This window comes from Plectropomus leopardus, chromosome 15, assembly GCF_008729295.1.
Source record: "Plectropomus leopardus isolate mb chromosome 15, YSFRI_Pleo_2.0, whole genome shotgun sequence".
NCBI classification, from domain to species: Eukaryota; Metazoa; Chordata; class Actinopteri; order Perciformes; family Serranidae; genus Plectropomus; species Plectropomus leopardus.
In genome coordinates, this window is record NC_056477.1 from 25,686,083 (window position 1) to 25,806,676 (window position 120,594).

Genomic DNA, 120,594 nt, shown 5'->3' on the forward strand with positions numbered 1-120,594 from the left:
GACAATTCACTGAAAAAACATCAATATTTGGTTGCAGAAAGGCAGCTGGATAACCTTGATGTGTTGCTAATGAACAAGAGTTGTTACTTTTTTGGTCTTGGACAGTTGTAGGTAGTGGTCTACAGCTTGGCAGCCATCACACCTCGATGTCATGCCTTTACTCATGCCCTCCACTGACACAAAATATTTCCAATCCGACTCTGCAGAAGTAGCCCAATCTCACACTCAATCTTACTAAATTGCCTTTTAATTTCACTTATTCAATCTGACACAAGGTTTGCCCTTTTCTTGAAAGGAGTGGTTGTTAATTTGTCCTAAACAATCAACAACAACTGATGTACCGGAGACCTAATATGACCTCCCTGAATCACTGAAAAAAAAAAAAAAATCACCGCATTTGTTGCATGTTAAGTCTCCAAGTCTGTTAGCATGGGGGAATTTGAACATTCAGCAAACTTCAGAGAGAGCTTACCTTTGCTCTGCATTCACAGAATTGGCTAAACCTTCATTAAAGTAAGCTTAACAATGATCTAAGGATCAACTGCTGAATGTTATGTTTACCATGTTACCATGCTTGAGCTAACCCTTTCTAGGTAAAACTGGACAAGTGAAAAACAAGGTGATAAAGTCAGGATTATTCTTCTAAACATGATAAAATTCCTTCTTTGGGGATCAAGAATAGAACAAATTTAATTGAAGTGCATCCAATAACGATCTTATATAGACATAAAACTGTGGCCCAATGTAATGGGCCAACAGATTGACTGTCAGACCAAACAAAATTGCAGTCCTGAGAGTCAAGCCTCTACTGTGGCTGAAAAAAATCATTTATCTTTCATGCACTTCACTGTACAACTGATTAATCATTTCTGAATGGATCATCAACATCCATCAGATCACATTAGGGTGTTTTAATCAGTGTGTTGAGCAACTGCAATAAAGTTAAACACTAAAACTGTCAAGTGCTGATTTAAGTGTTTTAGGAGAGACCTTGCCAGAGGAGACATTTTTTGTTTTTGCATGGGTGCAAGATAACCACGCCATAAAAAATGAGATAAGCAACCAAGCAAGCACGGTACAACACTTTGTATTCTCGTGCAGAGTTATGAAATGCGAAGTACTGCAGACATCAGTAAGACTGCATGTACCTTGTGTATTATTTTACCCTTTTTTAAGAGTACTAACAGAGCATGAACACGGTGTATGCATTTAGCTTACATATATCAAATCTACTTTAAAATCCGATTTGCATCATACATGTATACTATATGCAGCAATAAACCTTGAGTGTAATGCTTTGCTTGCTTTCAACTTGATATTAGCAACTAATCTCTATGGAGTGAAACCAAATCAGCAGATACACGCTGTGAAGGATTGGGCACCGTGTCAGTTATTGCTAAGTATGCATCCAGGGCGCCATCAAATCCAATCCCCACGCTGATGATGTTAAAACAAATCAGTGACATCCGTCATCTCCAATGAGAGCGCAGAGCAATGAGTCAATACCCTCATTAGCCGTTTGAACACATGCTTGCGTAGATAAGAAACTGTGTCTGTGACGGTCCAGCTCTGACAGGCCAGATTATTTTCAAATGTCGCATTGTTTAAGGGAGCAGATTGGGAGACCACGTCATCCTAAAAGTGTGTTTTCCTATTGTGCACAAAGTAGGACACTCGAGTGCAGGACACGTAAACTGCTGGGTGCAAATTAAGGGGAAATGCAAACATCAAACCACTCAGTGTTGGAAAAATCGGATTACAAAAATCTTGAGGGAATCAAAATCAAAGAACCCCTAAATGATTTATTGCTCATGATGACTCAGCATCACTCGGGGAGGGTGGTAGTCGGTTCTGCGCCAAAACTGCTCTGCATGAAAATGCTCCAAAGCTGGATTCACAACACTAATAGAAAAACCTCATTCTCAAGAGGAACTGAACATTACATTACTGATGTATGAATAAAAAGAGACGGCATGAGGACATTATAGTTTGACACATTTTTGTTTGGCCAGTCTATTGATGTCTCCTTAATAACTTGTTGATTGATTGCCTGACAGGATTTGAAATGGACACTTGGGACGGGCTTAGAATTTAGCCTGAGGCTCATTATCCAATCAATGGCTGTTTCTACCATATGTCTATTTATTTATTTATTTTAGAGAGGGCTTCTGTTCATGAAAAACTAATTACACCCAGCTCAACGTGGGCTTTCTCTGCAAATGCACAGTGAATCTTGGATGCATTCATTTACATGACTAACACCTACGTCTGTTTAAAATTCAGTGCTGATTGAGTTATATCTTATAGTTACATGTGGGTGGTCTCACTGATTAGTTGCCAAAACTCGCTGTTGCAAAGAACACTGCAGTTATCACTTTGTACTTTGTGTTAAGTGCTCATTAGGAAATGCTTACACTTAAACCAAGATGAACATGATATACATCATACCCGCTGAGATTCACTATGTTAGCTTTGTTATTTCACCTCACAGTGGACTTTTTGTCCTCTTTATATTTCTAAGGCATTTCTATACAGTTTCTAGTGTGGTAGCGAAATGATGCTGTAGAGAATGAATGGAGCAAAAATTTGGATGTGTACACTTTTGCAATAGTATCAGACAGTGGTGCCCCCAAGTTGTGGCCATGCGCACATACCACCCCCCCCCCCCCCCCCCGTCTCAGTGAGCTCATGAAAAGAAATGTTTTATGATGGTTTGATTTATTGATCACTGGCGGATGGTAAATATGCTTTGTTCTTTAAATATTGGACAGTGATGTGCTAACTGGCTAACTGGCGTCAAGACGGTCTTCTGGTGATTATAGACTACTGCCATCTGTTGGTATGGAGAGTTTTGTCGTCTCTCACGGGCGCAGAACGTGTTGGTTGGCTGTTGACTGTAGTCTTTCTTCCTGTGTTTAAAACAAAATGCGCACATGTGCTACTACTGTTGTATGTGCTTCCTTAACTTGATATGTGAACATAGTTTTCAACTAGCCTTTTTAGACTACTAAAAACATAATGATCTTATTTCTGAAATTCAGTTATGAATTTTGGTCAAAATTTTCAGTGGCCCCATCTGGCCACCCCTATGAAAAATATATGGAGGCACCACTGGTTGAACATCATTTTAATGAGCCTATCAAAGACACACCACATCGTGCTAATACAATATTGATAACATTTCGCAAATTTTACAAATTACAAATTTCACAAACTTGTTTTCATGGCTATGTGTGATGTCTGAATGAATGGCTATTCCTAAGTATTGCTCTCTATTGCAGTACACTCTGCTCTCATAGCCTGAAGTGTTTTGTAAACATACAGATAAAGAAATCTCTCTTTTCAATCATAGATGAAAATAAAAGTTGTTTTGCTTTGGATCCATAAGCAAGAAATTTGGTATTTCTTCATAAATTAACATAGTTTGGACTTGTGTGTGAGGAGATAAACAACCAATCCTTGATTTTTAGGCTGATGTAATCACAGTTTGGCTGCTGCCACTCTTGTGTGTGAGGGCCTCTTGTGTGAAAAATGCTCAATTATTGATAACAATTGAGAGCTGATCAATAATGTATTTGATCCTGCTGATTTAACATCTTAAGGATATGCTGTCCTGGGGATTTTTTTTTTAGAGTTGTTGAAAGTTATCTCATCAGGGGGGCAGATAATGCAAAAGAGTTTATTCCACACAATGCCTTTGATTCATTATGAATGTGAGGTGAAGTGTGCATGTGCGCAGCTTGACGCAAATACTTTTATACAAAGATTTGATACGTAAGTGCTTGTTATCAAACAGTAAACAGTTTGATTAGAACTCCTAAGTAGTGGAATTAATTTAATGGAATAAATTAAAAAGAGTTATGTGACAAACCGGCTCTGACTCCTTTTATTTATCTGAATGCATGTTCACAATGAGCTTCCTGGTGTGAAACACAGGAGCGACAGCCTTTTGGGTTTTCGCTTCTATTCATCTCTGGCAAATGTTGGGGGTGATTAATGTAATTTCGCTGCTGGTGGTGCATTGTTTATCTTTGTTCTCCACCTTGGTGTGCATCAGTGGCTCTGACAAGATTGTGACATGCGGTTATATCCTCATTAAATGTGGCTAGTGTCTGTGCGCTGGTCCAAAGATAACTCACAGACACGGCTAATGGATTATCACTTAATGGCATTTCAATTTCCTTTCTCATTTTACAAGAGAACGCGACCCAAACATGCCGCCTTTTCAGCAAAATAGTATTTATGATGGTGTGACCTGCCAAGGGACTGCAGATGAAGATAAGGATGTTAACATAAATCTGCGACAATACATCAAATGGCAACATTTAAGTTTAATATTTTGCATGGTCCCTTTACAAATCAAATGAAAAAAATAATACATTAAATGGAATCTAAAGGGAACTAAAATCTGCCATTGAGCCCTAACTGGAGCTTAGCCTTTATTTATTGGATTGAACTTCAACTCACTCTTCAGTCCCTCAAATTAAATTCTGAGAAGAGTCCAGACTTGTTATTTATGTAATCCGAGACAGTTAAGTCTTTCTTTGTGAATATGAGCCCTTCCTGGGGCAGCTCCAGCAACAGTGAATAAAAGTCAGATATTGTGGACACAGTCAACATGCCCTGCTGTTTTCCTTGGAAATACTCTGTTTTATACGTTATGTTAATACTTAAAACAGCTACAGTAAACATTTACTCTGTCTTGCCTTGACATTACATGCTGAAGCCATAGATTGTATAAAAATAATGGACATAGCCACTGAAACGTCACCCATTGGTTTGTGGACTGCCATTTTCAAGCTTCAAGTTCAGACTTTCAGCTGTTGCCATCTTGTTTTTTTTGAAGCCACAAGTGACCATATTTGGACAAGAGGGTGGAGCTGAGTCATAGACTGTGGCAACAACCCACAGGCAGCCTGTCTACTCAAAGCCACCCTGCCCTTATGCATAACATCAAACCTTAATAAAAATGTGACTCCCTTCTGGATGATGAAGTGCAGTTTTTGGCACTTCAGCATTGGCTTATTTTTTCTTCCCCAGGGGTTGCTACTTAGAGTCTTGGCTCTGGTATCTATATTCTTCACCTTTATCAATATTGACAGAATTTTATGGGATTATAGCGATTTAATCCAGCAACAACTTCCAAAATTGAAAAATGAAGCTAATGCAGAAGTGCCTGAAACTGTAGTTCCTCAGACAGCCAATTGAGGCTGGATGAAGAGGTGAGTCAGTCCCAACAGACACCTATGTTGAAATGCCCAACTTAACAGCAGAAATAAACACGTTTACAGCTGGTAGGCTATGCTAGGCTACGCTACAGTCCATGAGTCAGATTAACCCCTTGCTCATCCACAGCTCCAACCTCTCCTCCAAATATGGCCACTTTTGTCTTCAAAAACGATGGCGACAGCCAAAATGCCAAACTGTGGGCATCAAAATGACAGTTCACGAACCCAGGGGTGACATCATGGTAGCTATGGTAGATACTTATTTTTTACAGTCCATGAATTTATTACATTGTATAAATTCTATTTCACAAAATTATACAACAATAACAATTCTTGTAAGCTACACAGCAGCACAGGTGTGTTGTAATATACTCGATGACAGCCTGAACAAACACATTAAGAGCCTATTAATCATCATATAGTACCATCTGCAATGGCCAGATTGCCTGGATGCTGACTTTGTGAAGCCAGACACACCCTGAATTGATTACATCACCAACATAAAAACAAAACTATTCGCTCCGTAGCTTAATTTTAAGAAGTTCATTTGGTCTTAATCAGTTGTAATGAGCATTTGCAGTATAGGTGATCTTCCTTATCACTGATAAGATTGCTGGTATTATGATACAAAGGCTTTAATTCATATTTATGAGACATCTTTTGAATATGAGTACGAGCACATCCCACCAAAGCATTCTTAAAGGCCCATTCACTGTAATTTGTTCATCACTTCTCTGAAATGTCCAATAATTCAGCACTCCGGTTCTTCTCTTTGCAGCTCAACAGTGAGCATACAGTAAAACTCACATTCATGAGCAAAGCGCTGTTGTTGCTCTGACAGCTGTGAATTTTTAAACAACAAATAAAAGCACCAACTCAAACCATTAAGTAGGTCAAGTGACAGAGGAAAAATCTCTTCCAGTAAATAATTATATATTTCACAGTTAAAGCAATCCCAAAGGGTGAATATTCTCTTTGCGTGTATATTTAGACAGATCCCACGATGAACTGCTTAACAGATTTGCTTGAGGGCCACTGAGGAGCTATGCTGCTTTGAAATTGTGGCAGGTAATACACGATTCTGTCAATTAAACCTCAAACTAGGAACTCCAGGTCCATGATAGAGAGAGGCACTGTAGTTTGCCTTGCCTCACTACTTTGTCTCCTCCCTGTCACATCAGTGGCAGTATTTGGTTTGACCAAGAAAATTATATTTGCACACTGAGTGGCCTGATTTCTAATGATGCACTTTGAAGTTGAGAAGCACTGGGACTGCAAGCATGAAGAGGTGCTTTTTGTACCCGTATGTGTGCATGTGTATGAGAGAGAGGGAGAGGGGTTGTAAAAATGTAGTCTCTTTATATTTCTGTCTCTTTTTAAATAAAATATTATTTTTGAAATGTTGCTGTAACATTTATATTTATGTCAAAAAAGTCTACTTGATGTGATTTAGAAATGACAGTGAGTAGTTTCAACGCCAGCTAGGAGTCAGTGTAGAGAAGTGTTGGGGAGCCCTGGATACGGACTTATTTTGTGTAAATTTGAAGTCATCTTGAAACTGTACACTTCCACTGGTGGGTTTGAAAGGCATATTTCCTATGAAAAATTGCCAAAATCACATCACTTATCCAAACCATAATCTGTAAAAAGTCTTTTGCATTTTCCAGGGCAAACAGACTAATCTTTCATCACCACTGTGTCTTCATTAAAAAAACAGGTGAATTGATAACACCACAGTGGTGCTGAAACGTTGGTTTGTTTGCTCTATTAGGCTGTTAAAGATAAGATGATAATGATGATACGTGTGCTCTGGTCCCTTCCTCATTGTGTGTATGTCGTGCCAACCCTTTTTGTCCCAGTCAGTTACCGTATTTCTACCCGCCCTCCGGTTGCCTAGTAACGTAACTACATACATCCCATCCATGCTACAAACACGGATGATGGGATAGCACAGGTCTGGCATTTCCGTCGCGTTATTCGTTCACCGAAGAAAAGTGTCATATTAACATAAACACCACATATAATGGAAGGACTTTTCTAACGGTTTAACTATTACATTCTTGCTGACAAGATAGTTCCACACACCTGTACCGTTTTAATGCGTCATTGTGGTAGCGTTAACATTAGCGTTACAATTAGCGCCCGTAATTAGTTTCGCGCTAACTAACTAGCTAGTAAGCTAGCTAACGTTAGCAAACAGTCACAACTCGCTATTAGCTCGAACTTACTAGCTTACGCCGGTTAACTTTCCACTGACATGGACCTGGATATTCGTCAGTATCTTTCTAAGGCCAAGGAACAACAAGGTTTGTGATGTGTTAACGTAAATTTGAGCTGCTGCTGTTTGACAAGTTGTGAAAGTGCACATTCACCGTGTTTAATGTCGTGTAACGTTAATGTATGTAGACTGTGGAGCTCTGCAGTCAGCCTACCGTTTAATGAAGGACGTGTCAGCAGCTGGAACCGGTGAACGAGCTCCTCGCATTGACCCGGAGTTGTACGTCGTGTGTGCGGAAGCAGCTCTACAGGTGAGGCTGAGGCAGGAGTGATTCACCGCCTCTTTATGTAGACTTTTGTCAGCACGCAGTCAGCAGGGTCGAAGCAAGAGTTTTAAACAGTAGGTCACGAGTCGCAGCCTCTGGATAAAAGACTCCAAATGAGTGTGTGACTAAGGACATAGGTGCTAGAGGACATGCTGTATTGTCAGACACTGTGTGTTATTTCTAGTGAGAGGAAATCATGTCATCCAGGAAATATGTCTGTCTCAAACAGTGGTGGAATGTATATAAGTATATTTACTGTAGCACTGTTTTCAAGTGTGTTTTTGAGGTATCTGTACTTTAGTATATTCTTTTCATGCCACTCTACAACATTTCAGAGGGAAATGTTGCAGATTTTACTACATTAATCTGAAAGCTTAAGTTAGTAGTTACTTTAAAATGTAAGATTTTTGCATTGAAACATAATAAGAGTTCATAAAACATGATTTGTTTTGTCTTAAATTAAACTACCCAAGAGTTTGTAAAAGTGCAGCCACAACTATCAGTCAAACAATCAATTAGCTGATAATGAATTGGCAATTTTTAAAAATTTATTTTATTTTTTATAAATATTTAAGTCGTTATAATTTGAGTTTGGAGTCCCTTTTTAAAAATATTCTAAATTTTCCTGATAATACTTTAAACATCATTACAGGTCTTTTACTTGTATCGGTCTTTTTAAAGTGTGGCAGTACTATTTTTACTTTAGAAAAGGATCTGAATAGTGCTTTGAATATTGGTCTTTTATTATCACTGGGTTAGGATAATATAATCACAGTAGTGCTTTAGCAGCAGCACAGAATGTATACCACGTAACTTTGACGGATAGGGGCTGTTTGTGTTTGATCTTTAAAAAAAACCCAAACAAATACGCTCACTAGATTGGAATTATTGATATAAATCATGCACGTTTAAGATCTAACTCTTAATACCAAAAGTGCCGATGGCAGTGCTGATTAAATCTAAACTGCAGCTGAAGTTGTGTTTGCTGTACTGAATAGTCCAATAGAGATGAGTGAAACTTTGACATTTTCGAAAAATACAACAGATAGTTATGAATTCTCTCACTGGCTTCATATAGCACACATTGGTCTAATGATGTCATCGGAGTCAGCCTGATGCCAAAATCCTCTGTTTGAAAGATTGATATGAGACAACGCAATGCTCTGAATGTGCCTGCAACCTCGCCTCCCTAGCGCTGTGAGGAGTGTTTTCATGTTGTGAGGAGTTCATGACTGCTGAGATGTCGCATAAGACATGACGCTTCAAGCGTTCTCCAAAAATGAAAGATTCACATCTGTCTGTGAAAAATGTGGAGCTCATTTATATCAGTAAACGCCTGCTACTGGGATGATATGTATGACTCTTCTTCTGTGGAAGTTCTGGAATTATCACTGACGTTATTGGCATAAAAAGAGGATTTATTTGGTTTGACATAAAGTAGGAATTAGATCCTTTTGGGATTGTTCATTGATCAACTGCACTGGAAATAAAAACCTCTGCAGGACCCCCTCTACCAGAGAAGCCAAATCACACATTTCATGATGTCACTGTTTTCGTACAGTACCTTCAGTTAGCTAAATTTGGCTATTCTCCCAATCGGGGATGATAATGAATATTCACTAATGTAGACAGAACTTTCCCGGGGCAAGGGAAACATATTTGAATAATGAAACACAGTGATATTCCATAATGTGATTTGTTCTTTATATCATACAACAAGTTTTTCTCAGTGCAAATGCAGCATGGCTTGAAGTCTGGGGCTTATTTGAATACTGAATCAGTCCCCATCCTCAGCAGAACCGCACCACAAAATTCTTCAGTTTTCTCAAGAAGCCTGAATATTTCTGTTGCACAAAGACATGTTCTAACACACTGATATACATTTGTGTTAAATTAACTTTTTCTAAGATCTTCCAGCTTGAGAAAGAATTTAGTACTTAATGATGACACAAATACACTCTACTTGGAGTACATTGCTAATGTGGACAGATTGTGAAGTAAATTGCAAACCATGAGACTCATTTACACACTTTATGGGTGCCTGAGAGCTCACCGGCTGCATGTAGATAAGTGTAGATTGTGGTGCATATCCATGTAGGAATATGGATTTGTTTTGTATGCTTTCTTATTTTTATTTATTTGTTCTTTTCTTTTGTTTTGTTCAACTTGTACTTTTTTCCCCCTTAGAATAACTTTTGCAATTTTATTTATGTAATTTGTAATTATTATTATTATTTAGTGATTTTTTTGTTATATATACACATGTGTAAGAGACTATAGGTAACATTTTAGGTGGAAAAAAGTTCAATGAAATATTATTTAAAAAAAAAGATAACACAAATAAAAGCTGACACTATACGAAATATCTATCACAGGATTATCTCCCCCCCAACAGTTCCTTGAATAAGATGTGTGAATTTATTTAACAAGTAGCAAGGGACAGTAAATACCACTATTCTAGTGACATACTCAATGGCAGCAGCCTGCAATTAGGATACGTTTTTGTCATCCGTGAAATAAATGTGCATCCCACATACATTAAGCCATTTCTGAATTGTATTAATAATGCATCAAGCCTAGACAAATGCTGTTGACACAACTGCAGATTATGTTAAAATATTCATTTAGTTTGGCCTTTGTGCGTCTTCTTTTTCTGTGTTTTTCAGCTGGGTTGTTTGGAGATAAGCACAGCGTGTCTAAAGATGTACTTTGAAGGGAATCCGCCGGCTAATCAATTTTTGTGTCGAGCCTACCTCTGCCAGGGCCAGCTGAAGTCTCCGCCGGCCACTGGGACTGTGGTGAGGACAGTAAATTGGACACATCTCCTCAGGGGGGCGTTGTGTGTACTTGTGTGTCTTTGCCAGTGAGACACACAGTTACTGTAGAGATATACTATACTTATTTGCACTAAAAGCGGGTGTACTTGCTTTGTAAACCACTTTCACAAGTGATTCTTTAATTGCTCTGTCTTTTCTCAGTCGAGTGCAAGTTTTTCTTGGTATTTTATCAAACTGCGGCCTTTATTGAAGAGTTGGTTTGTCTCCTTTTTGTATATTTGAATGATGTGACAAGGTCTCGCTTCCCCTTTTCCATTATTTACTATTTTAGGAAGACTTTGAAGAGGCGGTGCTGTATTTTCTTAAAGCAATTGAAATTTCAAAGCAAGACCCAAGGTATGTAACCCCTCAGAAGTGCCATTAGCTTTGTTCTAACAGTGTCAAGAAAGTTGACCAATTTATTCCATGTACACTTAATCATCTCTGATAGGTTACACCTGTAAAAACACGTAATTAAAATGAAATATTCACAACGGGGGAATGTTTTTTAGATATGATAGGTCATCAAGGTTCAGTCTGCTGCATAAAATATATGCTGCAACATGAAGGTTTGATTTGCAAAAAACATTGTTGAAACATAACATGATTCTTCATGCTTCACCCTGACCCAGTATTCACAAGCAGATGATATTCGGCATGCTTTCTTTTAACTTTCAGCAGCCGAGTGGAGGTATCTGTGAGCGGAGAGAAAAGGATGATAAATATAGATGTAATAATAGAAATTGAGAAAGTTCACTTGTTCTTTGCTCTGAGAGATGTGTTGGGAGATAGTGGCTTAGCATTTGCAAGCAATCAGTACTGAATTCCTCTTCTAATGAACTCATAACCTGTCAATAAAAAGGGCTGAATGAGCAATCTCAATTAACACCAAAGGGAATACATATCTAATACATCCAGCCCAGACTAATGCACAACATACTCTCTGGTGAATAAATTAGCTGCACTCAAACAGTCTGTTCACACAATTTGCTCTAAAACAGCGCCTCAGATTCATAAATTTCCCTCATTTTTACATAGAAAGGCTTATATGGTATGCTCTCCGGAGGCTCATTGGACAATAGTTAATCCACACACATTTGCAATTCACAGAGACCCTCCATACAGAGTTGACACTGAATTGAGTTGTGCTAAGGGATGAAATGGTTTGCATGTGCATCATATAAATAATTCAGCGCTCTCCGCCAACCGATTTTGCATTTGTTTCTTACAGATGCTTCTTCATGGTGTTCAATGCGTCAGTGCTGTACTTCCAGACAGTGCGTCCTCTGCTGCAGCCGGGGCGGTGCCTCCACCTCGTCCCCTCCCTCAGGCAGGTGGTCCAGAGTCTGGAGGAGGTGGTGGACCAAGACCACAGCTGGAGGGCTGAACTCATGATGCAAGTGACCCCGCAAATGCTCTCTTAGTTCTCTTTCATGAATAAGCAGTCCTGATTCTGTCCACTCTCATGCTGGAGTCATGGGGATGACACACAGAGATAATTACCAGCAGTTCATTTGTGACCACAGCTCTCTGGTCCCCGAGTTAATTTCTTGCCTTATTTTCCTCAGTGGAGTAAAGAATTGTTTTAAAATTTGACCTAAAGTAAGCTGTTGTATCATATTCTCCCATGACACCTTAAGCTCAAATGTTCATTATCTTTGTCGCAGGGGACAAAATGTCCCATTTATTTATGGTGTGATGCCAGTGATACAGCCAGCCAAGTTATCAAAGGGAACATCACCACCATTTATATGGATTTCCAAAAAGCTCTGATGTTAAATATGGTTGATTGAAGAAATACATTTCTCAGTGTATGCTGTATTGAGAGAAAGCTCAGTTCACAGCCGCAAAATCTGTTCTTCCAAGCTATCATTCAGTGTGACTGTAGGTGGGTTTCCATAACCCTCAAATTGCGCAAATTGAAATGGTGAGTTTGAGATGCGCCCAATGGAAACACCTCAAATTAATTAAAAAAAACCCAAACTCCCATTTGTTACTTTTTTTTTTTTTGGCTTGCATGAGGTGGTATTTCAGGCGATTCGAAAAAGCCATATTTCCCAAAAATGCAATGACAACACCTTCTTTGCTCATATAGGTCACATGATGCTATGGCTATGTACTTGTCGGTAGGAACTGGCTCCCTCATGATGCAGCCGGCGCTACAAGAGGTGTTATTGCATTGCATAACTCTTCAAAAGTTGAGCGGACCGTTCGAAAGTTTTGAATTCCTCTGTGAAATCGTGGATCATCACCTGGGCTGTCCCCACGTAAAAGGGGCTCGCCTTTCCATTATCGCTCGAAATCACGCCTTCTTGTCCTTGGAATGTAAATAATGATAGCTAGTGCAGTGGCTGCAATAGAAATAAACCTCCAGCGCCATGCTTTTTGGAATGTTATCGCCAGAGGAGAAGTCGCATAACGTCACATAGTGGAAACGCATTTGTTTTGCAATTGTGTTTTATCGACTTTTTGAAAATATTGCTTGATTTTTGCGCAAATCTGTAATGGAAACCTGCCTGTTGATGTATTTGGAGGCAAGGAAGAAGCACATGCTTAGAAAGTGCGCTTAGCTTTGAAGCCAATTTTCATAGGGACTAATCTATGGAAACACAAACAAATTTGAAACGTTATAAGACTCATAAAGAGAGCTATTATATTAGATTGCATTGGATGTACAGTATCTACGATTATAAACAGTACTAAACATGGAACAGCATTGTGCTGTGGAGACTGCTGTAGAAAAACTCACATAACCAGTGTCCATATGCTGTGGAAATATCCCAATAACCGTTTCAAAACACTCTTCCTCCCCAGTCTCATTTGCCTTCTGTTTCTATTTAGGCACCTTATCAAATGTCTTGTGGACTCGGAGAAAACAGAAGACGCTGCAAGTTTCGCCAAAGTTACAGAAGAATTCATTAAGTCATACAGCCCACACCTTTATCCAAGACTCTTTACATTACTGGTAAACGGCATTTCTTTTTGACTTACTAAAATCTTTTTTGGATGTATGTTTTAAGACTTTTATAGTAGCATTTATTGGGGGAGTTTACATATCCAATGACATGCATGTCTCTCCATTTTTTAAAAATTAAATAGGAAAATCAGCTTTGTTCTAACTTTTGTGGCACACATTTTAAGTCTTTTTTATCCAAAAACTCACTAAAGAACATTTCCATTTTTGATCTGTCTGAATACCTAAAAATCACCAAATCTATAAATACGTACCCCATAACCCTGACTAAATCTTTACATTAACTCTGACTCTAGATTTAACCTCTTCCTAACCTGAGTTTATGTATAAAATCCATAACTAGCCTTGACACTGGCTATGTGTGGACCACTTTTCGTGCAGTTGATTAAGCTTAATATAAAGTAGAGACATTTAAAAGAAAACATTTTGGAACCATAAACAAAGAAATCTCTACCTTTACTCTTCTCTTCCAAGGTACAACACAAGCTGATGGAGAGTGATGTCCTCACTGAAATGAGCAGGCAGTGTACCACCCTGGAAGTCATTTACAAAATGCAGCAATTTAAACAGTAAGGAAACCCTCTGTGTGACATTAAAGTAAAGGTTGATATCCTTCTGCTGTGAAGTTACTGCAGGATTTGTTTTGCAGAAAGTATTTTTGTTCTGTCATGATGAAAGCAAACCCCATCCATCTGCACTTAAGATTAAAACATTGTAGCTGTAATTAAAGAAACAGCCTTTGATCTGCTTTAATTATGAAGGCAAGAATATGCATCGATTGATTTTTTTTGTTGTTGTTTGTTTTTAAAATTCTCCCTTCTTGCACTAGAAGCAAGTTTAGTCGTAACCTTTACATCATAACCTTATTAATGGTCAGTGATGATTTGTTAAATTGCCATTCTTTATTTGTAACCTGCAGAGTGTATGTTTTTTTTTTTTTTATATGCGGCATGTTTGCTTAAGCCGTAGGATTTACAGAGGGATATTGATGCATTTTTGATCCTGAAGGTTGAATGCTTTCAGCTAACTTCGAAGCTCTTCAAACTTGATCCACTGGCTCTTAGCTTAGCCTGTGGCACCCTACAGTGTGCAAGCTTATGTAGCTGCCTGGTACATTAATGGTATAGTGCCATGGCTTCTGGTGTGGCGCACTACAAACCCAGTCCCAGCCCCCACCCTCTCTCTGCAGACAACATGTCAGAGCGCCTTATGGCTCTTCATCTCAGCTTTAAACACTGGAGGCATGATTCGGTGTGACCTCGCCATCGTCTGCATCGTATAGGTTATTTTGCCACAGGTTAAGGCACTGTTTGGTGTGAGTATCTTAAGGGGCAAACTAAATTACGGTTGCATGCGTTCTCTTAGAAGCATTGATGTATGTATATTAACCCTTTAAACCTGAGCAAATTGGTTTGATTTCTGAGTAAGGCAATGAGCAACTTAAGAAGAAATGACCCAAAAATTAGCAAAAAGAAAGAAAGAAAATTACCTGAAAATCAGACGAAAAAAAAAAGTTAAAAACATGCAAACAAACCAGAAAATGACTATATATATATTCTGTAACATATTTTGAATATAATAAATACATTTAGGGCATATTAGGGCAGTCAAATGATGCATTAATTACAGACCTTAATCACATTGTGATTAACACGTTTACACTAACAGCCCTACTTTTTTGGATCATTTTTTAAATATTCTCTCTCTGTCTCTGTCCTTGCAGGTATTTTCTTGTTACCTTTTACCAATTTCTTGCATTTTGCTCATTGCCTTTTTCTGATGTTTTTGAAGAGAATTATCCAGGTTTCAAGGGGTTGATGTACATAGACAGTTTTTTAAAATTTGTATTCGTGTTTGCAGCAGGCTGGAAGACATAAATGAGGATGAGCCAACCAAAGAGGAGCTTGTGCAGATATTTCACCTCCTGTTAGAATGTACCAAAGCATCTGCCTCCTCCAGTCCTCTTCAGAGCCCAATGCCCATCCAACCAGCCGACAGGTCTGTGACCCAAAGTGTCCTAAACAAATATCCCACCCATCAAGCTTACCTTTGTTGCTCCCTTTCCTCCTACTAAAACTCTCCGCTACCAGTAAACCACATATGGATATCCCAAGGGCAGTACATGGCTCAGATTACTGTACTGACGTGTTGTGGACTGTATAAATTATGTTTTATCTGGGATTTGCAGAGTTGCCTTCCTCCTGGAGTTGGCTCTGCTGGCCTTGCAAGTGAAGCATCAGGAAGTAGCAGTCGAATGTCTGAAAGAGCTAAAGTCGGCGCGAGGGGCTGTGAGTGTCCGATATTCTCTTAAAACCTCAGGCAGCAGCGTGGCTCCATGCTGTAACTGTACATAAACATGCAAATTTATGCATGGAATTTGACATCCCCTCTTAAGTAGCCACTTGACAATAGATGAGATTAATTAGCTGAGCTCATGCCCTAGAGCTAAGGAGACTGCTGTACGTTTGATTCCTTTCAGCAATGTAGATTTTTTTTTTTTATGTCGTTTTTATTCATGAATGTGCCATTTTGCTCTTATACACTTTGTGAATTAAGTGAAAGGATAACGGAATTTTAAACACTGCTTGTGTAAGAACTTTTGGCATAATATATGAGTGCTTATTTGTTGATGCGTCATCCTGTCCTCCATGCACTGCCTTAAGATGACTCTTAAAATCACGTGTCTTTTCAGAGTATTGGCCAGCACATAATAATGGAATGCGTCAACTGTGAAATCAGCCTCCTGAAGAGAGACGTGAAGATGAATGACTATTCCAAAGCCGGTGTTGAGGTGCTCGATCATATGTCTGAATTATCAGCCACGTGTTTCTTCCCCGTGTTATGCAGGCAGTGGATCCATTGTCAGGGTCTTGATTAAATCATATTTTCTGTAATCTCATTCTTTGTTTAAGGGTAGTGAATCCAGAAATCCCCCTTATTTGAATAGGTGTCCCTGCCTATGAAGTGCTTTATCAGTTCGAGTTTCAGTAAAGAAGTTTAATTATCAGAAACCTGCAATCGCCCCAATATATTTCAAGTTTTACCTCTCTGACAAGAAAAACAATTCTTGAGGGAGGTAGGATCATGTAATCTCATTTTGTACCATTTAATATTTTGCTGTGAAACCTGTCAGGTTAAAAAAAATTGGCACCAAATATTCAATCCGAGTATACTTGCCAAATGATAGAAGTGTTATGCTGTCACTGCTACAGGAGAGACTTTCAATCTGTAGTTGTTATCCCACAGGCCCGGCTGAGGGAGATAGGCAAGCTGGATCAGTGGCTGCAGACTGCGGTGAGGGAGGGGGACCCTCAGGCCATGCAGGCAGTGTGTGCTACCCAGTGGAGCTTCTGTCTGCCCCTTTTGCAGCATAACCTCAGTAAACTCATCAAGACACCTCTGCTCAGGATGGCCCAAGTGCTGGAAGACATGCAAAGGTTTCCCAGTTTCTTGAAATTACATGGTGTATGTGTGAATATCTCTGGGCTTTCTGATTTGTTTTTATTGCTATGTTTGCACTTCACAGAACATATGTTTGGCTGGGCATGTTTTTGTTTTTCTTTTTTTGAGGTCAGGCGGATTGTATGATTTTTAGATTTGATGAGAAACATTATCAGAAGTGCAGTATATCTATACATTTTAGATTTGGATCAAGAAAAATTCTATGACTATATGCTGATTTATGATAAGAAATAGAGTGGCAGTGGCTCAGGAGCTAGAGCCAGTAGCTCAGGAGGTAGAGCAGCTCATCCACTAATCTTAAGGTCAATGATTTCATCCCCGGTTCCTTTCTTCCGCATGTGAAGTGTCCTTAGGCAAGATGCTGAACCCCAAAATGCCCCCGATGACTGTGCTAACGCAGTGTGGGTGCGTGTGAATGATTGAATCATGAACAGGTGGCACCTTGTATGATAGCGTTGGCCAACAGTGTATGTATGTGTGTGTGAATGGGTGCATGCAGTATTTAGTATATACTGTTAGTAAATAGTATTTTTTAATTTTATATGTATATATATATTTTTATATGTGTGTGTGTTTGTGTGTGTGAGTGATGATGTGGCTGTATTTTTAGCGTGCAGTGATTCGGTCATATGATGGTTAACACCTCAGTACCACACATTACCTATCACACAGAGAGGTCAATACACACTAGTTTCAGCGCATCAAGAACATTTACAGAGCAAACAATACACCATTCTGTCACCATTCAATAAAAAAATTCTGAATATGTATATAAAATAAATATAAATGAATAACTTTGACCAGCTTCTTAAATGCTAAGAGTTTTTACTGGTATGTCCATTTCACATGGAAAAAAAATTTAAAAAATTCTCGTTGACAATTTTTCTACGTCCAAACTTTTCACATCAGTGTGCATCTGATCGGAAAATTTTAATTATGGCAGCATCACACAATCATAAAATTAGTGAGCGCATATGCTACTGTGTGTGGGTGGGTTGGGGTGGGGTATTTTGTTATCAGGCCTGCAGATTTTTTTATTCATGTTAAAGATTTTTTATTCATGTATAATACATTATTTCATGCTGGAAGTGTCTGTATGTTGTTTTCACAGTATGTTACTGGAGATGCGCTGTCAAGTCCACTCAGAGATGGCAGCAATTGAAGAAGAGGACGGGTGCCTTGAGGCCTCTTTGACTCACCTTCAGAAAGCCACGCTGCTGGATAACGGGACACAACAAGAACGCCTGTCATCAGCTCTCCGCCTCCTGCAGCTCAGAGGGACCCTTTACCAAATGCCCACCCGGATCGAGGATAAAGCCGCTATGCTTATGCAGCAGGTTTGTAGCCCATCTGTGTCAGACAGTCTAACATAACAAAATTAAATAGTTCTTCCATACTTAATAAGGCAAGACCTTGATGCAAAATGCACTCAGCTTACTGACAGCAGTCATCAGTAGGCACAGTGAAGGAGAGGAACATCCCATCCCCCCAGAACATAGCTGTTGTTTGATTTTGGGGTGTTTAAGTCAAATCACTGTAAAGGTTAACTTATTTTGTATGCCATAAGATAAAAATTCAGATTGTTTTTGTGTATGATGGTGAACTTAAATGCACACAGGAGTGTGCCTGCTTAGAGGATTGGAAGTCATGGCTACAAATTAATTCTGACATCCGACCCTTCCCTCTCTGCCTCAGGTCAGGGACATGCAGCCCCAAGACAGGACAGACTGTCGTCCCATCTTGGTTGCTGTGGGTCTCCTTTTGGCCCCTGATGATTTTCAGATGGTGCTGGATGCTGACAACACCTCCAAAAGTAAAGATGTCTCTTCCTCACTTTCAGTTTTTGCTAAAACACAATTACAATTGCTTTAAGGGAAACGCTGCTGATTTCAAACACCTTTGTATCATAACAATGTGGTTAGTATTTATAAATGAACTATGGTAAACTTTCCTCCATCTTACCAGCCCCTAGATCTCAAAGCTCATCTCTCAGATCTGCTGGATGAAGCATTTTACACCACATAAAAGTGGATGAAGAGAGAGACCCACCCCCTCTCTCAGCTAAAGGCCAAACTGATATAATGGTGAAACTAGGCAGTGCTGATTAAATATAAACCAAGATTCTGTTACTGTATTTCCTATTTCTCACCTACAATGTCTGTCAAAACATATTTTAAGTACACCATTTGGCAGGAAAACTAGAATTTGTTAACACGAATTGGTTGCCACTCTGTTTTCTGTATTGTAAAAACAGACGCTTAAAAAACCAAGATCAAACACTAAAACTGTTGCCTAAAATATCTTTAAAAATATATTTTGGTGTACTGTTTGGGTGCCATACGAGACTTTGCTAACAGGAAGTGGGGGCCACACTGTTTCCTGTTTTGTAGACACAAAGGGTGAAAGAAATGAGATTAAATGGTAAAACTAAGAAGTACAGATCAAATATAAACCAAGATTCTCTTACTATATTGACTTATTCTCACCAAAAATGTCTCCAGAAACACAATTTAAGTGCACCATTTGCCTGTTACTCCAGAATTTGTGAACAGAAAGCGGTCATCATGCTGTTTCCTGTGTCTCAAAGGGTAAAAAAATTGAGGTCAAACGGAAAAACCAAGCAGCGCAGATCAAACATTAACCAAGATTTCCTCGCTGTTTTACCTCTTTCCCATCTTAAATGTCTTCAATAACCTAATTTGGTGCACCATTTGGCTTTAACGTGAGAATTTGTGAACAGGAAGTGGGTGTCAGACTGTTTTCTGTATTTTAAAAACAGAGGTTAAAAAAACTTTTTAAAACCAAGCACTGCTGATTAAATATGAACCAAGATTGTGTTACTGCGTTGCCTATTTTTCACCTACAATAACTTTAGAAAAGAGCAATGTTTAAATTACTCAAGATTGTTTGTATTTGCATCTTTCTACTGTATAGACAGCTCAGTTTAATGAAAACATCATCTTTCAGGCAGTGAGATACATCTTTAACACATCTCCCACTGCAAGAAGATATTCACTTGTAGATAAAGCTTAACACACACTTGATATTTACCGAGCCTTTTGCCCCTTCTATGTGCACCTAGAATCACACATTTCATATAATTTTCATAAACTGACAGTTTATTGGCCTCAAAGAATATACCCAAGATACTCCTTAACTGGTAAAATGCACTTTTCTCCTGAAAGGGAGGAATGAGAAAACATGAGTATCTGACTGTTTTATGGCATCAAACGATGTTGGGGCAAGGACTGGTGGTTTTGTGCTCATTATACTTGAATTTAACATTCGGTCAACCGTAAAATGACCTTAGGCTTGTAATTTTATTCTTTTGATATAAGACCTGCTCTGCTCTGAGCCTCTGCTGAACCAGCTGCTCGCTCCCACCTAGCTCTCTCTCTCTCTCTCTCTGTCTTTTTTTTAGCGATCTCAGCACTCACCGTGGTGGCTTTAGTACACAGCACACACAGGGTTTTTGTCATCTTCTTTGAGGTGTAATTCAGTGAGTCTTGTTGCATTAATGATAATAGGCATACAGATCAGGATATATTATAAATTACTAAGTTCATTCAGGAGTATTTCAGGGTAATTTCTTTTCTGTACTCAGTGATCTGAGACAAATCACCAGTTGCAGAATCCACATGAAAGGCAGTCTTCTGTGCTGATTGTGTAATGGGCTGCTCTGTCAGTAAAGCAGGCACTGATTACGAGCAGATTGCGAATGCAAACTGGATGAATGTCACCGTCTTATATGTAAATTTGCTTCTTGGTCATCAAGTCTGGACAGAAGGTCTTTGAGTGGCCGTGTAAAACTTTGTTGCCAAGTTTTGTAAAACTTCTCAGAGAATCTAGTATGTGTTCCAGTGTACTGTAGCTCACCGCAAAGCCCCATCGACTGTGTGTGCAGTGGATCATGCAGCAGAGGGGCCTGAAGTCAGGGAGTGCCTTTGATCTCAGACTTATTCCAGGCTCCTTGGTCCACAGCATCAAATGAACATTCAGTAGTCCTAATGACCCAGGAAAGTACTTGCCTCAGCCCTTTGACAGCTCCTCTTCCACTGCAGGCATGGGTTAAAAGCTTTGGTCTGTAGAGACACCTCTTGTTTTTGTCTATAAACCTCAAGCATTCCCTAGTTGACAACACTTAACCATTGTGTTCAGAGCTTCAAAGCCCGCACACCAAGAATCCCTCGAGACCAGGAGGTTTAATTAATTGTAGCATGTATTTTGCCACAATTTTGTATCATCCCACAGATGCTCATCATCGAGAGATGTGTGCATGAGAGTGCGTGCATTTGATTCCTCAGGGTGAGCACACAGGAACTGGAGCATTTTGCTTCTTTAAAACACTCCAGTCAAAGTCACAGACCTCTATTTATAATTCAGTCCATAAAGCAGATGCTTGAATACCCCTGCTGCTTCAGAGAGATCTGAAAAAAAATCTGCAAGATGCTTCTTTGTTGTGTTTTTGGTCTTACCTGTCTAATCTGATTACGCTGTTGTCAGTGACATTCCTGTTTGACAGAGTTGGCAGTTTTGGAAATGGGCCGTTTACTGTTGAAGTCTTTTCCTTTTATGTACATGGAAGTGGCATAATAAGGCTATTTTTGTAACTCCCTCGAAAGGATTCTCACTATGTATATTTGTGCACATTTAGTCCATATTCTGTGAATAACAGACAATCATTTAGGCCCAAGGGATTGTGTAACAGAATGAGTTTTTGTTATACTTGCTGGAAAATTGTACTGATTCATTATTCAGAAAAAATGCAAAAGCTTCTCCAATAGCATTAATAAAGATCGACTTATGTATTCAGTCCTCCAACAATTGTCTAGTTCCCGTAGGCAGTCTTGGATCTGGACCAGTGGCTCAGCTCGCTGCAAAGGCTCAGCACCACTCTGCATCTGTAAAGAAGGTGGAGGGACATCTGGCCAGACAAGGAGATGACACAGACAACACAGAAAGGTGTGTGTTTGTACATTTACATGCATTAATTGTGGTTATATGTGCATGTGTATGAATACGGGCGAAAGTCTGTCTTCTTGCCTGTGTAAAGTTTTAGTAATGACTTTTAGCTGTCTGCCCTCCCAGATACCCAGTTGGAAAATTACCTCTATAATCAGCCTTGTTGGATTTATTACTGTTTACTGTTACTGACTATTATATACTAATGAAAGTTTGATCTATATGTCCTCTCTGCAGTTAAAGATTTTGTTTGACTAAAGGAGTCTGCAACCTTCTATTACATCTCCTTATTCATAGCGCATAGTTGAGTTCCTGTCTGCCAGTTTCATTACAATAAAAAAGTATGCACATCAGAAATTGCCTGTTTAATGGTCAGGAGAGAGCATTCCCCAAAGGAGAAGTTTATTATTCACAACCCTGCTAACAAACAACCGTAGATCATATACAGTGTGTTTTTGTGCCGTTGCCCTGACCTCCACCTTTTAAAAACAAATCATCTTCAAGTGTTCTTTATTTCTTGGCTGCTCCAGGTTGAAGTTGTGGGCAACACTGGTGAAGACAGCCAGGAAACAGGAAGTTTGGGACGTGTGCCGAGCTGCTTGTCGATTCTGTTTGCTTTACGATGATGGGAGATGGAAGAGTTCCAAGACTGACGGTAAGATGATAAATGATCCTCAGACTGATGGTAAAAGAACAGAAGTATTCCTCTAATACTAGAATGCTGGGCATGAAGTTGTCGTAGTATAAACTCAAGGAGGGGAAGACTGGTTTAATTAATAGAAATCACATCACATGTTTTGTCAATTTGATCCAGACTGTAGAAATTCGGAAGAAGAAAACTCTGCAGAATGTCTTCACGGTTCCAATGAAAGCCAAGCCTGTGTGAGGGACCTGCTGCGCCTTTTAGCTGAAATCTGCTTCATCAGTGCTGAGGTGTGTGTTTAAGAACTCCTAATACACACACACACACGCACGCACTTTGCATATGTTCTCACATTATTAATCCATGGTTTGACATTACTCCTACTATATGAATGCACTTGGTCTACTCAGTAGACTTTGGTCTGTAACATCATCCAACTGTATTTTTTTGTTGTTGTTTCATCATTTGATAATGTTGTAATCCTTAAGATTTTAGTCCTGGTTGTTGTGGCGACACCTATGCCTACCATGCAAACAGCAGTTTTACACTCTAGCAAACATTCCTTGAGCTTCTATTAGAATCTTTTTCAGAAAACCAACTGGTGCATCTATTTATAATGCAACCACACAAACTCACAATGTTTAAATAAAGAAGTCAGCCAATAAAAAATGCAACTGCGATCTCTTTTCACACAACAGCAGGACACAGTAAAAGGCGTTGGTTGTCTTGCTAAAGAGTTGTTTGTGTGCAGCCTGTCGCCTGCAGTTATTGATCAAACAGCTCACTGTGGGTGCTTCTTCTAGTTCCATTAGTGCAGTGTTGTTCGTTTTATAGACTATTTTTTGATGAATGATCACGGTCATCGCTAAGAATGGTGATGAATGAAAGTGGGGGAAAATAGGATTAAATCAGCAATTTTTATTTTTACAATTTTTTATTGATTTTTTTATCCCTGAATTGATATAATTCAGATACAGAAGGGGTAAGAAGTTGGCAATTTTTGTTGCAATCGACAAGTGGCGTGACATCTTACCTGTCTCAATAAAAAACAAAGCCAAAGCAGAAAACAGAAGAAAGGAGAGGAGAGGCGAGAAAGTAACTGAAGGTTCAAGGACACAAACTTTCACCTGCTCAAATAGCAACTCAAACTCAGCCGGCGTAGCACAAACTCCCTGCCAGATCAGCAAAATTTCTGTTGCTGCGGTTACACAGGTTAGACCCAGGCTGCTTCGAATCTGGGCACTGGGGTTAGCACTGGCTGAATTCAAGCTGCTACAGCTGTTACTAAGTCCATCCCCCGAGCTTCTGCTCACCCAGCGAATAGTCCTCTAATAGTGTGAAGAGGTAGAGGGACTACGGGGTTGGTTGTGATTACATTTTACCCATTTTTAAATACTGGCAACAAAAAAAGAGAATAATTGGGGGTCAATGTTGATATTGTAGCAGCCAATATAAATAAATCAGTGGACTTGCATAGCCCCTTCATTTTCTTCCAACCACTAAAAGTGCTTTGACAATTCATTTCACATTCACCACTTCACACAAACATTCATACACCGATAGTAAAGCCTTTGGGATCAATTTAGAGTACAGTATCTTGTCCAAGGGTAATTCTAAATATGGACTGAAGGTGCCTGGGATTAAACCAGTGATCTTCCAATTGGTGGGTTACTCTCTCCATCTCCTGAGTTCCAGCTGCCCTCTTTTCTCTGCAGTATATAATGCCACTAAAATATGTCAGAAAGACTGACGTGCAGTCTTTTTGGAATATGCCTCAGTCTGTAGATGTGGATGGTGCAACTTTTTCCCATGGTCTAGCATTGAAAAGGTAAACAAAAAATCACAATAAAAAGTAATATTGCATGGGAATGGATGCAGAATCACTATACAAAAAAAAATCACAATATGTATCAAGTTGGCAGCCAAGTATTGTGACAATATCAAACCGGAAGATAAGCACATATTCCCAGCTCTAGTGATGCATTCGCTGTTTTCTTGTGGTTTCTGTACAATAAAAAATCACCAGAAAAGGATAGTAAGTAAGTAAGTAACAGTAACTTAACACAGCTCTGGTACTTTGTACAGAGTGTTGGTGAACAAGAGGCTGAAAAATGAAGCCAATACGAAAGTGCCAAAAACTGCATTTCATCTAGTGGCCACTTCAGGCTGACTCCAAAAAAAAAGAGTAAATCCCCATAGACACCCATGTTAAAATGTCCAACTTTACGGCAGAAATAAACATGATTGCAGACTGGTACAAACAACAGTTTCGGTCTCTATAGCTAATTTAACATTCACGACATCTTTACATGGGGTATATGTTTTTCTAACTCACTCCTTTACATTTCACTAAGGCCAAAAATTACACATATTTATGCCACTTGAATGACAGTGTGTCTGCCATGCGTCACCACCATAGACTGTATATAAAGATGGATGACATGCCCCCACTTAACCCTGCTATGCTTAAGTGAAGCTAAAATATCCTGTATACGACCTTTGCCGTCTTGCACTGGTAACATCATTCAGAGCTGGAGTCTGGAGTAGCGATATCTGCAATGGAGAAGTTCCTGCCAAAACACCTGTCTGACCAATTGCGAGCAGCACCATTGAATGCTAGCAGATGGACTGGCTGTCACAGCTGTCATTCATGATGGAAAATCCCCTTTTTGTATAATTTAATAACTCATTAAAACCAAACTTATCGTAAACACAAACCCTTGAACAAACATCAAGGTGATAAGAACTACCTTCAGTGTCAGAAACCACCTTTGGGAAAAATGTAATTGGTGTGTACTTTGATTTTTAAGTTTAGCCTATGTCCATTTACTGGAGGGGCCGGGCATTATGCCCTATACTACAGCCAGACACCAGGGGGCAATCCAGATGGAAAAGTTTGGGGCAGTTGTCATGTTGTCCATCTTTATATACAGTCTATGGTTACCACAGTCTATGAGTTAATTCCACCCCTAGCTCCTACACAGCTCCAGCCTCTCTTTCAAATATGGTCACTTCTGACTCCAAAAATCCAAGATAGCATTGGGAAAAATGACAAATTTGAGGCTTTAAAACAGGAGTCCATAATCAATTGGTGCATGCATGAATTGTTTCCTTTTCAGCGTTTGAATGGAAGACTGTAATGGTTAAATCTGAATACAATGGATGGCATTTGCTGAAGAAAATGACAACCATAGATAAAAAAAAAACAAGGTTTGGTAGAATGAAAATCTTAAAAAATTATAACCAAGGGGGCATTACGACACATACAATGACTGGTGGATCTTCAAGGACCACAAACACATTTACTGGTTATTATCACAGCAGCCAGTTACACTCAATTTATCTTTCTCTTATTCGGCAGATCAGACACAAAACTCCCAGCTGTTTTGACTTTTCTTGTGTCCCTTTTCAGTTGATGCTAATGTGCATAATTTACCAAAAGCAGTCGAAAGACTACAGTCACATTTTCTGGTCTACCAGCATTTTATTTCAAACTTTTTGGGTTCAGATGCAGATGTGTTGTACTGAGGTGTTCATATTCACAAAAACTACTCTATCTTAGATCATAGGAATATTCTATTTGATTTCTTCATCTTGAACTCTACTTTTGAAATATGAGATGAGGAACAAAGAGCAGCTCGCAGTCGTAAACATGCATTATGGGATTTATAACAAGCCTGTGAGGTAGGTGCTGATTGGTTGGAGTCAGAGATTGTTGTGCTGGTTTTATGAGCTTGTCTTATTGTGTAATCCCACTTCCCATCAAGCCTGCAGCACCAAGTCTTTATTAAGTCCATAGAGATGTTAACTTGACAGCACTTTGAAGAAAATGGAGACAACTATCCATAGCAACTGCATGACCTTGTCAAAACCAACTCACACTGTAGCCTCTATGCTTGCTCCTCTCATGTTCTCTCTCTTTGTTCCATGACGCGTGGGTATTCTTTTTTTTCTGAACTGGGTCATAATTCATTAATTTAAAAGCTACCTACCTCTCAGTCTGATGATGAAGACAGGTTCCTCTTGTCTTACCTGAATTGTCCGCCACTGGAGTAAAATGCTCACCAGTCACTTCTTTTTCTTTGATCTACCGTGGCTAAGCTTTAACGGCTGTAGAGAAACTGTCATTCGTATAGCGTGAGGTCTTCTCTTCTCCTTCTATTATGAAGTTATCAGAACAGGAAGTCAACGTTAATATTCTCTTTTGAAGTTGAGAAATGAATGTATTCTGTTTTGCTCAGGCCACCGTCCAAAAGCTGCTAACAGAGGGAGTGCAGCTTAACAGCCCTGCAGTCCCCACAATGGAAAGTAAGCTGTGTGTGTCTGAAGAGGATCCACAATGGGTTGTTTACAGGTAGAAACATAACATCCATGCACACATGCATCATAAAACTAGATTCTTTCATCTGTATCATATGTCTTTTGTCTTTCGTTATGTGTCTGCTTTATTATTTGCATATCACAGATTTAATTTATTCTCCATTCATTTTAAGTCCAAATCTGTAACATTATAAACGTTTACACTGTGCCACATCATGGTCATAACATGACCATTCCAATAAATTTATGTTGTATTTGTAATTATTAATAGCCATAGCAGCAGTATAAGCAATGAACAAGACCTCAGGAAACATTCTTCTAGAACATACTTTAAGTAGCTTTCAGTGACCACATTTCCTCCAAGTTTTATTTACATTTATTTTATTTTGTTATTCCATATTAGTGTTCAATAACAAGTAGTTTTGACAAAGTCACAACTTAAAGATCCAGTCTGTACGACTAAGCAGATTTTCCCACACATTTATTTATTTGTGGCAGCCCGCCACAATTAAAACATCTGCCACCACGTGTTGATTTTCTCATTTTGGAGGACTTTTGGTTTGTGGTGCTGTTGGAAATTGTACACTGTTTGGTCATTTATTGTACCAGTGAAGAGCGTAATTTGGGCACAGATGGAGCAGCAGAATGCCAGAGATGGGGAAAGTGAAACATAACGGTTTATTGTGCTGGATCTAAAAGTTGGCATTTGCTCATCTCTGCAGCAGCTCCCCCTCTCGTTCATCAATCTGATCAGATCAGATTTGATCGCATTGATTGGGCAATTTTACACCCCGTGACTCAAAGTCAACAAACTGCTGCTGAGGAAAAAGAACTCATTAAGAGTTCTGCCTGTGCTGCGTTCATGGACCTGTAAAAACATCCAAATCTGGAGAGGCGACACAGAATGACACACAAAGGAAACACACAACAAAAAACAAAATGAAAAGTGTTCATAAAGTAGATCGATTAATAATCATCCACTAATGCCTCTGTGTACATTTTCATCTTTAGCTGTTCATAGTCTCTGTCGGTGTGGTTGTGAAATGTACGTGTATAAAGGGACAATTTTTTTGTACTTCAAGCTATAGTTGCTCCTTTTACACAGTTCAGGGTGGAAATATTGTGTTTGCCAAATTGGGGAACTGAGTTGTCTCGCATTACCCTACTGAAGGTTGTAACAATGCAGAAATGGTGTCTGTATAAACAGGACAGCCAGCAAGATGGGATTAGGGGTGTAACAGGTGTAATGTTTTGACGATGTGTTATGCCTGCGACCCATAGTGGAGTTTTTAAAAGTAGCTGTTCTAGCTAACTCATAGAAGAAGAACAGCAACTGTAAATGTCAGTTAATTGGGAAACAATGAGATTCAGGAGATCCTAACCCTCATAGCAGAAGACGAGATAAGTCACCATATAATAGCGATGGTAAATGATTATTATTGCCATGTTATGCCATTTATATTTTTCACAAGCGCTGCTGAATGTTGAAGTTGTTGTGTTAGGGGTCACACCTCTTTTGATTTCGGGATGTTGGCGTGCTGTCCAAAATGACACACTGGAGCGGAATGATGCCTCTGTCGTTTGGTTCTGTGCAAAAATTCAGAGGAGCTTCATAGCAGCTCTAAAGTGCTATCTCTGTGTTAAAAGGGCTAATGACTCATTTAATGGGGCGGTGAGAGGTCTTTTAAGGTAAATGCATTTGCATAAGTCATTAGTGATGAAGAAAGGCAGTGGTAGGAGTGACACAGTCTCTTTAAACTATACAAAACCATTCATTAAAAAAGGTTTTGTTTCCTTATCTCTTAAACCAAAATTGTACACCAGATCTGAAACCATCCCCGCACCAATTACACAGCTTAAACAAGGCTTTAAACATCATCAGTGATGTGATTATCTGTTTCAAAGACCAAGATGTTGTAGATATACACACCAAAGCTCCAGGATCACACATAGTCTTAACAGCCTATAATCTTTATTGAATTGACAAGACCTGACTTATCACATTAAGCAGTGCACCTCTACGCTTTGCCTGAAATTTGCCTGAAGTTTACCTCCAGCACAATGTAACATAATCCGAGCTGAGAGCTATCACTGTGCATCCAGGTGCTCTAACAAATTGGTGTTGAACGCCTCATTAGACATAACTTGTTTGACATTGCTAAGGTGGGGTTCCACTCTCCCTTGTGCATGACGCAGAAAAAAACGTCAGCAAATGGAATTATTCATGTAAAAATCCTATGCATAAGTTGAAACAAGCAACTTTTTCATAATTCATGAACTTTTTCACCCTTGATTAATTGCTCACTTGAGACAACAGAAATCTCTCTGTCTCCCTGACACATAACCACAACTTTCTGTCTCCCTTTCCAACTCTCCACTGTAACTCTCCACACTCACCCAGAAACTGGATCCAGGCTCTTTCTGCCTACGCCACCTCCAACTTCTTGCAGGCAGCGGAGCTTGGAGCAGAGATCAGAGAGCCGTGGGTGATAACAAATGCAGCCATTTACTTGTGGAACTACAGTAGCCACTTGTTGGAAGCTGGAGAGTACCAACGCCTGCTTCCTACCTTCCAAAGTCTGATGGCGATTATCCAAAAGACAGAGTTCACTGGGTAGGCCAGGTCCTAAAATAAGCATTGGTTTTTCTTACAGGGTATTTAGACAGAATAGTTCGGGTGTTTAGCCTGGAGTTCTTGCAAAGTTTAATCCAGTCCAAACTGCTCCACCGACAATAAATAAAAGACCAATTTTTTGCAGTTGCTGTTTTGAATTTTATCATACATCAGTGTGTATTTGTAAACATATCTGAACCACAGTAAAATACAATAATATGTTTGATATAAACTAATTTGCAAAATGTCATTTCAAGAAACATGGCTGTTTTTAGACTGATGACTGTACGTTTTTTTTAAATTACTCACAGAGTTTTGAAAGCATTTCATCAGCCCAGTCATGTACTCAACCCTCAGTGGACGTCTGTGCAAACATAGTCTCTCAGTTCAGGTGAAACTTGAAAATGATTGCATTTTCACCTGATAACAGCAATATGTACACTTGTCCTTAGAAAATCATTTTAGGCATGGTCAAAGTTGACTTCTGAAAAATGTTTGTTAATTTATTCTCTGTGGCGCTGTAGCTCACTCACAGAAAAAAACGAGCGGTTTATGCTCTGCTCTTATTTTTGGCTATGGAAAGAAGCAGTGAGTGTTCATAAAAACAGACCAAACTGTCCTTGGGCATAGAAATAATTATGTGAATGTTGGGATTCAGTGATATCCTCATGTAATGATGTAGCTAAGGAAACATACATTTTGCCGTCCAAATTTGCGGTAAGGGTTTTTACTTTCAGGAAGAACTAAACTATAAAAACAAAAATGTTTGGCCTCCAAGCCCAACTTTCAGTTGTTGTTTTTCCAGATAATGTCAGTCTGGAGCATTCTTTGTATTGCATTTCTTAGGAATCGTGCTCTATTTGTGCTGCTGTGTGATGCCGTGGCCCGGGGGATGATCCAGCCTCTGTGTGGACCAGACAGCGTCAAGCCAGCCACGTCAGGAGACAAGGGCAAAAACAGACCTGAGAAGGGGATGGAGAAGGCTGCCAGTGCGCATGGGGTTTTCTTAGACCCTGCTGCCCTTCAGGATGTCCGCAAGGCATCAGAGGTACATCAGTGTGTGTGTAATGTTTGGGTTAACAACCACTTATACCAACTCGCGTGTCTCCGTCACTAACACAGTGTTTCTCCCACATTCATTTATTTGTGGCAGCCAGCCACAATTATTCTATTTTTGGAGCTGAATCGTTCATTAGGAGCACTATTGGAACACTCTGTTTTTCCATATGCACCACACTCTTGGAAGGCAGTGCGTACTCTGGGCTCAGATGGAGCAGCAGAACATCAGTTCCAGTGAAAGTGAAACAATTGTTCATTGTGATGAGTCTACTTCAGCAGTTACTGTGATCAGCAACTGATCTAATCGACAGATCAATTATCCACACCGTGATTCAAACTCCCCAAAGTGCCACTTATGAAAAAAGACCTTATGATGAGCTTTCCCTGCACTGTATTCACAGACCTGCAAAAACATCCAAATTTAGAGAGGGGACACAGAATGACAAAAATAAAAAGACACACGCAAGACTAAAAATGAAATACACAACACGGGCTCTGAAACCTGCCTTTGTTTTTTTTTGTGCATAAAATTCCCTCTGACACCACATATTTTTTTTACAAAATTATAACCAAAGTTTGATACAAACTTCCTATGTCACAATGCATTTGCATAAAAGCTGCACACATCACTATACATTTGCATCAAAATGCCCTCTCTTAGCATACATTTAAATTAAAACTCCCTACATCACCATTCATTTGCAAAGCAATTAATTATGTCACCATATTTGCATAAAGATTAAAAAAAAGAAAAAGACAGAAAACTACTTACAGGGCAACTATCTGGTAAGACTCCAGTGGTAATTGCAGTCACTAATTCTGTCCAAAACTTCTGTAAAAGATAAGAAATAATCAGCCCTAAAGGACTGATAAGGTACACAGGGTTTTGAAACCTCTAAGTGTTATGTAACATGAAATCATGACATCTCAGAAACTTGCCTTTCTGGGATGTCACAAGGTAAAATAAAACATGTAGTTTGAAATTTGTTGACTGGTTGTGTTTTGTTGAAGCAAACATGATTGACCCTTTGTCAAATCTCTCCCAGACTGATTGGGGTGTTTTGAGCCGGCCGGGCATTTCTTTCAGTTTCTGATCTTCCCACTGTGAAAACAATGTCTGAAAATCCAGCATTCAAAGCTTTAGACTCTGAAAAGAACTGAAAGGAGTGTGTTGAGACTGTGAAAGGAGTGTGTGTATAATCTCTGAATGGAGTTTGCTGAATCTTTGCAAGACGTGTTCAGAAACTCAAAATTTAATCTTTTGTAGAGATACATATGAAACAGTTTACACACTGTCAATTGTTTGACACTTTAAAATTCCATATTTACTTTTTCAAACAACAGTTTAAACCGGGGGGTCAAACTCATTTAGTCCATGGGTCCAATACAGCCGATTTTGTCTTTATTGAGCCAGACCTGTAAAGCTCCTGCATAACCTAGAATAACAACACCCCCAAATTTATATTTTTCCTTCTCTTCTAGTGTGAGAAAATTCATTTTGAGAATGTTAATCCATTTACAAAAGATAATGAAAAGCTTGAGATTTCTTAAGAAAAATAAGCACAATTTCAACAGTACGTGTTGTTTTTTTAACATTCAGTCAGTCAACAACTCACCGTCACCACATGTGCATTTTTCCAGACATGTCCACTCCTGTGTAGTAATGCTGGTATCACCACTCCAAACTAAACTGGAAGCTATGACAAAGACTGCTTATAAATGCGTGTCCCCTCTAAATTCGGAGGTCCATTAAGACAGTGCAGGTGGAGCAGCAGTTTGTGACTTGTGGGGGGGATAATCCGTCTGTTGATCTGTTTAAAGCTAATCTGATTGATAAATTTAAGGAGTAGCTGCTGTGATTTAATGCAAAGTTTTAGACCTAGCAGAATGAATAGTTAAGTTTCACTTTGAATGTGTCAGTTGTTCTGCTGCTCCATCTGTGCCCAGAGTACACTTTGTGCTCTGAGACGTGCAATGCATTACTGAATGGTCTCTCAACAGCCATCCTGATGAACGGTCCAGCTACAAAAAGAGAAAATCAGTATGTGGTGGCAGATGTTTTAATCATGGCAGGACGCCACAGATAAATGTGTGGGAACCTTGCTTACAAACATTCAAATCAAACATTATGGCAGTTCTTCAGCAACGAGATTCCACCAATATTTTAGTTATTTCATTTTCATTTTAAGGTAGAAATCTGATACAGATTCTTTTGTACTTAAGTTGCTGATAGGTAATATGTTGCACAATTTTCAATATCTTTAAAAATGACAAAAACAATTATTCCTTGTATTTTCAGAGAACTGTATTCTTTTCATGGTGGAAAGCCTCTGAAGCAGCATTTTACATGAAGTAGACTCACTGTTAAACTTGCTCCTAAAACCTGACACCTCCTTGCTTTTACAAGTGCTTCAGTGTGAGGGTTTGACACCCCTACTTTAAACCATCACAGCTTGGATTCAACCTCCCAAATGTTCTGTCTTAAATTTATGATTTATGCAAACGATCATACGGATACTGACCCATTTTATAGGAAAAATGGGATGCCTTTTTTCATGATATTTCAGAGCTATCAAACGTTATGTCCTTCCATCACTATTCATTTGCAATGCAATTAATCAAGTCACCAAATAAAAAAAAAGCTTATAAAGACAGAGACACTGGAGTCTATCTTTTAAGACTCCAGTGGTAATTGTCCGGCCACTAATTATGTCCAAAACTTCTGCAGATTTTTTGGACAGAAGTTTCATGTTATTTTGGAGCTATCAAACTTTATGTCATCCTTTATGAAATGTGGCTGGAAGTAAGTTTCTTGTAAAATGATCCTCTGGATTGTGCTGCATGTGAGCCTTCAAGTAGACTATTTTTATACCAAAAAGCTAATGTGGTTCAACAACAGACAATGCAGTGAAAAAAAGCTATTTTGCATGTGTTGAGGCTTAACACTCAGGGCGACAAAGTATCATGAACAGACATCCTTTTTATACAATGATACGTTGTGTTTGTATCTGTATTTAATCTGTATCTATGAGGCCTCTCAGGAAACACTGGTTTCTCCTGGATAAGATGTCACAACAGATGTATCATGACAGATGTAAGAGCAGCACAGGTGAAAAGTTGAAGCACTCTCAGGGCACATTTTGTTATCTAGTTCATCCTTTGACACACAGGACTCATCCAACCCTGCAAACACGCACATACATTCACACTTACATGTAGCTTCCATGACAGTGAAGTCTGATGTCTGTGTTCTCTGACTGTGCTGCAGTTGCCAATTAAACCCAGTATCCTTTCTCCTTTTCTATTCAAAGGATCCACCATGAATATCAGCTCTAACTCCAGATGAAAGGCATTTTATCAGTGAATTATTAATTAAATTTCATCGTGACTGTTTCCTTTTTGAAGGAAAGATAAAAAATGATCCGTTGCAATGCATTTTTTATAAATAGTCGACAGTACAGCAGGGTCAGATACAGTGTCTGACTTGAACAAAGTCTTACTGATATCACAGTCTTTAGTATACGTCTGTAGTGTCTGCAGCTGACAGGCTGGCACAGGGCCTTGGGCGAGAGAAAGTCCAGGGTCTGCAGAATCTTAGATACGTATCGTGGTATTTGATAGACACTTTGATACACATTAACGTATTTTTAATAGATTTTAAGATTATGCAAAATCCTGACTATGCTGATGTCATGTACCACTTATTGAACTTCTCAGACCTCCAGTACTGTGCTATGCATAGAAATAGATTTCTGTTATTTCTGTCGTACCAGGTACTTCTAGCTGAGAGAATGCAAACTCATTGTTTTTTTCTACCCTTCCTCCTAGCTGTGCGACTATGCCCTCAGCATTTCCACCTGCAGCATCCCAGGGGAGACCGTCCCCATTGCTGCGAGGAAACAGGTGGTGGCCACATGGGTGCAGGTCAAGAGGCTCCTGCAACAGCAGATTGGGTCAAAGATGGACATCAGAGATGAGGTAATGTTCTCTGTGTCAGCCCAAACATGTATGTGGTATTTCATTTTTTGCTGCTAATCCATATTCAGGGTCTCATCCACATTCAAAGCACTGTTCATTACACTGTACTCCAGGTTTGGGTTGAAACAGCTTTTCACAAATCATTAATTAGTTTGAACTTTAAGTCCTTCCCATGTTCTCAGTAACTATAGTTTTACTTACTCAGGTTGAACCATTAACATGTAAGAAATGTCGTAGCTAGTAAATACTAAAGTCCCAGTGAAACAGACATTAAAGTAATTTTTGCTTCTGTGATGCATTTCCCAGCAAAATGGAATTTTGGGGGGGGGGGGGTGTACAAGAGGGATTTAAATCAAATCCCTCACATTTGATTGGCCAGCTAAAAAGTGGGCAGGCTTAGAGTTAAGTGTGATAAGGTGGCACAGCAAAGTGTGATGCTGAGCAGACTGTTGGCTCCACACACACACAAACATACACACACACACACACACACACACACACACACACACACACACCTCCCTTGCTGTTAGATCGAAAGGAGGACACGGGAGACATGAATGACTTACCTCAGCCACACTAGCTGTGTTTACATGCACACTTTTTCTCAATCTGATTGAAGATTTTGGGCAAACTGTTGAGATGGGATGTCCTCTAATGATGTGGTGTTGGATGCACTGACGCATGTAAATGGAGCAGCTGTGTGACGTGCAAAAAATATGAATATAGTAACATGACAGGGCTGCCAACTGTCACACTGAACATGAGGCACACGCAATTGACACTTTTCACGCACTTTAACGCCACAATTGCATATTTTTGCAGTGAAAATAAATATTGGTTAACTTCTGACAGCAGCACAGCGCTCCCTTCCTCTCCTGTAACTCACACACTCCACCTGGGCAGGAGCAAGTGAGTTACTATGGTTACGTGGCTGCTCAAGCCCCTCGAGCGTCCTGTCTGGATGGATATTTATCGTCTGTTCAGTGCAGTTTTTGCTGTTGTTTTGATGCTCTTAATCAGCATGATACAAACTCTCGCTGTGGTCCGCTTCTGCTTAGAGGACGATCGTTTGGAGAAACCTCTGTCGTAACGTCCCCTTACGTTAGGATAGAGCATGCGCAGAATGAATGCAGCCAGAGATGAATCAGCTTCATTGTTTACATGATACCAATTGTAACTTGAATTGGTTTGGGCCTGTTTAAGCTGATTGAGGATCATGTTAAATCTGTTTAGAGTTTTCAACCCATTCTTATTAGATGTCTAGGCTCCATGTAAATGTACTTACTGTTTTGGAAATAGAAACAAAGTTTTTTTTGCCCACTCATATCCAAACACACATCTTTTTCTGTCTTTCATATTGCTCTGTTAGCTACCTACTACAATGCAAGCGGTGAAGTGCACTCTTATATGACCAGTGTGGCTAGCTCGTTGTCCAAGGTTTTATTTGAGTGGATGAACCTTTGTAAACACCCCTGAGTGCAGATTGAGTCATCAGACAATTGAAACCATACACTTTGTTTTCCATAAAGAGAAAAGACAAGGATATTAATGATATAACGATAATGATTTTATTTTTGGCATATTTTAGGCACATAAACAAGTGGTAAATGACCAACAGCATCACAAGCTTGGATAACCTCAGAAATTATTTACATCACTAATAAACAGCTTTTCTGAAGTTTCAGGTCAGATATGTTGACTGTACTCTATAACCTCTTTTATTCTTCACTCTAAAAGGGTAATACTGTGTAGCTGCAAGCTTAGTTTTTGTCGATTCAGTTAGCTACAGAACAGTTACATCAGGCAGTTAAGAGTTACAACTTTCTTTACATAAGAAGTAATTTCTGTGATGCAACATGTTTTAATTCAGTGAAACTTCACTGAGTAAACACTGCAGTTAGACTAAGTTAGAACTCACAAACAGCTGGTGCAACCGGCTTTAGGGGTCAGCAACCTTTATTCAACAGATGACTCAATTTACAAAGATGAAGACATGTGGTGTGCCTGTGGCATTTGTTTAAGCACATATAATTCATTTTCAGTTTATACACTAATAGTTATTAACACTGTTATGAGGAGTTTGAGTGATTGTAATAATGACAGAGACTTAGGCCTGTCTTTGCACAGAATCCCCTCTTTCAGTTATACATGCACACATAGAAAGTCATGTTGTGATGAATTCTCCTAGAAGTAAAATGCAAGCTGGGCTTACCAATTAATGCGATCCCTGTCCCAGCCTTTCACTTCTCAGTCGTGCTATGTCGGGTCTGCACTTTCAGCTTCACATATGCCTCTTAATGGCCTGCTGTCAACCAACTGCGAGATGGATTCAGTACAGTCTTGAAGTGTAAAAAGGTCTGACACATGTAGGTGGATCTGAATACAGAGATTAATGCAAACGCCTCCTCCTTCAAAGAAGCCTTGAAGTCCGTGTCCTACGTGCAAAATGCCGCTTTACACTTGACGTTCCATACATCACATGATTTTAGAAGTTTGATGTAGTACAAACCTGGAGTTTTTGTGCAAGAGTTGTGTGAAAAGTAAAGAAGCAGAAATAGTTAAAAGTTTTAGTGCATTGCATCGCTGCATGTGCAGTTTTAGAACAGTCTGCAGAAGTGCATCAAAACAGTGGAAGAAAACCATAGACTGTAAAAACAATGGACTTCAGTCACTGGTTTGTGGACTTTCATTTTCAAGCCTTGAGTCCAGCATTTAAGTGGTCGCCATTTTGGAATTTTGAGTCAGTGGTTACCCACTGAGTCCACTGTTTTGGCTCTGACTGACAAGTCAAGGACACTATTGGCAGACACCCTGTTGCTCAAAGCTGCGCACCCTTGATTATGCGTAATGTAAATAGGCAACTAAAAATGTACCCCCATTATCTATCATGAAGGGGAGAGTTAGCCATATGGACCAACACTTTTTTTTGTACCAGGCTGTAAACATGGTAATTTCTGTTGTAAAGTTTGCCAGCTTCAAGTTGCCATTTGAGGAACTGCAGTTTCTGGCACTTCTGCGTCGACTTCATTTTTCAGCCCCAGAAGTTGCTATTTGAGAAAATCTACCAGAATTCATTTTAAAAAACAGCAACATATTGAACGGCATATTTTAAGGATATTTCGCATTATATATAATACATAGCAATAAGAGTACAGAATAATTAATCAACTGAAATGACTAATGAATGCACTAACTGCAGAAAGTTTGTGTAAAACAAGTGATTTGATTAGGATGAATTTTGAATATTTCTTGTGAATACTGCATCAGAGTTGAACATTCCTGATGGCAACATTTTATTGATTAGCTCTCTGTTTTTATGTATGTTTTCTTTTTTTGATAATCAAAGATCATATGTACTTAATTGACTTGTTTTTTGAAAAAAACCAAAACAAAACAAAACAATGATGTCCTCTTCTCAGTGCTTGGCTATTCCTAGTCCTGTTAGCCCTTTGATTTTTTCAACTGAGTACTTTTCTAAAGCTGGATGAGAACATTTTGCAGTGTGAAGGCTCTGTGAATAACCTTATGCCTTTACTTTGAGATATTTTTATGTCTTGGATAATATTCTAAACTTAAATAAGACAGTTTCATTTAGTTTTCTCTGTAAAATGAAGGAAAGGCTGAGCCTATTGTATTTTTTTTTTAAATTTCTTACACCCTTTAATATCAAAAAGTCCTTGCGACCCTCTCATGAAAAAAAAGGCTGCTTTGAAACCTTTTTATTGCACAATATGTAAAATGTAAAGGAGGTTGAGACAATTGCATAGCTCAATGTCATAACATAATCATGTCACATTCATAATGTATTCTGTATTATGGGCTTATCACAGTTCCTCTATAATGTTCTCATAGTATCGTAGGCTGATGATGCTTGACATTTTTATTAGTCTTTTTGATGTGGTAGGCGTTACCTCCGCCATATCCTTTTTACAGCATTGTATCTGCAGGTCTCTGATCATCTGTGGATGTCATATTCGCTGATTGTATGGCTTTACTGTGGGACGGAAATGTGGGCAAAGTGCTCATAACAATTTGCCAGTTAAACAGACTGTTTGATTAGTCACCATAATCCTACGACCATTTGTCAGCCAAGAATTTTCCTGCCCTAGATTAGTCCCCTCAGCCTGGTGTGTTTTGAGTCACGGCTAAATGAGGTTTGTTTCTTGCAGTGCAAATTAAGAAATGCAGTGTTAACATAAATGAGGTTTTATCTCTTATCTCAATAAATCATTCATCAAGTCATTTCCCGCACAAAAGCAAGTCATACATTATCGACGAGGTTATCTCTGTGCTATTTGGGACACATACGTTATGACAATACTGCAGGTCCATGTATTATTTATAAACAAATAGTAATACATGTATGTGTCTTTTCTATAATTGGACTTAGGGAAGTGGTGTGTATTCAGCAAAGGACTGCGTTGCTCAGTATGCATTGTTTTCCTTCCTACAGAGTGAGAATGAGGAAGTGTCGGCAATGACGCGCGTGCTGGTCGGAGTGGAGATGCTCCGGTGCAATAGGAGCCCAGGGCATATGGAGTTCTCTGTTCCCAGTCTCTCCACAGTATGTACTTCTCTGTTCATGTTTTCCTACAGTAACTGTTGCCCAGATGGTAACAACAGATGCTTAGATGGCCCATGAGCCCTCAGACCCAGTCTGCATCTCATCATGAGTCAATATCTTCAAAATAGTGTAGCTGCCTTGATCATCACGCTTTGGTCAGATCTGAAAATTTCCTTGACACGAGATGTGTTGTGACAATCTGTGGAGAATCCCTCTCCATGACACTTTGGCCCTCTGGCCTTTTTTCACACTGATATCATCTCTCACTCTGTCTCTCGTCTGTCCATCTCTCCTCAGCTCTCATTCTCTGTTCAATCGTTCCTCTTCTACATACTGCTCATCCCCTCCTTCTATCCGCTCTTCCCATTTTACCATCACTTTCTACTAGGGGTGGGACAAAATATAGATATTGCGATATATTTCAAGACTTCCTCTTGCAATATGCTGGCGCTAAATATCGATATTTTCTTTAAGGCACACAAGCATTCTTAAGATCCATAACATTAAGCCTGTTACTACTTTGACCTACCAGTCTTACTACTTTATGGTTCCACTTGGTAGCGCTTCAAATCAAATCAAATTAATTTTGGTAAAAGTGAACGTAAGAGGAAGATGAGGAAAAAGAAGAAGGAAAACCAAAAACTCACAGAGCAGAAAATAGCAAAGAGCATCAGAAAACAAGACTGTGGCTGCATCCCAAGTCTCCTCCCGAGCCACACTGCCTGAGTGAACGGTGCATGTCAGCTATGTCAGCTATTTCACATTTGAATGGTACCACAAGTCCTGGAAAAGTTGCAGTCAGTTTGTGTAAGAGACACTATGCTAAGACTATGCACTTTGTTGCGTGCTGTTTCATCTCAGTTGTCAAATTCTGTGAAACTGACACCTCAGTGCAGTGAATAAGTGCATAATTACAGCTTTTTGCCCTTTGAAAGCTTAGTCACAGATATTGTGATGTATCATAGATGAGTTGTCTTGCAACATATCAATTATCTCAGAATCGCGGTATTGGGATAGTATAGTTATTATGGGCTTAGTACTGTGATAGTATCGTATTGTTGGTTAGGGTGGGGTTAGAGGTTAGTTACCCTGTGATTCCCATCCCTAGTCCCTACCCCATTTTCTTATTTTTTTCCCTCATTTTCCTTTTTCATTTCCACTTCCCCTTAATCATTGTCCTTCCAATCTTTCATTTTCTGTCTACCTCCTCGTTGCACTCCATATGCTACCGCCCTCTTCATCACTCATTACCTCCTACTTTTGCCTTACACCTTCACTCCTTGCTATTCCATTTTCCCATGCTTTACATTTTTTACTCTACCACTCTGCTTACTGCCTGTCTTTTCTCACGCCAATCCTTATCTAATTTCTGTCCCTTTCTTTTTTGCCTATCCCCCTTTTCACTTGTGTTACTTAATCCCCCTCACACGTTGTTTTCATTCCCTCCCTGCTTATCCTCTCTCCTCTCATTTTTGTCTCTCACTCATCCCCTCCCTCCTCCTTTCTACCTCACCACCTCCATTTTCCTCCCCTCCCCTCCCCTCCTCTCTTCCCTCACCTAAAGCTGGTAAGCAAGGCGTCTGAATGCAGCTGGACGGACACCGTGGTGGAGTTGCAGGTGTGGTGCCAGCTGGCTGCCTTCTGCCACGATGCCAACGACCACAGCTTGGTGTTGTGCTGCACCAAGAGCGCTCTGCAGCTGGAGGAGGCAGCAGCGAAGAGCCTCAACACCATGCCCTTTGTTTTGTGAGTTCAGTTGGCTGATTACAGTTTAAGTAAACAATAAGAGAATTTTTAAATTGTCCTGGTAGATCTTTTTTCTTATTTCTTAAAAATTGACAAAAAAGACCGCACTACATGAGTGTGTGTTGTGCTATGGAGATTTTTGCTTCCAAACTTCTCTGAGGAGCAAGTGACACCTTGTGCATATTAGAGAGTATTGCAGTGGAATCTACAAGCATTGCTTTCCATTTCTCTACATGGAGTCACACAGTTTTGAATATACAGAGTTTGAGGTTATTTTAGGGCATGTCAGTTTCACATTTTGATGAATTGATTGACTTTGATTGATAGCTAATACATTTCCTCATGTCTCTAGGTATGGCCCGACTGCTGTGAATGAGATGCTGAGCATCGCTGCTTGTTTCAGGGGTTTAAGTTTAGTCCATGAGTCCAGTGGTGATCTACACTCTTACAGAGAGGCTTTAAAGGTGCTTCTGTCCAGTGTCAGGTGCTGTTGACAGTCAGTTTATGTATTGCATTGGGCATCTACAAACAAGTTAAAAAAAAATCTCTTAATCCCAACATTTTTACCCTTTGTTTGTTTGCTATCTTTTTGTGTTTATAGCTATGCAGAAAAGGCTGAGAATCCAGCACTGTGTGTCACAGCTGCAAGGCATTACTGGAACACCTGTCTCCCCCTGACACAGACTCCTGAGGAAAGATGGCAGCTCCGTGAGCCCCTGGAGAGGATCCTGATTGCTCTGGTTCATACTAACAAGAAGCATGCCAATGTATGGACCCATCTTCAGCCATTATTACACATTCCTATAAGACATATAAATTCAGTCATTTTTTTGTGTAGGTGTCATGTGTAGGCAGAAGCCAGACTATTGGAATTTTTTAATGATACTCAGCTCTAGAGCTGTAACTCATGTTTATTTTCATAGGTGATTAATCCGTTGATTATTAATTCAATTAACCAATTCTTTGTTTGGTCCATAAAATGTCAGAAAGTAGTAAAAAGTGATCCCCAGTGTTTGCAAGAGCCCAAGATCACATCAAATGTCTTGTTTTGCCCACAACCCAAAGATATTCACTTTACTGTCACAGAGGAGTATATAAACCAGAAAATACTCACATTTAATATGCTTCAATCATAAAATGTTGGCTTTTTTTTCTGTAAAAATTGCCCAAAGCACATAATCAATGTATCTAAATAGTTTACAGTTAATTGATTCATTTTTGCATCTCCACTTCAGGTCTTGTGTGATTTTCATAAATCCTCCTCTAGTGTGAGCAAAGCAGTACTAAGCAAAACTAAATCATTTAAAGGTATGTCTGTGATGTCTGGACTCTCCCGGGGCCTTCATCAGGCAAATGACCATCATGATAATAACTAATGTACTGTATATGTATAGGCACAGAACTAATGACATATTTTGAAGTCACATTCAAGTAATAAGTCAAAACTATATATACATGAAAAATGGAATAGTTTCACAAAAATTGCAGAAATTGCAAAATGTGTGACAGCTTTAAAATGAGAGATACAGCATTTTCCAGAGCAGTTATTGGGGGCTTTAATCCAGTGTGCAGATACTCTCTATTTTCCTTCACTGAATCTGTTATTCTGCACCTGGCTTTAATATGGGACAGCAAGCAGCTACCTTTTTACATTCCGTCATGTTTAACAACTAAGCATTATTAGTGGTGCTACCTAAGTCATAAACTGGAGCAATAAAACAGCTCAGCAACAAGGGAAACCACAAAAACACAGTCTGCTCCTCTGTTATGGGAGCTGTCCCACTCCCTTCCCAGCCCCAGCAACAGATAACTCTCCAACACTCTCAATTTTTAATCTTGCCCACTGCTGACAGGACAAAAGTTCCGCCAAAAAAGTTGGAGAAACAACATGAGCAGTAAGTGAACAAAACAAGAACTGAATGACAGCCAAACTGACTTGTCATGTTCTGCTATTTTTAAGACTGTTTTGGAGCATTTTATGTTTTTATTTTGATAGTGGAGAGTGACAGGATATGTGGGGAAAGGGAGGAGGGGAATGACATCAATGGAACTGTGGACTTGTTGCTCATGGCATTTGCACCCATGTGGTATGCGCCTTAACCACTCAGCTATGAGGTGGCCCATGTTTTGTTACTGTTTAACAACTTTAGTTTGGTTGTTGCAAAACTGAGTAAAATAGGCTGCAGAATGCTCAAACTTGCTTTCGTCATCTTTAATTGATGATAGAATTGAAATATTTTCTTGAGGGTGCTACAGGGGAGACGTGAGAAAACATCTCCCCAGTGCTGCCTGTGGACAGCACTCCAGCCAGGGGGATAAACACTTGTTCAAATGCAAAATAACTTCAAATCCATAATTAAAAGCAGCTCACAGTGTGTGAGAATTCAGAATGATGTTCATCTTTGGTGTTCTTTCCAACTTGAATTTGTTCAGCAGTGCTGACACCTACAATAAACACAGAGGAGAAAAAAAGTTATCCCATACAGCTGCATCTTGTCTTAACAGGCTTGATGTGATTGGTTTTTTTTTTCTGTGTTGGAAGTGTGAAGATCAAAAACTATTACCTCAACCGGATGAATGAAAGCAGCCACGTTACAGGCTCGGGGTGTGGAAAGGGATTTACGGATAAGGGGGCAGGTTGATGTATAGGGCAAGGTCAGATAGCAATCTATCTTACACTGTACCTCTGTGAGCTTTAAATACAAGCAACCATCCACCAATACCTGCAACACTCTCCTCTCACCCTTGTAGCAACTTTAAGTATTAATCCTTTCCCTTTTTTTCCAGAAACAGGGCAAGGTGAAAGGCCTGCAGACCTTGACAGCATTGCCTCTTGGGAGCTCCAAACATGAAGCAACAGGTGAGTGCTAAAAATGCTTCCTGCTTTGAATCTGATTGGTTTCCATAGACCATGAAAAGTAAAGGATGTAGCTGCATATTTGCCATGATGTTAACCCATTGGTTTGTGGACTTACTTTTTGAAGACTCGAGTTTGGCATCTTGGCCGTAGCCATGTTGGAATTTTGTTTGGTTAGAACTGTGTTCTAAACAAACAAGTTGGTTAGAACTGTGAATTTCCGGCTATGGTTGACTGAGATTATACTAATGCTTATTGTCACTAATATTTGACTCATAACAGGGTCTTTTAGTACAAACAAACACTGAACAACATTTTTTTAGGCGACCAAAATGTCATAATAAACTTTTATGAACTGAAGCCACAATGAACTATCAACAGCTATATCTGCACTATGGTTACATTATCTTACCAACACTGTCGTGGTAGCAACTTGGAGATGGACGACATTCAGAGCGGCCACACACTTAATTATGTATAACTTTAAGCTTTAACATAATAAACATTTAAACATAGTTGTATTAAACCTTTTTTTTATTTATTTTCTTTACAAGGCTGTAAACATGTTTATTTCTGCTGCAAAATTGGACATGTTAACATTGGGGGCTGTGAGGATTGACTTCTGGAGTCAGCCTAAGTGGCCATTTAAGAAACTGCAGTTTTTCAGCACTAGAGGTTGCCACTTATTCGTCTTCTATGTACCTGTATACCATAAATAAATCATGGAACAAAAAAAAAAAAAAGCTATTCATTCCATGATACACAACTAAGCTTTGGCACCTATTTTGATGGGCTGTTTTTGACAGCTGAATTACCTTATGAGTACACACTTACTTACATTAGATTACAGATCATTCACGTAAATATGCATTTCTGTGAATCGATGTGCCTTTTGAATAGATGAGGAGGACCTCGCCCTGAGAGCAGCAATTTACAGTTTCCTGCTCTACATCCACATTGATAAAACAGACTGGAAAAGTGCTCTGCAGCTGCTGGACCAAGCTATTAGAGACATGCCTCGCACCACACACCGGCTGTGAGTACAAAAGAAATAGTAACAGTGGGCACGCTGGGGGAAATATATCAGAGGAACTGGAGAGGAAGACAGATATAAAAAAATCCTTTTGTCCTCTGTGTTTTATCAGACCCCTGCTGAAACACCGAATATTGATAAAAGCACGACTGGGGGAAAATGTACTGATGGACCTGCAGAAGTTACAGGGCGAAGGAGAGCAGTGCTGTTCATTAATGTGGCACCAGGTGGCACGGTGTGCTGGCAGTGTAACCCAACAGCTCACCTGCTACCAGAAATCCATCACCTCTCTGTTGGTAATACCCCTGTTCTTGCACTATTTTTACATCATTGTCCAAACTGAATACATCAGCAGATTCATGCAGAGAGATCATGTTGGAGTATGTCATGGAGTTCATCATTTTGATTTCTGTGCAGCATTTTTTACTGAGCAATAGCTTAATATTTCTAGCAAAGTCACTAGCTCCATCATGTGGAGCCTCCATGTCATTGCGACTTCGTTTCTCAGTGAACCTTGCTGTGGCATAAAGGAGGAGAGAACCTCGGGGCTAGAACAGGGAAAAGAATAAGAAAAAATAAATTAAGTAAAAATAAATATAAATAAATAATATGAATATAAAAATAATATATATGCAAAAATAAATAAATTTTAAAAATATGTAAATAATTATATACAGAAATAAATGAATAAAAAATATGAAAAAAGAAAATGCTTATAATAATTATTTTGTATATTTTAGTATTATTTATAATTCAATGTATATGTTTATATTCTCATTTATTCCTCATTTATTTATTTTATATTTTTACATTTTTGTTTTTACTGCTTTATTCTTTATCTCTCTTTACATTTCCACATTCTAAATTTACATATTTCTTCTTTTATTTATTTCCCTTTACATTGTCATTTTTTTTATAAATGTACTTATTTCTTCTTATATTAATTTCTCTCTCTTTTTACGTGTTTATTTTCATATTCTTTTACAGTTATTTTTTTTTAATTGCGCTCCTATGATTCCATAGTTTAGAGTTAGGGTTTGGATGAAATACATCCATCATACCATCCAAAGGCGTCACTTTATCCCAGTTACATAAAAGAATATTTCCCGTCAACTTTGAATCAAAGGCTAAAAAAGAAAAAAATTAAACATCTAAAATGTTTTTCATTGACTTTTGTGTTTGTGTTGCTATTTGTGAACAGAGTGTTGAGACTCAGTGGCGTAAGGTCAGCCTTCTGCTGGAGTTTGGAGAGTGGCTGTACTGTCACAACTTCCCCAAAGTTGATGCCCAAAGCCAAGTTCAGTGGGCCATAGACATCCTCCTACACTCAGAAACTGAAGAGACAGAAGGTGCAGGTACATTTCATTCTCATCTTATTACTTGTATCATGACACAAGTGTGTTAAAAGTTCATGTGTTTGTTATGCTAATGCATACTTTAAAATCTAGAGGAAAAGTAAACAGATTTTGATAATTCCTCTTGAGGGATGCTTGTCGTCATGAAACAGACACCTCAGGGGTCTGTTGCCATGTGGGTTCAATTTGAGTGTGTTGTTTCACATGAACACATGTGCCTGCGCACTTTTATGGAATTCCCTGAAGTTTTCCACTGTTAGTCTAAGGGGTATACAGTACCATCTGAACTGTCTGATCTAAAAAAGAGCCACCGTTTTTGATAACTGCATCAGCAGTGGAATTCAGTGTTTGTTCTTTCAATTGTTAGCCTGTATAAACATTAAACCAAGCAGATATTGTTCAGAGAAAAATGAACTGACCAAACAAAGACACAGATATCTCAACATCCCATGTGGGAACCCAGCGAGAATAACACAGCAATATTTAAAAGACGGCTGTGAGAAGTGTTTTTAGTCTCCTACTATGAGCCCCATTAACTATTCCCCGAGAGACAAACTGAACGTTCAAACAAAAGAAAAAGTGGAAACTCATTTCAGAGCTATGTGCCTCTGTATTATAGGCTTTATTTGTAAACTCCTTACCCTAAATCTTTTGTTAAAAGTAATTTAAGTGTTGCTGTTCAGTTATACTTACAAATTATTTTACACACCTGTCTTGTCTCATGTTAAACTCTTTGTTACAGTAAATGTTTTATGTTATCTTTACTCTAGAGGATGAGTCCAAAAAAAGGGGTTTGAGCTCAGAGAAATGTGAGTCCCTGGTGGGAATCCAGGGTTTGTTAGCGACACAAAGTTTGTCGAATCTTAAGGAGGTGCGACGCCTTGATGGCTTAGTCCGTGCGCACACTCTGCTCGCTGTCATGGCTGACAGAACCTCACCTGAGCACCAGCTGAACCTGCTCAGAGCCTACACCTTTGTTCTTCAAACATGGCAGGTAGGTTCTGCATCTTTATCACACACATCGTCTTGTCGCTCAGCTTTGACAGTGTGGATCAGGCCGTTTTCTTAAATTGCAAGTTTTACTATTTATTTAAGTTGAAATGTGAGTCTGTTTGCGGTGTTTGGTCCTCCAGGTGTCCATGGCAGTGTGTAGTGAGATTACCAATGAGATGGCAAAGAGCCAGCCTCCCCAGCCTCCTCCCTCTGCAGGATCCAAAAAAGGCAAAGATAAGGGCAAAGGCAAAAAAGTGAAAGATGTAAGTCTTTGTTTTTTCATTTGGACCCTCAGATCTTACAATTTTAGAATTTTTGAATCAGTAGGGTGTGTAACATAGACTACTAGGTATTTACTTTTAAAGAATAATGCACTTACTTACGTTGTCAATAACTGTCTGCTATTATTCCCTTTCTATTTTCTGTCAGTTTGATAAAAAGGAACAATGCTTTGAAATGCTGTCGTATGACCTTTTATTTATACTTGTGGAAATTAAGCTAGGGAGATACCACATAATACCTCATACTTGGGCACAGGAACACCATACCTTTATGGTATAAAGCAAAAAACCAAGAACATTCAAAACTTCTCCAGTCAAATGATACCTGTATTTAATCTTGTTTTTTTTTTAAACAGATCTAGAAAAAATTATTTTACTCTCAGCTGATCATATCAAGCATTAATTGTGATGTATGACTGGCCCACTACAGCAGCAGCTACAACCACGCAGTCTGTGGTGTGGTAAAAACCATGGAATTTCACAATCTCAACATCCAGACCTGGAAAAGTCATTGAATTCATGAAAATTATTTGAAGTTTTGTTAAGTCATGAAATTTTGTTATGAGGAATGAAATTGTTACAGTAATCTTTTGTGGATAACCTTCAAGTAACGTAACATAAAAGGAGATTTAATCTTTCAAATTGTCACTGTTTCGTAGCTCTCACATGTATGGATGTGCAAACATTTTGTTTATCATCACATATGTTTCTATTTTCTCCCAGCATTCTGCCTCTCCCTCCATGTATGATTTTCAATCAGATATGTTTGAAAACCACTGTGCAATTATGGCAAAATAAAATACATTAAATTAAATTAAATCAAATTAATACATTTTGTCTATACTGCTTGTGGTGGCTGAAAGCTTTTTATGCAACTGAATGCTTCTATTCTCATGATGGTATTAAATGAAGTAGAAAAAAAAATCAAATAAAGTTTTCTGTCTGTATTGGTATCGCTATATACAGTAGTTACTGGTATTGGTAATAGTATCATAATTTTCTAAAAGATACTGGGCCTTACCGATAGTACATGACACATAACTTAAAAAATGTGCTTACTGACATATATTACGTGATGCATTAGGAATATTCTTGGCGGGGTGCCCGGTGACTCGGTGGATAGAGCATGTGCCCCATGTACAGAGGCTGTGTCCTTGCTGCACTGGCCATGGATTTGATTCCGGCCTCGGCCCTTTGCTTTATGTCACCCCTGCTCTCTATCTGCCTTTCACGCTTGACCTCTCCTATACAATTAAAGGCATGAAAAGGCCCAGAAAAAAATCTTTAAAAAAAAAAAAAAAAAGAATATTATTGACTGGTATTTACTGAACTTTGATTATATAGACTTCATTCTAAATGCTGACTGCACACTCATAATAACAACAAAATGTCTTATCTGCTTTTTTTTTCCAGCCTCCCCCTGCAGAAGAGAGACCTAAACCTGTTGTCTTGCATCCCACACTTCCCTCTACCCCAAAGGACTGGGCTGGCTTTGTCTGTCCTGACCAGGCCAGGCAGATCTTCAGAACCAACAATAACCCTCACTGTATCAACACACTCAGCATTACAAAGCAGGCAAGATTACACACCACTCCCTCACATTTCTCTCAGTGTCAGAACCATCTGCTTATGGTGTTGTCTTTGATTTCTGTTGCCAACACAGCAAGGACAATATCTGGTGTCAGTGTTCCTCTAAGAAACTGTCAATTGTTGATCAAGAGAAGGTGCATTTATTGATTTTTGAAGGTCAAATTAAGCTGTTGTAAGAGTATTCAGGAGTCAATATGTGGTCAATATGCGGCATAATTCATTTATGGATCTACCAGCACAATGGGAAGTCTGTGATGACATTGGATTTAATTGATTGGGAAATGGTAGAAACAGGTGACATCATGGGCCATTTCCTTTTCTGATAATGCTGGATCTTCCCCCTTGTTTGATAATTTTTTTTATTTCTTTATTTTTCCCTTTATTTGCTATTTTGGTCTTTCTTTGTATTTCACTATGGTTGTTAATGTTTATTTCTCCATTTCCCCTTTATTTGATGATTTTTATTTCTTCATTTTTACCTTTGTATGTTAATTTTTCTTTCTTTGTATTTTCCCTTTGTTTGTTAACATTTATTTCCCTATTTTTCGCCTGGTTGATTTTATGTCTTTATTTTTCCTTTTGTTTGGCTGCAGACTCAAAGCCTGTTTTATCTCAACCTGCTGGAAAAAGAGCTTCATTCCCTCTCACTCGACCACCTTACTCTACCCATAATGCATCTAGCTGAGACCATTGCTCATGACCTTTTGGACAGGAGGAGCCTCTCGGACCTCTATAGACTTAGGTAAGAACACTGTTAAATAAAAGCGGGAAATTCCCTAGGTTTTACACGTTAAAGTTTGTTTACAGGTCTGGGGGAGGAGTACTGAGAAAAATATTGTAGAAAACCATTGAGGCTCCAAAGGCAGCTGTGCAAAATCTGACAAACTGCCTCAAGTGATGTTACTCTAGAGCCCGCTCCTCATTTCTGCTTGAGGCTAGCAGCTTCAGGCTACTTTAGCTGCTACAACAACACGCCCAATATCCAACTGAGCTGTCTAGTAGCATTGAGGGAAATGTAGACGCCAGATTTTGACAAGGAAGAAAAATGCACGAAATTAAAAAGACTATCTCTGGTTTTGTTTTATCAATTTTTATCCTTTTTCTCTACTGTATATTGCAAGTCAGAAAATGTTGTAGAAGTGTAGTGTTAAATTGCAGGAGTTTTCTTTTTATATTTTATAGGGATATTAACCCTTGATCGACATCAGTTCTCTTGTGGTGCGTTCAGTGGCCTATGACAAGTATTTAAAAACCACTAAAGCCTGCACAAATTGGTTGGTTTTCATTTAAAGCATGTAAAAAAATAGAAGGCAATGAGCATCTTGGCATGAAATGTGCCACATATTGCAAGAAATTAGTAGATTTTAAAAAATATCGGGGTCCAGAAAACGATATAACCATAATAATTGCATAATTGCATATTTAAAATCATTTTACAGAATTATTTTAATTTTTGAAGCATTTTTTTCAGGTCTGTTCCTTATTTTTTTCATTTGGTTTGTTTTTATTTTCTCCATTGTTTTATGCTTGGGTGGGACATTGCAAATTTTTGGTTCATTTCTTGTAAGCTACTAATTGTCTTCATCCAATGGTTTTAAAAGAAATCAAGCCAATTTGCTCAAGATTTCAAGGGTTAACAGCACTAAGACAGGTCTGTTCATAAATCAGGCCATTTCAAACTTTGGTTAAAGTTTGTGCCACTGCAAGATAATGATTTCATTAGAGTCAGCTGTCAAATGACTGATGTTTTTTAACAAAACAAAAAGCTGCATTGTTTTTTTTTTTTTTTTGGTCATTTTCAAAAAGTCTATTAACGCTCAATAATGACATTTTATGTTGTCACTCTGTGTGTTTCTTGTTGCTTTTTTTGTTCCTAATTAGGATTGTGAGGAAATGTTATCAGCTCGGTTTGGAGACAAATTCACCGTATCAGGAGAAGCTCCTGAATCTGAGTAGAATCCAAGAGCACGCTCAGATGGGGTATGCAAACACAGACACACAGGTTTGGTATACAGGTGTGTTTCTATATTTTCCTAATGACTTATGATGTTATGTTCTTGATTCTAGCTGCCAGAGAGCAATTGCTTTTTCACAAGAAAGGAAACATTTTCACAATCAGGTCAGCCTCTTTCTCACAAAATAAATCTGTCTGTTTTTAAATTTTGCTTCAAATGCTTCACATTTATAAGAGTGTACGTGTTTTTAAAAAAAGACCAATACAATTAATAATTTGATTTATTCTTGTGTTATTACATTTAGATTGATGCATAAAGTTCACTAAAGTTACATTACTTTTCTCATGAACCTAGAATGAGTGTTATAGGGAGACTTTTTTTAACTTTGATTCTATTTTTCCCTTGTCTTTGTGTCAAAGTCACTATGAAGAGAAACATTTTTTAAAATTGGCTTGTATCAAGAGAGCGCTGCAGGAGCAAACAAGCTTCAATGTAATCCCTAAGAGCAACTGTGCACTGTCAATTATCTATTAAAAGTAATTTTTTCTTACACTGACGGGCTTAGATTGTCAGTATAATTTTGTGACAACAGAACAAAATAAGTTTTTCCTGCTTTTCACTGGTTTGTTTGTTTTTATAACTCATGTTCGGTCTTGTTCTAAATTTTGCCAAGTTGACTTGCAGAATAAAGAGCGGTGGAAGCACATGTAAGAGTTGGAGAAGAGTGTTAGTACAAGTTTGTTGTTTTCAAGTACAGAAAGACTGTCTTACTCTAAACTAAATGGTTTTCACTGCCATGGCTGGATATTTAGCTGATTTTAATGATGCGAATAAGTCTGAAATCTTGCAGAGGGGAGTGTGTGAGGTTTGTAGGGTCCTCTCTATAATGTTGACAGTTTAGGATGTAACAACCTGAGCCTGTCAGTGGCAAAAACAAACACTTTTAACATAAATTGATGGTGCACAGTCGCCCGAAGGGATTGCAGCTTGTTTCCGCCACTGTGGCTGCAGCAGTGTCACTCATTACTTGACCAATTTAAAAAAATATTGTTCTCATTAGTCACTGAGACACAAAATCTTTCCTTTAGTTTTCCTTTAACTTTTAGGTCAGTAATGTGAGATAATATTTTACAATAAATGGAATGGTTATAACTTGTCTTGTCCTCTACGTACAACAATCTAGCACTATAAGACCCCAGCACACAAGGTTTTCTTTTTTTCGCTGTTGCAACCTTTTTTTCATGTGGTTGTGTGTGTGTGTGCGTGTGTGTGTGTGTGTGTGTGTGTGTATGTGTGTGGAATGTGGATTTCTCAGCATACAGTATGTCTTGCTTGTATCCAACCTGTTGACAGGTTGACAGCTTTGAAAAAAAAAACAATAATCTGTTCACAGTTTGAGTCAATTTAGAAAAAAAGGTGAATTGTGCTATATATTGGTGATTTTTCAGGAAGTTAAGTTGAATGAAAAGCCTGGATCTGAGCAACAGAGTATGGATTTGAGAGTTCAAGACATCTGGCTGGACAAAGCTGAGGTTTGCCTCAGCATGGGACTGTTTCAACCGGCCAGGCAGCTCCTGACTGAGGCCCACTGTGTGGCTCTGGTGAGTTGAAACAGAAGCAGACCACAGTGTCAGACTTGTCTCACAATACATTTTCAAAAATAACATTGTTTTACTATCTTGGCGAATCACTCTGAACCATTTTATACATCTGCAATGCCAACAAGTAGTTTCTATATTGTTGTGAAAGAAAATGTTAACCTACTGTTTTTTGTTGAAACTCATAACCTTGTTATTAGCTAATACTTTATGTCCAGTTACTGCAATGGTACTAATTTTCTATTCCATTATAACTGTCTTTTTCAATTTCACTCTGTTTAGGAGCTCAGAGACCAGAATGCAAGAGCTCGAAGTTTGCTCAGTCTGGCCGCTCTGGCTTGTGAAGAGCAGAACTTTGTCCAGGCTCTGATCCTGCTGGACAAAGCTCAGGTCCTGGGAGGGGATGAGGAGTTCTGGTATAAGCTCACCCTCACCAAGGTCAGAGCTGTAGTGAGCCAGAGAGACAAGGATGCACATACCAGGGTATGGAATCACTCTCGTCTAACAACACTCCATAGAATGTTTACCTTATTATTGTAATGGATAATTTCCCTATTATGCTTTTTTTCTGTCTCAGGCTGAACAGATAATTAAACAAGGCTGTGACGCTCTGAAACAACAACGGGTAAACCGGGTCCCAGAACTCACATTCCTTATCACCTCATTAGAGATGAGGTAACCTCAAATGTATTGCTTTTTCTTTAAGGATTAATTATACCTTTTCACATATATATTTTAATGATCCCTAAACCTTTTTGCAGCTATTACTTTTGTAAAACCTGTGATTTACACTATACTTAAGGGATATATTATAAGACCTTTTTTAGGCTATAAACTACCATGTAATCCTGAACTAATGGGATGTGTTGTGTTCCAGAGGTGCTATTGAATGTATTCGTGTCCTCGGTGGTGTTGAACCAGGAGAGACCCTCAGCGCGGAGGTCGCTCAGAGGGTAATGGTTGCCTGTGATACACTCAGAGACTGCGCCAGTGGTTTCACTAAACTCAGCTATAAAGAACACGCAGCAGAGGCTCATGCAGAGTACGCACACGGTCTGAGGTCAGTCAGTCCCGAGTTACTCCGGACATGAATGTCAGTGTTATTGCAAATGGAATTTTCTTCAAATCACAGTGTATTTTTAGTTTTTTTGGTGCATGTAGATAGCTTCGGCAGTTAAATCTTGAAAGTTAAACTAAAGAATAATTTCATATTACTTTAAATCTACATCCAACATGCACACAATGGGCCTCATTCTTATTCTTGCTTCATTTTTTATATCAGGCTTCTTTCATATGACTGTTCCCAGCTGAATTCACCAAACTCATTAAACTAGAAAAACGTTCAAAAAATAAGTTGTTTTAGCTTGCATGTTTGTGAGATTTGATTGTTAGCAAAACCAGCACGCCTAAAATTGCCATATAAGCATAATTGTTCTGCTGTTTGTTTACGAGTGTCACTCACAAAAAGTTATGTGTTTTGCAGACATGTAAGGAATTGTTAATATGTCATATTTTTTTAAAGGGAGTTTGGTGTAAAATTTTCCAACTGGAGCAAGATGGGAAATCACATTGTAGTATTTCAGTGTGTATTAAATAGTGTACTATATAGGGAATAACCAAATCAGACTTCAGACACTACGTCAGATTTTCCCCCAGAAATACTCAGCCACATTGCATTGTGGTGTACAGGAGTTGAATGTAGGGTATATCATATGTACACTCAAATTTGCTGTGCATTGTGGGTATTTTATAGTGCACTATATAGTGGATGAAATTAACAGCTTAAATTTTGGAACACCGCTACAAAATGGCGAACACAATACGTAGTGCAATATATCCATGATAGGATATATTGCACTATGTTTTGAAAACAGCTTCAGTCCTTTAAAAGTATTTTCAAAGTCTTCTAGTGTAAGTTAGGAATAAGGATAAATTCAAAGTACTAAGTGAATTCCACAAATTCTTAAAATCACTTGATATTGCCATAAAAGAACAAATCTGTTTCCACGAGTGGTTCTTGCATGAGGCTCAATGTGGTCTCACACACACAAACACACACCATGTTTGACATTTGTTGTCTTACTCACACAGTCGTGCTTTGTTCTCTCTGTCCTTATTCGATCTTAACAACACTTCTCTACAGAGTCCTGGCCAAACATGCTACTCATACAGCGGACAAACAGCGCTTCTTGCTCGATGGCCTCTCCCACCTGCAGCTTGCTGTTACGGAGCAGGAACATGCGGCGCTGAATGCTCAGAGGCTGCTCCCCTCGCAGGAGGAGGTAAATAAAGTGTATGCATGTGCCTTGAAAATCCATCTCTTGTTGTGATGATGCCCTTTCAAAAACCTCGGGAGGCATTTCATCTCTCACATGCTCTGAGAAACACTCTTGTCTTTTATTACTCACACTTTTAACCAGCCACAGCCACTCTGCTGAGTGTCTTTTAAGGACACTGATCAGAAGAGAGTGTGGCAGAAAGTGAACACCAGAAACAGAGCACAGGGGAGAAGGAAGTACTCATTGTGAAAAAAAAAGGGGAAAAAAAAGCTTTGAACAAAGTGCATTTGCTCGGGCTCAAAAGCTGGCTTAAATTTTTGGCCCATTAAGGCCATGTGCAGATGGTGAAATGTGTGATCATATTTAGAGAACTCTCTAAGCATGTTTTTCAGTGTTGAGAGAAAAAAGGATTTTCCTCTTTTTATGGCTAAATGACAGAGAGAGCGAGGCTTTGTTTGTGCTCTTCGCATTTCATTTCCTAAAGAGTGTAATTGACCGAATCTCAATTAAGCTGCTGCATGAGGTTATTAAGGCCCTGTTGTGCTGCCGTCATATTCAGGGGTTCTTGTCTGTGTGATATCTTACGTAAACATTTGTGTGTGTGTGTGTGTGTGTCGCTGTTTATATTTCTGAGATGTGAACACATGAAGCCTCCATTACTGTTACTTGTCACCAGCAGATGGGTGTTAGAATCCCATTTTATCCAGACACTACACAAGCTGTCGTACAGATGAGGTTATCTGAGATGAGATGGCCTCACAAAACACCGGCTGCAACTTTGATTTACATGTTGATGGAATCATGAAGGAGACTGATTGAACAACTGTCACACCTGCTGCAAATCTTGCTCTATTGAGTTTTTGATTAAAATCGTCAGTGAATGTATGATTGAGCCATTGGAGGCTGGATTGTAGCAGCGTGCTTTCAGCAGATGGTGCTGCTGCCCTGATAAGTTTTGACATCATTCCTGCATTGGACACGAGAGACAACAGCTGTAATCTTGTGCATTTATTCATTTTCACGAGCTGTGCTCTCTTTTGAACCATATTTAGTTCTGTCGTCAGTTTTATCTTGTTTAAATAAGTTTTACTCTCATTCAGACCATTGCCCAAGTTGCTATTTGTCTGTTAACTCATCATCACAGCTCATCCTGCACACTACCCTGCCACTTGAGGATATTTGCTTCTGATAACCATTTTATATAGTCAGACTTTTTAATACTGTAAAAAGGAGATTCTTCTGACATCAGTCTGGCAGCCCATTTATGTGGAGTTTTCTTTATCATTTATCAGTTCCATGAGTTTGTCCCATGCATCATCCCTCCACTACTAACTACTGTATGTGTCCTTTTTTAATTTTGAGTGCATTCTCTCAATTTTCTTTTTTTCCTAAATTGTGGCTGCTTTCATCTTTACTAGAGTCATGACCTGTCACTGGCAGCCATGCGGAGGCTGCTCCAACTGCGACTGGCCCTGGCAGATTTCTGTTTGGCAATGCTGGAGGAGCACTGTGCTGAGGAGAAATGCAAAGCTCTGGCCCGCCAGAAGAAAACCTCTGCAGAGATAGCACTGGAGGAGTTTACACGCTGCACACCTGAGCCCAACTCTATAGAGCAGGTTAGACAATTGCAAAAGCACCACAACTTGGGTCAAATGCAAGGGGGGTGGGGGCATATATGAGAAGGAGGGCTAGCTAATTTCTGTTTTGTTTTTTTTTTCTTATCAGTAAATGTCTTTAATTTTGTCAAAATATAATTTAATTTGGGTGGACAAATGCACGTTTTAAATTTTAAGTGGACATTTCCCCTGCATCCTCCCAAAATCTACACCCACTTTCCAATGTGACACTTAATATCTATTTATATATATTAAAACGTACCTGGCACATTTGTAATGTACAATATTTTTACCCTATAACACCTTTAGATTCCTTTAGTATTACTCTTAGTAAATACAAAAAAATCTTTATAACTGTCTGATTGACAAAGCCGTGCTGGAGCAGACAGAAATAGCACATCCTGTCTCACATTTGTCTTGTGTCTTAGTTATTTATTATTTAAGTGTAAGGTAGCGTCCCACGCACAAAATGTCCTCGGGGCCCAGGAAGTGACACATTTACATTTCAAAGGATGTAAAATATTACTCTAAACATCAACAAGTGAAAGATGCATGTTGATAGTATGTCTCACTGTGTGTAATGGGGTGTGGTAGGACCCAATCACAGCACAACAGAGCAGGGGAGTAGTTGGTAATAACCTTCATTTAATCTTTTGGCAGGTTGAATGGAGCAAAGGTGAGTATGATCAAGTTGCAGAGCAGACATTTACAGGTGATAGATCAGAGTTCAGGTCTGCAGGAAAACTTACAGCAGGGAGCTTGTGGGAAAGGTGGGGACACGGAAGAGGGGCAGGCAGGGCTCATGGTCGAGGAGAAAGCAGAGTTGGCATCAGGCAGGTAGAGGAGCAGAGAAAACCAGTAGGAGCAGGCAACGGGATTAATGAGGACAGGAAGGGAATTGATGTACCATCAGACCAATAAACACCAGCGGCACTCGCACAGAAGAGACGTTTCGCTCGGCAGGAGGCTCTGAAGACGGTCGGAAGAATGGCGATCTCTCAACGGAGCTGAAGCAGTAGAACACCGCACAGCCAAAGGCAGACAAGAACCAGGACATGCACAGGCAAAACTCGTGGTCAGAGACTTAAGGCTGTTAGGTTTACCAGGGCAGAGGCGAGCCAAGTCGAAACCAGGAAAACGTGATGAGGTGATGAGGCTGATGAGGAGGAGTGGCCAGATGGAGAGCGAGAGGTGGGGGGCGGAGTAAGTGGAAAAAATCCCACAGCAGCAGGAGAGAGGCAGAGCAGACTGTGACACTATGTAGGTCAGAAGGTTAGTTGCGCATCATTGCAACTTGGGGGCGCTAACATGCATAGTAACACCAGGCTTTTTTTTTGTACTTTATCTTTTTAGAGCAAACCTCTTATGGCTGACCATCAATTATAGCAATTGTTTGTATCTCAGAAAGCGTTACCCGCTCACATCACCCACCCTGTAACGTCCTCAAATAATAATGCTTTATAAACCATCATGGTGTCCACCAGTGTGCTCATTTTGGGCACCACGGCTTAGAATTTAAGCCTCCTATGTTTAGCATGTAGGCTTACATGAGACAGCCTGTATTTTGATTAGAATGTACCGGTCGGCTACTTGTCAGTGGCTAGCTAGCTTGCTATCATGGACATAAAAGCGAGTATAATATGTAACAAAATATGTCCAAAAAAAGTCAAAATAAACTTTACATGTTCATATAATGAATTGTGACATAGATGCTATAAATAGCCACAGCCATTCGGGTGACATATACCCATTAATATATGACAATTTAAACCGTCTTCATACAGTCACCTTTTAATCAACCTATTTCATGTTCAACCAGAGTTCATGTTGTTCCCATCTTGATTGTCATCGGCATACAAACGATACTGATAACAACGGTGCTGTAATTTTGAATTTAGATCAGGGTTTATGCCATTCTTACTTAGAATTTCTTATTTGGGAATTATTTTTTTCCTACATGCAGTAATGAATCGTGTTTCAGCTCAAAGATAAGATAGACATTTCTGTAATGAGACCCAGGGAATAGTTAGTTGTGTGGATAAGACGTTTGAAAAATTGCCAAGGTTGATGGGTCAGCATACACTTGCTTGACTCATCCTGGCTAATCCTCCTCAAGAAAAAAGAGAGCTAAATATCAGGGGGTAAAGGAGTTGCTTTATATCAACCTTATATTGTAACTTTGAAAAGAAAAAAAATCAAAATTCCAGAATTATAATACCTACCAACTAAACAACCATTAAACTCCAGTCACATAATGGTTACACAATGCAAGAAATTCCTCATTCTGAATGGATTTAGGGCCAGTTGGCTAATGTTTGAAAAGCCAAATACTTTTTTAGCTATTACGTCACCCAGACGTCTAATTTAGAAATTGCTCATTTAATATTAATAGTTTAGATCCGGAGCCTTAGAGGGGCTTACATAGCATTTGAGCATGACTTTTACTGTTATAAGTTGTGGTGAAGAATTCGTACTTCATAAATCCTTGCGGGAAATTCAATTTTTGGGCTGAACTGGAACTGGGGACTCTCTGGTTCCCAAGCCAACAAAAATGAAGCTTCTTTGTGATAAACTGAGCTACTTACTTGAACAGCTTTTATAACAGCTTTTCTCTGTGAAATTAGAAAAATAAATAAACATGGGTTAGGATTTACTTTCAAAATGGGTTTCTGTTCACCCAAGTTCTGGCTATCAATCAATGCATATAGTCAAATTTATCTTTGTGTGTGCAAAATCTTGTTTGTCAGATGATGGTACAAGTAAGTCCATTGCTTGTCCTCCCTTCATCTCCTCATATGACCTTAACTCCCTTGTGTATCATTCAGGAATGGCTGAGTGTGGGCAGCACCTTGGGGCAGGTGGCTCTGGGCCAGCTGGCTGCAGTCACCTCTCACTCCCTGGAAAACGTGGAGGCCAGAGCTCGCTGTCTGAGTCTGATGGGAAAGTACCTCCGACTGCTGGCAGTGCAGGAGGACGCTGTTTATTCGTGTGCTCTATGGGACAGACACAAACAGGTAGACGACCCAAATTTACACATAATGCTCATGTATACAAGTCTGGTACATAGATGGTTCTTAGTGCACTCCAGATGGAAAAATGTGGAATTTGATAGATTATTCAGAGGATCATGGGGGAACATCAGGAAATGTAATAATTAGATTAGATTTGTAAACCACACTATTGGCAACACAGAACAATATATCCATTTTCCAGCTTCATACCATTGACATGCAAGTCCAAGGCCAAATAATTTTGTTGTTATTTTTTTTTATTTAAAAAATTGCCTTATTGAGAACTGTATGGCATTAAATTGATTTCTAAAAGAAGATCACTGAAAAAAATCATGAACATATCCTGACAAAATCGTCCTAAAAGATCACTTCACAGATTCAATAATGCCTTCTGTGGCTCTGGAGGGAGTTTTAACACTTTAAAACCTTTATTGTGCTGCTTTCAGACACTTCCAAAGAATTTAAACCTTTGGACCTCAAACAAAGTGGTTTGACTCCTGTCAGAAACATGGAGAATAAGGCAATGAGCAACTTAGTAATTAATGTTTCACGAATTGCAAAAAATTTATAGATTTAGAAAATTATTTTTAAAAAGCTAGAGAAAAATGTTGAAGTAAAAACAAATTCTAACTAGGCAGTAAAATTGTGTTACAGAAGCACCCCCCCCAAAAGGCTGGCTCCAAAACAGAGTAAATCCCTATAAACCCCCATGTTAAAATGCCCAACTTTATAGCAGAAATAAACATGTTTACAGCCTGGTGCAAACAGTGCTTTTTGTCTCTATAGCTGATTTCAACACGTATGACAATGGCACAGGGGCACAGTTTATTTGTAACTCACATGTTTAAGGGTTTAAGGGGTTAATTTATGCACGTATAAGGGCGGGGCCACTTGAGTGACAGGCTGTGTCCTCCTCTTCTCAAGTCAGATCCACTCCTTGCTCCTCCACAGCTTCACCCTTACACCCAAAACGTCACTCCGGGTTCCAAAAAACCAACATGGCGACAGCTGAAATGCCAGAGTCAAAGCTTTAAAAAGGCAGTCCACAAACCAGTGGGTGATGTCACATTAGCTACATCCATCATTTATACAGATTATGTTTTTTAAAGAGACTCACTTAGGAAACTGGAGTTGTGGGGTTTCCATAACAAAGAAAGGAGAGGAAGGAGGGGTCATATAAAATTTACTTTTGAGATGTATCATTTGAAATGCAGGATCCAGTGTTTTTATAGCTTGACTCATAAAAAAAAAAATACACTGTTTAAAAAGAATGGCCGCTCACTGTCACCCATTGGTTTTTGGACTTTTGAAGCCTCAAGCTGGGCATTTTAGTTGTTGCCTTCTAGGATTTTTGGAGTCAGAAGTGACCCTATATTTGTACCTTTCTGAAGTAACTCTAAACTATACCGTTCATGCCTTAAGACTTTTTTTTACCGTAAAAACAACATATCAGAAGGAGGTCACCTAAGTTTTGAACACGCTATGACCTAATTGTTGGAAATCATGCAAATTTTGGTCGTATTTTAATTTTCAGGCCTTTTCGGGATTCTTTATGTACACACACACATGCACACCAAATAATCTGGAAAAAGTTACTACACAGGGTAAAAAGCTTATTGTGATTAGAGAGATGGATGTCTACTTACATAATTTAAGACAGAAAAGCTCAGGTCTTCATGGTTTGTGATCATGAGGGGATTTTATACGAATCATGATCATTTTTCTGTGATCTTAAAATAACTTTGTACAGGAGGAGGCCTGGACTGACCCTAAAGTTGTTTCCCTGGACAAGGAGAATTCAGAGAAAGAGAAAGACAGAGAATCAAGCAGAAGAGAGCCAAGGGTGACCGCTGCCAAAAGTGCTGAGCTGCAGGTACATACCTCCTGACAAGTGACCCCATCTCTACTGACTCATCTCTAATCTAAGGTCTTTATTCCGAGGTTCACCTCACATCCCAAATCCCCCAGAGGTAAATCTCTGGGCACTCTGCATAGCTTTCATATTGAAAGTCAGCGCAGTGAGATTCACGTACTATGTCAAACTTGGTGCAGAATACAAAGGGGGCAATATATTATTAATGTGGCAACATTTTAGAATATATAAAATATTAAGTAAGATTCAATGGGTAATGTTGAAAGGATTTGACTGGAGTGTCTGGACTGGGATTACCTATAATGGTACAAAATGTATTATGTTATTTGAGTAAAAATACGCAGACACAGATGGCCTTAATCTGTTCATTTATCGTGCCTTTTTCATCGAAGGACTGAAAAAAAATGTTGCCAGACAAAATGACTTTATTTTAAATAGAATAAACTCCGCCTTGCATAGAAACATAAACATAGGTGTGAACTATTCTTTGCCTTTATATTGTGCCTCCACGTCGGGGTTTGCCGTTGCCGGAGGCACTGTGTTTTCAGATTGTCCATACTTACATCCCAGTCATATAAATGCGACATATCAACAATGCCTTGAGGGAATTTTTTCTACCTTGGCACAAACATTCACTTGCACTCTACAATGAACTACTCTGATTTTGGTGGTCATAGGGCAAAGGTCAAAGTCACTGTGACCTCATCTGCCTCATTCTTTTCTTTTTTTTCAAGTTTGGCACATTCGAAGGGAATCCAGCATTATTGATTAGTTTTTTTTTTGGTCAGAGGTCAAGGTCACTGTGACCTTGCATATCTCAGGAACAGAAGGGAAGACATTTAATCAGATACTGAACTGGTGACACTAATCTTTGGTGTCAACCTTGAAACTGTTTTCACTGCTTGAGTGGCTTGCAGATGCATTCAACCACAAGACAGTAATTCTATTTTTGAAATATCTTGCCTACAAATGTAAAAACAAAGCATTTAGTCAGGCATTTCTGGCATCAGAGTGGCTGTGGCATCATTCTTAATCATCCAACCTGTGTTTTTTACCAGATAAATAATAAGATAAAGTTGTGTGAAAGAAGTTTGACTAAAATTATAAAATTATCAATTTGGCTTTACTAGATTGACAGACCTGTTCAATACTCATGACTCAAAAAGACTAAAATATAAACTGTTTTAATTTAATAAAATTAGACAAAAATGTGTGTGGGTTTTCTGAAATGAATTTATGATAATAATAAGCCAAGACTTTCAGTGCACTAAACCGTGACTAAAAATAACAGGACAGGGCTGACTCAAAAACAAACAAGGACATTTTACACAGGACTTAGATTTAATAAAAGAATTTGCTCATAAAATCATAACAAGTCAATTCCCAATATGGTGCTAACTTTGACATGAGATTTAATGAAGAGAGGAGTAATGTACAAATAGCTATGTTCAAAGATTAGAGAAAATAAGCATATCCAGAGTTTGACCTAAAGGATAAGAGCTAATTTTAGGCTTTAGCTGTCTGAGAACAACAAATTAAGTTAAAGTCTCCTCTGTGCAAGATTGCCTTTTTGTGTTGATACTCTCTCCCTCAGCTCACCAAAGAAACACTATCCAGGTAAACAAACAAAATACTCTCAAGACAGCAGCAAGCCTAATGGTAGCTTCCGCTGAACGTTGGCATGTATTTTTGCAGGAAAAAATGCCTGGATTTTTCAGTTCTATTGGAAGTTAGGTAGAAGTGTATAGTGTATTGATAGCATTGTGTTTTATAATGTAACATGCATGTGTGGACAGTATGTTTGAATGATTTACTGTACTTGACTTGCATTGATTGTTATAGTTTGGAGGAATGTTAATCTGCCTGCGTGTGTGTGTGTGTTTTGTGTGTAGTCTACAAAGCAGCAGAGAAAGCGCAGAGCCCAGCAGTTGTTGGCAGAGGCCAGCAAAGCCCTGTTTGAGGCCATTAGCCTGTGTCTCCAACACAAACTGCCCTCCTCCATCCTGGCTGATGCTGCTCTCAACATGTTGGAGTGTCATGGCCAGTCTGACCCTGCAGCAGCAGGCCAATATCTTGCCCTGTTTCAGGTATTATGCCTCAGAGCATATATGCAATTCTACTACACTGGAGGCACTGTCCTGAGTATGCAGTGTTTTTTTAATGTATAGAAACTACATGAAATTACAAAGTTCCCTTTCAGTCTCAGTGCTGTAATACCAATGCACACTGTAAAAAGTTGTTTTTATAGTTTATTTTTTTTAGTTTATGACACAGAGGATGCTTATTGTCTATTTACTCACTTGCTTTTATGTTATTTTATATGTATGTTTATATTTTTAATGTTAAAAGACACCTCCCATTCAATTTAAATAATTTCTGTTTTTTGAGTGAGAAAGACATGAGCTCCCCTGTGAGTTGGCCTATACAAAAAGGGTTCTGGTGGCATTCTTTAGTTGACTGTTGAAAGCAGAAAGTCAACTGAGGGACAACCGAAAATAATATTATTATTCATTGTTTCAGAATAAATAAATAATAAAAATAAATGTCTACCCATCCTCACTCACTTAATGGTATTTTGCAGGATATCATCACCTAATTAATTCCTGCTATTACCAGCAGCTTCCTCACCCATCTTCTGCCTTATTCCCAGAGCTGCTGCACTGTTGCTGTGATGGCTGAGGTCCTGAGTTCCGCCTGTGCAGGCACCAGCGTGTCCCAGCTCTGCGCTCTGCTCAGCCTTCACAGGAAACCGCTCCTCTCTCTGGAGGAGAGGCCCCGCAGCATGCTCAAGGGAGCCGAGGACTCCCTCAATAACCTCTCAAAGGTACAGGGTCACCCGCCCATGATTTATGGATGCTGTCATATTCAGCTCAGTAAATTCCCTTGATGGGGGAAACAATATCGCTTGTGCTGTGGCCTTTGTTCTGAACGCATTTCCGAAACCACTCAGAGTAGTGGGGCTGCAAACACACTCCTTCTTTAAAGTTACACCAACATGTACAGTAGCTGTTATGTAGGTCGTCTTGGTGGTGTCTGCAACCTTGGGAATAGATCTAGAAGTTGCCCCCTAAAAGCAGGTTAATCTTTTATCACAAACTGTTACTTTGTAAAAAATAATAATAAGAATTTGTAAAAATTAAAAATAATGACAAAAATGTGTAAATTAGAAATAGTAGTTGTCTAATAATTGACCTTGGTTGCATACCTAATATGTTATATGATGTGATTATAGTCCTCAATTCATATCAAAGCAAGTTGAGGGACCTTTGTTGCTTACTTGATTCCTCTTTTTCTCTTTACGGACAGAAATAGGTTGACTCTGCAAAATATTTACTTCATTCAACACACACACACATGCATATATATATTATATTTATTTAATTCTTCTCTGATTTTGAACACATACTTTAAATTTAAGGGACAATGGCAGAGGCATGTTGCTATTGTTCATACCCAAATCTATGCATATGTTCAGAATACTTTTAAACTGTAAATAATGAAATATTCCTCTTTTCATCTCTTGTGCTACAGACTCTGAAATATGAACTTTTAGATTGTATGATAAACTGTTAAATATCTGTTCTTTAAAATGGTTTGCAGGCCTTCAGCCACCTGACCATCTGTCCCAGCCACTTAAATATCCTTGCAGAGCTTCCACCAAACCTGAAAATCCTGCTGCTTCAGCACTCTGAAGATGGGTAATTTCTATTTTGTCCTCTGTGTTTTCTGTCACTATTTCGCTTTTATTGCCATGCTGTATCTTGTGTCCTTATCTGCCTCAGCCTGTGTCATGGTACATCAGTAAATGAATGCAGGTCACACAACTCACAGTAGGTTTCGGCTAAAGTAATACCATATCTGGAGAAGAGGGTGCTGTGTGGCACACCTGCCACTAGAGAGATGATGTTTGAAACTCAGGTATATCTGCAGAGAGATAGACTGAATTTTTGTTACTTAGAATTTAAGGTATTTGAAACCTACAGTGACACCACATTTCTTATGCTTCCTTCTTATGCCTTTCAAAAATGCCCTGAAAAAAATGGTGCAATTTTATTTAAAAACGTAAAAAAAAGGTAATGATCCTCTTGTTAACAAATGTCTTATATATTACAAGAAATTAAAAGATTTTAAAAAATATTATGAGAAGCAAGGGAACAATCCTTGTGGAAAAAAGAAAAATTTTACATAATTATTATATTTTTATCAGTATTCCCATGTAATTTCCCTTTTTTTAACATTCTCGTCTTTTTTCTTTATTGAAAAAATATTTTTATCATTGTCAGGTAGTTTTTTGTACCTTTTACTAATTGCATACTACTTTTTACATCATCTCTTTTTTTCTCATTAACTCCCTTTCATATTTTTGAAAAAACTCAAGCTGGAATTTTTTTTTCTCTTTGTCTTGTGTTAAGGTCAGAGCTTTATGGGGCCTTCTATGAGGTGACCAAAGCTCATAATCAAAAGGGAAAGTCTACACAAGTTCCAGGTAAGGGGCTTGTACATTTTTTAAACCAGTGTTCACAGTATTAACAGCTGTCAGACTTTCTTCTTTAATGAGAGATTTGGGCATTTTAAATCCGAAGATTTACTGCAGTTATGTATTTTTGTACCGCATCTAATTTGTTCCATAGCCCCGAGGAATCTGGTCCTCATCACACGTACATTGCTGCGCGTAGCATTGTTGTCAGCATTTAAATAGAGCCAGATGAATTTAGTATTCTTGTGTAACATTTATCTGCAAGCAGCTGAAAAGTTCAGATTTAATGAAGACAAGGAGAGAGGAAAAGACGACAAAGTGTAGAACAAATCCGCTGAATTTCCCTTTCACCTCTTTGCTGCTGGCCTGGCATGAAACACCAGCTTGCATAAGTCATCACAGGGAATTAGCATACTGTATTACCTGCTTGCACGACCTTTCCCGGGACTAGTCTGACATAATAAAGTTGTAAGAATTGTGGAAAAACTGAAAGTAGGCTGGCATCTAGACTCGTAGAATGAGGACAAATAACAGAAAAGACAGCGGGCGAAAAATAATTTGAGACAGAAGAAGCTTAGAAAAGGACCAGGAGTCGAAGGGGTGGAGGTGCTCATGGGGACCAATTACAAGGCCTGTTTGTGTCTGTGAGTACACACGTCTGATTGTGTTGATCCTGTTGTTGCAGGTGCCCTGACGTGCTCCAGGGTGGCAAAGGTTTCCGTCTGCCCACAGGCTCTGCTGGCACTCAGGGAGCAGACTCGGGCCTTTGGCCTGGACACCAGACATGCCCTCCTCAAGCACGTCTGTTGGCACGGTGCCGAGGGCGGCCTGGAGGCCTCTGAGGAGCATTGTGTTTTTCCCCGTGTATGTTTTGTTGAGACCTCTGCTTTTCCCTCACTCTGTTAACATTATCCACTGCAAGCCTCATAAATAAGCTCACTCCACAGCAATTACTGTCATCTCATGTCTCCGTTCGCGTCGCGGAACAGCTGAGTTTTGCATCCAAGCATTGTGTTGCTGTTATAGATGTGTGTATGAAAGTAATCAGTGGCTGGAAACAATAAATACTGCATTACTGCTACTGAAACTCTCTATGTTCTTGTCACACAGAAAACCGCTGCTGAGGAAATGTTAGGACTCCGCTTCAGAAAACTTATACAAGATATGGAAGACTACTTAAATCCACTTCTCACGCAGTTTGACTTCACATGCTTAAGGTAAAGTATTGTATATGACATCAGATTCCCCTGTTTGTCCACTACAAAGGCTTTACACATTTCATTTAGTTCGTTAGTTCATTTACACAGTTGAACCACACGGACTTGATGAAGAACCAAGTCTCTCATGTTGTTTGTGATCCATATTTCATTTAAGAGGATTCTGTCCTTTTATAGCTTGGGATAGGAAACATATTTTAATGTTGTGTAAAATATCACACTTTCTATTTGATTGGGTGCTGTCATTGTGTTGGTCTTTTGAATGAGTACCTCCGTCCTGATTATCCATCGAGAGATAGTTCTTTGCATGGAGGAGGTTAGTAAAGTTTTTCAGTCTACACTATTACTTTGATGAAGATCCAGTGCGCCTTGATGTTAGACATTTTGCACCTAATTAAATTTTAAAGTGAATCATGTACTCTAGTATTTATTTATTTATTTATTTATTTATTTATTTTTGGGTGCAGTTCTTATGAAGTGACACATTGAACTGCTGTAATTTGTCCAGTCTGTGAGCACCGAGGGCTGAAGCACAGGAGATACTCTCACACTCTCACTCTGCCAACACTCAGCAGATTTAACTCTTTGAAACCTGAACAAACTGGCTTGATTTCTTTAAAAAAAAAAAAAAAAAAAAACATAGGAAGAAGGCAATGAGCATCTTCTGAAGAAACATCCCATTCCTCCTGTAAAAAGTACAAGAAAATGACCTACAAAAAGTGCTAAAAGATAAAAAAAAATAATAATAATAATGTAAAATATTTTTTAAATATATGTTTGGAAAATTATAAATATTTTTGGGAGCTTTTTTTCCCAGTTTTAAAATACATAATTTTTCCAAATCTGGCAGTTTCCTGTAATTTGCAGAACACTTCCTGCCAAGTTGCTTTTTTTCCTCCGTGTTTTCAAAAGAAATCAAATCAATTGGTTCAGGTTTAAATACTTGTGAAGGTATATGAATGCAGCCTAAGAAAATTGGTGTCGTTCCAAGTTTCAAAGGGTTAATATCTTTGGTCACCAGACTTCACAACTTCGATTTAACAAAATATCAATGTCCGTCAATGTTGGTGGACAGAAGCTGGGTTGTTTGAAGAGGATGAAGTGAGGCATTTTGTTCAGATGCTGTAATCCGTGGGTGTCATACTAGCATCATAACGTGCTCTCTTGAAGTTTGACGATATACACGTTACTGCATGCACATCATGAGTCTTTAATAAAGTACTCCATTTGTTTTGGTATCATTTTAAAGCTTCTCATATTGATACTGGTATTATTTTTTAAACGATACCCAGCACTTTTGAACAGTGAGGATTTCACTCTTGATGGCAGAAAGAGAAACATGGGAATGGTCTTTTCAAGTGTGTGCTCAAAACAAACTACGACTATTTTGTGTGTTAATCCTAGTTGGTCAGGTTGTTCCTCAGCAAGCTTCCACAAAGCAAGAGCTGCATGCCCCTGTTTTTTCACCCCTTACACTGTCTGCTTCTATCTTCTGTCCTTGTCAGATATCAGGTAGTGTAGCCCTACTGATCCTCACCTGTCCTTCCCTCCCTCAGGCCCCAGGCTGCATCACTGCCACTCTCTGAGATGACCAAAACCAAAGATAAAGAAGAGAAAGGGAACTCAGGTAAAGGAAAAGTATGTTGGATGTGGACTTTCGTATGTCTGTGGCTTCCTAAGGGCCTTGTGGTTATCTTCGCAGTGTGTCATATGAACCTCTGTTCGATTTTCTGCTGTGATTCCTATCTGTTCATTGGTACCCCATCGGCAGGTTTCTATTCAAGCAGGCTGCAGCTCATCCCCCTCGGGCCAGTGTTGTTACTGTATATGCGATTTAATGTGATAAACGCTGATTTACACACACGAAATGACAACGCAGTACCATTACAAGGCACAGTGAGGATTATAGTTCCACTGAAGTGTTTCCAAAAGAATTAAGGCGGAATTGTTGGAACAATCAAACTAGTTAGAAAGTGTGGACTTTCTGAAGTGGAACAATAAATCCTTAAAATTTGTTGTACAGAAATATCTCAAAGGTTTTTTTAAAAAAAAAGACATACTGTCATACAATAACATTATATGAGAAAGTGTTTGCACTTGTGTGTGTATACAGAGAAATCACCAGCAGATCCAGGGGAGTATGTGGTGTTGCTGGCAGACAGGAAGTTGCTGGAGTTGCCGCTGGAAGCGTTGTCCATCCTGCAGGAGGAAGGTCTGAGTTCTGTGTCACGAGACTTCTCCCTTCAGCTTCTCCACAGTCGCCTGCACAGAGAAGAATCAGGAAAAGGTACCAGAGACGAACATACACACGCAATTTGAGAAATGTTTGCAAGCACTGTCTAGGAATCCTAACCATTACCCATGAACATGCTACTTAAAAACAAGATAGTGCAGTCCTCACAGATAGGTCTAAGACCATCAGTAGAATTTCTGTTCAACATTCTTTCAGCTCGTTATTACTGCCCCACTTAAACAGGCGCTCCATTTATATTGTTGATTATACTTTTTAATTGTCTAAAGAATGGTCAATCCAGACCTACCATCACAAATTTCAATATTTGGAATAAGTAAGTGTGGGATACATAGATTGTAATTTATTGTAAAGTAAAATCAGATCAGTTATGTCATATATATTCTTGATTTCATTCATTTTGATTATTATTCTTATTAGATTAACTCAAAAGATAGACTTGACAAAGAAACTATTGCTGCAGATTGTGAACTAGCCACAAAGTTCTGTGCTGCTGTGCATTTGGTGTCAAACTGTGCGCATGGGCACCGAAAGGTGGGCAACGCTCCATGGAAAATTGGGGTGCTTCAGTGCTTCCAATATCCACTGTAAACCTGGTATAAAACATGCATCATTATAGTTCTATCACTAACTTGCTCATTTTTTAAAAAAAATTGATATAATTAATATTATATTGCAACAAATAGGATTCTCACAAGTTCTTCAAAAGTTGGTTTCTGCTTTATTTTGCACTCAAGATATTTTGGCTTAGATGGTGGCAGGTAAAGTAGGAGGGAACAACAAAGTATTGGACTGGTGGACCACAAGAAAGAGTTTAAAGGATACAACAAGATATGCTTTATGATAAGAGAAGACCTCTGAATAGGGGTGGGTTTTTTTAAAGAGTTTTTTTATGTGGCTCACCCCTGAGTGATAGCGACTGTAAGAAACAGCAGGTGTCTCAGTGGGAGAAATAAGACAGCGCAGTGCTGTTAAGCGGTTTTAAAGTGTTAACAATTAGATGATTTTTGTACTGTGTAAGTGGATGTTTACCTCTTCTGATTCTCCATCATATTTTTGTGAATAAAAGCTCAGTGAAAGCATCTTGATGCGTGGATGTAGACTGTAGACAGCCATCCATAGAAATGGAATTTGTTCAGGAGAGAAAGGTCATTTCACATCCTGCTGGCATGCATAAGTTCATGCAAACATCCGTGAACACCATGGCCTGCTCTGCAAGTGGATGTCCATTAAATGTGGCTATTTGCTGTGCCTGCCAGAGCAATTTAGAGTCAAGACTATAGGTTTAATGTCCAGGGTTAATATATGGAGGTCATAAGCGGATGTTTAAGTTTGATGCTCGATGGCCAATGTTAATGATGGTTTTCCTCCCTAATCCTTCAAAAAAAGCTAGCTTTCAGTTAAAAGTTCTCATTGACATGTAAGTCAAAGAAAGAACCTTTACCAAAATTGACACTGCTTGCTCATAATGTAGGAAATACATTGAGTGAAGGATTTGTATAGTCCAACAGCTATCAACTGTTGTTTAGTTGAAATGACCATAATCTCACAATTACAAGAATAGCTACATTGTTACCAATGTATTGTTAAAAAGAATAGATTTGCTTATATAGCCACTATCTGGCTAAAACATCTGAGTTTTGGTTTTAGTCGCTGTATGAATGTTTAATTATCGATACTTAAAACTGTGATTGGAGCGCAGGCTGTGAGAGCAACAAGTACAATAGTATCATCAGAGAGAAGACTGTTCTCATCAACGGACAAAACTCGATTTAAAATAGGACTGCGGTATCTATTCTTGGTAACTCAAATAACCAACCAGTTGCAATGTTGTGTTTCACAAGAATCTAATCAAAAATCCATTTTAAACAAACTGCTTGAATAATATTTCTAAGGTAAAAAAAAAAAAAAAAAGACAATAACATAAACTAAAATAACTCGGCTCAGTTTTATTATTAATATCCAACAAATTGTGGGTTTTATTTTGGAGGTCTCCTATGAGTGTAGTATCCATAGGAAAAAAAAGTTGTTTTTTGGCAACAGTGCCTCAGTCCTCTGGGGAATTATGCACAGTAATATTCTGAAAAGAAAAGAAAAGGGAGCAGAAAGAGCAGCGAATCTGACGCTGCAGACATCTTTACCTTTTTAAAGGTTGAATCATTTGCATAGCTTGAGTGAATGTTCAAAGGTTACTGTTAAACGTGTGTGTGTGTGTGTGTGTGTGTGTGTGTGCGTGTGCCTATCTGTGTGTGTCTTGACGATTGCATATTACACAGGCAGGAAACTACTAGAACATGTGTTTCCTCGCACATCTTTCAGTGGCTGGATCAAATACATGGGTGATGACAATGATGATTCTTTTTTCTAGAATCATCATTACCATACTTTTGACATCTGCATTGTACCCTTGTGTCAAGAAGATGTAGTGCCTGAAACGAGTTTTGAAAGGGCAATTTATTATTATGTGCAGTGCTTTGCATGAAGTATGGACAGGACAAATTAGCACAAACAATAAAAAGACTGTCTTCAGGTGGGAAAGTTTAACTCTGTGTGAATGTATGCTTCTACTAGCTTAGACTGAACTATGTCTGAGAGTAATCAAATGTGATTCTACTACACAGACCTCATGAAAGCTTTTACTTTTACTGTCTTGTTGGTTCTTTAATGACTTAACATATAAGTGAGTTTAACAAACTAGACACGTTCACATATCACTTGCAGTCCAATCAGAGTGGACCCACGGTCCAAAAGTGGATCGCGACCCACCAGTAGGGAACCACTCTGTCAAGTCGAGCCGACAGATGGACTCCTTTCCTACGGTATTGCTGCTGGTATCGCTTAAAAATAAATTAAAAAATCAGTCATGAAATTGTAGATAGCTACTTCAGTGTATGTGCAATTAGGTGTTGACTAAAGCCATTCATTTGTGTGTTTGTGTTTGTTTGTTTGTTTGTTTGTTTGGAAAAGGAGGGTTGGCTTGAAATTAATTCTGTAATTAAACTGATAATCAAAGCGTCATCAATAGTCGGGCTTTCATTTGCTGAGGGTAATGAATGTTGCAGCCAGGAGGAACTTTCAGAACTGTTCTTCAGTCACCAATAAATGTCATTGACTTTGCAGATACTGAGAAAGTTGTTTTTTTCCTCCTCCCAGTTCAAATGCTGTGTAATCTAGCCTGCAGACAAGTGTATGTATTAATTCTGCTTCCTGTCTGTGGCAGTTGAAAGTGACAACAAAAAGGAGACCAAAGGTGGCAAGGGAACTAAGGGGAAGGCAGATCAAAGCCAAGCCATCAAAGTGGTGAGTTCAGTAAATTAATCTGGGCCTGCCAGATACAGACAGCAATATTACTTTTACCTGCTGTCAGCACTGGCAATTATTTAAGTTCCTCTCGCCTCCCTTTTAAGTGTGGTTTTTCAATCAATTACATAATGTGTTTTCATAAAGATCCTATTTCCAGCTTCTGAGCATTTATCCTCTGTCATGCACCACTTCTATTTTTTCCTTCAACCACTTCCCGTTGCTTCTATTTCTCTTGCTCTGTCTCTTCTGTTTAAATTCCACTCTCATATTCTGTCTTGCAACTGGTAATTGCAAATGTATATTTGCATGTTTATGTGCATACTGCATACACTTTGTGTTTGTAACTGATGTTGGTTTAAGCTGTTATAATTTTAATTTATTTACCCAGATGCCTGTGAATCGTGTGTTGCCTTCTAACACCTTCCCGGTGGATGCACGTCACTTCAAATGTATCTTTTTTGTTAAATATTATACCTACTTCACAAAACCAAAGAACAGCCAGTTATTTTTTAAATGCCATAACTTCAAGATCACAAGTTAGTTATTTTGTTATCTTGAAAAACAGCTTTGTCTCGAGATAACAAGGTAATTATTTCATCGTTGAACAAAAATTGTGATATTGAGATAATTAATTCATTATCACAAATGTAGTTTTATTTTGTTATCTCAAGATAATGACATAATTACAAAAAAAGGTTGTTTCCTCACATTAGGCTACTTATAATGTTTGTAAGTGCCATAATGTTTGTGATCTCAAAATAACATTTAAAAAGAATGGAAATGTGGCCATTCTTAGCTTCTGTGTATTTCTTTTTGTTAATTTTTTTGTTTGTCTTACTGAGATATAGTAAAAGCATAATTTTACAAAGATTTTTATGCTTAACATGCCACAGATATTGTTGACCCTCACAATGAAGGCCACTTTGGTAAGTGACTGCTGATGATTTAATTACATTCTTTGGAGAGAATACATTACATACCTTCCATTACATATCTATAAAGTTAATAAAGTGGAAGTATGACAAGGGTGGAAAGGTACTACACTGTTGCAGAAAAAAATGCTTGTTTTAAATAATAACAGCACCCTATAGGTCTAGCTGTTTTTCTCTTCTGTATGGACGGTGTGTTTTGGATTTTATGAGTGCTGAGAAAGCTTTGTAGTCAAGTTTTGCAGTGAATAATGTTGTCTTTATAATTTATTGCAGCCAGGCATTGCCATAGTTGACTCTAAGTGTCTTCCTCTAAACTTGTAGCCTTTCAAAGCATCCTCTCCTCATTTAAAATATACTGTTTTACAAAATCGCTACTTTGTTGGCCTTGTGTGAGTCACATTTCAGCTCCCAGTTAGTGTCACCACCTCAGCAAGTCATAGGTTTCATAATATTTGTATGTTTTTGTCTCTCTGGCACAGAGGGGACCAGTCTGAGCATGAGGATGAAGGAGATTTTGGAAACCCACAGCGAGCATTTGACTAATCTGTGGGAGGGTTTCATGGGCAGCAAACAAAGGCCCAGGTCAGAATGCAATGCAGCAAGTTTTTGTTTGGTTTTTGCTCTCAGCATACAGAGAAGAAAGTGTTTTTGTTACATTGCAACACACCTGATCATTTCTAACCCTTCTCCAATATGTTTCAAGTCTGTCTGAGATGGAGCAGCTGCTGTGCAGATGCAGTTCTTTCATTTACCTGGGGATGGAGCGCTTCATGGCAAACATTCCACCTGCCAAAGTGGCTGCCCTCAATCTGTCTGGTACTGTACACTCATGCAGCAGTTTCATTGAAGGCATGCATGTTGGTTTTAAAAATGTGAAAGTCAGCATGAAAAAGCAGTATGCACATATTTGTAGTAAGCCTAAGCTTACCAGGGCCCACCACATCATTGCCGCTAATCATGAATTACAGATGGATTCATAATGTCTTTAGTTTTCTGAATAATGCATTTGCTGTTCATGACATCAGTCTTCTTTCTGATTTAGGCAAAAAAAAAAAAAGCAAAATTAATAATTAAGTTTCTTGTGGTCAGTTGAAATCCCTGTCCATGTGACGGGGATGAGGGGGAGGTGGCAGAGCTTTCAGCCCAATCCAGCAGGGGTGGTTTTAGTCTGTTCAGACCTGCCACCCTGACTCTGCTCCCTCTTTCTTTCTTTCTTTTCTATTACTGCTCTCTGGCGTTTAAGTCATAATTGCTGATCAGTGACCCCAGGATCCTCATTGAGTGCTTATCCTTTTCTGGAGCATAAGTTTTGTGTGTTTTAGTTGAATTCAAAGCTAGCTTAGCTAGTGACTGCTGTGAATAGGGCAGCTGACAACAAGGGAAAGACCATGTGACCGCTTGGAAAGACAGCTGACAGGAGGGAAAGACCCCAAAGGTGCTGACATGGGCTAGCAATCCACGCCGGCTGATGATGTGTAGTAGCCTTTCTACAACCACAATAAGCTACAGCCAACATAGGAAAAATATCCCAAGAGTCAGCGAGAGAAGGGGTGGAAGATGACTCACAGGTGGATTACATGGCAAAAGACATCGGAACAGACATGACTATGCATCAGATATGTGACTCAGTGAGGGATAGGGGAACGGACCGCTAGGGTTAAAACTAGCAGCATTCGGGGTAAGGTGAGCTCATCTGTGGAGGTTAAAGGTAGTACAGTAGTGGGCAAGATACTTCAGGTTTGTCCTTGTGGCTGGCAGAAAGTCACATCAATCAGTTGACACTGAGGTCAGCAGGCTAGCCAAAGAGAGAACCATGGAGCAGAAGGCTAGAGGTAGATGGCCAAGGGCAAATGATAGTAAAGAGTGGGAGGCGGTTAACAGTGACTTGTTGGTGATCTTAAGTGGGTTTAGAGGAAATGTGGTTAAGAGGTTAGAAAGAGAGATTCAGGGTGCATGACAGAAAGAGGGTAAGGAGAGTACAGATAGGCAAGTCTAGATGGCAAAAAGAAATAGAGAAGTTAGTTAAGGAAAGGTGACAGTTACGAAAACAGTAGGAAAAGGCTACAGACTAGCAGCACTTAGAAGGGCAGAGCATTTTAGGAAAAAGAGGAGAAAGAAAGAATATGGGTTGTTGAAAAAGGTTTGTTTAAACAGGAAAAAGGGGGGCAACTTAAGGCAAAAAGGTTAGAGGTTGAAGTATATTTGAGAAAGACTTATTGAGACTTAGAGGAGAATAGGAGTGGAGGTCTTCCACCTGATAAGCCTCCATTGAGAGAGATAAGTCAGGAGTTGGATGTTAGGCCACCTAGGTGGAAAGAAGATCAGGAAGTGGTCAGGCATGCAAAGGCTTCTTTGGCCCCAGGGACTAATAGAGTCCCCTACCGGGTTTATAAAAGTGCACCTGACATCCAAGTTTTTGTGGAAACATCTAAAAAGAATTTGGGAGAAACAAATTATCCCAAGAGCATGGCGCAGGGCAGGGGGTGTCTTCATCCCTAAGAAGAAGGAGTCCTCAGATCTTAGCCAGTTCCGGATGATTTCTCTCCTGAATGTCAGGGGAAGATTTTCTTTAGTGTAGTAGTGCAGAGATTAGCTGGGTACTTAGAAAGGAATGGGTTAATAGACTTGAGGGTGCAGAAGACGGGGATACCAGGTTTTTCAGGGTGCTTAGAGCATACTAGCATGATCTGACACCAGATTCAAGCAGCCAAGAGCAGTTTGTACGTGAGGGGGGGAAACATAGAGGCAGTAAGTTAGGGAGGAGGCAGGGGTGTGATTGGGAAATGCAGGTAGATTTTGGAGGAAGGCTTGTTATTCATCAGGAAATAGTCTGTACTAATTTGAGGCCTAACATAGTGCTGTGGTCGGTGAGTCAACGAATTGTTTATTTCATTGAGCTTACAGTCCCTTGGGAAGCCTCAGTGGAAGAAGCCTATGAAAGGAAGAAAGTGAGGTACACAGACTTACAGGCAGAAGCTGAGCAGAAAGGATGGAAAGCTAGGGTTCGCCCAGTTGAAGTGGGATGTAGGGGATTTGTAGCTGGATCAGTTACCTCTCTCCTGGGGGAGATGGGAGTGCGGGGCCGGGTTTGAGGACAGTGAGGGAAATGTCAGATGAGGCAGTTAAATCCAGTCAGTGGATTTTGATTAGGAGGAACAATGGTAGTTTGGGACCAGCAGGGGGCACCGCTGAACGAACAACTCCTTGAAATCAGGTGGAGAGATCCACCAATCAATCCTCTCAGGAGAAAACCCAGGAAGTGTGAGGGTATTTAGGAGCAGGAGTGGCCTATTTGAGTCTCTTTGTGTGAGACCATGCTGCCATCCAAGTAAGTGTGTTTATTGATCCAATTCACCCTTATTTCCCTTAGCCTGAGTCTTGTATGTGAGTTGTAGTATATTGGCAATTGTGATGCATGTGCTAGGGACGGTAGCATCAGCACAGTCACTACCTGGAGTCTGCATAAATAGAGCCTGGGTCTGTTGAAGGTGATATTGCTGTTTGGGCTGTGACAGTCATGTGATAGCCAGCCTAGCTAGCTTAATTAGCTCAGTTTAGCCTCCTGGGGGATAGCCATGTGTTAGCTTAGCTTAGCCTTGTAACTGTGATAGCTTTGTAGTAGTTCAGCTTGTATCTGTGAGTAGTTTAGCTTAGCCTTGTATCTGTGATAGCCAGGTGGCATTGCCACTATCTGGAGCTTGCATAAACGGAGCCTGGGTCTGTTGAAGGTGGCATGGCTGTTTGGGATGCATAGGAGCAGTGAGAACTGGCACTAGGGGAGTTGCTTTGGGACGCCAGAGTTCACTGCCTAGCCTCCTGGAAGTGTTGTGGGACCAACTAGGTGAAACACTGATGAAAGGAGGTTCCCACCTGATGACCCCAAAGATGTGTTAGTCTTCACTGCTCTCTGACCTTTATATTTAAGCCATAATAGCTGATTGGTGACCCTAGTCTCTTTAGTGTGTGTATTCCTGGAGCACAAGTTTCTTGTGCTCAGTTGAAATCCCTGTCTGTGTGAGGAAGAGAGGTGCCAGAGCTTTCAGCCCGATCCGGTGGGGTTGGTTTTGACTGCCTTGAGCATCAGGTGTCTCTGTACCAGATGAAAAATTGGTGGCAAAATACTGTAATGACTGAAAAGCAGAGCTATTTATGGCTTTTGTAAACAGTAAATGGAGAAGTAGGCTTAATCTCTTTAAAGCTATCAGTCTTATTCGCTGGATGGATATATGTAGAAATATCTCTTTTTATCACAAATCCCTGCTAAAACATTTCCACAACTTTGCTTAGTACCTGTTAGCATAATTTAACAGAGAACTTCTAATAAGGATTCCTTCAGAATACTTCATTTCAGTCATTCAATCCCACTAATCTCATTTTAAAAGAAAAACAAAAAAACTCAAAAAAATGTATATTCTGGAGCAGTCGTATAAAAATAAATTTACATTCTTTTATAGGACACATCTAATTGTGCCTTACAGTCATAGAAGATGACACATCTGGTGACATAAGTCGGTGACATAAGTCGGAGCAAATTAAAACAGGTATTTGTAATCATTTGAAACTCAAACCTTTTGAGTTTTTCCTTCTCTTTTTTAAGAGTAGTCTTATAGAACCTCTGGACGCTGTAATTTATTTACAGTCGGGGGACAAGATGACTCCCAACCCTCTCTCTCTTCTCAGTTATTAGCAGCAGCCTTTCCCTCCCTCACAACTCTTAAAATAAGTAATAACCTGCCCCAAACAACCTTTGTACGGCAGTGACAGAGAGGAGCCATGGCTTCATCTTCATGGCTCCTCTCTGTCACTGCCGTACAAAGGTAGTCTGAGACTGGGTAGACTTGGTGTGATAGACAGAGTGTCAGGTTGGCCTTATGCATCGCCCAAGGCTGGACATATGTGCCTCCCGCTAGCCTGGCGTTAGTGCTGCTAACTATAGTGTGACTGACACCATGGTTTGAATTCCAGCTGTTACTTCACAACAAACTGGAGCGGTTGTACTTAATTGGCCATCAGGATATGATCAGGCGATGGCAGATTTGTGTCTCCCAGAATAAAAAGGTGTTATGCTGTACATGCAGCACCATCTGCACTCATATTTTATCGGGGAATTGTGTGCCTTAAACAAGAAACAGATGCAGAGATAGAGTAATAATATCATCTTGTAAGACTGAGGGACAAAGCTCGATGACTGTAACATTGCTGTGACAATGACTGGAAGACTGGGACTCGCATCAGAGTGGTGGACTGCTGTTCTGTCCTTTCTGAAATACAGATAGTAAGATGTCCTCAGTAACATACCTGGTGTCTGACATTTTCTCACACCTACAGGGCTAGTCCAAGTGCTTGTAAAAATGTGATTGACTGGGTGTCCTGCAAATGACTGACTGTAACAATATTTTAAAGTGTTTTTCATCTGGTTGTTTGTATGCCTCTACGTTGGCAATAACCAAGGCCGTATGTAATATGTTTTTAGTTTTTACATTCCCAATGCCTTGAGGGATTTTTCTTTTCTTTTCAAATTTTACACAAATGTCCACTTGGACTCAAGGAGGAAGTGATGAGATTTTGGTGGTCATAGATCAACAGTTACGGTCTGTCTTATTTTTGTGACTGCATTATTTTAAGAACACCTTGAAGGATTTTTTTTTCTTTTTTGCAAATTTTGCACAAACATTCAAGGGGACACAAGAACTAATTGATTTATTTTTTTTTGGCCAAAGGTCAAGGTCATGGTGACCTTGCATTTGTCTCATTTTTGTGAAGGTGATGTCTCAAAACACCATAAGGGAATTTCTTTAAATTTGGCACAAATTTGTCAAATTGATAGGAATCTTGCGGCCAAAGGTCAAGGTCACAGTGACCTCATAAAACAGGTCTTTAGCCATAACTCAAGAATTCATATGCTGAAATTTCACAGAAATGTTTCATGGGATATATGATAAAGTTCTGACATTTCATATCCAAGAGGTTCATGGTCAATTGTGATGTCATAATGTCCTGGAAAAAAACCTTTTCTGGCCATTTTTCAACCTTGTAAGACAGAAACAGACAGCTACTGAATTGGTGGTACTAATCTGGGGTGCTCACCTTAAAACTGTGCCAATGTAAAGATCTTCTGTGCTGCAGCGGGAAGCATCCTTTTTTTTTTTTACAGACATGGATATAAATTTTAAGAGCGACGTTACTGGTGCGCGGAGGCATATAACCCTGGTGCAGTATTTCTTGTTAATGAAGGCCCATGACTAAAATGTATAAGTTAATAGTGTTGCACACCGTATGTAACCAAATGCCACCACTGATAATCATAAGTTCAGTCATTTAACATTATACCCTCATATAAAACACAACTCAGATCAACCTTATGATGTTTAAACATTGTGTATGTGACATTCAGAAAATTAAAAAAGCAGCAAAAAACACTTTGCCATGTAAAGGTATAGAGGAGTGATGGCGCCCCTAGTTATTTTATCAAACATTTAAAAAAAATAAAAATTTGTCAGCAAACAACTCTTGTAATCTTAGAAATAAAGCCACCTTGAAATTAACATTGAAGAATACTTTAAAAAAAAACATTGTGGATATAAAGTTAGCCTTGAAGTTGTGCATGGGTTTGGCTCTGTACTGTTGCAAATGCAAAATAGAATTGTTATTATTGTAATTATTATAAGAAGATACCACAGCTTTTCAACTGAATTCTGTACTTCTCTTTGACAACATAGTTGTCTTTTTTCAAACTTCATGCTGCCTGTACAAACTTTACACACTATTGTATCACTTCACCTTATTGCATTAAGACAGAGCTGAGAACAGCTTTTCATTGTTCAGAACAGAACATGATGGGCATCCTCAAGGCTGTGGTTTGTGCATTATTAGGAAATATTTATAAAAGTTTCATATTCCCTGTTCTAGAGGAGTTTCATTTCTTGATGTTTGCTCTCCTCAGAGTGTCGCATGGCGTTGCTCTTTGACCTGGTACAGAACAATGCCAGTGCTGTCCATCAATCAAACCTTGATGTCCACGAGAGGTAACACACTAGCTTCAAATACTGAAGCTCAAATTGAGTTTGTCAAAGTAATTTTGCACTTATCATTCTTACATGTCGACCTTTTTAACTTCCTAGCATGTTTTACTGAATTCACTTAAGTGACAATTGATGCTTCTGTCTTTTGCCTTTGAACGCATTTCAGTTCTTTGGTTGGTATCAGTGTGTAGAAACGGGGCTTCCCCTCTTTCCTTCTCTCACTGTTTGTGTCCTCTGCAGTGCTGGACAGTTAACCCTTGAGAAACCCCTGGAGACTGCTCTGCTGTTGAGTTTGGCCGGTGTTGGCTGTATTGTCCTTGACCAGTGGCACAGCAGCCTGAAGCAGAACACACACAGTATGGCCAACGTGCTAGATAGTAAGTGATGCCTTTTCTACATTTTCCATTACTGACTATCGGCAGTGTAATTTAACCTCTTTAAATATTTACTTAATGGTTGTGGGCATTATTAGCAGTTACAGTAATACAATCTGTGTGTGTCGCCATGTGTTGCAGATTTACTGAGGGGCAGACAAACCTCTGGCCACACCATCTGTGCCCTTCGGAGAGGGGACAGCTCAGAGATACCAACCCACAAGGTTACAGGATCAGGTAATTTATACATTCTCATTTAACCTCAAATTTCTATGTACTGTAAACACAGAAATGTGTTTTTAACGGCTGCATAACAGACACCCCCACATCTCTTTCCCTGTGTGTGAGGCTTGGTTTTCTTTGCAAAGAGCAATAAAAAAATGTCAAGCAGAATCATTCAAATTATGAAACAAAACCAGCTGGATTTCACTATAACCCTCAGATATAGTTATTGCTGCCTCTGGCTTCCTTCTGCAGATCAAGTGCTCCTCACTGACTCAAAGAAAGTTCACCACAAAACGACTCTCACACCATCAACCTTCAACTGTGTTCTTTATGGACTCCCTAACTTAATTTTCACCTAGTATATCCTTGGTATTTCCCACCTTTATATCACAGTTCAGGATGAATACAGGTATACATGTCAGCCAGCTTTGCAAATATTACTGTATGCAAAAAAACTGAAGCTACTGTACTATGAGGGGGTTAGATATTTTTATTAAAGATGATCTTTGACTCTTTGCTTCTGCATTTTTACTGTCATTTTATTAAAAAAAAAAAAAAGTTTAGACTTGGTGTTTTTTACCGTACACAGCAGATGTGATATATTATGTTATATTATGCAACATCCCTGACCTTAATGTTCAATGCTCTCGCAGAGGGCAACTTACAGAGATTCACCCCATCCGTGTGTTGCATTTACTCTATGACACGACCAGCAGCCCTGTTGTGACACAACAGAAAATAGATGAAATCCTACAATTAGAGGACTTTGCTTAAAAAAAATCATGCTCGGGTATATTTTGAGTTGTAGTGATGCAGCTTCATCTTACAGCTGTAACTGAAGGTCTGCTATCGCTCTGTTTTCTTATTAATTGTAGCTTACATACTAATTAGTGCTAATTTAGTGTCTTCTCGACAGTGTTTCCTGCAGTTCCATGGTCTTGACTCATCAAATTAAAATGCAAATTATCTGTTAATTGAACCATTTCAAACGTTGACCCCGCAACAGAGGGTGCATTCATTGTTTTAACATGCTGTGTCACACGGCAATAACATGAAAACCCTGACACCTCTCTGAAGTTGAAAGAGGCTGGATTCATCCTTTCATGAAAACCAGGCTCAAATTATACCTAATTAATTTTGCTTGTTTTAATTTAAAGAGGGCCTTTATCAGACATTGCAGTGCACGCTTAATCCTTGTATTTGTTGTTGTTTTTTCACCAAATGTTAATTTCTACATGATAAATAAATACACCCTTTGAGAAAAGAGCTGTTGTAACAACTGTATCCTGAGGTTTTAAATACTGGCCTTCATATTGTAAATAAGCCTAAAATCAAAAAAGAGAGTGGAAGTCATCATTGCCATTTCAATGCTTTATTTCTCAGTTTGGGTGTGTTTTAAGATTACTAATACATGGATCTGTTGTTACTCAGATGGGAACAACATCTTAATCAAGAATTCCAATATGTTCTTTCCATGGTCTAGTTAAGTTCAGTCCATATCTCTGAATGTGAGCTGCTCTCTCTCAAAGCCAGAAACTAGAAAAGTAAGTCTCAAACTTGTGATGTCATAGAGTAAAAGTCTGAAGACAATGTGTGTTTTCTTCTTTTTTTTCAGTTATAAAATGGAAAATATACTCAGAACATTCCCATAAGTGCTCTCAGTGTCACTTACAACATCTTTCCCAATTGTCTATGAAGCAGCTCCAGACTATATACCCAACAACATCACAAATTTCAGTTTTAGCACTCTGGAAAGGGGTTCGTTTAACAATATTTTTGGACCGTCATAACACATGTTGAAAATGGGCCAGAGCAAAATTAAAGGAAGAGATCAACATTTTGGAAATGCACATTATTCACTCTTCTGCTGGGAGTTACATGAGAAGATTAATACCACTGTCAAGCATGCACAATAAATATTAAGCTACTGCTGCAACCCAATCTCTACAATAAATGTTGGCATTGTACATTTCTGCAAACCACTGTTATGGAACATTTGTACAAAACTATGTAGTAGATACCTTAAAACTATATTTCTTTATGTTTCAACAACACTGTGGTTCATGTGCTATTAGATTTAGGCATAGCCATGAATAGAAAGATAAGTTTCAGTATTTCAGTTCAGACTTTTTTAGATCCTTGTTTGGTCGTGTGATGCTCAGCTGCTGTTTCTTTAGATTAAAGAGTCCACCTGCTCTACATCACATGGCAGCAGCGTTAAGACTCAAACAGCTGATTCGTTTGTGCCAAGCCCAAATGTTGCCCCACTTCCCCAATCGGACATTGATGCTGAGATTACAGAGCTCCTCCTTCGCGGACACACGGTGATTTTTGTGCCACATCGCTGCTCATGAATGCAGAGAACTGTACCCTTTAGAACAAATTGCTGATTATCAAATAACATTTAGGAAATTCAGCACTCTCAGTTCATGCCCGTGCTGTTGATATCTGGACGGTTTGGTGTTTAGCCGATGACATTCAGAGCAAGTTGCTGGATATCACATTTTTTGTTTTCCGTTATTCTGATAAATAGCTACTGGTAAGTGTTTTCTCAGCAGCTTGTTGTGTTCTCAGGGACAACTTGGCTTCTTACCCCTCTGGACAGGCAACATCTGTCTCTCAGTTGCCATTCATTGGTATGTAACTGTAGAGCTTTTGTTTTTTTTTCATCATCAACGTTGACAATTAGCCTGATAAATTAATGCCCTGCTGCCATTAATCAGTTAATTGATATTATAACAGTCACAGGAGGCATATTGCTGCAAAACCAGTTACTTTTGATACTTAAATTACAACGCACTGACAATACTCCTTACTTTTACTAAAGTAGGGTTTTGAATGCAAATATTGTTTGACCCTTTAAAACCTGGAGCAACCTCACTTTTGTTGTGTTTTCAGATGCCTTACATAAGTATTTAAACCTTTAAATTCAAAAACATGGAAAAAAGGCAATTGACAACATAGTAAGACATTTTCCACAAACTTAAATAAAAATAACATATTTAAAATTATGTTACAAATTTATTATCATTTTTAAGCACTTTTTCAGAGGTCTTTTTACTTTAATTTATTTATTCATTCATTCAGTTATTAATTTTACTAATTTTAAATTTAAGAAAATTAAATTCTTTTACTTTTAACTAATTTCTTGCTAACTTTTGGGTAATTTCTTCTTTTTGTTGCCCATTGCTGTCTTCCCATATCTTTTTAAATAAAGAAATCAAGCCAAATTGTTCAGATTTTTAAATGGTTAATCAGACTTATGGTTTCATGAATTCGTCATATTGATGAAAATATTGTCAATAGATGTTGAGCGATTAAAATAGTAGCATGTAGAGCACTCTAGACCCCACTGTTTTCAACACATTCTTTGTTATGTCCCAAATGATTAAAGTTCATGTTATCATTGTGTTTGTTTTGACCAAAGAAAAGGAGAACTATAGCCAGAGGAAATTCTTCCACAGCCTGTCGTTTGACCTTTGTGTGAACTGTATGTAGGCTGTGTAAGTAGGTAACGGAGAGCTCTTGACTGTGCAGCAGCGTGATCACACACTGGAGGCAGCAGAGGCAGGAGGAAGAAGGGCAGAGGGTCTACTGCATGCTCAGTAAGCATCAACACTGTAACTCTGGATGGAATCTGTAAGTACTGACAATCTGTTTATATTGTGGCCTTAGCTGGTATAGCTGCGATTCTTAGTGTTATAATTTATACCCCTGGACATAACAATATCTCTGGAGCTGTGAAGGAGCAGGGGTGACAATGACTCGCACACTGTAGTGACGCTTCGCAGACAGTCTTTCACTCAATTTGTTCTTTATTGCCAAAAAAAGAGTGTCAGTTGTGTGACTTTCATGGTCAGAGCATCACAGTTGGCAGCCCTGCAATGTATTCACAGATTTCCTCATCTTCGTCTTGAAAGCTAAATTAGGTTATAAAATCCACTCTACATCCAAACACTTGCCTTCCTTGAAGATGGACAACAAGATGACTTTAGTTTGTGTTCACTCGCCACTGTGGGGGTTCTCCACTGTGTTCTTGTGGTTGAATTATGGAATGTGAACACATTTATGGTGGAGAAGTTGCAAAAAATAATGTTCCTAATTTGCCTCTTTGTCTGCTGGTCCAGACACCTCAAGCACCTGCAATCTCAATCACATTTAACAAAGAAAACTAAGTACACCAACACGTTTTAGAAGCTGAAACCAAAAAATGTGTTTCATCCATTATTAAATATGTCCTCAGTTAATTTTTTATTGCTTAACCAATCAATCAACTAACCCGATTATTCATTCCAAAGGAAAGTCTGATGTATGATGTTTACATGAAATTGATTATTTTACACTGATGTTTATACTGGCTCCTGTGAATATCTCACCTAATCAGAAGTTAATACCTTTTATTGAGGCTGACATCAACCAATCTCCGAAATTTGTGTCTGTACAGCATACGACACCCTCTGACCTTTGACCCTCACTTCAGATAAGGACGGAAGGAAATAAGCTGCCCACTCAATGCTCAATAGATCTACAGGCTTACAATTTATTGCTCTGACCAGAAGTCTCTTGAGAGTTTGACTGGATTACGCTCCTCCAGTTCAGAGGAATGAGCCTTGCAAGAGATAAGCCTAGTGTCCACAGTCACTGAACTTTCTCTGTGGCTTTTGGCTAAACTGATACATTTCAAGTCTTATGAAGTAATACCAAAACGCTGACAGAAGAAATATTGCCTCCATGACCAAATTATTTACCAACAAAGGCCTATGGTCACTTATTATACATGATCATCCAGTTAACCTGTTTGATGTGTCACCGCAAAACCTTATGTTTGCTGGACAGAGTGGCATAACATCGCACTCCTATACCTCTACTAATTCAAAACACACAGAGACATAGAATTATACATTACATGAGAGTCCACTTGTTGAGCAAGGAGGACAGATTCAAGGGGATGAAACTTGAGCAGGCCTTTGATTGACAATAATGACTGATGATGATAAGAAATACTCAGAAAGTTATGAAGGTGGGTTACTTTCATGGATAAGTCTCAAAACATCTCAACACTTTATCGCTGGATCTTTCATTATGCTGTGTGAAGAGGAAAGATCCCAAATGTCTGAGTGAGGTGAGTCTGTAAGTGCACAGCATTGTTGAGTCATCCACTTATTCCTTGAAGGATTGATCTCACAATAGTCCACTTGAGTTTTCATGCTAATGAAGTAGGATTTGAGACGGTGTCGGAGACTCTAAAGATGCTTCATACAGACGGGTTGAAAAGTACGAGTAGCCTTGAGGCAACAAGAATACTGAGACATACAAATGCTTCTTTCCGCTGTTGTAGTCTTCTATCTTTAGGAACATTACTTTTCTCTTTTATCATCTCCCCTATTCTCTGCCCTGGTGTGACCAGGAAATCAATCAGGTTTGCCATCCTTAAGTACATCTGAGTTCTCTTAATGCTGCAAAGAAGAGTGAAGACAGGAAACCTTCCAGATGGCTTCAGAAAGGATGCACGAGACGCACCTTATCTGAAAGTCCATTATCAGTCAAACATCTGTTCATTGGAACTCTGTTAGCGGTTGAATACCGCTGGTGATATAGAGGGATGCATTGGCACTGTACTCAACAGTACAGTATAAATATTGAAAAAAAAACAGCTAACCTGGCTCTGTCCAAAGCTTAAAAAAAGTGGCCTACCAGGAAAAATCTTACCAATATACAAATCATATCTTGCATAATCCATACAAAATAAATAGCCTGGTGTATAAACCTACTTAAAATAATAACCTCCTATTTTTACACTTTCATTTACTTTTAGTATTTGTAGAGGTTAGCTTTTAGTATCATAGATGTATATTATAGATCAGTATCATAGATGTATTTTTATATTTAGACGTAAGTAGATGGTAGAGTAGAGTATAGATGGTTATAGACATAAATTATATAGATCTGGATACTGGACACCAATATGCTGCCTATTTAGTCCAATGCAAATTCCACTGGACAAGCTTTACTTCCAGAGTATCTGGCTCACTCAATATTCACATTAGTGTCTCTCCCCCTGCTCTTCCATCCCCCCTCTGAGTTTCCACTCGGCTTGTCAACTTTACATTGTGATGATGTCACCGATTTTTAAATCGCTTTTCTCGGCTCAAGTAAGTTTTACAAATATAAAACCTTCATGAATGAAACATGCATATTAGACATAGTCATAACTGACTTTGTCTGAAGTTGGAGGTGTCCTGCCAGCTGTTTTGAAGATGCTTCCTTTATAATGGTCCTCAATGAAAAAAATGCTTTTGGGGCTTCAGGGTTTCTTTTTTTCTGAAATACCATGAATGGCTTTAAGATGGATCTTTTGGGGACTACAAACCCATACAAGATTTCATTGCACTTCATCCAATAATGTACAATAATCCAGTGTGGACCTGAGAGGTGAAGTGACTGACAGACTGCTATTGCCATTACATGAGCCAAACCAATCAAGTGGCTAACAGACTGAATCAATACCTCCTATTAACTCTGTTAAAGTTTTTCTGAGTGAATGCTATGGCTGTCGCCCCAGTCGTCCGAGTATGATGGCCAGCCTCTTGACCCACTATCAACTCAAGGAAAGCAAGGTGACGAAGAGAAACGAGATGCGCCTGTTGTTTGTGTAACCATGGGCTGCATAATGTGAGGTGTGCTGAAAGTCTGGCAGTGAGCACAAGGGCAGGGATACAGAGTGAAGATAGGAAATGATGAGATACACTAAGATGCGTCATTCGAAATATTCAGAATACTAATATTCATACTTAACGCTACCTCTTACAGTCGATGCTTGCAAACCTGCCTGCACTATTTCCTCTTTTCTTATGTGCAAATTATTTCCCTTGGTAATTCTGATGTGGTTGCACCTTAAAGAGATGTGTTTTCTTTCCATTGGTGGATTTCCCCCACCACCACCCACTTTCTCAACCATATTCCACCTCGTCTGTGTAAGGTACGTGAGCACTGGAGGCTGCATTCAGACTAACTGCGGCAAGAAGCGTTGAGCTGCATGACTGTGACACACAGCCATTCTTACAAGCAAGGCTGATTGATGTAGCCCTGTGAAGTACCCATGAAATCTTGGCTTCTTTATTCAAGGACTGAGCGGTCTGCTTGCTAACCACGAATGTCCAGACAAAGCTCTGATTTATGGTAATGCTTTACTTGACAGCCACCTTCCCTTGGCAACCTTTTTTGCATCCTAGAGACATCCTATTTGCTCTGTTTCACTTTGCAGACTGACGGTTATTGTTTTTTTTCAGTGAGTTCACATTGCAACCAAACCATAGGTTAGCCTAAATCTTCTATCCATTAAAATCACTTTCTAGCATCTTGCCCTACAAGGGATATAACTATTGTGTGTTTGTCAATATCACCTAAATGGAAGACACTGACGAAGAAGACAGCCAGGTGGTCCATGAGAGAAATAAGCCAGCCAGCCTTGAGAGAGAGGTCTTTTAACCTTCATTATGCATTGATAGTATCTTTGCAGCCACTGCTGATAAAAGAATGAAAGCCAAGGTGATTGGCTTGATACCTGCAAAGTTAAACCCTACACGGCATTACCAGGGCAACATTTAAAGCCCACACACATAGTTTACAAAGCACATCACAGCTCCTCAGTTATTGTTGCAAACTAAAACAATGTCATTTTCACCCAACTACTGTATTCTGTGGTTTAATCAGTTTATCTTTGGAAAGGGAATTTTGCCAACTCTGCATATGCATCAAAAGTGTGCAAGGAGTTTGCCACAGGTTGATTCAGACAAAATATGCAAACTGCATAGGCAGGGGACACTGCAAACCTGAGTGTCCTGTTTGGTGCGAAAATTTGGTTCAGTGGTGCACATGTCAAACCTGCTGCACGTGCTGCTGCAGTTAGGAATGTCAGTCATGTTGTTTCTCCCTGTGTCAACTCTCCCTGTGTTATCCCTTCTTGTAAATAGCTGGAACATGATGTATTTCGGTCTGCAGCAGTGTGATTGCAGCCTGGAAGAGGCTGATTTCTCTGCATTTGTGTCAGATTGCCACATGTCACTGATGAAGAGTGAAGTCATCATGCCGCTGAAAATCTTGAGAGATACAAGGGCTTTTGATTCATTCATTGTGAGTCCTGTGCTGCATTTTCCTCAGTTTACTGACACTAGGGATCACATCATGATGCAAGGAATGGGTTTGCTTTTTGCGTAAAGTGTTAAAATTTGACAATTGTGGGTCGAGACTCTTTGTTCGATGGTTTGCCGAGACAGCGAACTTTGTAGAGCGTGATGTTTTTGTTAGTGTTGGATGGACGTTTCAAGAGAGTTGTCATAACAAGTGCATTAGGAGAGAGTGGATGGCAGCATGAGTGCAAGTATCATGAGAGTTGTTACCCTGAGATGAGCTGAGTTACAACAGCTATGGCACACTAAAAAAGGGGAAAGAAATGCATTTCACAACCACTGCACTCCTACAACAACTAGACTTGCTGTCCAAGTCAATGCATACGTTTGGATGTGGTATTCTTTTAATTTTACCACACTTGTAATATTGTAGGTGAAAGAGTAAAGGAATGTTATTGGATAAAATTTTATTTACATCTAATAAAATGTAAAAACAAAGTTCAAACCAGCAGGCATTTTTTTCTTATTAAGGCCTACAGTCACAATTATAGCTCACTTTGGTTCTAACCATATTTGAAATATTAATGTAAATATAATTTAGTTGCTATTTCAATTTCTAGTAGCTTTTATTCCCAACACAGTGCTGTTAATGTCCTCTTGCCTCAAGTGCTGCATAGTAGATTAACATCTGAGTTGTATTTATGTCAGAAGAAGGCAGAGGCCCGCAAAACAAGTAAAGGGCCATCACCACTAACTCTGAAAGAAGCAGAGGCGCTGGCTCTGAGTCACAACACGGTGTGATCAGCAGCAGACGGCTTCCCAGGGGGGAGCTCATCTGAGCCAATCAGCCCTGAGGACAGAGGTGCCTACATAAGGTGTGTGTGTGTGTGTGTGTACACTGTAATTTGTGGGGGTTATTTGCCCAACAGTCACTGATGGTGTTAGAGCAAAGTCAATGTGAATGATTTGTCTTGATTTGACTACTGGGTTGGTGCAAAGTTCATCTGTGAAGTGATTCTGGTAAATTATGTGGGACAGCTCTTCCATCGTCCACGTGTGTAATGTTAGAGATGTACAGTCGGAGAATGTTGTTCAGATAAATGATAGAGTGTGACAAAAAGGAATAGTAGCACATTTAATCCTCTTTCAATGTTGAAAGTCTATGGAAATTAAGTTTTCTTCAACATTCAGGAAAAAATCAGGAAAAAAAAACACCCTATGTCCAGCAGCAGCTTCGGGTTCAGCAGGAGGGAGGAGATAGCGAGAGACTCAGGGTGCATTAAAGAGGACCTATTGTGCTTTTCCCTATTATCTCTCATATATAGTGTTACAGTGTCAGATGTTGGGCTTAAACATGGTCAAAGTTTCAAACTATGAGGTGAATGTGTGCAAAACTAACTCCTTTGTGCAAAAACTTGAGGAGTCAGACCATTCTGAATTCTAAAATATTTGTATTACTTTTGAGACAAGCTGATTTCAGCTTATGACAGACTTCTTTATATGGTCATCTGCCCCGGTCCGATATTACAAGTGTTATGTAGCCTACACTGCTACATCTAGCCACATGCTAAAATCAGAGTAACCTAAAATCTCTGTTTCCTATGTTGTAAACTTCTACCTGCTGTAATAACCATGTCCGGTTATTAAGGTTTTGTTTATAAAGCTTTTGTTGGTGATTTTTCATAGCTATAGGTATGGCTATACCGTGTGATAGTCATTCTCCAGCTGCAGTGAAGGTGCAGAGAAGTAAACAAAAGTAAACTGCTGCCATCACTTTCCTCTCCTAAAGGTGGTGGTGGAACTGCAGATGTAAAAGTTTTGGAATCAAAACTGCAACTGTATGATTTTCAGGGAGCTTAGTCTAAGGTGCTTTATAATAATGACACTTACATACATGTATATTTACCTATTTAACAAAAACCTAGGGAACTTCCTGCTGGCTTTCCCTGGGTTCCACTATATTTATAAATATACATATATATATATATATGATATATATATTGATGATTTTATTACCAACAATTCCCTCTACAGTTTTAAAGCATGATTTGGGCTTTTCATATTTGGTCTCCGTAGTCATAATCATATTATCCATTTTGAAAAATGCAATTAGGTGGTAATCATAACAGCACAGCGAGGATCGCAGCTCTGTGTCTAGCAAGCAGGATTTTAATGATTCTATAATTGAAATGTGTTGAGAGGTGCTGCACACAGTGACTCTGTGTTGTGACTTTATGTCTTAGATCACATGATGAGCCATTACAAGACAATGGCCATGAGAGTTTTGCATGTGAGGAGATTGTTACATTATAAGTCACATTATTGGATGCTTCAGAAACTCCACAAAAAATGTGTTGGCTTTGGAGTGATACAGAGACAAGGGAAATGTCATTACTGGCAGACACTGCACAAGGATGTAATGTTTACTGCATAGTCGGCTAAAAGAGTCCATGAACATGCAGCTTATGTGAGGCAGCAGCGTTATTGTGTATGTTTGATGTTTCTGTTGAAGAGTATTATTAAAATATGTAGTGTTCATATCTTGCTTCTTTACTGTACCTGAAAACTGAGGAAGGAATGCAGAGAAGAGATGATTTCTCAGTAATGTTCTCCAGATAGAGGCTGCATAACATTGCATGTAAATTGCAAACCTGGTTGCTTTGTTGTACTCCAAATATGTGCAAATATATAGAATATGTCTTAAGTTCTACTTAATTTTTCTGTCTTACATGCTTTATTCAATCTTCACTTATATCAGTTATGATTAAAATTCATGCAGCATAATAACACTGCTGTTTGCAGAATGATAAAGGCCCACTGACAGCACCGTGAGTTATCATTTTACAATATCATGTTTATATGAAGCCTTGAATGAGTAGAATTCCTGAGATAAAGTGATGAACACTGTGCTACCTTATATCATGATTTTTCTGAAGTGAGCAGGAACATTAGTTAAAGAGACAATTATGACATGAAATGTATTCCTAACACTTACTTAAAAACCCTAAATGGCATTTTATTTTCTTTGATTTATTTCAAGCAAAGAAAACTTTGCAACTTGAAATACACATGCATGTCTGAACTGCTTACAGTCTCAGAGCAAATCTGCTAATATATGATAAATCTATTTACAGACATCCAGTGTGATTCAGACAGTGTGCAACTCACTCTCACTCACTCTTACTCTTTCATTGTTTCAGGGTTTGATTGTATTGTAATGTGTTGTATTTCATCACCCCTGCCCTGATTTTATTTTATTTTTATCTCTCTTCCTTTCTTTTCCAATATGGCATTTTGCAGGATCTGGTATTTCCATACCACACTTTAACAGAATTCATTTTGCATCTAATTTACATTCCCCATAACAGCCCATTACACTCAAGTTTCTGTGAAGGCTCTGCTGTGCTGCAGGTGTTGGTGCACAGCTGGGTTTGCAGGTAAGTACCCATTCACCTCAGAGATAATGAACTTATGCTGTGCATTGTTTCACTGTTGCAGTTTAACTATTGCAGTTTATGGCAGTTAACTGATGCGATTGGAAGACAAGATCCCGGCAGTATGATTTCCCTCAAATTTTAAGGATATTGGTCTTTTGCACTCAGCACCTTATGTCATCCTTATCCCAAACAACTTTTCAAGTGATTTCACCTTCCCATACAACTTTTCACTGAATAAAACAGAATGGAATCTTGGCAGTTTTACCTAAGTCTGCGCACACTCACATAATCTAGATCCTTTGGTGTATGGTAAACGCAGTTTGAACTGTCTCAAAGGAATGCTTTAACCACAAAATGACCATTTGTTTCCATCAGTTACCTTGAATTCATGGAGAAAACTTTATTTTTCTTGCGTGCCTCAACAAAAAATGAAAACATTATTGAAAGATAGGGAACCAGGTTTAAAACCTAAATGTCAAAGGTGTAATTTAAACAGTCATTCTCTCAGTACTTTCAAAATACTTACATTTTGTTTTCATTATTTTAATGAAACTGTAAGTGCCGTTATCTATGCTCTCTTCAAATCAAGACTCCAATACTAGTAGCAGTAAAACTGAACATACAGCTGGATAAATAAAACGTCAATACTTCACGAGTAAAACCGAGTTTTTCTAAAATACATCGTCACCATGTTTCTTTTCCTATGTAAAGTTGACTTGGTGTCATACATGACACAAACACCAGTCTCCTGGATGAAAGTCCTTGGTTTGTTTGACCTATCCACCACCTCAACCTGTCTCTTTATGCCGACTTTCACTCTTTATACTACTTACCTATTTACTTCCCTAAGCGCATTTGCCAGATGATTGCAGCCTTCCCAATTATGTGGGAATTGTGATGCATTACTTTTTGTAGATAAACGTGCCAACACTGCACAAGAGCCGCCTTCACTGAGTAAGTCAATCCCTGTTATCATCCTAATCTTCAAATAACAAACAACAACTTACTCTGGAGTTCTTGTTGTATCGAGACATGCTAGAAAACTCCAATCTGTATTCCTACCACATCCCACTCTGTAAACCTTCAGGCAGGAAGCCAGATGTGAAGTTTATTCTCGTGCTGTGAAGCAGAGGGAACTGTAACTGAGTAAAACAATTACATGGGCTGTTGCTGCATGGATGCTGTTTGGCTTCTCAATGGCCGTGCTTGCCTTGAAAGATCAGCTCTGAAAGTAAACACTATTTTCAGACAGAGCAAGGCAATAATCCACAGTATAATGGACACTTCCATAAAGCGTACTCGTAAATAATACACAAGTCCCCCTACTGCAGATTACCTTTATATACCAGTAGAAGAAGAAGAAAAAATTTGTTTACTATCTTTAAGATCATTATATCATGCTACTGCTTTATTACATAGTGTAATGAAGCAAGAAAAAAATCAATAACACATTAAATCACTACGAACAGCTGAGAAATTGAAAGATATACCTGAATAAATGAGTAGTGAAACATAAATGTAAATGCTTCCATACAGGACATGAGGGGGTCACTGAACAGTCTGATGACTATAACAATGATGTGAATTACAAGTTGTGGTTTTTACAGCTACCAGATCCAAATGAAAAATGTGCTATGAATCACTCTCCACCAGCAGCAACATAAAAATAGTAGGCTGTATGTGGGAAAAACTTCTGGAGGAATGATCTTTATACCTCCAGCAGAGCAAATGGTGGCCCAACATCTTAGTAAGACATTTGTCTTATTATGTTGTTTTTCTTTCCTTTAATATGTCAACAAATCATTTTTCAGTCAAGCGGTTTCCTACGGTTGTGTAAATATAAACTGTCCTTCATCAGACGCAAAGGCAGAACTAGCATCCAAGCTCTTAGAGAAGAAACCAGGACACATTATGGTTGGTCATATAAAGTCTCTGACTTTGCAGCCCATATTCACTCCCAACATGTCAAATGACACCGCTTTGTCAGTGACGGTGGAGTCGGAAACCGACACACACAGGCACCTTTTGCAACAGTATGATACCTACTGGGCAGCCGCTATTTCCGATTTAGTGGGCAACAAGCCAAAACGGACACTTTGTCAGTGAATTGCGGCGTCAAACACCAAATCACAGAGGCACGCTTCGCAGTGAAATGATACACACTGGGCATTGTCAGCTTGCGATGTCGACGGCAACTTTCATAATATAAAGAGTGGGGTAATCTGTTTAAGATGGGCGGCAGTGGAGGTGGATGGGTCAAACAAACACTAGACTTTCCTCCAGGAGCCTGCTGTTTATGTCCTGTGTAAAACCAAAAGTCAATCCAGTTATTTATAAATAACAACATTTTGTGCTAGTTTGTGTAGCATGCTATGCTGGTGACATATGTCACATGACATATTTTAGCTATTGGACATCACAATTGTAAAAACCATATTTTTTTTAAGCCAAAATTATGATGCCTTTTCTAAACCTAATCACATGATTTTGTTGCCTAAAAAATAAGAAGTAAACCAAAAAAACAATTTACCGAGGCTATGAGTTTATTTTGAAAAAGACAAATGTATGTATGCACATAACAAGCAGAACCTGTACATTACATATGAAAACCCACAATGCATGCAAAACCTATTGACACACTGTCCCTGAATTTTCAAAACTGATACAGAAGGGTACCCAGCGCGTCATATTTTGATGTGCAGGTCCATTGACAAGGTGGATGTATTTGATGAGTTCTAATGAAAACAGAATTTGGATTGGACTTTGACACAGGAAACAGTACCTTGGCACTTTTTCATTTTACAGCTAAACAGTAAAAAAACGTTTTTCTAAAATAAACCATCAGAATCCTGATTCATATTTGATTAGCGCTGCTTACTTTGACAGTTGGACTTAAGTTCAAGGGCAGTAATTGACATGATTGACAGCTTTGTTGGAGACCTCTTGGCTCTGATTGGTTCCTTTCATGCACAATAAGGCCATCAGAAACCATAAGTGGAGGAAGAAAAATGTGACTTTTCTCACAGATTAAGATGTAATACTGTGTGGATATATTGCCAGTTTCGGCAAACGTGACAAGGAGTTGCTTTTATGAAAGTTACCTACTACAGCTTTAATGGGTAAATAGGCAACTGTTTTCTTCCAACCTCAGCCAAAACAGCCTTAAGGTGATAATGCAAATGTGTCATGCTCATTTTGTTGTAGAGCTCTAACCCTTAAGTGGCCAAAGAACTGATAAGGCCACTTAAACCTAGTTGTTTGATTTTCCTTAGTTTGGTTAAACCTTAAAGGAAAAGTTATTTTTTAGAAATTAGTGTTTATTTGCTTTCTTGCCTAGAATTAGATTCGACTAACACCACTCTTATGTCTGTGCACAATTGATGAAGCTATAACCAGCAGTCAGCTGAACTGGTTTGGCAAAAAAGGCTGGAAACAGAGGGAAACAGTGAACCTGGGTCTGTCCCAGGACCACAAAGTCTGCCTTCCAGCACCTCTGGCAGTAGCTTTCTAGTTCACAAACAAGAGTGGCAATGTTCCTCTCATCTTATTCTGGAAAAGACAGGGAGTAAGCTTTCCCAAAATATTGAATATTTCTTTAAAACAAACAAACAAAAAAAGTGTAACATCAGAAAACACATGAATTGGTTGTGTTATGGTTGTATGTGTAACCCAATTTTTCTATTTGGGTATGATGGCATTGCTGCTGCTGAACCATTAACACCCAGAGTCTGTTCATTTTTGAGCTGACTCAAGGTAAGAGTAAGTTGTAGTGAAGTATAATTTCTAGGTCTATAGGCCCCAAAATGCAAGCTGTCAGACAATATCAAAATGATGAGAGTAGAAACTTTTTTTCCCTTTCAGTTAGCATAGAGCTAATTAGTGGTGGATCTATGTGTATTGCACTGCCATAGAGTGAAGTCATTGTAAATTAAACTCTTTTGGAGGAGTCAATATTGTCACAGTTGGCAAAGAGTCAAAACTGCATTGCAGTGAAGACAAACTTACAATCTAGGCCTGACAAAGAAAGTTGACTGGCGTAGCTGAGTGACTAATGAGGCAATGAGATGCAGGTGAGGAGGTAAACAGGGAGCTCCAGCTAATTGCACAGCAGATGAGGGAAGTGAAGGCAGGTGTGTAGATGGGAGAGGCAATCAGGTGATGTAGAAAGGAGGGCAAATCTGAAGACAAGAGAAAGTAAAAAGGCAATGGAAAGTCTCTGTGGATGTTGGGATGTGGCTGAAGAAAAGGGACAAAGGAGCAAACTGTAAGGAATTCCCACAGAGTGTTTGCTGTGTTTAACCTGAATGGGTGGCCATGATGGAGCTACTGGGATGTAACAACAGAACCTTAAAAATAGCAGTTTTGGGGGCTAAGAGACAGAGGAGGACGGTGTCCAAAGCTTTACGAAACAGTGGGCTGCAAGACTGACACCGAGCTACCTACATTACTGTTGGACAGGTGAGTAATATGCCCGGTTGCAGATTTATGTCTTGTTGCACTTTATTGTTGTTGTGTCTCTGTTATCTTAGTTATCAAGTGGGGTTTTTTTGTGTGTGTGTGTGTGTTTTTTTTTTTTTTATTAATCAAAAACCTGTTCAGTCTATTTTGACATTGGTTTAGCTTGTGGCTCATTACAGCCTGATGATAGCAGCATAATATTACTGTCCCCTGAAATATTAGCTAGGCATGCTTATTGTCAAAGTTTAGTGCAGTTGTTGTGAAGACTTTGACTGTTGCATGGCAAGAAATTTTGGGCAACATTTCTGTACTTTGTCAGTTAACATGATATTTGTTGGCTTTACATCTATCTTACCAATAAATGCACATTTTCTATGAGGGCGAGCACTGTGTTTTATGATAGTGGTGTTGCATTCAGAGACCTTCGGTGGGCACCAAGACCGAGGCGCTTGCACATGTTGGTTTATGCTGGTTATTGTCATCATTGTGTTAGTTTAAAGTTTATACCATTAGAGAGTTGGCTGTTACTTTTTATTTCCTCAGCTGTACATTCATGGAGATACTGATGTTTGGTGATGCTATTTTTAAATGCCCCTTCTCACCTGCCTGAAATGGTATGATAATCATATGATGTATTAAGAGCAGTGATTAAGAAATGGTAGAGTGATTCTTTTAGTAATGAGGGAGGTGTGCTGTCATGCATATTTGAGCACATTCTAAATGACCAATGGACCAATCACATTGCTTGGTCCAAAGTACTTGCTGTATAATGGGTACATAATGTTGCTTTAAACCGATATAAGAATGTGTGAACCTTGGGAAAGCTCAAGAGAACGCTTGGAAGCCCTTAGAATTTACAGACAAGGACTTGTCTGCAGGAAAGTGTGCAATATATTTAGAAACCAAGATTAATAAGTGGTGGACATCCGAGCAGGCTTCTTCATCTTTAAATGACAACCTGAACATTGTAGCTTCTATTTCTCATTCAGACCTAATTTTTAACAGACTATAGAAGTCTTGTACTACTGTAGTTGGCTATGAAATGAGATCAGAATCAGATTTCCAGCCAAGAAAAACAAGATCTAAATATCAATATGCTTACATACTATTACACTATAATAGTTTTATGACAAAAAAAAAAAAATGTGCAGAACAAACTTCAGTGTTGTCAAGATTCTTTCTCTGGAAATCCATGTTCAGTTTCAGCAACCACAAATGCCTCCCTTCCTCACAGTCATTTGCACTTTTCTCCCTGAACGTAAATACTTTTCCTGATCTGAAGAATTCTAAAGGCCAACCTATTAGTGTAGCCCAAAATATTTTTCTATTTCGACCATTTTGAGCAAATTAGGAACTCTTGCGAGTTCAGTCGTGTCATTTACTTTCAGTGTCTGAAAAATGACCAACCTCTGATGATGTACTGTGAAAACTAATGCTATTCAAAGGAGGCTGCGATACGCTCTTTGATCCCATGGATTTGATCCATTCGGTTCATAACAATTTGAAAGTCTTGAATAGCCAAGCGGTTACATAATCTTATTCCCATTCAAGTTGGCAGAGCACCAAACCGGACGTCAGTTGCTCAGCCAACAGAAGTTAGCTGCTTGGCTCTCAAAAGTCTATAGTGTGCCTGCTCTATGGGCAAAAAAAATCTGTAATATTAGATTTTTTTGGCTTCATGCACCACTTTGCAACTTTATAGCCATGAACAGGGCCCTGTCTTGAATGCTATATCCAGGTCTTTGTATACATCCATGGTAAAAACTCCCCTATACAGTAGTGGAAAAGGAGTGTATTGAATGAAGCTAAGGGACACGAGGTAAAAACCTATTTGACATGTGTCTTTTCCCATTCTTTCACTCTTCACTTGCTTGATTGGCTTTCCTCAGCCATCAAACAGTTATGTAGACGTTTCAGGGTCTTATCTGCAGCAGCTCGGTCCAGATGAGGCTTGGACTTAACTTTACTAGACTTCAATTTCACCTTTCAGTCATGTTTTGTATGCCACTGTGGTCCCATAAAGATTTATCAGAGACAGCTAACACACATTGGTCCTCGTAGCTAGGCATTAGTGTCAGGAGTGCTCATATATAAGAGGTGACTCTGACATTCTTCCTGCCCCCTCCTCATAGGGAGAAGGCTCATATAGGAACACTGCCAGTACATGATCAGTAGATAAAAGACAGTAAGTAATCATTGCGGTGAGATATGGGAGCTATAGCATGTAAACAAAATGGAAACAGTTCGTGCTGGAGATGAAGACATAATAGACTTGCCCATACAGTGCCTCTGCCATTTTCATCTACCCTACAAAGTCACAATGAGCCAACAGCGCATTACAACATATGGCAATGTGATGGATTTCTTAATCTTCAAGCAACAGGGGTACAGTCACATAATGCATGCTGACATTGCCCGCAATATATCATGCTAATTCACACCACGGAAGCTCATATTGGCTCTTCCTGTAGATGTGTACATTTGGTGAACCGTTTCATTAACACAAATGCTCTAATATGTGAGCCCCAAGGCAGTTGTACTATGCAATCACCTTAGACAAAATCCTTCTCATGATTGCCTCCATCAGCAACCTCCAGATTGCCCACCACCGCTCCACTTGCCCGGGGTGTGTTTAGGAAATTATGATTCTGATTGAGAGGGCTGAGCTAACTAGAATCTCCTGGCCTCTCATTAGAAGAGTAAAATAGGTACTTAGTCAAGTAGAAGAATTTCATTTACTGGCAGCTGACTGTGTCTCTGTGCCCAGTGTGGTGATTGCGTTCTCATTTTGTTAACTGTTCCCCATTGGCTGCGGGAGTCCGCTGACTTTTTTTCTCCCTTTTATCCATTTGAGCCCCTGATTGCTGGTGTAAGCCTGTGAATACTAATGGCTGCAGGTATACACCGATCAGCCACAACATTAAAACCACCTGTTTTATATTGTGTGTGGTCCCCTTGTGTCACCAAAATAGCTCTTGACACATTGAGGCACAGAAACAAGACTTCTGGGGATGCTCTCTGGTGTCTGGCATTGAGACATTGCCAGTGGGTCCTTCAGGTCCTGTGGGTTGGAGGGTGGGACCGCCATGGATCGGACTTGTTTCTGCACACCCCACAGGTGCTTGTCTGATTAGGTGTGGGGAATTTGGGGATTGGGTCAAGGACTTGGGCTCTTTATCATGTTTCTCCCGAGCTGACCTCATCTGTCAGTGGTTTCAATGTTGTGGCTGATGGCTGTATTATTGCTGATGTTCGACATCATATGTGCCTCTTTGAGTCCTGAGACTGAAAACATTTACAAGTACAGTATGATGTGCCAGGGCTATAGTCCACACAGAGGTGAGATCTCTGCCAAGACTCCCATTTCAGTGGAAAGGCCACATCCCCCACTGTGGCTATGTGGGGGGATGTGTCCAACCATCACCTTGCAAGTGTGTGACATTTAGGTTTTTGGTTTATAAATTTGATGCGTGCACAAAATGTATGCCTTAACTGAAAGACTATGCAAGCTTTGTCACTTCAAAACTGAATTTTATTTCCAACACTGACATTCAACTGAGTCAGAAAATGGAGTGATTGCATAGTTGAAGCTACACATAAATGGAGAGACGAATCACCTTGATTTAGTCTAATGTTTGGCTTGCAGTCTATGATCCCCTCTCTTGCCCCAGATTCTCCTACAGCTGCATGCAAACTTCTTGTTATTAACAACTGCTATCCATCATCCAAGCTTTCTAGGAAAAAGAATACACATTTTTGCTATTGTGTTAAACTGAGACAAATCTAGAGACAGCAAGGATCTCATTGCATCAGTGTGGTGATGAGCCCCCCAGGCAGCACTGACTGACAGTCTAGGTCAGTCTCACTGATTAATCAGCCAGCAGCATGTCAGTCATGGCTGTGGAGACACACACTGATGGATTGTGCTCGACACTTTGTGAATGGAGGAGTGGCCCTCAGGCAAGGAGCTGCACTTGTGGCATCCCTTTGGGGCTTTGGACTCCAGGTGCTGGCTCGTAGGCTCGTCTCACCTGCTCACCCCCATGTCTCTGCTTGCACGCCTCTGCAAGGGCATGGTGAGTCATGAGAAAACCTTGGCTTGCCATGCATTTTAATACAGGCTGGACACACAGTGCGAACTGTGGGGCAGTGGCTGTAATGCTAGTAGAGAATTGGAGAAAAGGCACACTGGAGGATGAAGGTTTCCTCTGAGTTAAAACAATTGTTGGAGCTTAGTGTTTTCCCCATACATTAATTTATTTTTTAAATCTTATTTCTGCAAATACAGGCAGAAACAGAAAGTTTGCTGACCTGGAGTGGTCCAGTCCTCCTCCACTGGCTGGATTTTGTTTCCTCCAGCCGGCTGGGGATCCATCTCTGGGGCTGCTGCCAAGGCTCCTGGTCGAGGACAGGTTGTGATTCAAGGCTCTAGCTAGGTACATAAACATTACCTTGAATTAGTTGAAGCCATGAGCTTCTGGCTACAATTAGCAGAAGGCTAAACCTTTAACAACATTTTCTCTCTACCACTGAAGCACTTTGCCAATATCAACATGTTTTGTTTTTTTTGCCAGACTCTTTTCAAAAAAATCCATCTTTCTTTTTTTGTGGTTGTGTGGAGGAATGGAAAATAAGGAATCGATTCTTACTGCAGAATTACATCATACTTATTGAATTATGCCTAAATGCAAGTTTCCATGCAGTTCCAATGCACCTAACTGGTGAAAATCTTGCAGTAGGAATAATTCACTTTTTTTTTTTTTTTAGTTGCAGTAGCCTGTTTTCATTCCCAGGGCATCAAATACAGCAGTTTAGTCAGTGACTGCTGGCATCTGATTTTGCGCACAACACAGCCTTTTGTGTCTTTATCAGATGTACCAGGATTTACACTAATTTAAAATGTGAACCCATGCACAATGACTTGATAAAAAGAGCGACAAAGTCTGTTTTGTGTGGGAGGGGTAGTGGTCAAATGCACAATGAACTTTCACAGTTATTTAGTTATATTATTGACACAAACAAATAAAATCTTGCGGTTCAACCAATATACAAAAAAATCATATATATGATTAACTCATTAGTAAAACTCACAGGATGTCCCTTGTTAGATTTGCATATTTTAAGCCAAACTGATCTTCTTTCTGAACCTAACCAAGTAGTTTTGTTCCCTTTATTTAATTTAAAAAAAAAACAAACAAACAGTGAGTTTATTTTGAAAAGGCACGATGCATGTAATGAGCGAAAATTGATATGCCATCTCTGAACATCCAAAACTGATGCTAGAGGGCTACACAGAGCATCATAGTTCGAAGCACAGTGCCAAGCTGCAGTATTTGTAAAGTTATAAATGAGCATGCATTTTTTGTGGAGGCATTTCAGTGAACTGGAATTTTCCACCTGCAAAGAATTAAGTTAGAGACTCAGTAAAGTCAGCAGGAAGCATACTTTAGGGACCATGAATATCTTTAGCAAATTAATGAAAATTATTCCAATTTTTATTTCTTGACCCAAGTGATATTGAACTGACAACAAACAAAAGGCCCCTTGCATTGTTAAAGACTGTTCCTAAACCAATTCCTGCTAAAAGCAAATAATGGAAAAATGCTAAAATGTAAGAAGGGCAGCATAATATCGTTTTAGTTTGCATATTGTAGCTAGGCAATATACAATTGTATAACAGCTTTTGAAAAAAAAAATCTTTTAAACTACTTCTTGTAAATATGATACTTAATTAGGGCTGTTGTGAATGCTGCAGAGGCCAAATCTGTCCTTTGAAATGTTTGCCTCTTACTCTGCACTGCTGTGAAATAGCATTTTTGTAGGACAGCTGCAGTGCCTTATTAGCTGTGAAGAAGCATGGCTTTTTGTCACCAGGATACAGTGTAAGTAGGGAATTACAGTTGTAGGTAACATCATATCTTCCTGAAAAATCCCATCGTTGTGTCCCCTGGTTTCACTTTGCAACAGAGATATCACACAAATGACTTTGCATAATAGTCACCATCTGCCACCAAGACATGGTTTTCTGTCTGTTCAGTGGCTGTTCTTTCTTTGAACAGAGGAAGCTCACTGTATGGACGGGACCACATGTGCATTTTTCCCTTTCAAAACCAGGCAGGAATGCCAAGCATATTTCATGTACTTGTATTAGTTTCAGAGCTGCTATAATGTGTTGTGGTGTGCTCTGCATACACGCCGAGAGGGATCAATCAGGACACATATTTCAATGGCCTACTTTTGACAGTGAGCCAAACATGCACCTATAAAACATATTGGCACACCTTGAACTGTTTTGTTACTACACTGAATCACAGTGGATGCAATAATGGTTTAAAATAAAATCACAGACAAACATTTACTCTCTTTACTATGACACACCCAGATAGTCACTGGCTGTTTTAGGATTTCAAATAATATTTTTGCAACCAATATGTTGTCATTGATTTTAGGTTAAATACACCTTTATCAGAAAGGACCCACAGGTGGTCTGTCAATTTCCATATTAAGCTGTCATTCTACATTACCAACAAACTCTTATTACTACATGAAGGTTTTACTCCCCGCTGATGATAGCTGTGGCCAGGGCACTGTGTTTTCAGGTGGTCTGCCCTTCCCATTCTCATGAACAGGACATCTCAAGAATGCCTTGAGAGAATTTCTTTGAATATGGCACAAACGTCAACTTGGAATCATAGATGAAGTGATTCAGTTTTGGTGGTCTTAGGTCAAAAGTCAAGGTCGCAGTTAACCTGAGTCTGTCTTATTCTTGTGAGTCTAGTATCTCAAGGAGGCCTTTAGGGAATTCCTTTGAATTTGGCACAAACATCCTCTTGGACTCAAGGATGGAATGATTAGATTGTGGTGCTCAAAGGTCAAGGTCATCGTGACCTCAGGTCTGTCTCATACTCATAAACAAAATATTTTAGGAAGGCCTCGAGGGAATTTCCCCAAATTTGGCACAAATGTTCACTTGGACTTAAGAATGAACTGATTAGCATTTGGTGGTCAAAGGTCACCGTGACCTCACAAAACATAATTTTAATCATAAATTAAGAAACACTTTTCTAACCATTATTCAGCACCATAATCTCAGGAACAGAGGGGGAGAAGTGTGATCAGATACTGAATCTGTGACACTAATCTTTGGTGTCCACCTTGAAACTGTATAGATCTCCTTAGCTGTTGTATTGAAGATGTGTGTGAAGCATCTGAATTTCAGAATTTGTGTCTTCTTTGCAGCAACATTGATACTTAAAGTATTGTTTACTGCTTTTATTCTTTCATGGGGGAAAAATTTAAAACTACAATGACCTGGCTGAATTTAAAATATACAGCCTATAAAAGCATTTGATGGGTGTAGCCTTGCGGTCCAATTGCACAACCTCATCTGTCTTTTATTCCAACCAGACTCATCCTCAGACTCGTAAAAAGGCCATTACTAAAAAAAAATATAGCAAGATTTCAAGATAATTACAGAACTGATGCTACAATATAGAAATTAAAGTTGCACCACTATCTCAAGACACAGTGCAGTTGTATAAAAAAACACAGGACAGCTATAATGAAGGATAAGATGCTGCAAGGCCCCATGGCTTTAAGCGGGCTGTCCATCACTTGTGTAGCACACATCATGTAATACATTTTTGATCGTCAGAGTTGCAAAATAGTTCAATTACAGTTAGATCACACTGTGGCCGGCCCTTGAAGCTCTTTATTTTTCTTTCTCTCTCGCTGCCTTACATTTCCCCTCTGCAATCCTCCGTGCCTCCAGGACTGCTTGACTCTGAGCAGGAAAGACCGAGAGGGGGAAGGGAAGCTGCAAAGTCAATATGGAGAGCGAGAGTTGTCAATCACACACACACACACACACACACACAACAATATCTTGTATTAAGATAAGACAAAGCTTTAGCTAGCAAGGGAAAATTAGGGTGTCAATATTTTAACATGCAGGCCTCCGATACCAGTTCAGTAATAAATGGCATTTGACCTTGCAAGTGACTAGATTAAAAGGGATTCCTGTAATTTCTTTTGTCTATGCAATAGACGGAGGCTATTACCCGGGTTGAGAGCCCTGTCACATGATGACTGTGTTTGAGTCTAATCAGTCATACAAAAAACAACAACAAAAAAAGTACAGTATGCATGCTGTAAAGATATTCTCTGGAGTGTCTCGTGAGATAAAAGGAGCTGTCATTCGCAGCGTTTGATAAATGTATTCTTGAATAGGTAATCACTACAAAAGCAAGATGCCACTTCACAGGTGTGTATTTTGTTTGCTGTTTACATTAGAGATGAATTCCTGGAATTACATCGAGTTTGAAATAGTAAAAGCATAATGCATGTAATGGTCTGCATAACCTACAGTCAAAAGGAATCTGATGTTTCTTTTAACCCTTAACACCTGGACTGATATCAGTTTTTGTTTTGCATTCAGATGCCCTTTTCCAGCATTTAAGAATGAGAAAAATTGTTTTGATAACTTTTGAAAACGCAGAAAGGTGATAGTCCACGATTTCTCAGAGGACTTCCAGACAATCTGCTCAACTTTTGAAGAGTTATGCGTTGCAATAACACCTCTAATGGCGCCTGCTGCATCATGCCCGAGGGAGCCACTTCCTACCAACAAGTGGTTTGCCTAAAGCTGTCTTCCAGAATGCTTTTTCTGGTGGAAAACTTAAACTTTGTCAGAGAGCATTGGCAGCTCCTAAATGGATGAGAATGTGGCAGACAGTGCTCACATGTGCATGGGAGATCGTGCAGGGGACGATGCTGTGATCATAAACCTAAACTCATGTGGAACACAGGATGTGGGCCCTGTTCTCTTTGGTCAACCCCCCCCCCATATCCACAGTAAGATGTTAGTCTGCACTATGACTTTGTTTAATGTTACCTTGTTTGATTGATTTGAGGTCCACCCTGTTCAAGGACACTCAGTCTAATTCAAATTATCTACCTTTCAGTCATTAAGTCACTGGTCCAATTGTCTACATTTCCTGAAGGCTATACTATCATCCCCATAATTATATGAATTATGTCCAAACAAGCAGCTTTGTTACTTAAAGGGGGATTCTTCGATGATTATAGTGTCTATCTTTGTAACATGATAGCACTTTTGGATAAAAATGTTGAGACAATTCAAATAGGCACCCTTCTTGCAGCCAGTGCTAGAACAAAGCACAACCCAGCGTGCTCAGTTTGTGTAATAACATTAAGTATTATTATTAAAATATATCCAGACAGCCCCAGGCATTATCAATTTAAGGACAGAGGTTGCTCATTTATATGTATTACTTGTGAAATGTACTCCCTGAAATGGAGAGTGACCCAAACAGATGGGGACAGCGAAACCAAACTAAGGAGCACCCCGCGCCTTCAATTTGATATAGAGCAACATTCTATCTGAGGGCTAGGGCGTTACCTGTTCACATTTTTACTTGGATATTTATGGGGTCCCGGTAAGGCAAAGTAGGTCATTCAGAATGTAATCATTTCCAAATGCTGCACATGATAATGAGGTCATGATTTTTTTCTTGAAATGATGTCTCATGCTCAATGGTCAGAGCGCTGTACTGTGCCAAGTCAAATTAGTATACTATATTTGGTTTTCCTAAATCAATTTTAGTAGAGGAGGAGATGGCGAGTGAGAGGCAGAAATAAGGAAATAGAGGACTAACAGAGAGAGGTCTTCATCCCCTGTAGTCATTATTATTGAAGGTCAAAATGAGTCACCTGGTGGCTTTTTGGGTTGCAGTGCCAAAGGATAATCACAGTTACATTGGCATGGGAGGAAATCAGCTAAACAGTTTAATTTGATTTATAACCCTGGCCTACATTACAATGTCAACTTCTTTATCTCCTACACCCATGACATCACTTTATAAGGATACAGACTAACTAACAAAACTACCACCTCTGAAAGTTTGATTAAATATGGAGTAAGGCTGTAAAATATAAGCACTTTCTTCAATTGATTATTGGTAAAATTAACTAATTATCAGTTAATCAATAAATCAATTAATCTTTATTTAAAATGAAAAAAAAATCATTGCTTATTTCAAACAATGCCAAATACACTTTCTCCTCAAAGCTCATAGCAACATTTTGTATATACTTTGACAGCATAGCAGAGTCCATTGATCATTTGATCAGCCATTAATTGTTATCATCCCTAATATGGAGCCAAATACTGTATAACGCTACTGATGAGTATGTTCTTTCTAAAACTAGTTTTAGGTTTTGGAACTTTTGATTGAGAACACTTTTACATAATTTTGACCAGTCTTCACTTGTAGTCTTGTAACGTAAGGATTGGGGGCTGGGTTAACAGTCACACAAATACAATATGTGCACGTGTGTGTATGCAATTTTAGTCTGTTCTCATTCCAAGCTTGTCAAAAAGCGCCGCCGTGGCAGTTCTTCTGGCAAACGATCCAGATGCCAAAAGGCACCTTTTGCGCACACAGGAAATGCTGCTGGACAGTTTCAGGTGAGAGTCTGCTGGCCGCACAGAATTGGGTGCAGTGTTTTATACGCTGACGGACAGCTGGACGGCACCTGCCCTATCCACCCAATACACACATGGGTGGGGAGGCAGATGGGTCGCACAAATTCCAACGTTTTGTTACTACACCTTACCATGTGCCTCCTACCCCTAATCCTAAACATCCATGCCAGCGTGTGTGTTGAGCATAAAGAGCAGACACAGAACAACATCATATAGATAAGAGAGTTCCCTGACAAAGTTGCAATAGGTAACAACTTGAAATGAAAATGTGTGGAAAATTCTGTGTGTGTGTACTTGTACTTGCATTCTAGTGATGACTGAAATGTGTTTTTAACCAACAGAGTATGGACATTGTTACAAACACTTTTGGCCAGTCCTCACCTCTTGAAATGCCTTTTTGAGGGTAAAGACTAGGTTTTAGGATTCAGGTTCTTTGTTAGGGTAAGGGGTTTGGCATTTAGTTGTCATGGTTAAGGCCAGTACTCGTCTTCGTTGGGTTGTTAGGTTTAGACAAGAGGAGTGGGATTGGTTAGGGTTAGGTTAAGAACGTCAGGGTAAGCCAGTTAGAGGCAGAGTTAAGCTCAGTCATTCTTTATTATCCTATACTTACTATGCAAATTCCTATGCAGCAGTGCACATGTAGCATTTGAAAAATGTCAAGCCAGAGACAAGAGATGAGTGATATTTTGTCTTGCTCTGACATAACTTACATCAAAGCAGATAAAAACGGCATCTGCTTTGTCACTTCATTTTTTTTTTATTTTTTTTTTTTTGTGCTGACTCATTTTTGAAACAGTGAGATCGATCTTAATCTAATCATTTAGAAAAACAGTTTGGGAAAAGGGATGTAACCATTAAATCTGAGTGTTTTATTGCTGCCCTGTTTTTTTCCACTTGCTGCTTCAACAGATGCCTTTCATTTGCCTGTTGACTGTGATTCTTTTCTGCATCTGCTGCTGGCAAGATGAAAGGCAGATCTAGTGGGAATCAGCCAGTTGGCAACATGAGAGTCTTTAACGAACAAACCAAACTGGGATCAGAATCTCTCACAAATAACATTTCCTCAAGAACTTGCCAAATGTTCTCTCTGCACTAAGATTAACTTTCATAATCCCATAATCAATCAATAAAATTAGCTGTAGAATTTCCGCAAGTCAAACTACATTACTGATTATAAATGGGATAGAAGAATAGCCTTGAGCCCGTCATGTGGAGATTACGTGGAACACCGTCAGGGTCCCACTCATTACACGCCTCTCTCTGGTGATGAGAAGTGATCACAGTGTGCGGTGGCAGCACGGTGGCTCACTGGCTGACCAATTCTGCTCATCTCTTGCCATCTTTCCCACATGTGCCATCTGTCTTGATTTCTTTTGAGCTTTCTAAAAAGTGACTCACTAATGGCAGCGTGTCAGAGATCAAGCTTCATGTTTGTCCCCGGCAGCGAGTGTCAGTCAGGGAGTCAAGCAGCCGCACGGCAGAAATGATCCGGAGGACTGTCTAGGTTTCTTATTGATTCTTTTATGTGAAGATTTGTTTTCTGACTTTTGTTTTACATCATTTTAAGTCAATATTCATGTTTGCCATAAGAGTTTATGGTGGAAGTCAGAAACAGGAGGAGAAAGTGCTGAGATCACAAACCAGATATAAGCCAAAGCAGAAAATCCAGCCTTTTGTGGTGTTATGATATGCTGCAGGTCAGCTGTAAGACACCTGATGCGTCATGAGGATACAGGCGGCATTAGTTCATAAAGTGACTGGATGGCACCTGCTGCCCCCTCATAATACGTCGCTTTACAGCATCAGGTTGAAATGCTGCTCGTATCAGAGTTCTGACAGCTTAAAGCATATTAAATTTCTAAGACTTTTTAATGTTACTCTGGGTGAAATTTAACACAAATTTTACAATTTACAAAACTGAAAAATATTGTTAGTTTATTAAAACAATAAAACATTGCATTTTTGGTCCAATGAAAAAGTTTGTATGTATGTTGGATTCCACTAATTTCCATCATGAAAGGCTTCAAGAGGAGAGATTCAGTTATTTATTCAGTACTTTGTAAGATTTTTTAGGATCCGTGGGAACCCTGTAATCTACAAAGCTGGAAAGTCAAACAAACCCCAACAGCTAACATATGCTTTCCCCAATACCTGACTGTGTACAATATAATGAGTCAGAAAATAAGGAGACACCAGCGTTTTTCATATAAATGAGCCCTGCAAATAGAATATCTTGCTACGTATCACAGGAAGGAAGGAATATTGACTGCAGTCCCCAGAGAGTGTGCCAGGCGTTAAAACCAATTTTTCTGAATTACACCTCCTGAGTCCGTCATGTGATGCCAAAAATATATTTTCCCATTGATTTACATTAAATTTATCCACAAAGCAGTGGATAAATTTTTCGAGTGTCACAACCCCCCACGAAATGACTTGTTTTACCATCTGAATTTGATACAGTTGGTCCAATAACATATGGAAAGTCTAGAAGATTAGATGAATTTGTCCCCATTCAAGGTAGCAGAGTGCTAAACTGGGAGTAGCCAGCTCAGCCAAAAGAAGTCTCTAGTGTCCTTGCTGTATGGGCCCAGTGATGTGGCAGCAATGCTGACGATCTTGGTGTTTGACAGTTGAAAGATTTTGGCCTCATGCGTCACTGAGCAGCTTTTATAGGAATGAACAGGGTCCCGTCTCCGTCACGGTATCCAAGTCTCTTCATACATCAATGGTTCTGCTGGGGATACCAAGCTTGCTCAACTATTATTGGAGCTCTAAGCAAAAAGGGGTGGGTCTTCGGAAAGATCAGTTGACTTGACTTGACACTGAAATAGCAGAAAGGAGCCGTTAAATGGTATTTAAACGTGCCAACCTGATACAAGCAGGATTGCTGCTTGACAAAAAGCTTGAGCAAACAAGTGTTTTCATTGGGGTGATAATAATTGTATGCCACTTAGCATGTTGTGCACAGAGAGAGCGATGAAGTCAAACAGGTTTTCCTCCTGCTCACACTTTGGTCGCGCTCTTTATTACAATCAAATCAGTAAACATATTACAGGATATAAGTAATTTTATAGTCTGTAATCTCTGTAAATTGATTAGAACATTTACATTTAAATCCAGAACAATGTAATTAATCCAGCAGAACACTGTGCCAAAGCGATGCCCGCCTCCCACCAGCTGAAAGAGAATATTCATATAATCTCTCAAGACTAATTATTTTAGAGCCCAATTTAGCAAGTATTTAAATGCATTACCTATTCCAGCCAAAATCTATCACTGACATTCGGACTTATTTTTAGATCCCATCTGAATCACCCAAAGGTACCAACAACATGGGGCCTTTTCGTTCAGGCCTGTTTCATCAGGATTCACAATTTTCTGCCTTTGCCTTTTTCCCGGGATAAAATATTAACGCCGAGCCCTTGACAAAATGATGACATCTTATCAATTAATGATGGGTTTCAAAGAGTGGGGGAAATAGAAAGTACTAATGTCCTTTTTCATCTTGTGAAAAAAAAAGATGTTGTGGAATATTTATACACCAGCAATTAGACCCAGGCTTTTAAAGAGGAACATTTTGACAAATCCATCATCACATGAAAACAACACTGATTTTGTTGTTTTGTACAGCTTGGCTGCCTCATTGCTGACCTGTGAGAATGACATTATTTGCAGACAGGAATTCCCATGCCTTTTTATTGTTTTTATTCTCTTATTATGCACACCTAAAACTAACTTCAACTGTTAAATCACCCAAAAAGAGAATTTCAGCACTGTGTTGTTCCTACCTTATTGTAGTAGCTGCTGGGTATAGCCAAACAGTCAGTTTTTGCAGGATTAATAGTTCTGCTGTTGACGTCAAAAAGCAGGCAAAGCAGTTAAATGTCTCTGTATCTCGATAGACAAGATGAAGACAGCTAATCAACAAGGGAAGACAGATTCAAGATAAAAGTCAAATAAGGTGATAAATTATTTGGCCTGTGTGTCATCATAAGTTGTGGTGAGTTATTTACTAAGACTGTGTTTACAGGCTATTTTTTGTCTTTTTTAAAATCTTGTTAGATCTATTTCTTGCACAGGGTGGCTGTTCGAAGAACACTGACATGAAGCTGTGCCAGATCATTTCCAGCTAAATTAGTGGGTGTTTTTTTTTTTTGTGCTGAAATAACATGAACATAAACAGGGTTTTATCTCATACAGTAAGCCAAAATTTATATTGTGTGTACAATTCCTTTAAAACCTCAAATCCTTCCCTCAGTATACCTTCAATTTTACATTTTCAGAATCTAAAAGTCCATCCTGATGATGTAAGTGCAACATTCTGTTTTGTTTCTGCATACAAGTCTGGCCTCGCTGCAGCCTTAAACACTTTGCAGGACTTAAAATCTAGTCGAGCAAATCTGGGCGAATCCAGGATCCGCGCCATAGTTGTCTGCTGCCAATCAGGGCTTGCGGAACATTAACGGCTGCTCCCGAAGCAACAAGCATTAACTCTAAATTTACCGGAGAAAGCAGCAATAAGTAAAGTTTTTGCAGAAATAGTCAATAACAACAATTCAATGAAAGGAAGAGGTCGCACTTGCCCAGTTTCTTGGAGGACAAGACAAGACATTTTCACCATTTCAACTGGATTTGGAAAAAGCTTAATTTATCAACTGGCTCCATTGGGGATGAAGAAGGTGTTCCCAGTGCAAACCCACATTCATTGTTGTAATGCCACTGATTGGGCTTATAGAGCACATATGACAGGCTTCAAAGCAGATCACAGTCATGTAGATTAGTGTTCACAATACTTCGGACATGCAGCAGGGACATTGCCTGCTGGTATTCAACAGAGGCCTGCTTGGTGAATTGCAGAAATGATATATTGCAGAAACCTCATGAGGATTGTTGTTGATGAGGTACATGTCATATACTAATGGTAAATATAAATAAATTGTATTTTTTAGATCTAATGTCACTGTCTAACGCAACAACATTTTGTTTTTTAGTAGGTGCAAGTGCTAACGTCAGGATTGGCTGAAAGAGTTTGCCTGTCAAGGCGAGTTCTTCCGCCCATTTTAAGTATTCGGGATGGCAAAAAGTCCAGAATGATACGGAGAGAGAAACAGACTGTTGAGCTCTTATCATCAGGATGGTTTCACCAGGCTATGAAATGAGCCCTTGACTAGCTGATTTCACTGATCAGTCTAATTGGCAACCCATTACATAAACTTTTCTAGCAATCTTGGGACCCCACTGGCTATCAGTCTGACAATTATAAGCCTCTGGGGGTGAAGGCCAGTATTTCACGAGATCTGGTGTAACCAGCAAATATCTGGGACTTCCTCCTCTGTGGGCTGGTCATGTTGGATTATCTCTGTTAACAGGCACATAAATGCTGATAAATTAGAAAAAAAATCTAAAGCTAAATTGGCATCAAGCGATTATCAGTGGCTTCCGAGATTTCAGCCAATGTGTTCTGCCTCTTCACACAGATTGTCTACCTGCCACTCAAACATGATCGGTCAATACTACTCTGACTACACATAGGAATCAGAACTTTTTTCTCTCTAAATATACTGTACCTCACATAGGCACACATTTTTTCCTCCTCTAATCGATCTTTTTAGCCCAACGAATCTTAACTGTACTATTAGTACCTACATTTATTAGAGAGTGTTAGTACTAGGTGATATATAACTGTACTCTTTTGTCATTAAATGTAATTTGCCAGCAATATAAGACCATTTCAAGTGCTGGTGAACTGTTATACAATCTCAACAATTTCACTACATAGAGACTTCCAGACAAGAATGCCAAAGAGTTCCAAAGAGGATCTTGGGAAATTAAGTCATTGCCACTGTATATCACTCATGTACTTGACATGTACAAAATTGCTTTCACCGTGACAAACTTTGTTAGTACCTGGGGATAAAATTGATTCCATCCAGAGGTGAGGGGAAATCCGATTTGCTGTGGCTGAACTTTACTCTCGAAGGTGGCACAGTGACAACAGCAACCTGGAGAAAGTTGAAAACGTATATGAAAATTGACAACTACGAGACATTACCGTTGCACTTAAAGTCGCACGCTACAGGCTTTGCTGTAAATTGCAGACAGTAAAGTAGATATATATGTCAAATCCTGCCTTTTGATTGCTGCCTACTATACTTTTTCAGCCTCCTGCCACTCTTTCAATCAGACGCACACAGTTCAAATACAGATTGCAGCTTTGCCATCACTCTCTTGATGTCTCTTGCTCCCACTTTTTCACTCGTGCACACACACACACACACACACACACACACACATACACATACACTAGAGCTTCTCCCAAAACACATTTAGACATCTTTATGTTACATTTGTACACAGCAATTACAGTAAAAGCTTATCATTGTAACTGCATCAGGAAGGTCACTTTGAATCAGCGGTGTTGGATAAATACATCAGTCTTTTTCATGTTTGTCACTAGTTACCTCAGTTCAGTAGCTTTGTGAATGATGTCCCCCTTGACACATCAGCAGCACTCTGTCATCATTACCACAAGTGCCACAGTGGAAGGAAAAGAGAAAGAGTAAAGTGCTTTCACGGCACTTGAAGAAGCAATACAAATTGTCCTGTGTAGTTTCATTTAGAGGGTGAGTCTGAAGCAACAAGGAGCAACGGGATACAAAATCACCTGTGCAGCTGGCTGCAAAGAAGGCAAGGCATGTGGATCAGGGCATTAGATAAGTGTTTAGTTGGGGTCCCGCTGAGAGCATAATGAGCCAGACAAAGTCCTTTAATGCAGCTATCAGTCCATTGTAAAGGAGAGCCCTGTTATTAGTGAGATATTTCTCTTTTCCTGAGATTGTCGATGTGAGGCTTTTTCTACTTATAATGGTCTTCCCAATTTCACTGATTGATTTCACTTGGGCCAAGGTTTTTGCAATCGTGTTCTAATTATGGCAGGTCTATTTTCCTATTTAATTACTCCATCATGTCCTGTTGGGTCTTAAGGTTGAGCTCTGGTGGTTGATGATCAGTCATAGAGTAGGTAGTAGCTTGAGCGCAGTGGGAGTCCCCCTGATAAACGATGATGTATTTGATTTTGTATTTTGATTTTCTTGACAGCCCCAAAGGTGCATCCAAGGCAGGCAGCAATGAAAGATGGGATGGTCACATGTGTGCAAGAAATGAGAGAAAAATTGTGTGTCAAACTTTTTGACCCATTTGGATTTATTCTGATACAATTATCTAGAATCATTTAGAGGCATTTAAACTTTTTTTAGGAGACACTAGGTAAAAATTTGATCTGAAGAGTGATTTAGTGCAGAGTTTTTACTACATTAGCCATGTGGATCTACAGGTAGCATTCTGTGCTGGTCCGTAGGTCAGTCACTTTGGTCCAGTGGTTTTTGTGGTTCAGAACAAAATGTCCTGCCAAGAGCTGATTGGGTTGCTTTCACATTTGGTGCAGTCATTCCTGTTCCCTCAGGTAAAATTTTTAATTTGTCCAGTACTTTTGTTAATGATCAAATATGTGCAATACATGCATTTCCTTGGATAGCAATGGAATGGCCTGACTTACTTTTTCCTTGCTCTGTCTCTGACTGGCTTACCCTGATACTCCTACCCTTACCAGCCCAACTCCTCTTGCCTAAACCTAACCAAACCAACCAATGAAGGCAATAAGTAATAGCCAATCATAGGAAAAGGAGTGCAGGTCATTCTTTTGCAATAGGATTTACAAAGTTGCCTTTTGCTTTGCTTACTTCCCCCCTCATGACACTTTTATTTCTCCATACATGACATTGATTTGATTTTGACAACAAACAACAAACGTCATAAAAAAATTCACACAATGTGACATTCTAACATCATTAGACATTAAAAATGTTGTCAACTTGATTTTCAGTCCAACCAAAATTTTACATCCATCAGATGTAACAGTTAGATGTCCTTCTGACTTCATATTGACATCTGCTGCCAGCTGGGTTGATGAAGTGTTAATGCATCCGAGGAAATAATCCCTGCAACAGCTCTGCACTGTTTGATTTGAGCATTGTGATTATGAAACCAAACTCCTATGCACGTTGTGTTTGCTGAGAATATTGAAATTTTTCTAAAGTGTTGTGATAAATCAACATCTTAAGAAAAGAAGACAGATGAGTTCAGAGTGTTGTCCTTTGCTCTCACCTCCATTCAACTCACCTCTTGTCACTGTGTTCTCAAAGATGATGGATGGCACTTTTCAGTGTTTTGACTAGATGAGAGTATGAGCATTATAATGATTTATTAGAGGGTTAAAAAGCTCTCTATATGAGAATTATTAAGTAAGTAGAGAATAGGGTGTCTCTATGTTTGAGAATCACAACAAAACACAAAAGGTATTGATGGTGTTGATATTTTGTATATCTTCATGTTAATATTTACATGTGAATGACATGTCATATGTCACAGTCCTGCTCCCTAGAGAATCTAAAGACAAGTCAGACAATTACTCAATCAGTTTTGAAAAGGACCAAAACAGAACTTAAAGGACAGTGAATATTATACAGAATTTTAAACATGATTGATTCTTTAACTCTTATCAGTGAACTATAGTGAGCTCCAAAACATCACTTAGCTAGGAGAAAATCTGGGGGTTTCATAATCATGCAGTACCTGGCAAAAGATGAAATTTGGCCAACATTTAAGTCTTTTACCAAATCCATTTGGTGAAGTCTGGAAAGTATAGCCCCTTCTTTCAGCTGTTGTGAAGAAAGAAAGAGAGAGAGAGATAGATGGAGAGTCAGATCAATGAGAGCAGGAAAAGTCTGGGGCTGTAATTTTTAATAACTGGCATCAGTGGGGCAATAACTGCATCCTTAACTGTAGACCAACTGCTCCTTTTAATCACTGAAAAGCAAATTAAGCAAAGTTTGTTGGATGAATACATAGCACTAGCATACCTGTACTTTTAGTTTCAGTGGGGAGTTACTTGCAAAAAAAGTTAAGATGTCAGTGAAAGATCATGTGACATATTGAAATTCATTTTTTTTTTCAGGGTTGGATTAAATTGAAAGATTTTCAGAAAGCCCTATGATGATGGTTTTGCTACTACTCTCAGTGATAAGGCTATTTTAGCCCTTACCTGTTGGGACTGTAATCTTTGTTACTATGTTGAGTGTCATCCGCTTCTTTTCCCTGCGATGCCTTTGCCTGCATTGAGATTTTCATCTCAGCTTTCATCCATGACTCGTGGTTTGACAATCTTTGTAAATATTTTTTTTTCTATTTCTTCTGCATGATGGATGTGGAGTCACTGGTGTCACTATTGCTTCAAAGGATGGATTGAAATCTTCCAGTGAGTAGGGGAGAGAGGCAGAGATGCTGATGAACAAAGACCCTTGAGCAAGGCACTGAATCTCAACGACTTCCATAGAGCAGCTCGGGCTGTGCTCCCACAGAGCAGCCCTTTCATCCATCCAGCAACCAAAATAAAAGGCTCAATCAACAATTACTTGAAAGAAAGCAAAACCCATGGATCTAAGAAATAAAAAAAAACAGAGAATCTTTGGTATATTTAGCGTTAAAAAACAAAGAAATCATAGTCAAAGCCATTACTTGGTCTTTAAATATTGCCTCAGTGGATCCTCCTTTTTGTTTAAATTTTCATTGTTCCACTTCTAGAGGAAATATGTATTTGATGGTCAAAGCACAGAAGAAAAAAAACACATTAGACATCCTGATTTGTGTGTGTGTTCAAATGTTCAGCAGATCTAAATATTTCGCTGGCCCAGAATCAAATGTATTGAAGCCCAGTTCTACCAAGAAGAAATATATATATATATACACATATATAAATGCCAATAAGAAAAAGATGCAAGGATTGTGTGACGATAAAATAAAATAAAATAAAATATAGTAGGTCAAATGCTTGACTTACCAATCTAAAATTATAAGAAGTAAGACATAAGGTAGGCTCAAGTAAGGCATATCTTTTTTAAACAAAAACAGCAAAGCCCAAACAGTTGAGACTTAAGCTGTTAATATATTTTGAGTTTTAATATTGCTTCAAATTTCTCCTTTTACATTGATATTTCACCAGGAGAATGGGTCGGATGTGCTTTGTTGCAGTGTGGATTTGCACTGGCTGTGGAGCTGGGGATGGAATAGGGAGGAGATGAAGGAGAGGGTGGACATGCCTGCCTGCACATCAGTATTGGATATAACATGCTTTAATCTACAACAATTTGGACTTGTTTATATGGACATGTCCTAATAAAGTCACCATAATAGGCCATGTAATGGGGTCTGGAGACATTTCTGCAGCTCTTCAATACCTGCTGTATTACAGGGTCTGTTAATACAGTTCATGATGTGTAGTGCTGGCTTTGGAACATGCATGTGGTCAAACATCCATCATCACAGGCAGATTGCTTATATTGATCGCGTCAATGTGGGAGCAGGATAGGACCTTGAAAACAATGATTTGGTACAAGAGTGATCTTGAGAGAGAGTGGAGACAGAACATCCTGGTTACGTTTCAAAGCTTTTTTTTCTCTGTTGTATTTTTGGCAGAAGCTGGCAGAAACTGGACTACTTACATAACAGATTGAAGGACTCTCCTCAAATAGTTCATATTTTCTTTGTTTCTCCATTGATTTTATGTGCTTTCTAACATTGCAATGTACTGTACAAAGTGTATGGTATAAATAAGCTCAGTGTAGTTTAAAAGAATGCTTTCACATCGTTTATCCCGTTCATGAACTCATGATTTATAATCAGTTGAATGTAGATGAGACACTCAAGAACTTGTTTCTAGTGAGACAACCCTAATACTCCGGAGATTTAGTGGCAATAGATCATCTGTAAGGACGAATATTTGAGTTACACCTCAGACTGTTCCATGCTTATTGGTGGAGTGAATCCTATCTGGAATCTCTAATTTCATCAGAGTTGTTTAAATTCCCATTACTTACCAATTGTCATTTTTGTACAGAACCACACAATGCCTAATTGCTTTTCAAAAAATATACTTTATTACAGACATTTTTTATAACCAGCGTGCATCTATGACCTGTAAACCCATGTAAATCAAGACAAAAGTACTCATGACACAAAAAACATACAACAGAACAATCTTGACATGCCTTTGTAAGTACAACACAGCAAACAAGTGGACTGGCTCGATATTCAGGGTTGGTGTAAGAGCTTAACCCATCTATATACATTGGAGGTGTTCCCTCTCCTTATCAGCATGCAGTGCAGTCTGTAATCCTGGCACCAAACTGTAACACTGGCAGGTTTCTTTGATTTATATCCCGTCTGATCTTCAAGGTAAAGTCACTACCTCCAAAAGCCCCTACACATCTACTGTATCTATGCCCATAGATGGGTCTGTGTGTGTGTGTGTATGTTTGTTTCTGTTTGTGTGTGTAAGTAGTGTGGAGGCTTTGGATAAGTTAAGTGTATAATATATATATATATATATATATGATAGTATATTGTAGAGTCGCTGACCAAACCCATTGTCATCTCCAGATTGTCAAATACAGACACATTGTCACGTCCCTTGGTGTGTGATATAGATGCCAAATACAGCCTTTAATGTCTTAATAAGTCTTTAGTAAGTAGTTTAAAGATTGTCAAAATCTGTGTAGAGTAGGTGGCTGAAGGGTCAAACAATACTGGACTTTCACCCAGGAGACCACAGTTTGAATTCCATATGAAACCAAAAGTAAGTGTTGTTATAATGAAATGTTACAAAACCTACGTACTTATAACCAGTGTGAAACCAAAAGTTTTTAGCATTTTTTAATGTGACATTACATAATTTACATTTGGTTGTTAAGCAATGAGGTCACTCACATGACATATTTATGACACATCATGTTATTGTTATGTAACAAACAGCTTATTTTTACCTGAAACAATGTCTTTTTTTTCTAAATCTAACCAAGTAGCTTTGCCACCTAAACCAGGGGTCTTTGATGTTTTTCAGGCTAAGGACCCCTTAGCGAAATAAGAGACCTCTACTACATACATTAGATAAAACTGCATTAAATGTTAAACTGGATCGATGGAGGTTGTCAGGCAGAGGGTAGTTTTAGACTCAAGCTACACTCTTAACCTGCATATTCAAGTATGTTAGATTCATCTGTTTTTTGCCGCAACTGTTTGTTTTCACATTAGCCACATGTTACAATGTGCTTCAGCTCTGCATCGCATAGAGACACTGAAAGGGTGCCCTTTGCGATGCTATGAGATGGTGAGGGGCGTGATAAAGTGTTGGTTTTTTTTACAGCCTGGGGATGAGAACAGATTTGCTGACCATTTGTGATATTGATGCATGGATGTTAGCTTAGATAGGCAGTGGTGTGGCTGGAGATTTTCCACCAAGACGAGGCCTTGTCATCCAAAAATACACAAAAAAAGGAAACATCTTTTGTCGATGTTTGCTGCCAGATTCTTCTCCTCAACCCTCTTCCCATCAAATTAGCTATGGTTCTGTAATCGGTTCAGTTCAGGACTATTGGAACCTTGGTGCTAACTAGAGAACCTGCTGGTGTTTCCCTCAGTTTTGAGTGGACCCATTGTAATCAGGGATGTGTAATCTACAGAGGGCATTGCACAATTATCAATAGAAATAAACATTAGAAGAATTTCAGACATTACATTGACTACCTGCAATCTTTTGTTCTGTTATGACAGATATTTGTTTCTACCTAAAGAGCAATCGAGGACCAACTGTTAATGAGACCATTGCACGCTTTATTGTATTTCTGACTTCTCACCTGACTTTTCTATTGTTGCCTTCTCCATCACCCTCTTTCCAACTTGTAGAATGTGACACAACTACTACTGTCGTCATGGTTTGCACTTTAGGTCAAGCAAAACCCATCATATTTTGGTTCCATCTGCGAAACGAATTTTTTGGGTCCTGGGCCAATTCATTTTTGG

At 39.1% G+C, this 120,594-nt stretch overlaps 1 protein-coding gene across 1 annotated transcript; it reads left to right on the top strand.

Moving 5' to 3' along the window:
- The first annotated feature begins 7,485 nt into the window (after positions 1-7,485).
- On the top strand, positions 7,486-81,711 carry LOC121954616 (cilia- and flagella-associated protein 46). The gene is made up of 59 exons (XM_042502246.1): positions 7,486-7,534; positions 7,635-7,756; positions 10,438-10,569; positions 10,880-10,944; positions 11,819-11,983; positions 13,429-13,552; positions 14,036-14,130; positions 15,422-15,559; positions 15,750-15,849; positions 16,254-16,352; positions 16,808-16,998; positions 18,135-18,360; positions 18,719-18,836; positions 21,865-21,985; positions 22,516-22,640; positions 22,800-22,918; positions 26,870-26,982; positions 29,350-29,562; positions 30,409-30,610; positions 34,450-34,599; positions 39,053-39,163; positions 40,728-40,909; positions 41,262-41,393; positions 41,511-41,676; positions 43,697-43,769; positions 44,667-44,802; positions 44,912-45,095; positions 46,001-46,154; positions 46,925-47,148; positions 47,288-47,410; positions 48,842-49,003; positions 49,612-49,760; positions 50,900-50,998; positions 51,086-51,137; positions 52,422-52,574; positions 52,854-53,054; positions 53,149-53,246; positions 53,449-53,631; positions 54,715-54,853; positions 56,269-56,466; positions 59,292-59,480; positions 61,228-61,350; positions 63,252-63,437; positions 64,001-64,174; positions 64,951-65,048; positions 65,763-65,836; positions 66,513-66,691; positions 66,938-67,044; positions 68,601-68,671; positions 69,158-69,331; positions 72,516-72,595; positions 72,987-73,047; positions 73,492-73,522; positions 74,002-74,112; positions 74,234-74,346; positions 80,474-80,555; positions 80,793-80,929; positions 81,068-81,163; positions 81,404-81,711. Exons 1-59 carry the CDS (start codon positions 7,486-7,488, stop codon positions 81,508-81,510), a joined length of 7,779 nt encoding a protein of 2,592 aa, XP_042358180.1. The 3' UTR covers positions 81,511-81,711.
- Positions 81,712-120,594: the final 38,883 nt, after the last annotated feature.

Excerpts from the sequence above, each read along its gene's own strand:
- LOC121954616 (XM_042502246.1), top strand. The coding sequence starts at position 7,486 with ATGGACCTGGATATTCGTCAGTATCTTTCTAAGGCCAAGGAACAACAA. Across the intron at positions 7,757-10,437 it reads GTGCGGAAGCAGCTCTACAG|CTGGGTTGTTTGGAGATAAG; the intron begins GTGAGGCTGAGG and ends TGTGTTTTTCAG. Across the intron at positions 18,837-21,864 it reads TGCTGACAACACCTCCAAAA|GCAGTCTTGGATCTGGACCA; the intron begins GTAAAGATGTCT and ends TAGTTCCCGTAG.